At 36.6% G+C, this 128,825-nt stretch overlaps 8 protein-coding genes, 1 long non-coding RNA gene and 3 pseudogenes across 23 annotated transcripts; 7 read left to right on the forward strand and 5 right to left on the reverse strand.

Annotated features, from left to right (window-relative positions):
* Positions 1 to 7,671: 7,671 nt before the first annotated feature.
* Positions 7,672 to 16,609, forward strand: RIK (RS2-interacting KH protein). Of its 2 annotated transcripts, none has more exons than XR_016112546.1 (12): positions 7,672 to 7,866; positions 8,872 to 9,112; positions 9,399 to 9,497; positions 9,611 to 9,645; positions 9,737 to 9,812; positions 11,828 to 11,956; positions 12,037 to 12,123; positions 12,541 to 12,634; positions 12,749 to 12,866; positions 13,297 to 13,819; positions 15,047 to 15,922; positions 16,042 to 16,609. XR_016112546.1 is itself a non-coding variant. In XM_088982947.1 (12 exons), exons 1-12 carry the CDS (start codon positions 7,805 to 7,807, stop codon positions 16,164 to 16,166), a joined length of 1,857 nt encoding a protein of 618 aa, XP_088839073.1. In that variant the 5' UTR covers positions 7,673 to 7,804; the 3' UTR covers positions 16,167 to 16,609. The 2 variants fall into 2 exon arrangements, 1 of the variants encoding a protein (XP_088839073.1); XM_088982947.1 differs by having other exon boundaries at positions 7,673 to 7,866; positions 15,655 to 15,922.
* Positions 16,610 to 23,663: 7,054 nt separating this feature from the next.
* Positions 23,664 to 32,313, forward strand: LOC148854479 (Purple acid phosphatases superfamily protein). Of its 3 annotated transcripts, none has more exons than XM_088984679.1 (13): positions 23,664 to 24,032; positions 24,323 to 24,508; positions 24,840 to 24,931; positions 25,117 to 25,183; positions 25,472 to 25,594; positions 25,763 to 25,855; positions 26,153 to 26,282; positions 28,824 to 28,905; positions 29,426 to 29,558; positions 29,930 to 30,135; positions 30,220 to 30,345; positions 31,109 to 31,418; positions 31,823 to 32,313. In XM_088984679.1, exons 2-13 carry the CDS (start codon positions 24,338 to 24,340, stop codon positions 32,126 to 32,128), a joined length of 1,839 nt encoding a protein of 612 aa, XP_088840805.1. In that variant the 5' UTR covers positions 23,664 to 24,032; positions 24,323 to 24,337; the 3' UTR covers positions 32,129 to 32,313. The 3 variants fall into 3 exon arrangements, with proteins under 3 accessions (XP_088840805.1, XP_088840806.1, XP_088840807.1); XM_088984680.1 differs by having other exon boundaries at positions 24,026 to 24,123; XM_088984681.1 differs by lacking the exon at positions 23,664 to 24,032 and adding an exon at positions 24,133 to 24,231.
* A 2,378-nt stretch (positions 32,314 to 34,691) lies between these two features.
* LOC148854480 (uncharacterized) lies at positions 34,692 to 40,610 on the forward strand. 2 transcript variants are annotated; one of them, XM_088982498.1, is made up of 4 exons: positions 34,823 to 35,830; positions 35,910 to 36,565; positions 37,722 to 38,152; positions 39,763 to 40,610. In XM_088982498.1, exons 2-4 carry the CDS (start codon positions 35,926 to 35,928, stop codon positions 40,552 to 40,554), a joined length of 1,863 nt encoding a protein of 620 aa, XP_088838624.1. In that variant the 5' UTR covers positions 34,823 to 35,830; positions 35,910 to 35,925; the 3' UTR covers positions 40,555 to 40,610. The 2 variants fall into 2 exon arrangements, with proteins under 2 accessions (XP_088838623.1, XP_088838624.1); XM_088982497.1 differs by having other exon boundaries at positions 34,692 to 36,565.
* Positions 40,611 to 40,856: 246 nt separating this feature from the next.
* LOC148854481 (uncharacterized) lies at positions 40,857 to 41,643 on the forward strand. Its single transcript, XR_016112334.1, has 2 exons — positions 40,857 to 41,081; positions 41,376 to 41,643. It is a non-coding gene; the product is annotated as an uncharacterized LOC148854481 (long non-coding RNA).
* Positions 41,644 to 42,585: 942 nt separating this feature from the next.
* LOC148854482 (uncharacterized) lies at positions 42,586 to 47,975 on the reverse strand. 4 transcript variants are annotated; one of them, XM_088982951.1, is made up of 5 exons: positions 47,678 to 47,975; positions 45,670 to 45,814; positions 45,518 to 45,586; positions 44,014 to 44,120; positions 42,586 to 43,367 (listed from the first exon to the last, which is right to left on the reverse strand). In XM_088982951.1, the coding sequence occupies exons 2-5, from the start codon at positions 45,803 to 45,805 to the stop codon at positions 42,843 to 42,845; spliced, it is 837 nt and encodes a 278-aa protein (XP_088839077.1). In that variant the 5' UTR covers positions 45,806 to 45,814; positions 47,678 to 47,975; the 3' UTR covers positions 42,586 to 42,842. The 4 variants fall into 4 exon arrangements, with proteins under 4 accessions (XP_088839077.1, XP_088839078.1, XP_088839074.1 ...); XM_088982952.1 differs by lacking the exon at positions 47,678 to 47,975 and adding an exon at positions 47,482 to 47,654; XM_088982948.1 differs by lacking the exon at positions 47,678 to 47,975 and adding an exon at positions 45,925 to 45,997.
* Positions 47,976 to 53,851: 5,876 nt separating this feature from the next.
* On the forward strand, positions 53,852 to 61,007 carry LOC148854483 (presenilin-like protein At2g29900 pseudogene; annotated as a pseudogene).
* Positions 61,008 to 66,304: 5,297 nt separating this feature from the next.
* LOC148854484 (exocyst complex component EXO70E2 pseudogene) lies at positions 66,305 to 71,473 on the reverse strand (annotated as a pseudogene). Its single transcript, XR_016112974.1, has 2 exons — positions 71,422 to 71,473; positions 66,305 to 68,522 (listed from the first exon to the last, which is right to left on the reverse strand). The product of XR_016112974.1 is annotated as an exocyst complex component EXO70E2 pseudogene (transcript).
* A 4,502-nt stretch (positions 71,474 to 75,975) lies between these two features.
* LOC148854485 (exocyst complex component EXO70E2 pseudogene) lies at positions 75,976 to 79,555 on the reverse strand (annotated as a pseudogene). Its single transcript, XR_016112457.1, has one exon. The product of XR_016112457.1 is annotated as an exocyst complex component EXO70E2 pseudogene (transcript).
* Positions 79,556 to 82,308: 2,753 nt separating this feature from the next.
* Positions 82,309 to 87,505, reverse strand: LOC148854486 (serine carboxypeptidase-like 25). 2 transcript variants are annotated; one of them, XM_088941079.1, is made up of 8 exons: positions 86,884 to 87,505; positions 85,588 to 85,791; positions 84,350 to 84,525; positions 83,807 to 84,088; positions 83,481 to 83,611; positions 83,082 to 83,177; positions 82,872 to 82,977; positions 82,309 to 82,730 (listed from the first exon to the last, which is right to left on the reverse strand). In XM_088941079.1, exons 1-8 carry the CDS (start codon positions 87,158 to 87,160, stop codon positions 82,587 to 82,589), a joined length of 1,416 nt encoding a protein of 471 aa, XP_088797205.1. In that variant the 5' UTR covers positions 87,161 to 87,505; the 3' UTR covers positions 82,309 to 82,586. The 2 variants fall into 2 exon arrangements, with proteins under 2 accessions (XP_088797205.1, XP_088797206.1); XM_088941080.1 differs by having other exon boundaries at positions 83,481 to 83,599; positions 86,884 to 87,244.
* A 12,223-nt stretch (positions 87,506 to 99,728) lies between these two features.
* On the reverse strand, positions 99,729 to 102,365 carry CRR7 (chlororespiratory reduction 7). 2 transcript variants are annotated; one of them, XM_088982142.1, is made up of 4 exons: positions 102,171 to 102,365; positions 101,952 to 102,071; positions 100,475 to 100,602; positions 99,729 to 100,124 (listed from the first exon to the last, which is right to left on the reverse strand). In XM_088982142.1, exons 2-4 carry the CDS (start codon positions 102,034 to 102,036, stop codon positions 99,852 to 99,854), a joined length of 486 nt encoding a protein of 161 aa, XP_088838268.1. In that variant the 5' UTR covers positions 102,037 to 102,071; positions 102,171 to 102,365; the 3' UTR covers positions 99,729 to 99,851. The 2 variants fall into 2 exon arrangements, with proteins under 2 accessions (XP_088838268.1, XP_088838267.1); XM_088982141.1 differs by lacking the exon at positions 102,171 to 102,365 and having other exon boundaries at positions 101,952 to 102,163.
* Positions 102,366 to 111,701: 9,336 nt separating this feature from the next.
* On the forward strand, positions 111,702 to 119,943 carry LOC148854488 (uncharacterized). 4 transcript variants are annotated; one of them, XM_088982140.1, is made up of 3 exons: positions 111,868 to 112,171; positions 118,101 to 118,776; positions 119,291 to 119,943. In XM_088982140.1, exons 2-3 carry the CDS (start codon positions 118,202 to 118,204, stop codon positions 119,436 to 119,438), a joined length of 723 nt encoding a protein of 240 aa, XP_088838266.1. In that variant the 5' UTR covers positions 111,868 to 112,171; positions 118,101 to 118,201; the 3' UTR covers positions 119,439 to 119,943. The 4 variants fall into 4 exon arrangements, 3 of the variants coding, with proteins under 3 accessions (XP_088838266.1, XP_088838265.1, XP_088838264.1); XM_088982139.1 differs by having other exon boundaries at positions 111,883 to 112,171; positions 117,886 to 118,776; XM_088982138.1 differs by having other exon boundaries at positions 111,958 to 112,171; positions 117,957 to 118,776.
* Positions 119,944 to 123,279: 3,336 nt separating this feature from the next.
* LOC148854489 (replication protein A 70 kDa DNA-binding subunit B-like) lies at positions 123,280 to 127,422 on the forward strand. The gene is made up of 12 exons (XM_088982135.1): positions 123,280 to 123,665; positions 123,807 to 123,953; positions 124,064 to 124,294; positions 124,562 to 124,739; positions 124,897 to 125,167; positions 125,261 to 125,363; positions 125,443 to 125,567; positions 125,666 to 125,744; positions 125,823 to 125,970; positions 126,153 to 126,313; positions 126,397 to 126,517; positions 127,029 to 127,422. Exons 1-12 carry the CDS (start codon positions 123,538 to 123,540, stop codon positions 127,227 to 127,229), a joined length of 1,893 nt encoding a protein of 630 aa, XP_088838261.1. The 5' UTR covers positions 123,280 to 123,537; the 3' UTR covers positions 127,230 to 127,422.
* Positions 127,423 to 128,825: the final 1,403 nt, after the last annotated feature.

Genomic DNA, 128,825 nt, shown 5'->3' on the forward strand with positions numbered 1-128,825 from the left:
TACGCCGATGTTCCTCTTGGCTCTACATCGTGGCCCATAGGACCTGATTTCATCCACTTCGTTTGGCGGTTTATAGGTAGTATCGCCTTAAGTTCACGATGTTCCACGCTCAAGGTACTTGTTTGCCTTCCAAGGTTTCGAGCTCGTATGCACCCCCGAACACTCTCTTTACTTTATAGGGCCCTTCCCAGTTTGGTCCAAGTTTGCCCACGCCGGGTTCGGGCACCATAATCTTACGAAGGACCAAGTTGCCGACTTGGAAGCTTCGTTGCTTTACTCTGGCATTGTAGTAGCGAGCTACCTGCTGCTGGTAGGCCGCAGTCCGGATATGCGCGAGGTCCCTTACCTCGTCCAGTAGGTCAAGGTTGGTACGTAACTCATCTCCGTTTGTCCGATTGTCGTACGTTTCTAGTCGCAATGTTGGTACTTCGATTTCCTCCGGGATCACTACTTCAGTGCCGTAGGTGAGGTTGAAGGGGGTTTCTCTCGTGGCGGTTTTTTCTGTAGTTCGGTGAACCCACAAGACACTTGGTAGCTCTTCGGCCCACAGTCCCTTAGCTCGATCCAGACGTGCTTTCAGTCCGCGCAGGATGTCTCTGTTCATTACTTCTGTCTGACCATTTGCCTGCGGGTGTGCGACTGAGGTGAAGTTTTGCCGAATCCCCATGTTCTGGCACCACTCTTGGAACTTGATATCCTCGAACTGTTTGTCGTTGTCGAAAATTAGTACCCGAGGTAACCCGAAGTGACATACTATGTTCTTTCAAAAGAAGTTCTGTATGTTCCGGGCCGTAACAGTTGCCAGAGGTTCGACTTCTATTCACTTCGTGAAGTAATCTACTGCAACAACTATGAATTTTCTTCTGCCTGTTGCTGGCGGGAATGGTCCTAGGAGGTCGATGCCCCATTGTGCAAAGGGCCACGGGCTGGCAAGGTATTTTAGGTCAGAAGCAGGCTGATGGTGGATATTGGCGTGTTTCTGACACTTGTCGCATTTTCTGACGAGCTCGACGGCTTCTGCCTTCATCGTTGGCCAGTAGTATCCTTGTCGAAGTGCTTTTTGGGCGAGTGCTCTGACCCCCAAGTGTCCGCCGCACAGGCCTTCGTGAGTGTCGCGGAGTACGAACTCGGCTTCGGCAGGTCGCAGGCAACACAAGTAGGGGAGTGTGTAGGACCGTTGGTATAATCGTTCGTCTATTATGACGTATTTGGCTGCCTGGCGCTGCACCCTCTTGGCTGCATTGCGTTCTGCAGGGAGGGTTTCGTCTATCAGGAAGCTCGCGAGTGCGTCGATCCAGCTCGGCTCTGCTTCGATGACGAGAGCGACCTCCTCTGCCCCCCCGAGAATACTAGGCCGAGGTAAATCCTCTATGTACACGGTTCTCACGTTGTTGTGACTTGTGCTGGCTAACCGGGACAGAGCGTCAGCCTCAGTGTTCTCTGACCTCGGGATTTTCCTGATAAAGTGTGACTGGAAGTTGAGCAGGGTCTCTTTTACTTTCGCCTAATATGCGATCATGGAGAGCTCGCGTGCTTCATACTTGTCCGTAACTTGGTTGACTACGAGCTGGGAATCGCAACAGATGACCAAGTGCTTTGCCTTTACCTTTCGCGCTAAGTTCAGCGCGGCTATTAGTGCTTCGTACTCTGCCTCATTGTTGGATGTCGCGAACTCAAAGCGTAGTGCGTATTCTAATTTTGTGCCGCCCGGGCCTTATAAGACTATTCCAGCCCCGCTGCCTTGCTGGTTCGAGGAACCATCCACGTGAAGGATCCAGGGCTCCTCATCCCAGTTCGTGTTTCGCCTGACCAGGAGAGATGCCACACTGGCTGCTACTTCATGGGGTTCAGACTCTATTGGCTCGGGAGCTCTGGGTTCACCCGAACTAGGGACCTCGGGCTCGACCTATAGGGCTTCGTTGCTGAAAGTGCACTCGGCGATAAAATCTGCCAGAGCTTGGGCCTTAATTGCGGTCCGGGGTTTGTACTAGAGATCGTACTCGCTGAGTTCGATGGCGCATTTCGTCAGCCTATCGGAGACCTCGGGCTTCAGCAAAACTTGTCTTAGGGGTTTGTCGGTTAAGACGACGACGGTGTGAGCTTGGAAGTACGGGCGGAGTTTCTGATCTGACATCACTAGTGCGTAGGCAATTTTTTCTATCTATAGGTACCTTGTTTTTGCTCCCTGCAGAATTTTACTAACATAATAGATGAGCCGCTGGACCCGATCTACTTGCTTTACTAATACCGAACTGATCACTTCGTCGCTCACCGAGAGGTACAGTTCTAGGACTTCGCCCTCCTCGGGTCTGGATAAGGTTGGTACGGTGGCGAGGTAAGTCTTTAGCTCGTCGAATTCAAGCTGGCAATCTCGGGTCCATTCAAACCCTTTGCCCTTGATTGCCTTGAAGAAAGGCAGGCAGCGGTCTGCCGAGTTGGACATGAAGCGGCTCAAAGCGGCTATGCGGCCGTTTAGCCTTTGAACTTCTTTTACTTTCCGAGGTGGTCTCATATCAAGTATGGCCTTTATTTTGTCCGAGTTGGCTTCAATGCCGCGCTGGTTGACAATGTACCCTAGGAACTTACCCGAGGCGACACCAAATACACACTTGTTTGGGTTTAGTCTCATGTTATACTGACGCAGAATTTGGAAGACAGAATCCAAGTCTCTTATTAATTCTCGCGAAAACTGTGTTTTGACGACCATGTCGTCTACATAACATTCGATTTTCGTGCCAATTAAAGGCCGAAAAAGTTTATTTACAAGTTTTTGAAAGGTCGCACCAGCATTCTTTAGCCCGAAGGGCATGACCTTGTAACAGTACAGGCCAAACTCGGTAATGAAGCTGGTTTTTTCTTGGTCAGACTGGTCCATCTTAATCTGGTTGTAGCCTGAGTAGGCATCCAGGAAGCTTAGCAGCTCGTGTCCCGAGGTCGCGTCCACGAGGCGGTCAATTCGGGGTAGGGGGAAGCAATCTTTTGGGCAAGCTCGTTTCAGTTCGGTGTAGTCGACGCACATGCGCCACTTGCCGTTAGCTTTTTTCACCAGCACTGGGTTGGCTACCCAGCTCGGGTAATGAACTTCCCTTATGAAGTCCACTGCGAGGAGCTTTTCGACTTCGTCGTCGACCGCCCTCCAGCGCTCCGGGGCTAAGTTGCGTTTCTTCTGTCTAATGGGTCTGACTACAATGTCAGTGTTAAGCTTGTGAGTTATGAGGTCAGGGTCAATACCGGGCATATCTGCCGTGGACCATGCAAAAATATTTAAATTTTGGAGTAAGAAACTCACCAATTCAATTCGCAAAGGCTCCTTGACGGAGGATCCGATCTGTAGAGTTCGCGTCGAATCTGTAGCCGAGGTCGGGACTGCGACTGTTTCCTCAGTGGGCGAAGCTCGTTCCTCGCCCTGCTCCGCAGGTCGCTCTAGTTCGAGGTCATCGGCTGCCTTGTTTTTTCCCTTTAGGGCAACAACATAGCATTTGTGGGACTCGAGTTGGTCGCCCCGCGCTACCCCCACACCGAAGTCCGTGGGGAACTTCATTGCCAGATAATAGGTGGAGACCACTGCACGCAGAATATGCGTAATTGGTCGCCCTATTATGGCGTTGTATGGGGAGGGGGTTGCGACCACCAGGAAATCGTGGTTGAGTCTTACCGCGCACGGCCATGTGCCAACTTCCACAGGTACTGTTATTTTTCCCAAGGGCCTGACTTCCTCTCCCACAGGTACTCGGGTAGCACACGAGTAGCAGTTCGGCGACTTCGCCGGTGCCTTCTTTGAGTGGGCCTAGTGCTGGCGTTGCTTGCCTTCGTGTTGCCGAGCTCGATGGGCCTGGGTTGCTGGCCTGCTGCTAAGGCGCTGAAGCGGTTCTACATGAGTGGGAACTCGGGCTTGGAGCACCGAGGTGACTTTGTTGGCGAGGTTCTTGACCCACCCGTGGGCTGCGAGGCGGGGGTGATCTTTCTTTGCTTTCGGCCCGGGGATGAGGCCTGACTGTTAGGGGGGTTTTGCGGTCGGGAAGCCTCTCCTTGGTGAGGTCGTTCACCTTGGGGGGAGGCCTTGACCGGCTTTGAAACAGGGTGCCGGAGGGGGGGAGCGGCTGGTTCAATGGTAGCTGAGGGAATTGTTGTTGATAATGGTGTTGGGAGAGGTGGTGCAACACCTGGTGTTGCTGGAGTTGGTGCTGCTGGAACTGCTACATTTGGGCCTGAATTGCCCGCATGCATTGCATCAGATCATCTATCTGGTTTTGGCGGGCTGCCAGTGGGACAACAGTTGGTTCCGCGAAATTCGTTTCGATGGGTAGTGGGAGAGGTGCCACCGCGTGTGGCACATTCAAGCTTGGGATCCCATCCACTGAAAGGGGGATGGTGAACTGCCCAATGCACACCACCGGAGCATGAAGTTGATCTCCGGTAGTGGTTGTTTCGGTTCCACGTCCGGCACTGCTAGAGGAGGCCATTTAAGTGTTGGAGTTTCTGAAATGAGGGTAGGTAGAAGAGATTTAGAGGGAGGCTTTTAGAAGCTAGTTCCCATAGACGGCGCCAATTGATGGAGCGCAATCCGGTCAGTCTTAGCTATCAACGAACTCGCCTCTGAGCTGGAGCGTCGGGGAGCCTGAAACAGGAAAGAAGAGAGCTCCGGGGGGAACCCGGTGTGATAACTCCGAAGCTCAAGTCAGTAATTTCTTAAAGGCAGAGTGTAGACCAGATAGCGCAAAGTTCACACATCTTGTTTGTTGGGGGCAGGGGGTTCTTATAATCACTTCGCGCACTCGCTCCGAGGCCCTTGTCAGGTCGGGTATGATTACTCTTGCGTCCGTCAATTCGGTCGTCGTCCTTTCTGCTGGGACAGAACCGCCACTGCCTAACCGTCTCTCTAACTGGAGATGGCGATGTCAGGTGGCGGTGGCAGGTGGCTGTTTTAGAGTGCGGCCGTCAAGCGTCAGATCCCAAGTCAGTCGGGTGCGGCGCCCTCGGGTACAGACTTCCTCAGTGTCAAGCATGGTACGACTTGTTTGGTTTTGGTGACAAGACGGTGATGCGGAGTGGTGAACGAGGCGAAGTCTTGAGTTCGAAGGTATGTATAGGGCGGGCCAGTTCGGTGAGGTGTATCCCAAACTGCTACAAGGTTGGCCAGTTCGGCGAGGTATATCCCGAACTGATAAGGTAGGCCAGTTTGGCGTGTATCCCGAACTGTTTACCAGGTTGGCTAGTTCGTCGAAGTATATCCCGAACTGTTACAAGGTTGGCCAGTTCGGCAAGGTGTATTCCGAACTGTTACAAGATTGGCCAGTTAGGCGAGATGTATCCCAAACTGTTACAAGGTAGGACAGCTCGGATTACTTTCTGGTTTGTGGCCAAGGGTGAGTTTGGGCCCCCAGTAGGGAGTTCGGTCCGTTGGTGTCCCCTTGGTGTTCGCGCTTTAGGCTTGCTTTTGTGCCGAGCTGTTGTCTTTGCCACGTATCGCATAACTATAAGATCGAGCCAAATCTTCTTTCATCAATAATGTTTTTTATTTATTTGTTATTGAAATCACCACATCAACAAAAAAAAATGTTCTAGAACTGTATTTCTGTTTTGAGAAGCAAAACAAAATGAAAAGAACTAAAGAAGACGAAAGGAAACCTAATATGTCCTTGCCCTTGTACCAATTCAGTGTGAGTCCGAGTGTTGCGAGAGGTTGGATAAGTGGAGAGGCTGCGGCCTATGGCTAAGAGTCTGCGATCTACGAGCTATGGCTGCGACCTGCGACTTGCGAGTTTGGAGTCTCTGGACTACGATTGCGAGCTTCAGTTGAGAGCTGAGAGGAGAGGAGAGGAGAGACGAGAGACATGGCTATGGTGGTGGTGACCGGTGAGAGGCTGAGGCCTGACTGCTTGAGAGCTTGAGAGTTGAGAGGAGACTCGGAGAGGAGAGACAAGAGAATAGAGAGGACAGAGAGGAGAGGAGAGGTGAGAGGTGGAGCTGTGGTGGTGGTGAGTCTGGTGACCGGTGAGAGGCTAAAGCTTGAGTGCTTGACCATCGGAGAAGAGAGACGAGAGAGTAGAGGCCAAAGAGAAAGAGGACAAAGATGAGAAAGAGCACTGAACTTTCGAAGGGTTTGGTTAGGTAGAAGGGTTTTTGGTTTCTGAAATTGTACCGTGTATAAGGGACTATCATTATAAAATAGTTTCAAAAATAAAATTTCTTGAAAAGGTATAATATATCTATATATTTATATATATATATATATATATATGAAAATATAAATTATGCCGAATTTCAAAATACTTGGCCTCCGCTCGATTACTATATGAATATGGTATAAAGCTCGAAGCTCAATTTGAGCCGAACCGAGCCGAGCTCGAATGACTCGTGAAAATTTTGACTCGTGTCCACCCCTACGTGCAAGTGTTCCACCTCTGATAGATTGCCTAGTCTATTTATTGTGGGATCAAATTTGTTGCCATTAGGGGCCATAGTGTAGCATATGATACCCCTCCCCCCTCAAGAAAATTTGCTATAATTATTTAGAATTTCACCAAAATTAACTAGTTATTTGTCTTTGTACTTTCTATAAAACTAAAAAAATATATATTTTTACTATTTATATTTATTTTATTTAATTAACCATTTATGTATTTAAGTTCTGAACAACATATAAGTCCTAAAAGAGTAAGCTTCATTCCTCGTAAAAGGTAAAAGGAATATAAATTAACCCTTTCTTATTTTTATTCATAACTAATAAAAACTTTAGAACCAGGGAAAATTAATGAAATAAGTTTTTAGCCATTTATAGTTATAGGAAAATTGAAATCACATTTTTTTTCCTATAACCCCCCCTTTCTTTTTTCCCCTCACACATTTATTTATTCTGCAATTTCATAGATAAGGAATAAGCTATGAGGTGAAGTCGTTGAGTGCTATTCTACAACAATTAGGGTGAGCAAGAAAAACCGAAAAACCAAATTGAAAATTCAGTTAATTGAACCGATCGGTTTGATATTTTTAAAAATCAAAAGTATCAATTCAATTTTGGTTAACCAATATAGAAAATCGACAATTAACTGAATCGACTTGTATACATATATTTCTATATATCTTATATATATTATATATTTTACACTTTTGATATTTTATAAATTAATAAATATACATTATATATAAATGTATTTATAATATATAATATATTATTTAAAATACAATATTATATTTATTTTTATTTTTTATTATATATTTATATTTTAATAATATATTATAAATATAAAAAACCAAAAAATCGACGAGCCAAACTGATGGTTAGCTGACCGGTATTTCAATTCGCTTTCAGTTACCAATTTTCCATAAACCGATAATACCGGTTCGGTTTAAAAAATAGGCCCAGGTTCGATTAACCGAACCGTGAGCACGCCTAACAGCAACAGCAACCGGTAGATCTCAGAGGTAGGTGGATCAGATCAAATCCAGTCCCAATGTACATGTGGGCCCGATTATAGACGGTAAGATTGGTAAAGCTGAAAGAACCCCTATACCCTGTTTCACAACTCATCCAATCGACCGAACCTTCTTAACCATCGGGGCCGTCCAATTGATGGTTCGTCACTTCTTTCACGTCAAAGGTGGGACAAAATGGACGGATAGGATCAATCCTCTTTGTTGCTTATAAGGTATCTCCTCAGAGTCAGAGGGACGCTTATTTCATTCCCAAATTATCCTTCATCCCGCTCTGAAAAACGAACTATTTTACAGTTAGAGCGATACGACGTGAAGGGGGTTCTTCGGTTTTTGTGTTCTTCGTCTTCCCAACACAAATCCCAGGACCATGACAGAGGATAGTTGCCCCAAAGCTTCAGAGGAGAACACGACTTCAGCGACAAGACAAAGGTATATCTCTCTTAAACCCTAATTTCTCTAATTAGGATTCTAAAGCTAATTTGTTACAGGTACGATTTTTGGCTTTGGTTTGTTGGAATTCGTTAGATCTAGGGTTTTACTGATATATGTAGAGTTGCTATTCTTTTTTAGATTGAGCTAGTTTTTTTTTTTCATAACCTCGATCTTAAATCATTCGTGTTTGTTTGCTATTTGCATAAAGAAATCTGGATAATGGGTTAAGTGAAAAGGATAGGATTTCTAACCTCCTCGCCCTCGTTGTCGTCCTCCTCCTCCTTCTGTTATTGTTGTTTATTTATCTCGGAGCAATAGAAGAGCTTGGTTTCGGGATAACAAGCTAGATTGATGTTTATTTTAGTTGTAACTTTTCTATTGTATGATAATAGAGCTACTGTATCGAATGAGGAGTCCATTTTCTTTTTACTGTTCCTACCTTTTCTCTAAGCAACCAGTTTATTGTTTTATAAAATATTTATATTTTGCTGGTGCTTTGTTTTTAATTTTACGACACGATTTGTCTTTGAATCCTTGTACCTTTTGGTTGTGATAAATGCTGTTTTTCCCTGACCGATCATGTGGGTAAGTTGCTAATCTTTTATAAACTTCCGAAGGAGGACAATTTTGTGGATCGTTTTTTCTGCTTTCTTTACGAAACCTTTATATCAATGACAGGGTGAGTATGCATGTTCCTTACCTGTTTCTTGACTTGGTCAAGCAAGGGTTTTTTATAACTTACAAGTGAATAAGGTCCTTAAAATGACAAACACAGAAAACTCTACTGCTTAATTTGTGGAACTGAATCATTGGAAGTGATCTAAATATACAAAAACCATGCTAGTTGGGGCAAGGCTTTGTTAAGTTGAACAGAATGGAAATGAGAGGCAGTTTTTCTCCAATAATTTACAATTCGTATTACTGTGTTTGATTTGCAATGCTAAGATTGTTTTGTGCTAGATATTTGCACTTGGAGGCTAAGCTTTTAGTAAATGTCAGCAGGAAAAAGAGAAAGTGGGACCAACCTGCAGAATCCTTGGTATCAGCTGGACTAGCTGTGCCCGCAGTCCTTCCATTGGGAAACATGGGAGCTCTTGCTGGACTTACACTTCCAGGTGTAGCACCACTTTCCAGTGCCATGTTGTCAAATCAACTTCCTGCTACTTGCGCAGCTGTCCCTCAGGTGTTTCAGGCGCCCTCCATCCAGCAGAGTGCTTCTGCAATCGCCCAGAAGATAAATCAAGTGAGTTACCTGTTAAATAGTTTGTTTGTTTGTCTTTTTTTTTTTATGTCCCTATTGTCCTCATGATGTCCATTTTGCTTTTCCCTTTATTACTCCAATTGCATTTATTAAAATAAAAAAATATAAATGGGTGGTTATCTCCATTCATTTCCATCGACAAGAATATGCTTTTAGAAGTACTTTGGCAGTTTCCTTTTTGATGATTTTATATGAGAGGTCGTTGTAAGCATCTTTGTCCATTTGTTTCTCTGTTCATGTTTAATAACTGTAAATCCTGCTCTTTCAGCCAAAGATACAAGATGAACTAATAGCCCGTGAAATTGTCATAAATGATGCTGAATCTTCTGTTCGTTACAAGCTTACAAAACGCCAGACACAAGAAGAGGTGAATTCTTTTAGATTCAGTTTTCATAATTAAAGTACTGATCTTTTAGGTTGGAACTTCATGCTTCTTTTCTTGGAATAAATAACTGAAACATAATTGTATTGACTTTGCAGATCCAGAGGTGCACCGGTGCTGTGGTCATAACAAGGTGAGCATGTTCTTAAATATCAGGGGTTGTGGCCATCTTTTGTTATATTAGGAATATGCATGCTAATATGTATGTAAATTCGTCTTTACAGGGGCAAGTATCGTCCTCCTAATGCATTGCCTGATGGTGAAAAACCACTATATCTTCACATTTCTGCTGGAGCTCATGTAAGTGGTGATTTCTAATAATGAATTAATAGTTAAATGGTTTGGCATGTAATTTCCCAAAGGACCTTGAATTATTTACTACAAATTTTGATAGGTTCTCTTAAAATTCATCAACTTGTAGCATTGAAATTTTCCATGTACTCGTTATCAAACTGATAAATGTCATAGGCATCATTATTTTTGTGAAAAAATAGTACATTGTCAAATTGATATCTATGAGAAGATGGGGTTCTGAATATTGGTTTTGGTGTACTTTTGAATCCCTTGGGAAATGGGAAAATGCTTCTACAAAGCATCACTGGAGTCATTTTAATACAATATGATTCAACAATTCAGCAGAATGGAGACGTTTCCAGGTAGGGAAACATGGGCTGATATTTCCAATAATGGAAAATAATGCATGATCACACTCGTAATCTGGTTCTGCATGGTCAGTGACCCCCGATCCCTGGTTGATGCTTATTGAGAAATGAAGAATAGATCAAAATTATAAATATTGATCACCTCTAACCCTTCCCAGAATAAGTCCAGTAAATAATAACTGCAACCTGGTGCAACCAGCTCAGAAACAACTTGACAGTGTTTTTTAAATAAAAATGGATCATTCATTTATTTATCATATGAGACTGCTACAGATGTTATCTTTTTAAATAAAACAAAAGAATTAATCCCTTAAGGGAGTGTCTATCCAACACTATAGTTACCAATGGAGTAGCTTCATAGTTGTTTCATGGATCTTATATGCAGCAGCCTAGGTGGCCTGTAGATGAACTTTGGTTGAGACTGGGGGATTTGTCAATGGAAGGAATATTTTTTTGGAATTTTGTAAATAACCTCAATGCCCCCCCCCCCTCCTGCTAAGATGGGGAATTCAAAGTCGTTATTGGTATAAAACTCTAATTGCTGGATTGAAGGGGCAAATGGGAGGAGGAACCCAAGGAAAAGTCTTATAGAGATCCTTCTAAGTGATCCTTGCAAGAGAAAGGATTTAATCCGTTGAGTCGAGCTGCGTCTATGTATATGGGTTCCTTCTATGGTTGAATGCGACATATGCTTGGCTTTACTTGACAAGGTCCTTGTTTGGCTCATCTTTGTTTGAATGAAATAGTTATCATTTCTCAAAAAAAAAAAAAGAAAAGAAAAAGAACATCTTTGTGTGGCTGCTAGTAGTCTCATCACATGGATTGGTCCTTAAGTCTGAAGGATTTTTGTTATTCATAGAAGGGTTTGTATTTACTTGGGAAATCATATTGGGTGTGCATGGTAGTACACTATTTATCAGTTAGTGTTTTTTTTTTTTCTTTTCTGAACTGAAATAACTTGATTGATAAAAAAGTCTACAGAGTACAAGAGAATGGCTTTCTTCAGATTAAAGAGATGGAAAATGAGAAACAAAAAGAGAGTACAATAATATTATCCAAGGGAGAGGCTAAAAAAGAGAGTTTGTTTGATGGTTCAGATTACTCACCATGGCATGTAAAGCTGGAATTGCCTGGATGCCAAAGAAGTGACATATTCAGAGGTTACCCTGTGGGGTGGTCAGTCTGGATGAGCGCATCTTTATCTTGACCAGTTGCCTAATTCCTTAAAACTTTGGTTAGTTATCAGTTTTTCTAGAGAACTGCCAGTCACCCCAACTGTCTAGTGGAATGTTCTAGATGTGTTTGCAATCTGTCAGGTGCTTCATGATGATATGTTTGGGCTTATATGGGGTTGTTATTTTTTTCTCCATATAAAAAGGACAAATTACTGCAGATACGCTCCTTTTACCCTTATTTTCAGTATATTCAGGATAATTTCCTCTGTGGTAAAGGACATCATTGAAAAATCATTGTAAGGGTGCCTCATTGGTTCATTTTCTCTAGGAACAATACACATTCTGGGGCATTTTGGCCTGTGGGGTGGCAGGGGGTGTATCCATCTGGGCCAAGGTTCTTTTTTTTTTTTGATAGATCATCACGGAAAAATATTAATGGGATTTTGGTTCTCATAAAACTCTATGGATCGCTTTGCAGTTAAAAGAGACAGCAGAACGAATTAAAGCAGTTGATCGTGCAGCTGCCATGGTTGAAGAAATGCTGAAGCAGGGCCCAAATTCACAGCCAACTTCTACTTTTCATTCTGTTCTGAACAACGGAGGACAGGTATTTCACACAGAAACTCTACAAGCTACTGCATTGAGATGATAAACATACTGACATTTCTGATTTCATGATTGACTCAGGTTACTCAAGTGCTTAGTGCATGCGTGTTTTTGGGCTTTGACCCTGATCCAGTAACAAACATTGCTGCCCGTATCCGTGGACCAAACGTAAGTTTTGCCTCCCCCACCCTCCTCTTTCTCTCTCTCTATTTGCCTGTTTATCTTTATGAATTGATATTCAGTCAGTTAATGACTACATCTACAAGGCACTGATCTTTCTCAGAGAATTAATAAAGAGATGATAACATATGCAAGATCATCTCTCTAGGACATGCCATTCTATCTCCTTTACTTTGTATTAGCCTGGTTTGCTTGTTTGGCTTTTCCCATGTCCATCTATTTGGCACTCCAGTTCTCTTCTGATGGCTCATCTTTTCATTTTGGGTTGTTGTTTTTATGAATTGAAAATTTCCATTGCATATGGTGAAGATAAGAGGTTCTAATGTTTGAAGCTTTCTCTGACATCTCCATTCAATTGGGAGAGAATGTTTTTGTGCTGCTGGTGGTTGGGATTTGTACATGCAGGACCAGTATATAAATCACATTATGAATGAAACAGGAGCAACTGTCTTACTGAAGGGACGGGGTTCAGGAAATTTTGGAAGCTCAAATGGTGAAGGTATTTTACATACAATTTTACCTGATTTGAAACTTTTTTTGATGAATACCTGATATGAAACTTTATTAATTATATCTATTTAACTTATCGTTTATTGCTTTACCTTTGCTGCAGAGTTACAGCAACCATTGCATTTATTCTTGTCAAGTAACAACCCTAAGAGTCTCGAAGAAGCGAAACGCTTGGCTGAAAATCTTATGGATACAATCAGTGCAGAGTTTGGTGTATCCAGGTAATCAGCTATAACTTATATTGAGACCTGTCTGACTTTACAAACTCACCTGAGGGACCAGGTATTGGGTGCATGGCCATGGCTGTTGTGGTTATTTCTGATCTACTGTAAAAGAAGTATAAGTGCCAATATTCTTAATAATAGTTATATGGAGACTACTCTTTACATTCCTATACCTTGTTCAAAAACCATGAGATTGTCCATTGTAGCCCTAGTTTCTTATTGTTCCATTACCCTGCCAAAGCAGATTTTTTTTAAGCATGTGCAACTCCAAAATTAATACCTACACTTGCAGTTGTTGCTTTAGATTTTATAATACCATTGCCACTTGTTTCTTCTCTTTTTCCAAAGCATGGTTATATCTCATCATGCAAAGACAGTTTTTTTTATTTTTCATTGATACAACTTGTGGTTATCTCCTGTGGTGCAGAGCCTCTTCACCAAAGGTTTATAATGCTGTTCCACCACCACAGCAGTTGTTGGCTGGAGTTCAGAACTCTGGTAATGAGCATAGAGTAAGCACAGCTCCAGTTGCTGGTTTGATGTCATCAACTGGATTTTCTACCCCTTCAATACCGGTTTCCTCAGCTACAGTCCCTGCAGTTCCTAATGCCCACCCTCAGGTGAATGTTTCACAGTCTGGGGGGTTCTTTAATTATGGACAAACCCAACCAAACATGGTTTCCTATCCCCAGCCTTCAGTAACTGGTGGAACTAGCTATAGCGGATATGGTGGGATATATCCCCAAGCCACACCTTTGCAACAAGTAGCCTTAGCCCTTAGACAGACACCATCTCCTGTTGCATCTACAGTTGCTTCTGCAGTGTCAGCAGGAAATGCTTCATCGAATACAAGTTCAAGTTCCACTGCCGATAAGGAGAAAAAGCCTGCACAGAAGCGGAAGTTTCAGGAGCTACCTGTTGCTTCAAAGGGGCTTGCAAAACCATACCAGGTAGACATGCAATTCCCTTCCCCCTCTATCTATTGATGAGTTTTGAAATTCTCTCTTTTGTGTGAATGTCTTTAATCCATCTTATAAGTTTCAAAAAAGGGGGTGGGGAGAAGAAGGTGAAAAGGGCCATTTGAGTGGCATTTCAATGTTGATGAGCATTTAACTTTTTTGGAACTTACAAGATGGACTAAATTTACTGCAACTGCTATAGACATGCAATTCCCTCCTCCCTCTATCTATTGATGAGTTTTGAAATTCTCTCTTTTGTGTGAATGTCTTTAATTCATCTTATAAGTTTCAAAAAAGGGGGTGGGGAGAAGAAGGTGAAAAGGGCCATTTGAGTGACATTTCAATGTTGATGAGCATTTAACTGTTTTGGAACTTACAAGATGGACTAAATTTACTGCAACTGCTATATATATGTTTGAATCTTTTATAGGAGTTGCAGTAAAACTTATAACAAAGAAACCAGAATAGATATGAATTATCTAATGACTCAAACTTTCCTTTAGCTAAGCTCTGTATATTTTTTTCTTTTTTCTTTTGTTATTAAGTTACATATTATAGACTATAGAGTGCTTTCAAGGAATCTTAGTTCTCCAACAACATTGCATCAAAGTCGCAATTTGCATGCTATGTCTATAGGATATGAACATTTGGACAGTCTAGAAACTGGGATTTTGAATCTCTCTTAAGGAATTGTCAAGCCTTTTACTAGTGCCTGTAAATGTATCTTGTTAACTTTGTTGAACACTTGTACTACCCTTCTCTGTGCATAGATTCCCGGCTAGCCTTTAGTGAAGTGTCGGTCTTGTTTGGGTGATGGGCGTCGGGTGTGGCCTAATTTTTTGTGTGTTTTGAGAGGCTTGTAGGGAGAGATGCTGTGGCTGTTTGTCTGAGTGGGGGCTTTGAAGTTGTAATTTCAATTTTATTGGAGGGTAGGACCTTGTTTCTATTTCTTTGGATGAAAACTTATCACCTCTTATTGTACCCCTCTTTTTCTTTTAATATATTTTGTATTTTATTTACTACCAAGAAAAGTGCCAGCCTTGTTTGGATATGATCATTGTCATAAAAATTGCATTTGAATATTTTATTTGAAAATGAATGAATACCTAAGATTGCTAAAATAATGAATAGTAGGTGAGTGGTTGCTTGGCTTAATTGTTTTGTCCTTCTCTGGATGTGATAGTTGGTTATGCTGACTGGTTTTACTTGATATTCCAGGTATTTTCTCTGACCTTCTATGAAGCTGACAGGCTGATAGTGTACCTGTCTTTTGGACTACTGGTTTGTAGTTTCACAGGGTTTCAAATATCAATGCAACATGACAAGGGGTGCTTGCTGGTTGAAGGCTTGAAGCTTGACCAGAGGCTTATCCAAGATTTCATGTTTTTTGCTTTGAGTATTTTGTTCATAGTGTGGGAGATTAGTTTAGTAATCCAGATACAGATGCACGAGTGCATGCAAAAAACACACTCACAGCCACACATGCATCTAAATATTCTGCTTTTACCATATTTTGAGGGAAAAAGTCAGCCATTTCTTTTGAATGCCAATTCCACAAGTTGCACCTTAGCTGTGGTACCTAACAGTAGAGTTTTGTATTTTTTTCCCATTCTGTCCATTCAGCTTCATCAATAGAAACTGAGTGTTAACGGTACCAGTTGTTGGAGTATCCTGATTCATTCCCTTGGTGGCACCTCTTTTTCTTCTTGGCCTTTTCTTAGACGGAAGTCTTTCTCATTGACTTAAGACTTTGGACTGTCATGGTATGTCCGTATTTTAGTCCATAACTAACGGTTGTTGAGGGTATTTGAATTTGTTTTTCTCAGAACTCACTACAGGGATCAGAATTTCTTAAGCCAGGTGAATCTTCAGAAGATTCGGGCGTGAGAAATATTTCAACCATGCCTCCTCCAAAGAAGTTGGTGGAGCCAGCAACCAATGGGATGCCACCGCCACCTCCAAGGGACATGCCTCCACCGCCTCCACGGAGCATGCTGCCACCACCACCACCTAAGTTCACGTCATCGACACCTCCGACAAAATCAAATGGACATACTACCACACTAACAAAATCAAAAGCTGATCCTGTCCCTGGTACCGAGGAACTTTTCTTTTAATTTTTTTTCTGCAATAAATTGCCCACTTGGAACAGTTATAAGTCGATTCGTAATCAGCAAGTTTATAAATATATGATGTAATTTTGTTACTTTCAGATACTTTGTCCAAATTGATGGAATATGGAGAGGAGGACGATGACACAGAAGGAAGCAGTGTAGAATCGCCCAAAAGTAATCATGAGCGTTCAACAGCTCCAAGACCGTTCTGGGCTGCTCCATGAAAGACTGCAGTGCTTAAAAGATGGTTTCTGGCAACGGATGTTCTTAATGCCGAAGAACAACTGATCAAACTCTTTTAAATTATGGTGTAGCCCAACTGGCAAAGCTACGTGGCAGAAAACTATTGGTCTAACAGTGTCAGAATATTCCATGGTGTCACCGTCTGCCCAGCTTTTGAGGTTCCAAATGTGGAGTTGTATTCTACCCCCCAGCAGGCCAGCCCCAAACAAGGGGATTGGGCGAGGGTGAGGGAGCATAGCTATTCTGTGCCTTTAGGTTATAATTTTAAATTTTTAATTGTTAAGTGAGGAAAGGAGGTGCCTGTATTAATCCGTGAATTTTTTTTTTTTTTCCCTCCTCTCCTTGTAGGCTATTGAGCCATTTGATACATTTTAATGCAACATCGTGGAGCACCAAAAAAATCACGAGTTCGGATTTGATCGCATTTCTTTGTTTTTGCTTCAATTCGTCAATTGATACTAATTTGGGGAAATCTTTTTATTTTTTTCTACCAGAGAAATTGTTCATTATTTTAAAAAGATTTTCATTAAACATAGGGCCCGTTGTTTTGTTCATAAGAATAGGGTTCTGGAATTGGAAACAAAACGGGTGTCATTCTGATACCGTGTGCTTGGGTAGAATTGGAATTCCATTCCCAGTTGTGTTGCAATGGTTATTCCCTCTTCTCTTAGGAATGAAATCCCATTCCAATTTATTTCAATTCTTGATTCTGATTAGGGTTTGAGGTTTGACCAATCCAAATCTGGCACTATTTCATATTTAATTCTGATTAGGGATTGAGGTTTGGCCAATCAAAATCTGGCACTATTTCATATTTATAGGTGTAAATGTTATATAAATATGCATTTATTTATGTAAATATTTGTGTAAATTAAGGTTCAAAGTATTAGAAATGCTATGTGTATAAGAAAGGCAAATTTAAGAGAGGTGTTGGGATATGCCTTGGATATGTATGAATAGGGATGAAAAATTAAGATAAACATGGAAACACATGAAAATGCTATAAATACTCTAATAAATCATAAATAAACATCAATATCACTAACTAATGGGTTTTATGAAAAAACATATCATAATCAACAAATGTGAATAAAAAATATACTATCTAATAAAGTACTTAATTCAGTTCCAATCTTCCAAGTTCAAATTTCAAAATTTAAATCAATTATAATTTACAAATTCAACATTTGAATCCTAATATGATTTTTACAGCTTTACATGAATTATATAAAAATTCAGTTATTATATAAATTATCCAATTTTAAGTGTTAATGTGTTAGTAAACTAATTTTCAATTGTTATTATGAAATTTAATTTTTTTTTCAATTATTATATAATACAAGTATGAAGTATCCAATTAAACAAATAATAATTGTTTTCATATTTCTAAGGCCACGATTATATTCACATTCAAATTATAGATTATCATATGAAATATATCAATGCCTTTTATTCTGTATTTTTTAAATATTTTTAATTATTACTAAAAATTCTTTTTAATTATTTTAAGCATTTAGCCAAGTGTTATCTAATCCAATTAAACAATTAACAATTATTGAATCAAATAATTATGTAAAATTTGTAATTATTGAATCAAACATTTTTTTGTATTTTTAAATAATTATTTATTTTTATGCAAATAATTATTTTGCATGTTTTATACTAAAAAATAAACAAATATTTTTTTGAATGGCTTCATGGACATCTATTATTTTTATTCTAAAATTAATAATTATTTTGCATGTTTCATTCTAAAAACTAAATAATTATTTATTTTATTCAAATAATTATTTTGCATGTTTTATTCTAAAAATTAAATTAAAATTAAAAAAAGTAAATATGTAACATAAAAATTAGTGGATTTATAGACATAATAGATGAAATGCTTATTTTGCATGTTTCATTCCAAAAACTAAATAATTATTATTTTTTATTCAAATTATTTTGCAGGTTTTATTCTAAAAATTAAACTAAAATTAAAAAAAGTAAATATGTAACAGAAAATTTGAATGGTTTTATGGGCATAATAGATCCTCCATATATTTATTGTAAATATTTATTATTAGAATTTAAATCATAGCAAAAAATTATAGAAATAAATAAATATTTATAATCTAAAAATAAAAAATAAATTAATTTTTTCACAAGATATTTCAATATGTTGATGTTAGTCTTAGCTCTACAACATACTCAGCCTATAGGGTTATATCACATAAAATTGAAGAAATTATCTATATATTATATATTATTCCAAAAATTAAAAAAAAATTAATTATTTAGAAAAAAATTCAATTGATTTATGGATATGGTAGATCATCCATAGATCTACAACATAATCAATTTTTAGAGGTAGATCACAAGAAAAACCTAAAATTTTCATTTCTTTTAGATTTTTTACTATTCTAGAATTTCTCCAAATATTCACAAAGATCTATATACAGGAGAAAAATATGTGGGATTTTTTGCACAAAAATAGCATATCAACATATACAAAGATTTTTCTAAGATCCAAACTAAAACACACACAAACATTTTCTAAAATTGTAAAAAATTAAAAAAATACATATTTTTACTTATTTTTTAACAATATTGAAAAACATGTTAGATCTTGCAAAATTGTGGATGCTTTGGTGGATTTTGGCTAGATTTCAATCTCTAGTAGGGTGGCAACAAGTTGAGTTTTTCACGAGTTGCTCGAGCTCGAATTCGAGCCCAATTCATTGGCTTGATTATTAAACAAGCCGAGCTCAAGCATAGCTTGGCTCGTGAGGCTCGCGAGCCAGTTTGAATATATATATATATATAATATTTTTTTTTCTCAAAGTCAAGCTCGAACCGAGCCAAGCTTAAGCTTATGAATTTTTTACTTGAGCCGAGCTCGAGATCAAGGTTCTGGCTCGAACCGAGCTCGAGATCAAGGTTCTAGCTTGAACCGAGCTCAAGCCTGTACTATTCAACTCGATTTGACTCGAATCCACCCATAATCTCTAGGAATAGTATGAAAGTTTCTAGAGGGTTTGGGGAAAAAAGAGGGCTTCTAAAATGGGTTTAGGAACCCTCTTTCGAATGAAGTTTTTTTTTCGCAACATTAAAATCACATTGTATAGACTAATACAACACTTAAACAAGCTAATACTCACTAAAAGTCTGAAACATTACCGTACGAGCACGATGAAAATGAATTGTACTAAGAATTTGGTACTGTTCTCCATGCCAGAATCTCAAAGATACGATATGTATCAATTGATACAGGATACATTATGAAATTTTGAATATTGATATAAATATATCTATATGTATATATTTATATATGTATGTATATATATTTAACACCCCAATTGTTTATAAAATGAGAGAAATTGGAGTAAAATGGTTTGTTATAAGTTGAAGGGGCTAAAGCCTAAAAAGGACTAGGGATAAACAAAAGGAATATGGGAAAAAGTAGTAACAGATGATTTAGGCATTATTTGGTTTGGTTGCGTGGTGTTGCGTTTTTTAGTACACACGGGACATGAATTTAATGGTCAAAAATCATGTTTAGATGGACCGTCTTAGGAGAAAATGATAAGAAATGCAAATGCCATGGAAAATGTGCAGCTCGGCACGTTCGAAACACCACATCAGCCATTAATTTCTTCAAATGATTTGGGGATATGGTTCATCTATTCCTATGTATTTGCATCACAAAAAGGGAGATGTTTTCAAAACAGGGCAGCGTTGTTCTGTGGGTATAGATTCGGAGTCACAAAGAATGTCTCACTCAAAACACCAAAAATGAGTTTGGATTGGCACCCCACAAGCACATCTCAATGTGCATTGGGAACAATACATCATCGGAATTTGTCATGCGGAGATATTCCCAATATATGACTGGGATGGGCTGTGGGGCCATTTTTAATGTGGCGTGGTGTTTTTCCTTTCCTACAGAAAACATCACACTCAAACTGCCATGATAACCAAACACCATCTAAGGCAATGTTTGGTATGTCGCTAGCTGAAGTGGAAATGCCACCACATCAGCACCAAATGGCATTTCCACTTTAATATGGGAAAAGAGACTTGTTTGGTCAAAATGGTTCAGTGATGTATGTTCCATCGGGAAAAAATAGAGTAGGGTTTGAAAAGAATTATTTTTTAGAAAAAAATAATATATTGATGGAGAATTGGGATCTGTTCCTCACAGAGCATGCCTCGCAACGATCTCACACTACATTGCACCTTGTATTGGAAACATCCCCCATGAATAATAGATACAAGTATGGGAGATGTTCCCGATGTGCGGCCAGGACAGACTGTGAATTCAGTGTGAGGCGTACTTTGTGAGGAGCAAATACAGACTCCTTGCTAGAACTAGTAGTGATCACCATAAAATGATGATTTGGCCATTTGGAACCTCATGTTTGTGAATTCACATATGCGCCTCGCAGAATATACCCCCAAAACACACATGTATAGGGAACATCTCCCATACTTGTCATTGGGAGATGTTCCCAATTCACAGTTGGGATGTGCTGTGGGGCGTTTTTGGGGCTCAGATGTGAATCCCATGTTTGTATGTTGCCTACTTGCCTGTAATAAAAAATTCAGCATAAAAAAATAAATTGATTTCCTATGGGGCAGTAGTGATAAAAGCTGTTACCTGCAGAGCGTTCATCACACTGACCTCACAGCATGTTTCAGCCATCCATTGGAAACATATCTCATTCTTGTATATTATTATTCATGGGAGATATTCTTAATACAAGGTGGGATGTGGCTGTGAGGTCGATGTAATGAGCGTATTGTGAGGAGCAGATCCCAATTCCATTATCGTTTCACAAAAAGTATACGGGTGCCAATACAATTATACAAATATAGTAATGTATCCCATAAAAATCCAAACCAATACCTTAAATGCCTAATCATTGTTTAAATGCTTAATCAGCATACAATTTCAACTAAACAAGATACATCTCGAAGTGTTTATACATTTTTGTTATAAATGACATTGTTGGGTGTTGAAACACCAATTCTACCTTAAATTCTAATCATTTAAGAGAGGATATGGCTTTAAAACGAACGTAACCACTCTCATAAGTTTTTGTATTTCATGGCTTTCAAAATCGGACCAGAAAAACCGAGAACTGGTCAAATGACCGGTTCTATTTTCCTCAAAAGTCGGATTCCCCCCCCCCCAACCGTTGATTTTGGTCAATGAATCACTGAATCGGGTGGTTTTGAACGGTTTTAACTATTTTTTAATTTTTTAAGTTTTTTGTCCAAACAAGCCAAACATTCAGTTCAAATGGTGGGACCGTTTGACCCGATAACCAAACCCTTGACCGGTTCGATCACGGAATCTGCTTTAAAAACCATGTTATATATATATATTTTTTTGACATTAATGACACTTTAAATGGTCGTTACTTTTTAAATGAATTGTACAATATCACAACAATTCTTTTCTTACAAAAAATTATAATAGCATGATTCAAAACTAGGCACCAATCTCATAAATTGGAATAACTATGTATATATATAATCCAACCTAACCCTGCCTCCTTCCACTGTTAATACCCTTCATAATATTGATAATGGAGAGGTAATCCTCTTGTATTGGTTGAACTCAGGTGGAGAGACAAGTCATGTGCACCGCCATCACTATCCCAATGCAAAAGTTTAATTCAAACTTGTAAATGATACTCAAATTAAATTAAGATGGGGTAATTAATGTTAATATTAAACACCTATTAAACCTTTCTTAGTTTCCAAATTAAAAGTTTGACATAATGTAATATATAATAATTATTAATGATAAATGGGGAAATTCCGTTCCCCAAGTTCCATAGCCACGCCATTACTACTCTACAAGATTACCATTCACCATGTAAATTAGAAAAGACAAAACAAATCAATGTTTTAAAAACTGATCCAAAATTGGTCGGGACCTCTTTAGTAATCGGTTTCAATTTAAAAATTAAAATAATAATAATAATAATAATAGTTAAAATAATTAAAAAGTTTAAAAAATGTTGTTTGGATTGAGTGAGCTGATGGTTCAATCGTCTGGGCCAAGGGATCACTGATCAAGTCAATATTTTTTACCAAAAAAAAAAAGATTGAGGGTAAATTGGAACCAATTGGCTAGATGGTTTTTGGGCCGAATGATCCGACTGTCTGAATTAATGATGATTCAAAAACACTAAAACAAACTCAACTCAGACCAAATTAAACCCTAATTGATTATTTCTCCTCTTCCAATGTCTAAGAGTAACCCACTGGCAAATCATTCTTGTTTCATGTACCATACTAAACCAAAGGTACTAACCGGAGCACAACAAGCTTTTAACACCATAAATGGATGAAGTGGGATCCCATTCCCATTGAGAGGAACCCCAAAAACATTTTGCCTTTTTTTTTTTTAATAAATGAGAATAATTAAAGAAGATTATTGAACGAAAAAAAAGTATTTATTTCTCTTCATTTTGTTTATTTTTATTCCTCTTTTGCCTTTGATCATCAGACTTGGATTCAAATCCGATAAAAATCAACCTTGAATCCATTATTCATACATATGATTAGATTTTAGATCGGAATTGGATATTCTAAATTATCAATCGATCCAATCTGGATTTAGCTGCATCCGATCCGAATCACTACGATTTCCCTCGCTTGGATTGATTGTAGTGTAATTATAATAAATATAGTGAGCCTCCAATCATGCTTCCGTCGAATAACATCTTATTGGTAAAGATTTGCTGAAGTGTAAAGCCAACCGATGACTTGCACTCACAGCAAAAATAAACAAATAAAATTTTATTATGTTTGACTTTGAGCTTCCTTTGATGCTCTTTATATCCGAATAATCCTTATTTGAACCACGTTTCCTTCCTTCCACATTATATGCTACCATCCCGAATATTCCCATTTTAGATTTTTATAATTAAAATGATCATTTCCTTTTTTACAATAAGATAAATACACTTACCTAGTAAGTATTTCTCAAAAGAAATTTACCGACATAATTGCATGACTTACGGAAAAAGCAAATTGGCTCTCTTTTTCTTTCTGAATCGCACTCCACTGTCTCCACTACAGCCTGGCGCTTTTGAGTACTTACTTGACAAACCGAAGGAAGGATGGAGCTATTTTCGTAACGTACCCGAAATCCGAATCTAAGGAGACCGGATCTGGTCCTTACACAGGGCACCTCACACATTCCACTCTGCGTTGAGAACAATTTCCGGTATTTATGTGTTATTATTTATAGGAGATGTTTTCAGTGAACGGTGGGATGTATCTGTGAGGCGCCCTTTCAGGAGCAGATCCCAATTCGAATCTAAATATGACGATTGGTAAGAAAGTAGAAGACGACAATACTTAGAATTTTAGACCGTAATTTCAACTGTTTTTCCCATCTTTTTTCACGTGTTAATACAAACCAATAAAAGGGGGGTGGGGAATCGATGAAAACCCCGTACAAATGTCGCAGCAAAATTGGAAAGCGGATTAATGCATTGTACAGGCGTGAGGCGGGGCGGAGGCGGGGGGGACATTCAAACTTTAAAATGGAAGTATTAATTGTCTGGCCCCGTCCCGATCTTTCCTGGACATCTATGATGACGACACAAGGACTAAAAGGACAAGGTGAGAAGTGAGATCGCTCATGACGACAATCCTCAACTCACTCTCGCTGTAAAATTTGCTCATGGTCATTCCCAGTTACAGTGTCGCTCCTCAGCTGCCAGAACTCACACCTCTTTTTTACTTACTTCAATCATCGATAGCGATTGTCGTCCTTTATTTGAGCCTGTGGATATAAAAGACACCTACAAATTCAGAGGCTCAACTCAATATTTCCACTGAAGGTACGTTTCTTAGGCCTCCTCTTCGGCCTTGTACTTGGATTTTCCTCGGAAATTCACTTCTTGGTTCACTCAGTTGATCAGTTCTTTTCTCGTCAGTTTTTTGCATCTTGTTTTTTCCTTTTTCCCGTTTGAGTTTGACTTCTGGGGCATCAGCTCTTGCTGCAGCTTTGTTTGCTTATATTTATTGATCTCAATGAATGTAGTTCTACCTGTTTTTACCGTTCTTGTCTTCTTTTGGGAATGGGTTTCGATGTTCTGAGTATAGTTTGATTTCTGTTGATTGATTGCAGGCTTTTTTGAGCACGATGAGGTTCTACGAGTTGTTTCTCTTGGCAATTCTTCTGGGTGTTGCAAGCTCTGGAGAGGCGATGCCGAAAGGAAAGCAGCCTCTCTCGAAAATTGCTATCCACAATACTATACTTGCTTTTGATAAGTCGGCTTATATTAAGGCTTCTCCGTTTGTTCTTGGATTGAAGGTGAGTGTGATTGCTATCTCTCTTGTCTGTTTTTCCTTCTTTTTCCCATTTTATTATTCAGAGCTTCTGGTGGAAGTCATAAGGCACACTGGTTTGAAGTTGAGTGCGGAAAAAGAAGATTGGGTTTTTCTTCTTTTTCTTTTTCTTTTTTTTTTTTTTTTTTTTTTTTTTGAGTGGTGGCGGTTTGGGGGGGTACTGCAATTTAGACTTTGAGTTTGAGCAGGTTAAATCCAAGTTCTTGAACCCAGACACACCATTTCACTTGCAGAGCGTCCATCCAAAAGATTAGTAATAGCTTCTTGGACTGATGCGTTGTTTCACTTTGTTACAGGGAGAGAATACGGAATGGGTGACCGTAGAGTATGGCACTCCAAGCCCAACAAACGATGATTGGATTGGAGTTTTTTCTCCTGCAAATTTCAGGTGAACAGATTTCATGGTAGTTAATTTTTCACCTAAAAAGAGTAATCTAATTTGATCGGGCATAATTTTTTTTTTTAATTAAAAAACTTAAAGGTGCTGCTTGCTGCGTACTTTGATTTTTATACTTTAATTATCTCTAATGCCCCTTTAGATAAAAAGTGTACTGTAATTCCAAATTGTTTCAGTGCTTCTCTCTGTCCTGCGGAAAATGATAGAGTTTCTCCTCCATTATTGTGTACTGCACCTATTAAGGTAGGTCCTCCCTTGATTTGTCTTAATGTTACCATGCAGTTCTGATGCAAAACTTGGGCTTTCAGGGAGTTGAGCTGAATCAAGCCTTTCCAAGCTCAGCTCAGGGTCATGTTCTCTGGGTTGGCTCAGATAGTCCTGGCTCCTAAGAACAACATCTCATTGAAGAGCTAGGCTTAACTTGCATGGGCCTAAATTTGCAAGTTTATGAAGCCCTCCATCCATAAAATAGGCCAACCTGTACTATATATGAATGTCAGTTTTGTAACTTTTATGTGATGATGCATGCAGTACCAATTTGCAAACTACTCAAACGGAGAGTACACAGGCACTGGGAAGGGAGTTTTGAAGCTGCAATTGATCAACCAGAGATCTGACTTTTCTTTTGCACTATTCACTGGTGGACTCTACAGTGTAGGACACTATCTAAAACTCACACAATAAATAATGTTGCATTCCTCTGTTTTACTGGTTTAGAAGTTCTGTTTGCTTCCTCTATAGACTAATTGTTTGGTTACATTTGCTTTCCCAATAGGCTCAATTCTAACTGGTTTTTTAAATGTATTGTTGTTGATGAAATAGCCGAAGCTGTTGGCAGTGTCAAATGCAGTAGCTTTTGCAAATCCAAAGGCACCCGTTTACCCACGCTTGGCCCAGGGCAAAGCATGGAATGAAGTATGCCAGTTCCTCTTTCTTATTTATTACCTGAACTTGGAATTATTCAATCAAATACAAACTGGATTTTCTCTCATGGCCTTCATGACCATTCTTTTGTTATAAAATATTTTGAATAAACTACCGCTAATTCTCCCACTAATAAAGGATAAAGTAGTACTATTTTTTTTCCTTGATGCTGGCAGCTTTTTTTTCTTCTATTCATTGTTTCATTTTCTTTCTTTCTCTGAGGCTTATTAATTTGGTAAGAATGTGATGGACCTCTAATGATGTGTATATTTTATACTTGACACTCAGATGACTGTAACTTGGACAAGTGGGTACAGTATTAATGAAGCAGAACCTTTTGTTGAATGGGGTAAACAAGGAGGAGACCAAATGCGTTCACCAGCTGGGACACTGACTTTCAATCGTAATAGCATGTGTGGTATGTAACCTTCCTCTTTTTTCCCCTTGGAGTATTTTCCTTGCATTTACCCATAATTGATGCAAAATGTGGATCCGATGAAGGTATTTCAACTTTGTTTTGTTGATACATTTTCAAATAAAACAATGTAATTACACAAATAAAAGCAAAAGTTTTGTTATTTAACATCCTTTATGACTACGAATTCTCTAAGTTATATATGATATTGAGGTTCAAGGCTGAAACACATGGTTTATGGTCAAAGAGATAAATACACATGATTGCCAGTTCAGTCGATCAAGGAAACGATGGCTTGTCCACAAATTATGGGAAAAAAAAATTAACCTTTTCATGGGGCCTATTCCACAACCTTACTATGTTGTAAGCTACATGTTGGGTGAACCCTTGATCCAAGATGAATGCTAACTGATGTAGGACAGAGTAGGGGGCTACAATTTTCTGATCTGGTGGTGGGCTTTCTAGAATGGAGGGGCTTTGAGTGATTATGATGAAGAATAAGAATGGAGAAGTAAAACTTGCTGTTATGGTAAATTGCAATGAGATCACTTAGAAAAAGAAATAAATGAGAGAGGGGAAAGAGAGGCAAAAATTCCTAGCAAAATCAGAATTGAGTAAATAAACTTTATTTCACCAAATAAACTCTTCTGAATTGCAATACAATGAATCTGTCTATAGACACCATGAGAACTAGGATGTCTTTTTGAAGACTCAATTTGGGCTATAAATTGACCCAAAATAACATTTTTTAGGCCACCCAGCGTTTTTAATTGCTTGAATAAGGACTCTAACTCCTAAAACAACTTTTCTAACACTTTTCTAACCCTACTAAAACTAACTTAATGGTAAATTTACTTTGATTTTGTTATCAATGGTAATTATGGGAGTTACTATAAATAGTAAGCCTGAAAGTTACTACAAACAGGGGTGCAAGTCTGGATGGGTTAGGTCGAGTTGAGGTCAGCCCTAACCCAACCTGAGTTGTTGAACCCCCCAACCCTAAAACTTCAGTTGGGTTCGGCTTTTTTTTTTTTTTTTTATCAGTGGGTTGGACCAACTTCTCTACTTCCTTTTTCCAAATGTACGTATTTCCTAGACCCTAAGGGTTCATGTTAATTCAATATTAGCATTATTGTGTGTAGAAGAACATAGTTATCATGTTTTAGAAAGAATTTTCCATTAAACTTCACATTTTTTTATATATAATATTACATGCATACATGTATAGATAGATAAATATGTATATACATAAATACTTGATGCAAAAAAATACATAAATTTATAGATATATACATTTATGGATGCATAGTTGCATCCATGCATGGACAGTGAATACACATATACATAAGTACATGTGCATAAATACATATTTATATAATATTTATATATGCAAATATGAAGTTAAGTCAGGTTTGGATTGGGTCAGGTTAGTCAAGGCCTCAACCCTAACCCAACCCCAGTTTTTCAGGAATACACATATACATACCATGTATATGTATATACAAATATTATACATATTTATATAATATTCAAAAAATACACGGATGCATACATGCATGGACAGTGAATACACATATACATAAGTACACGCACATAAATACATATTTATATAATATTTGTATATGCAAATATGAAGTTAAGTCAGTTTCGGATTGGGTCAGGTTAGTCAAGGCCTCAACCCTAACCCAACCCTAGTTTTTCAGGCTGGGTTCAGGCTAACCCAACCCAAGTTGCAGACCTAGCTATAAATAGTAATTCTGATATAACTGTAAATTTCTAGAAAACATAAATCCCTATTCTTAAGCAACCTACAACTCGAAAATAAATCTGAAAACACTTAAAAATACCAATAATTGCAACACTTAAAATTCCGAAATTGGTTTAGGAATTGAAAAACTGAATTGGTTCTTCATGAATTCATTCCTTGCTTCAATTTCTGCATCACTACCTTTCCAGTGAAACAATTCTTGACTGCCTTGCCCCAGTTTGTACTTTGTATAGCATGTGGCTGGATTTTTTCATTCATCTTTTTTGTTGATGTTACATGTTAACTTCTGCTTATTGTCTCTTACATTATTAATTGTATGCTTTGAATATCATAATGGAGGTGAAGATTTTCAGTTTTGGGCAAACAAGTGCACAAGACAAAGGTACAAAAGTAATTCATGGCATAATATTGGAAATGCTTCCTCATCATAAGTCTGAAAAGGCTAGAATTAATAAGTGCAAGTCTGAGGAGTGAGGACTTAAATTGAGGAGAAAAGAAAAAGAATTTCTCAAACTGCAATTATCCCGTGATATCTCAATGACTTCAATATGGCTTATTACCAAGTCCTTAATGACAATGGCATAGATGGAAATAAAAAAAGAACAGAAAAGAAAAAGAAACAATTACTTTGTTTCTGAAACTGCAATTATTCCAATATACATTACTAACTTCAGTAGAGTTGGTGGTACTATTTTATGTTTGTTTCTTTCTGGAAAGCATACATATTCTGAGAACTTGATTTTTTTATTGTATATAATACATTTCAATAAATACAGGTGCACCAGCAAGGACAGTGGGGTGGCGTGATCCTGGATTCATACACACAAGTTTTCTGAAGGACCTGTGGCCCAATTCAGTGTAAGTAGCTTCTTCCTTTTGCATATACATATGTGTGTTTTGTCATTACGTCTGTGTTCTAGCCAAACTTCCTTGTGGGAATCTAGGAGTAGCCCCAGTAAGTGTGAGGGAGGATGAGTGGAACACTAAAGTAGGATATGTTTCCCTGTGACTGAAAGGTGAAGAAAACTGACCACTATTATTGGTCATGGACAATGAACGAAAGGAATGTTTTTATCTGATTTTTCTGATAGCACTAGTTTTTTAGTGCAAGTCTTGTCCCATAAGAAGTGATTTGGGATTTAAGGTCTGAATCATGATTATTTAACCATGGCTGCATTGAATGATACCCAGATACCTGTACAAAGGTGTTGTATCATGTAGGATACTTCAACTTTTAGTGTAGAATTCATTTCCAATACCATATCCAGCTCTGTCCTTGCTGTATCCAGGTAACATAGGTGTTGGGTGTTATTAACCATTTCCAGGTAATATATTGCACAACATTAATATTTAATAGTATTACATATTGATGATGCAGATATACATACAAGGTGGGGCATCACTTATTTAATGGTACATATGTTTGGAGTCAGACATACAGTTTCAGGGCATCTCCCTATCCTGGTCAGGATTCTCTACAACGTGTAGTCATTTTTGGGGATATGGGAAAGGTCTGAATTCTCCTCCAAAACATATTCATGCATATTAAAGTTTGAAGATGTTTGGCTTGACAATGCTTCTCATGGATTTTGAGAATTATCCCATGCTATATTTGGAATAAATCTATACTAGTCAATGTAATGTATGATTGCATATATTGTGCATCTCTTGGGTATGTATCATATGTTTTGGACATTAAATCTGGCTCCTAACCTAATTATCATTCAGGTTTATATCCTATTTTTCCTTTTACATCATGATTGGCATGCATATGATAATTATAAATACCATTACCTTCTTAAAAGGAAATGATAATAGAAACCAATACTTGAAATGGTGAACCCGAAGAATCTAATTTTTATCCCTCCCCCCTCCTTTCCAGGCAGAAGCTGATGGTTCCAATGAATATAATAATTACCAACCTGGCTCCCTTAACACTACTCATCAGCTTATCCGAGACTTAAAGAACATTGATATCATCTTCCACATTGGAGATATATGTTATGCAAATGGTTATCTTTCACAATGGGATCAGTTCACTGCACAGGTTGAGCCAATTACTTCAAAAGTGCCTTATATGATTGCCAGGTTTGTCTTCCTCCATTTCAGCTCTATAATTTGGTGGACCACACTCTTTGTATTAATTGGAACTTGGTACTTTTTTTCTTGCAGTGGTAACCATGAGCGTGATTGGCCTGGAACCGGATCCTTCTATGGGAATATGGATTCAGGTGGAGAGTGTGGTGTGCCAGCTGAGACCATGTTTTATACTCCTGCAGAAAACAGGGCTAAGTTCTGGTAGGGCCCGTAGGGGGATTCACAACATCCTTTCTTCCATGATTCATATTTCTATGTGTTAGCATGTGCATAGAGACAAAGAGAGCATATGCCACTGGGCTTGGATCTGAGCATCTGAGAGTGTTGCATGGACACAAACACAGGAATTGAAAGTTGAGATATGTCTAGGAGTCCAACTTGGTGAACCCAAAACATTGGATTTGTGGACACATCTTGCATAAATAGCATTTTGTTATGTGTGTGTATAGTTAAATTGCATTTTACAATTGACAAGTTAAACTCTAAGCCTTTGCCTATTTACCATGTAACCTATACTAGTTGTTTTTCATTGTTTTCCTAGTTTCAATTTTAATTGGAAAAGATCCAATAAACAATGGATCATGAGCCATGTGTAAATTGGGAAAATATAAACACTATATTGGACAGTTCAAATGGTTGAACCATGGTTACACAGGCATTTAAAGTGGGTATTCATAATTTTAAGTCATCATGACAGACATTTTGGTAAACCGCTTCATTCACACTGTAGCTGAGTGTGGCACATTTTGGAGAGTTGTAGACAAGTCAACTCATGGATACACATTGACTTGTAAGCCCCATCTGAGCGCCGGTGTCCATGCAAAACTAAACCACCTTGGAGGTCCCCCAGTTTGATTCACAATTTCTAATGCATACACATGGGGAGATGAATTTTTATCAATGTTCCAATCCTTTTCTTTCATAATTATCTTGCTTGGAACATCATATATTCTTCTATTTCCAGGTACTCTACAAACTATGGCATGTTCCACTTCTGCATAGCTGACACAGAACATGATTGGAGAGAAGGAACAGAGCAATATAAGTTTATTGAGAACTGCCTAGCTTCTGCTGACAGACAGAAGCAACCATGGTTGATCTTCCTTGCCCATCGAGTACTTGGTTATTCTTCAGGTAGTTTTTATGCTGAAGAGGGGTCTTTTGAGGAACCAATGGGGAGAGAAAGCCTCCAGAAACTTTGGCAGAAGTACAAGGTCGATATAGCTGTTTATGGCCATGTTCACAACTATGAAAGGACGTGTCCAATCTATGAGGTATTCCTACAATTTACATAACAATGAAAATCCACTTTACTCCCTGATTCCTTGCTTCTACACAAACATAACATTATAAGCTTTAAAAATTTTCCTTGATATCCCTTTCTAGTCCATGCATCAAACCCCTGTTCTGGAATTAGAATTTCCAGGTATTTTAGAGATTTTCTTCTCAAGGAAGCTGACCAACATCCAATCTGCAATGCCTTTTACATATAATGGTTAACTTTCTATTAATTCACTTGTTATTAGTGTCAATTATCAATATCTTGTAGAAATGAGCATTCAACCTCTTCTAAATTAAACCAAAATTTTCAAATGGTAGCAAAATGCTTGTTAGTGACTTAGTTCATTCAGATTCTGCACCTCATAAACTAATAATGGGTTTCATGTTTCTATTACAGAATATTTGTACCAATAAAGAAAAATCACACTATCAGGGTCCCTTGAATGGAACCATCCATGTAGTTGCTGGGGGAGGAGGTGCTAGCCTTGCAGATTTCACCACAATTCAGACCAAATGGAGTTATTACAAGGACCATGACTTTGGATTCATAAAGCTTACAGCATTTGACCACTCAAATCTGCTGTTTGAGTACAAGAAGAGCAGTGATGGGAAGGTCTATGACTCCTTTAGAATCTCACGAGATTATAGGGACATCTTGGCTTGCAGTGTTGACAGTTGCCCAAGCATGACATTAGCTTCTTGATGAGAAAACACTTGCATATGCATAAATTTTTACTCATTGCAGTGGTAAATTGTCATATCTCTTTCATGTTCCACCCCAGAAGAGTAGAAAACATAAATTCTAGTATCCTAGTCTTTGTTGACCAGGAGTCTAGACTGAACTTTGTAAAGAAAATTAAGAGCTATATATTTGTCCATTTAAGTCGATGGTTTTAGCTCTCTCATGAACTGTAAGGAGGTGCAATAATGCATGATCCATACAAAGATGGGCTCCTCCAAAGTTTATCATCATCATCATCATCTAAGCCTTGCTCCAACTATATGGGATCAACTACATGAAATTCTGTTTTGTCATTCTGTTCTGTTCAGTGCCATATCCATTGTTAAATCATGGGCGCTTAAATCCTTTCTTATTATTTCCACCCAAGTCTTTTTGGTCACCCCTTCAACTTGTAACAGAATTGGATTCTCCAAAGAAGACTTTTTCTTTGGCGAAGTAACATATTAGTGCCATGTTTCCATCCCCCAAAAAGTAGATATACATTCCAGCATCTTGGTCTTGGTAAACCTACTCTGTAGACTCTGGGCATTGTAAATCAGATAAAGGTGATCTTAATCTACTCTCTTGAATTTCAAGGATAGAAATATGCATGACTCCTGTACAATGACGAGTTTCTCCTCTAAAGTTGATTATCTTAAATGACCTGGTTATTTAATCAGAAGTTAGTTCAAGGGTATAGAGACAGAAGGACAGCAATAGAAAAAATGAACAGCCCCTTCTGAAAGAGTTAGATTGGAGTCCATTTAACACTTAGGAGTGTTAACCAATGGACATTTCTGAAATCCCCTCTGGCCCAAGTCCAAAATTCTAATCAGCCCACTACGCTTACTTGTCCATGGACCACGATACATGTCAAATCTTGCTAAGATTTAAAGAAGGGAAAATCTCTTAAAGTATCCCTAATGCCCTCATTATGATATTGAAGCATATGGACATAGAGCTAGTAAGAGCTAAGATGGCATTCTCAAAATCTAATTTTTGGGTGGGAGATGACCCCTCCTGTAGGGATGGCAGTTTCCCCATCCTGGATGGGGACCCAACTTCCTCGATCTCAATTATATATGTATTAAATATTATTTATATGATTTATATATATCAAAACATATATAAAACATTATTTATATTTTAAAATTTTATCTATTAAAAAAATACTGTTATTTAAAAAAAATATTGGGGATTTGGGTCCCCACGGGGAATCCATCCCTGTTGGGGATCGGGGATGGAAGACAACTTTCGTCCCCGGTGGGGATCGGAGACAGGGATGAAGATTAATTTCAAAGTCAGGGTTGGGATGGGGAATATGATCCTCGCCCCAATTCCACCCCGTTGCCATTCCTACCCTCCTGTTTAGAGGTCATTGCAGCAACAGAGAAAGGAGGTGATCCCATCTAGTTTTTGAGTAATTCAATTTCCTAAAATTTAGGGGTAATTTAAGAGATTTACCCTTCAAAGAAAAACCAATCAATAATAATTTGAAGACTCTTCAGCGGCTCAAAAGCTGAAAACATCCACGCGCAAATGGCGTAGAAAAGTTATGGAAGCCCCCAGGCACTGGTCGGTACAAGGTTAACATGGATGGGGGTTTTCCCTTGGGGAATGCTCATCTTTTGATTCCATTATTAGAGAATGCTGTCCTTGAACTTCTCTTTTGTTAGTCTCTCAGGAAATGAGGCTGCTCATGCCATAGCTTATCATAGTTTTGATTCTAGCGAGTGCTGGTGGAAGAATATTTCTCCACCAGATTGGTTATTGAACTGTTTTAAGTGTTGACTGTGATCCTTTGTTAGATTGCTACAATAGTATATTTCTAGGTTGAGGGTGTTGTCTTTTAGGTGGTCTGTTTGTATCTGAATTTCTATTGTATTCTGTTTCCCTTTCCTTTGAACGAATTGCTTTCTCACCAAAAAAGAAAAAAAAAAAGAAAAATCTAGATAGCTTCAAAAAGTTGGAAAGAGGAGCGGCCAAACACCCTGAAAGAAACTGACCAAGTCATAGTCAAATTTTTCCATTCTGCTTCTCTATCAAAAATTCAAAATGTAGCAAAATTGAACAGCAAGTATTTGTATGACCATCGTTTTCAATGGGCCACAGCCCCAACAAACATGACACATACAACTGACCCCTTGTCACATGAATCCAGCTTGCTCTTGGCGTATATTCATGGCAGATGCTGAGATGCATCACAGTATTAGAAGTTTAGAACAATTAAACTGGAAAGCATAACGATCAGACGGTAACAAAGAAATCCATGCATCAATTGATCAGTGATAGACACTAGTTGAGTTTCACTCGGGACTTGGGTGGCTAGAGTCTAGGATGAAAGGGTTTTGGTGGTGTTATAAAACAAACGTAGAATTCCAACAAGAACCATTCTATTCTAATTAATATAGTTACAGTACAGTTTTAAATCTAAGAAAAAATGTCCATGTGGGACCCACTGGAGACACGTGGCAAGTTGGCCAGATGGCAAACATGGTTTCCTCTTGTCTTCTAGGGCGTAAGTGTCTAAACGGGCCAAAATAGAAGCGTCGGCTTTCCCTTAGCAGTATTCCTTTGTTCAAGCACATATACGAATGTAGCCACGTAGCAAAAGACCCCTTCTCTCGACTCAAAGAGAAGCTCCTTTTATAAAGAAATCACAACAAATAGACGAGCAGAAAATCTCTCTCCCTCTATGAAGATAACAGAACTATTGGTATTGTTTAGTTTTTCTCAGTAGATAACAGAACTATTGGTATTGTTTCTTCGACTTTTCAATCTGTAATCCATTGGCTATGAGTGTGGTTGGTTCCCTTCACAGCTTAGAACCAGAAAACGAGGATTTCATATTACAACTAGAATAGTAAGCCGTTTTTTTCTTTTTCTTTTTTTCCTTTTTTGTTCTCGTCTCTAATCTGAACTTCTCTCTTAGAGTATTTTTAGCAAAATGGGTTCTTTCTATTGATGGGCTCTACAGTCCACAGGGTTGCTTTCATCTGGGTTGAATCGAGAATTTTCCACACTTGTTTTTATTGTTTTTTTTCCCTATGAGTTGGCTTTGGGTGGTTTTAGCCTTTTAGATTACAGGGTTCAGATTGAGAAACCTTTTTTTTTTTCTTTGAGACTTCGATTTTCTTGTTTCTTTTCTCTTTGATGCTAACCGCTGGTTTCCCTAGTAATTTATAGTTTTGGGTCTTGTCGTGAATCTAATATCTTGATTTTACTGTATGGCTTATTCTATCTTCTTCACTGGAGGTGGAGGGCATTTGACTGTTTTAAATTCTTTCGTTCTTTCTACTAATTAAGTACTGATCCCTGAAGTTTTCAGCCCCTGGAGTTTTGAGTTTCGGTAATTTGTTGTTTTGAGTTTAGGCATTGTGTTTTATGGGTTCGTTTCTTTCTGGGTTATTTATATTGCAATTGGAGCAAAAGGGGAAGTTAAATGAACTGGGGTACTGATACTAATTGTGGTTGTGAGAGTGGAAATGGATGTATGGGTTGTTGCAGTAGCTGCCTGTTCCGGATACCTAGCTAAGTATTGGAAGAATCTTTCGAAGGAGAAAGAAGGTTCATTCCAATCGTCTTCAGGAGACTCCCTGTGCTTGAAATCTGAATCCCAACCTTTGCTGCAACAACTGCGTGAGCAGACGAGCAACTTCCGTAGACTCAGCCAGACACAATCAGGTGAAGACTCTTCTTCTGGTAGAGAAGAGTTCTCGTCAAATCTGGATTTGAGATTTTCTGACACGCTCCGGTCATGTAGCTCTTCAGCAACAGAAATGGCTTCAACTAGTGGGTACAATGGTTCAACCCATTTTGGGGAGTATGATGATTACAGTGTGCTTTCTACATCGAGTTTGTCTTCAGGTATCTCTAATGAAAATCATGAAAAGAATGGGAGTGGATTCAAGGGAAACAACGAGGTTGGTGACAGTTCTGGTAATTTTTTATCATCAGAATTTTCCACAGCAGAGATGAATATTAGTAATAGATACAGCAGAAGTAGAAGTCTTAAAAGTAGACGGCCTTTGGGGTATTCTGTTAAACCAATAAGTTCTTTAGAAAGTTGCCTCATAGCTCAGCTGTACAAGGAGCATGTTGAAATGGAAGAATATGTGTTTAATTCACTTTCATCGCCACGTACACCAGCTGTGAGGCCATTTCTTGTAACTGATGGAGGCCGAATAATCAGCAGAGCAAGTGGTGATTACACTATGCAATCCGAAAGCTTGGGAAGTAAACTGTACGGCAAGAGTGAAGTACACTCAGAAGAGAAGACAGCATTTGGGGTGTCTCCGCTTCCAGAAATTGATTCAGTGCAGCTTCCAAGAAAGGTCAAACAGAAAAGAGGGAAGGGGCGGACAGGAAGATATGGTAGTTCCAATTTGAAAGTCTCCCTGAGAAGCTCTCATTCAGAAGGTATTACATTTTTCCTTTGTTATTTATTTACTTTCATTTGCAAATCCAGCGTATTTTCATTCTTTTCTAGATGCACTCTCTAGGAAATTTAACCTTCTGTCATATTTCAGAACCAATTTTATCTGATAGTCAAAACCCTGTCTGGTAACAGTATCTTTTACTTCAATAGTTGACATTAATGAGAGAAATGAAGCCAACTCTTCAATCAAGGAGAATTTCACTTTCTTGAAAGATTTCTAGGTTAGTTTTGTTAGTTGAAAATTCTCCTGTCCTCTTTTTACAAAGGGACATTTTTGTTACAAATTGCATGCTTCAATTTATAGAAACTAATTATGCTTATTAGGACATGGGGCAGACCAAAAAAGGACGTGGGTAAAGTAGTAAGAAATGATTTAAGCACTCATAATTTAACAATGGATATGTCACTGAACAGAACGGAATGATGAGTAAGGTTTAATTTTATTTATTTTTAACAATGAATGATGCTTATTAGGACAGTTCAGTAATGTTACATCATTACAAAGTATCATTATGCTTAACCCCTTGCTTGGCCAAAGAATCAGGCACACTGTTAGCTGATCTTGTTTTAAAATTTTTTTACATCAGCACTGTCTTTAAGGCAAGGCCTGTTCATTGTAATGGTCCAGATTGTTGGTCATGCTTCTCAAATTGGACTCTAAGGGAAAAAGGCTTCTGATATCTTGAATTAGATTGTTGTCATTGCTTGGTGCAATGGCAAAATCTTGGGCTGACAAGCATGAAGTTGCAGATTGAAGTTGAGATGCTGAAGCTTAGGTCCATATCCAGTCAGATCAGTCCAGCCTTCCCAAGATCCAAGATATCTGGGTCCAACTTTTGGTACTGGCCCTTTATCCATTGGAGATGATAAATGTCAATCTTATCTTACAGGATCTCATCTTTTAATGTTTTAAGTACTTATTTTATTACTCGTAGTATTGATAATTTGATATGAACCAATATATGCATGTAATGCAACAAAAATCATCTAATCAGCTACCCTCCACACCCATATTGATAAACAAAGTCTTGCCTGGATGGAATTTCTCAAACATCATGTTCTTTTCTGCTCTTCATATATCAACTATGCACCTTCTTCTTCTTTTTTATCATATTCTGATACTACCATACTCAACAGGATCTCCCAATGAAGTGCTTCTTTTCTGCATTGGAATCGCTGTTGGTGTAATGACTACTCTTGTAGCAAATAAAAGAGAAGTGGACAAATTAAAGGACTTGTTAAAGCAGACTGAGAACTTAGTTCAAGATCTACAAGAGGAGTTGGAGATGAAGGATTCACTGACTGTGAAGGAGCTAACTAATGAAGGTTATGAATCTCGGGAAATCAATGACATTTGCTTTCTTAACCAGGCCCCAGCTCCATTTCCTTCTGAACACAAATGGGATGCATCTACTAAATGTTATAGTAAAGAACCACATGATCAGAAAGCTAACAAGAGTTCAGAGTCTATGAGTAAAATTGAAGCAGAGCTTGAAGCTGAACTGGAGAGACTGGAAGTAAACATGAATTCATCTAGCTCACAGAGAAGATTATCCGACTTTCTGGAGGTATGCTTTGAGGCTAGACTCTTCATCATAATATCTTTTATTAGTTCTATAAAGTACCAATGAAAAGATGAACAGTTATCAAATACTTCTGCACTTGAATTTCCATGATTATCTTTTGTTGAGTTACCTTATGTTCTTCCAACTATTGGTAAACAATCTGCAGCTATCAAACTTTATTTTGGAAATATTTTTATCGAACAGGTAGCAGAGTTAAGATGATTGTTTTAATCATAGATATTATATCTGTGTGTTCCACATGTCACCCATTTTCCATTATTTTATGATTGAAAACGTCCAACATTCAATAGTTGAGTGGATTCTAGAGTGGAAAAGCCAATTTCCCAATTAGGATGACACTTTTTATAGGTCCAGCTAGGATGATTATTTGAGCTTTCTAGATGAGTAATCTATTTGATTTCTTTTTCTTTCAACTTAATCTTGGTCATCATGCCCTCAGTTGCTATCTAACAATAGTTTCCTGTCGAACTTTGGATTAAAAAACTTCTGCTACTTAACACGATTTCTTAATGTATTCAGCATTTAACCAACTTTCTGTTCCTAAGCATTTGACAAAGATGGGAAACAGGCATTCTACTTGAATCCTAGTGTTACTTTTTAATCAGAGGGCCTATATTACACACTGTTGTATGCAATGACTTAACTGACCGATTGTGACAATCTATGATTTGTTTTGGATTCTGATACAATCAGGAGTTAAAGTTAAATAAAATCTTTCCTCAACCAAAGGTGCTAGATAACTCGCTTCAATCTCAGTCAGTCTTGCTTCTCGACACCCGTCCCCCAAGGCCCCAACCACCACCTTCTCTCTTGTTACAGGGATTGCCATTATCATATATTGGTAATCATCAGATGGCTGGGACTACATTCTATTATTCTGTTGGTAAGATGTTTAGTCCTTTGAAGGTGAAGGGGACCAAGAGCCCAAATCCTTATGAAGTCAAAGTAGCCTCATAAGTAAAATGGTAGATCCCCAGAAAAATCCCATAACATATCCAAGGATGACTGAACTCTAATGTAACTAATTCCTATCAACCCCAACTGTAGCCAAACTATTGACCATGATTTGGCTGGTCTTAAACTAAGATTTAACCTCCAACATTTCTAACACAAAATGGCCACTCTCAGATTCAAACTTGCATTCTCACACTCAGCCCTAGAGTTTACCATTGAACCCAGCAACAGCTTCTAGGGAGAAGAATATAATGGGAAGGGGGGGGGGGTGTTAGTGAACATAGATTTCAAACCAACCAAATTGCAACCATTGGAAAAACATTCATTTTTTACTTCTACTTTTGTTTGTTATATATAGCAATCAATAATGAATCATCCCATTACCCGTACAACTCTGAAGTGGTGAGACACAATAACGTTTTCATTGTTAAAAAATAAAAGAAAAGAAAGCAGACACATTTGTGGTCCAAGGAAAGAGATTATGACTAGTCAGTCGGTATTACTACATTAAACTACCGAGTTACGTTTTCTATGTTTATTATTATTTTCTATTTGCATATATTTGAAACTGATTCTTATTTGCTCGTGTTAAGAGATGTATGTTTAATCAATTTTAATAGTTTGGGCTCTGGTTGCAGCTTGATCCAGACTTTGTAGGAGAAATTATCCATGGAGAACTGAAAGCAGAATTAATTAATGGTGGAGCTGGTGACCAAGTTGACTCAGACCGAGATGCAAGTGGCACCTCAACCCAAACCCAGAATGCAAACTATGCTGTCTCACCTAGAGAGCTCAGTTTGCGTCTTCAAGAAGTTATTCAAGCAAGGCTAGAGGAACGCATCATGGAGCTTGAGACAGCCTTACAACAAAGTCAAACACGGGTGCATTTAATGGAATCAGAACAGATCAATTTCAGGAGAGACTTCTCAAACAGTGAAATAGGATCTTCATCGAACCAAGAAAGCCCAACCATGGCAGAGGAGAGCAATAATGTAGCCCACCCATTAGTTCTAAATCTATCAAGCGAAGCACTTGATGCGTACAACGAAGCATATGAAGAGTTAATGAGAGTGACTGAGCCAGAAGAAGATATGTCATCCACGGCATCTAAAAATAACAAGATCGACCAAGATGCATTAAATCCGTTTGGTAAGAGTCCATATTGGAGCCAAAATGAAGGTGGGGAATATGGTTCCATCCCCCATTTTGGTGTCATTGAGGAGAGGTGGTCGAGGAATTCGGTTCATAATAAAGTGACTACATGGGAAGAGCAGATCTCAAGGAATCGAGGATCGAATGAGGTTGGTGAGAGCGAAGATGAAGATGAAATGGGAAAGCTGTTGATAAAACGGATTGTGGAAAAAGCCAGGCAAGGTTCTCCTGTAGTTTTAAATGCTCGAAAAATGTTATTTTCAATGGATGAAAACTAAAATTAGAATGAAACTAAAAAAACATAATGCATTAATTGCTTGGTTGCGTTTGGGAAGAGTGCAAATAGTGTAAATGCAAATATGCAGAGTGCATTCTGGTCCATCCATACAATGCAAAGTTGATTTGGTTTTGCATTGATAAATTTAATTTTTTTTCCAAGGCTCCGTTTGGGAAGAGTGCAAAGTATGGTTCAATGGAAATATGCACCCCGGGTCAGTTTTCCGCTGTTAGGTAAAGTTGTAAATGAATCCTAAAAATCGAGGGAAAGTGTAAATGTACATCGAGAAAGGGAAGCAAACCTGTGTTCTCACTTTCCATCGATGGAAATAGAACACTGATTTGCTCTCTTTGTCACATCTTCTCGTTGAGGAATACTACAGCAACGGTTACTTTTCATCAACGGCTACCTATCTTCTTGACCTCTGACGACAGAAACGAAAAACTTGAATTGCTATTTCGAGCTCCGACGGACTTGAAATTGACATACGGCATTGCTGACTATTCTGAAGACGTCAGAACATCTCAGGTATGTTATTTGTCCTCCCCATTGAGATTGGATATTCACCGGTGATGAAAAGATTAAGGTTCTCAGAACATCGCCATACTTCACACTTTACAGTATTTGGAAGGGAAAGTTGCCACCCAAAATAGGTTTGGGAAACCCCAGAATATATAGAGGCCAAGTTCTGTCTGGGGTTTTTTTCTACTTTCCCTCTTGGTTCCCACATGTATTTAGGAAAAATTTTCTACAATTACAAATCTAAATATGTTTACTGATAATAATGTTTTTGTTTTTTATTTTATTTTTTGTGTTTTACAGGCAACAGGGCTCATAGAGGCTAGATTTTACTTACAACATAAAAAATCTCAAACACCAGCAAATTTGCACTCTCGATTTGTTTTCTTCCAACCAAAACAACCATGGGTGCAAATGGCCATAAAACTGGCCTGAAAGAACCAGCATTTGCACTCTTCCCAAATACAGCCTTTTAGAAATATATTAGCGGTTGTTTTTTTAAACCAGTCAATCTAGATTTTGCTCTAATTCCATGGCATATGCAGGCTTTCTTAAACGGAATTTTAAATAAGTACATATTGAAAATTGCTTATTAGAGCATTTTGATGCAGCCTGCCTTAACGGACTTTTTCTTTAATCTCTTATAAGGGGAAAAGCGTAAGAAGCTAGAAGCTTTTTTTTTTTGTATTTCTAATTACATTTCTTACCAAACGGTTTTTGTGGCTTTTTGAGATGCATTTGGCTTTAAAATGCAATAAGCCACAAAGCACTTAAAAACGCAAGTACGCAACCAGTTCCAACTTCATCTAGGTGCATTTTCGGTTTCCCATGGTAGCAGGTCTCCCTCCATATTGGGGCTCGCTCCCCTTATTTTAGTTTTTTTTAAACCTTGTATTTTTTTTTTTAAACCTGGTTCAGAAGAATAAGTCCCTGAATCGGATTAAACCCTGAAACACTCTTTGTAGAAACATATAAGTATTGAAATTTTGAACCTTGATAGTCCAATCCAATTCAAAAAATTTTGAACCTTGATAGTCCAATCCAATTCAAACCCATTCACAAAGAGTTTAGCTCTAAAAACTCAGAAATCAGGGAGGAACACATACCACAAACTAGGCTACTGTTTGGCATCAATGCTGCAGTTGCAGGTGCATAGTTAGGACGTTTCTTGAAACAACTTTTTCTATTTGATATCAATGCTCCAAAAAAATATTTTCTGCACTTTTACCCATTATTCAATGCCACATCACTGCCATATTGACAGCAATGAACTGCAACTACAAGAAACACCAAATTTTTAGCATTGTTTCAAACCATGCATTCTCGATTTCCAAGACATGGCTTAGAACACTGTTTTCTATAAACAAACGGTTTCAAACATTAACTATTTCCTGGATCATCGTTTTTTCCTATATGGCACTGATGTGGCACCATTGCTCCAGGAAACGGCAACGATGCCAAACAGCGGCTAGATAAATGGAGTACAAATGGTTCAATGGATGTGTACCTTTAGTTTTGACGAAGACGAACGAAAGATGATTCTTTCCATTTGCTAGAGCAAAAACAGTTGGTATCTAGAAGGAATAGTAACAACTATACTATAGTAATGACAAGCTATTTGCCAACTTAATATTATCAAACAGTTGCCTTCACTTTGGCGGTCCAAAAAAACAAACGTCAAAAGAAATTTAAAGGAAACATGGAAGAAAAATCAGGTTAGACTAATGACAGTAATCCAAGGGCTAATAATTCTTTCCTCAGCAGCACCCATCAGGCCCTCTTATTTGCATAGTCATCAGGCTCATCATCATTGTCATCGTTGTCTCTAAAATTCTCACCCGTGCCGCTTTGATTATTAGTTGTGTATTGATCTCCACCACCATATGACATTCCTCCGCCGCTACTACCATATCCACCACCTGCAAAGCTGCTCTCGCCACCTACACTACTGCCCATATAGTTATCATTGCCACCGCCACTCCCTGCAACACCATAATTTCCACTGCCGCTGACATTGCCATAGCCACCAGAGCTTCCACCGTCACCACCAGTGCCATAGCTGCCACTAGCACCACTTCCACCATAACCCCCACTACTGTAACTACCACTGCTGCCACCTCCGCTGCCAAAGTTGTCACCACCATATCCACCACTACCGGCACCGCCATAACTGCCACCGCCACCATAACCACCACCACCATAGGTACCACCGCCACCATAACCACCACCGCCACTGCGGAATCCTCCAGCCCTATCGGCTGCATAATTCACCCTCACCCTTCGACCATGAAGTTCCTGGTGAAAAAGCAACCAATCATCAGAGAATTACCAGTTGAAGTTTATCTTATGAACGTCCGACTATCATTCCTCAAAATGGCAAGGAAAAAACCCTGAGATCAACCTACCTAGTTACCATATACCAAATAGAAGCTATGTAAAACCAACTTCACAAACTGATCTCAATTCTCACATGTGCATGCACTCCACTTTATTACCCTATCTATGTAATTCATTGAAACTGATAAAGTATCCATCATTTCGAGCATTAAAAAAACTGAATTGAGATGCAGTTTTACATGAATTATAACCACTTATTAAGCATGTGCGGGGGGGCTCAGGTTGGACTTTTGTCAAAATTTGAATGGGCCCGGGGTTAAATGCCTGCTCATATTGGATCAAAAAAAGCCAACAATACTTCTAAATGCCTCAAATTTATGAGCTAATGAATGATGAACATGATAGGATCCACACAGTTTATTCAGCATGACTGCTCATATTGGATCGTCCGGATCATCACTCAGTAGAAATGCATATATATCTGATACCAACGCGTAAACAATATGTACGTATCAGAAAAGCTCAGCTATTTATTTCCATGGCATTCATGCAATCACCTAAAAAGCACCAATAAATGACAAGATGCTAAAAGAAGCCATAATACCTGTCCATCCAAGGCTTGAATGGCACTGGAAGCCTCCTCACCAGATGTATAAGTAACAAATCCAAAGCCCCTGGATCTACCAGTTTCACGATCCATGATCACTCTTGCTGCAAAGAATATTATGCTTATCAAAAAACAAAACCAATGTGTCATGCAATACAAAAAGGAAAAAAATGGAAAATACACCTTTCAACACACAAAACATGTAATCAATAAGCTGCCATAACTTGAATAGTTGTCAAATCAAGACATGTTCAAATATTTGTATTATGCAAAAGTAGTAGTAGTGGTCACTCTAAGATCTCTCATGTGCAGCTTATCTGTGGTATGTAGGGCACAAATTTACCGGTGTCAAAAAGAATCCATGCAAATCCAACACATGGCAATCCAATCAAAAATTACAAATAACACATTCATTGTGCAACTTTCACGAGGGACACAAGAACAGAAGCCCCAGCATTGTCCTCAGAGGATTTTTTTTATGAAAGTACTCCAAAGATATTTTACAACAAGGAAACTTCACCTAAGAGTCTCCAGATGAGCATGATACACAAACTCAACTTATATGCTAAATGCCACACAAAATGTTTAAACATTGATATAAGACAAACGCATGTAATTGTGTTTTATCTATCAGACCACAACTTGTATCTCACAAGTCAGTAGCTCAGTCCAGGCCTAAAGAGACATTATTGTAGCTATGCAATAAAAAACTGGAAGACAAGATATTTTACTTCATTGGCTACAACATTTCCAGACTATATTACACAGAAACTTCAAGATGGGTATTGTAGCCACATTGAATTATGGACTAATCTGAAACTGAAACTTAATGGAATCTTATAATTGTTGAATTCATAACATGTGATTACCTCAAACCATTAGTTTTAGAACAAGAGTTGGCTGTGATTTGTTTACTTGTTATTTAGTATAATCAAATACATAATATTTTAAATTTTTTATGTTGCTCGCATTGATTTATGTTTCTATATTAATTTGTTTTCTATCACAACCAGCATTCCTTTTTTTTTCTGAAAGATAATCAAATACATAATATTTTAAATTTTTTATGTTGCTCGCATTGATTTATGTTTCTATATTAATTTGTTTTCTATCACAACCAGCATTCCTTTTTTTTCTGAAAGATGGATAAAGGATTTCATTAAAATACAAAGCAAAAGGGCATGCATGCAGGTGTGAGGACAAAAGAGGGATTCATTTGGAGTCGCTAAATTATAATACACCAGGCAAGTACCTTAGTCCTATGTCAAGATGAACACCTTATAACATATCTGGTTCCAACAAAAATACCATATCCATGTAACATGATCACTGGATATGCAGCTTCTTACTTTCCCATTAGTCACCATTATAACAGGGTTAACTCCATAGCTGACTTCCTCAGAGAATGGTCAATATAACATTGACAATTTTACAAACAGAATGCCCAGAAATATGACTGGAACAAATGGGGAAAAAGATTAAAGTATTAAGGCATATATACCTTCAATTACTTCCCCATATGCAGTAAAAGCTTCCCTCAGACTCTGGTCATCTGTGCCATATGAAAGACCTGCAGCATTAAAGTTTAGGATCATCAGTCATTAAAACAAGATCTGACATTGTGACTTAACAAAAAAATGAGAATGAACAAACCTCCAATAAAGATCTTTGAAGATGACATGCATCTTATGGCTTGGAATATAGATGGAGTAGATGGTGACAATTCCAAACTGATTTGCTTGCCTATTGTCTGCTTAAGTAAATTTCCAACTTTACCAAGGAAAGCCATTGTTGGAGCCTGTACAAAAGACACAAACAACAAGTATTTGTCATATTTGCTTATAGATATATAGAAACGCATGGACATGAAGAACTCTAATAATCCCAGAGGTACCATCATAAAGTCACCTGTTGTAGATAAAATGCAAAGGGAAGATTCATTCATCCAATTATTCATTCAATACATGCCTCCAAAGAAGTAGGCATCTTCAATGACATCACAGATAGAACACAATACATAACCATCAATAAGGACATCTTAGAAGATATCAGTTGAGTAGAAGTGAAGATTCACTTTGATAGAATTAATAAAGCAAAACATAGCACATGTAATTTGACAATCAGAAATACAGGACTTTTGATAGTTCAGTTTGGGCTGTCACAATGTTTTAAATGATCACATCTACCCTGTCCCTGCAGATATCTTTTTTCTTTTCGCAGATCTTAGGAAAGACTTAAGTTGGCTTTTGTCATATAAAATTTAATTATATCTCCCATACAGAGAACACTGTAGTTTACTATCTTGTGAGCAAGAACTGTCCTAAAAGGTTTGTGGCTGGAGTACTTTAAAAGAGCAAGGAGCAAGGCACATGTCTTTTCAGAGCAAGGCATGAAAATGCCAATAAAACAAAAAAAAAAAGAATATTAAACATAATATTAATTCTAAACATAAACTTAAATTAAAAAAAAAAGTTTAAAAAACCCATTATCTCAAATTAAAATACATAAACACAACATGTAAAACATATTTAAAATGAAAATTTACAAATAATTAACCATAACGTATAAAAATTATTCAAGCATATAAAACTCTCGATCTCTTTAACCTTTTTTCCCAATTGCATGACTTCAAATAACTAATGTGATGTAAACCATTTTGCATTCTTGGGCCTAAGCGCAATGCGCACCAGGTGCACACCTTTTGGAACTACTGCACCTGGGGCCTAGGCAAGGTGCATACTTTAAAGTGCACCTCAGCTCTGCATCTAAGCACGCCTTTTAAATCACTTCGGCATTGAACTCCCCCCTTGGTTATGCTCATTGCTGCACCGTAGTGGTTTTCTGTTTTAGTTCTGAATGTCCACCTTTGATGGATACTGGGAGTATTAGTTATGAATGATGTTCGTTTTACAAAGATTAGAAAGACAAACAGAAATATAGGATAATAAGCAATTATCATGCACAATCTGGGCTAAAGAACAGAACCAAACCACAATACCTATATGCATAAAATGAAACATAGAATGTTATGAGTTCCCAATCCCAACTTACAAAACCAGCTAAAAACCTATACAGAGCACGGGCATGATGAGTCCCACTCTGCACGCCCAAATGGAAAAAATTAATTCAGAAAGGCAGTTGCAAGAACACGAGAAGGGAGATGGACAGAGAAAGAACAGCACCAACATTAGGACCGCAGTGTAAAACAAGTAAAAGTCTAACTTTAGGCGAGTAGCAACCTTAAAACATGAAAGCCTACCTATTTCATGAAAATAAAAACAGAAATAGGCAATCAAAAAGTGAAAGAAAAAGGTAGAACGATACAACACAAGTTTTTCCCATTAGTAGATGTCTCCAGTCTCGACAAAAAACAACGGAACAGCTCAAGAAACAAAAAATAAACCTTATACAACATCACCAACAAGTAGTTTATTCTTCCAAGTTGAATAAATAACAGAAATAAACCTTAAAAGAAGTGATTTATTTTAACTAATCTACACTATCGTTGCAAACACCAGTGGGCGGCACAGGTTTGAAAGAACAGATGCGAATATCAGGTGCTCTGATCAACTCCAAATGAATCAAACCCTAGAAACCAAGACCATGTATAAAGTAAACAGAGCAGAGTTAAAAAGTAATAGAAGCTACACATACGCCTTACCTTCTACTTCTATAGATTCGTCGAATCCTTCTCTGCCTTGTTCTTCTTTCCTAAACCCTTAGAAAGCTTGATCAGGGAGAGGGTTTACGAGATGCCAACGTGGGTTTATTTATCGGAATTTTAAATCAATCTGATTCGTTCAAATTATAGTTGAAAGGGACGGACCGTCCGATGGAAATGACCGCCAATGTCATTATGAGGGTACTTGGCGCTAATATCTGAAGCGCTCGGTGAGTTTTGTCCGACCGACCATTTTACGTTTTGAAGACGATAATAATAATATTATCAAAATAAGTCCAAAAATAATCTCGCGCTCTCTCTCTATATATACATATATTAAAATAAAACGGTCAATAAAAAAAATCTCCTTATTTTTTAATTTTTTGTTTTTTTTTATTTTATATCATTTTTAAAACAATCAATGAGATGCATTTTCCCAATAACCTAAATAATTTCTTCTCCTAAAATTTATTCTAAACTAATTTCTCCACTTTCTCTAAAATTATCTCTAATTTCTATTTACCTTCTAAATTAACAGGGACCGTGCACAGGAAAATCTGAAAGACTTAATAATTTTACTACAATAATTTGTAGTAATTTTAATATTTTGTATTCTTTTTATTATATTTAAATGAAATTTTGATTAACTTTAAATAAATAAAAATAATTATAAAAACTAACATTTTTATTAATTCCACTAATAATTAACAATTATATAGGAATGACAACAGGGTGGGTTCAGGGCTGGGCACACCATCCCTTTCCTTGCCCCATAGTCAGGACACTTTACCCCATCCCTAGTGTCACACGGGTTCAAGGTAAAGTAACCACTCTTCAATGTATTTGGGGGGTCAGTTTGGCATAGCCCACAGCCCGTGCCATGCTGTGGGTTGGGCTGGTCCAAGGGCTGGGCCTTGGGCTAGGCCATGCCACACACCAAGCCAAACTCAAGGCAAGGCACCCGCTTCCCATCCAAGATTTTTAAAATTGGACCGGATAGGGAACCGTTATGGGGTCGAATGGTCCAATTGTTCGCTTTGAACAGATGACCCGCTTTGTCAAAAAAAATTAGAAAAACAAAAAAGGGACAAAAACTGTTGTCCAGGTTGACGGTTCGACCTCCCAGGTTAGCAGTTCGCTAACCAAATAAACAGTTTTTTGACAAAAAGCGATTTTGAGGTGAAACGGTGTCCGATTCCCAATTTTTTTGGTCTAACCGTCTGGTTTGATCTAGTATTGAAAATACTATCCCCGTCAACCCAATATTCAATTTGATGATAGAAATAATCAAAAATGATATACTGAGTATTAACCACAGGGTAAATTTCTATTATTGTTAATTGAAAGATTTAATAAATTTTCATTCAATCAGACCACAACCACAATCCCTACCCCCGACCACGACCTCGATCGGGGATCCCTATTAATCCTCGTCCCCACCCCCGCCCTTGCCCCCACCCCCGCCCCGCCAAAACAATCCCTATCCCCAACTCCATTGGGTCAGGAAAGTTAGGTCCCCATAATAGAAACACATAAGAGTATACAATTGTTTTATGTTTTCAACTTTTTAAATAATTAATAATTATTCATATTTTATATACTACTTTTAATAATTTTTTTTATAATACAAAAATAACAATAATTCATTTCAATTAGATTTATTTATCAAACTGATGAAACCAACCAGCCCAATTAACTTGATCTGAGTTGGTCGGTTTTCTAGTATTTTAGGTTGGCTTTGGTTCAAAAATTTCTCAATTCAACCAAGTTGGATCAGTTCCACTTTAGCCATTTGTAAACCGACCAAAACCGAACGACCTAACCATGGATATATATTAATATTTTATATTTTAAATATATTTTTTAATATAAAAAGTGGAAATTTTCCCATATTTCTTAGTCGAAAATGTTTTATATCATAAATCTAAATTTTAAATTTATTATTTAATAATCACACTATAATTTCTTAAATTAAATTAAAATTTTAAGTTTAAATCTTTTGAACTGACTGACCAAACCAAAAAATCGACACAAACCAATACAACTTGAGTGGGTCGATTTTCACAAAAGGTTAGTTAGTTTCAGCTAACCAACACCCTAACCTGACCAGGTCAATTTGGTGACCAAAAAGCCTACGACCGCACTGAACCAACTCATGAACACTCATAATTTCAGCTAAATTATTAGTCTTATCTCTAATAAATAACAATAGTTTATTATTAAAAATTTATAGCAAAAATGCACAATTATTGAAAAAATATATAATAAAAACTACAAAAAATTACAAAAATACAATAAGTACAAAAAATATATTAACTTAGTCAATAAATAGTATAATCTCAAATAATATTTTAATCTCTATTAAATATTAATCAATAACTTATAACATAAACACAATAAATACAACAAGTACAATAAATCAAATTTAAAAATTTCAACTATAGTAATTTAATCTCCAATAATTATTAAAAATTTTCTATTAAATAACTAAACAAAATAAATTTATACATACTTATTGAAAATACATTTATCACAAAAGACAATAAATATTAATTTTAGTATATATAATTATATAATAAATATAGATTAAGAGTTTAAAATTATTATTAATAAATATTATTTTTTTTTGAAAGTTATTTTCTCGAATTATTACTTGAAATAAGTGAAATTAATTATTTACAATACTATGTAAAAATATTAAATTATTATTAATTTCAATATTATGTTATAATTATTTTTCTACTTTTTAGATTTTTTAAATTTATCACGTAATTTAGCTATTTTAACTATTTAAAATATAGTTATGTTAAATATTTTTTTATTTAAAATATTTAGTTATTTAAATACTTAAATAATATGTAAAATATTTACATTTTAAAATATTAATTGTTTATTGAATTTAATTATCCATAAAATTATAATTTATACTATGATTACATAATTTTATTATTATATGTGTAATATATTAAATTATTATTAATTTAAATATTATATTATAATTATTTTTCTACTTTGAATATATTTTTTAAATTTATTACATAATTTCGTTATTTTAACTATTTAAGAACTAGTTATGATAAATATTTAGTTATTTAAATATTTAAATAATCTATAAAATATTTAATTTTTTTATTTGAATTTAATTTATTTAAAGCTATTGCATATTATTAGATATTTAAAAAACATTTAAATTGTTAATTTAGAAAAACATAATTTAAATTGTTATTACATAATTTTGTGATATATTTTGTAAAAGTATAAAATTATTTTTTGTGTTTTTAATAAATATTTTAAAGTTATTTTATAACTTTGTTAGAATATTTAAATAATTCTTAATTTTTTTAATCCAAACTTTCTTTAGATAGATATAGATAAAAAGTATGGGAGAGGATAAATAAGAATTAGAGATAATTTAATAGAGAAACTTTCTACTAAATTCGAGATAATTTTGAAGATAAATAGGAATTAGAGATAATTTAGAAGATAAATATGAATTAGAGATAATTTAGAAGATAAATATGAATTAGAGATAAATTTGGGGAAAGTGGAGGATAGTGGGGGAGGTAATTTATGAGTAATTTTACGAGAGATTATTTAGGTTATTGAGAAAGTGCTTCTCGTTGGTTGTTTAAAAAATGACAGAATTAAAAAAATAAAAAATGAGAAAATAGATAAGTAGCTTTTCTAAAAGGAGAGACATGTTGATGTGACAGACCAGTTTTGAGAGAAGCTACTTATCTATTTTCTCATTTTTTGAATTTTTTATTTTTTTAATTCCATGTCATTTTTGAAACAATCAATGAGAAGCACTTTCTCAATAACCTAAACAATCTCTCGTAAAATTACTCATAAACTACGTCCCCCACTATCCCCCACTTTCCCCAAAATTATCTCTAATTCCTATTTATCTTCTAAATTATCTATAATTCCGATTTATCTTCACAATTGTCTATATCTATCTAAAGAAAGTTTAGATTAAAAAAATTAAGAATTATTTAAATATTCTAACAAAACTAAACAATAACTTTAAAATATTTATTAAAAACACAAAAGATAATTTTATACTTTTACAAAATATATCATGAAATTATGTACTAACAATTTAAATTATGTTTTACCGATTATCAATTTAAATGATTTTCAAATATTTAATAATATGTAATAGCTTTAAATAAATAAAATTCAAATAACAAAAAATTTAAATATTTTATAGATTATTTAAATATTTAAATAACTAAATATTTATCATAACTATATTTTAAATAGTTAAAATAACGAAATTATCTAATAAATAATTTTATATTTTTACAAAATATATCACAAAATTATGTACTACTAATTTAAATTATGTTTTCCGGATCATCGACTTAAGTGTTTTTCAAACATTTAATAATAGGGTAAAATACAAAAACCTCCCCTGAAGTTTTTGACAATCATAAAAACCTCCCTATAGTTTCACTTTAGCAAAATCCTCCCCTCTACTTTTGAAAAATTCAATAAATACCTCCCTTCCGTCAATGACCAAGATGAAAAAATTAAAGAGATTATCATTTTTTCTCAAAATACCCATTTCACCCTTTTTACGAAATAATGTGCATATGTTTTTACTAAAATAATGTTGTCTCAGCAACTCCATAATAACACTACTCATCTTCTTCCTCACCACACACAGCGGCAGAATGGCAGTGCATTCCCCCCTCCAGACACATCACATCTTCCGATACTCGGACCATCAAATTCGCACCGGATATCTAGTACACCATCTTGCTCTGTAACACCAGATCACTCTACAACTAGCGTTGAATTCCAGCAGGTTTCCTGATATCTTCTTCAGCATTGTTGTGCTACTACTTTGGCTTTTCCGACCCTCAATTTTGAATTCCATATGTGTTTTACCACTAGCTCCTTCCCGTTCCCCGGAATCATCTTTTATCAAATTTAATATATCTTCTTCGTTGAAACTCAACACACAAAATGATTTTACATTCTAGGAGTCTATTTAACAATGCACAGTCTTGTTCATCATTTCGTCTCTTGCTTTTATGAAAATGAAGCACCCAAGCAACGCTATCAACACAACAATTCCCGCTACGAAGCAAAATACAAGTGTAAGGAGCCCCACTGAACTACCAGAATCTAACAGATAGGGACCAAATTAAGCAGCCATTGTTCAAACCACAAAGTCCAAGGCTACCAATGGAGTTGTCGTTATAACCTTCCAGCACAAGAGATTGCGGTATGCATCCCATTAACCTGTTGTGTGACACATTGAAAAGGCTAAGCCTAAGAGAAGATAGACTCGTCTGAATTGATCCCATTAGCTGGATATTCAATAGGTTTAGCGAGTTCAGGTAGGGTAATGCCCCCAATGTCGGTGGAATTTGACCAGTGAGTGAGTTGTCGGCGAAATTTATGACGCTCAAAGAAATGCATGAACCTAACGAATCGGGTATGCTGCTAGAAAACATGTTATCCTGCAGTTGAATAATGTTAAGTTTCTTTAATTTTCCAATACTAAGCGGAATGTCACCTGAGAACTTGTTGGAGCTCAAGTCAATAGAAGCTAGAGCCATCACTTCTGAGATTTTCGATGGCAATTCACATGAAAATCTATTATTTGCGATGTATAACTACTAGAGTGCTTTGGCATTCGCGATGTCAGACGTAACGGCTCCTTCCAGGTGATTCATAGCGAAATTGGATGTTGAGGTTGGGCAAACCCTTGATTCTAGTAGGGGCGTTGTCAGAAAGGGAATTATTGCTTATGCAAAAACGAGTTAGAGTCAAAAAATTCGCGTAAATGGCCAGAATTTCTCCAGTAAACTTGTTTTGTAGCATGAGCAAGGCTTTCAATTTGTCGTTCTTGCACATATCAGGCAAAATCAGACCCATCAAATAATTCTCAAAGACATCGATGGTATCGAAGTCCATCCAGTAACTAATCCTCCGAGGGAGAGTACCACTCATGTTATTCCGGTAAAGCGTCAAATTCACGAGATACTTAAAATCCCCAAATTCTTTGGGGATTTCTCTCGACATATTATTTTGGAAGAGTTGTAGAGAGATGAGCTGCGTCAAGGACCTGAGTTTCGAGAGATCTCCTTCGAGATTATTAGTTGAAGCGTTGAAGTTACAGAGACAAGTGAGCTTTCCGAACCCGATTGGGGCGTAGACATGGAGAGGCTTGAAGGCAAGACCGACCACAGCGGAAGTGTCGAGGCCACCCCTGTAAGTACCCATCTAGATGAAGGCGTAAGCAGCAACACCGTATGGGTTGAAAGCTCGTTTGATGATGCCATCATTGAGGATCTTATAAAGGGAAAAAATGGTATTTTTATTTTTTGATTATTTAATTAATGAACATTAGGGTCAATATTATCATTTTTCACTATCATCTAACGGAAGATTGATTAAATCCATTGCAAATTATAAGTGGTGTTTTAGTAAAATTTTAATCATAGTGTAGATTTTAGTAAATCCATGAAACTATAAGGGGTATTTTAGTAAATGACTATTTCTATTATTTAGCTTTTGCTTAATAAATCTCCTGCACCGCACGAGTCCTTGCTAGTATTACTCATAAATTATACACAACACCCTTAACTTTGGGGGTCATGCTTTTTTTTGGCTAAAAGGGGGTCATGTTCAATTTATGGCTGGATTCCTAGATATCACCCTATTTTAGGGTTAAGAGTAGAAGTAAAATTACCAGATTTTATGGGCTGACAGAAACAATGACAGAATTTATATAAACATCATTTTTAAAGTGAGATTGGATATATGAAATCTAAAATTTTAAGTTTAGAAATATCTCAAGTGCATATATGTTAAATTCATGGGAATATGTTTCCAATATATAATTGGACGTCTGTGATTTTAGAGTGTTCATAGCGTTTTTGCTTTCAATAGCTTATCCTTTCAATAGCTTGTTGATCAACCACTTGTTCAACAAGCCTTCAAGGTGTGGTCAACAGGTTGGGTTTGGATTGGGTCCATGTAGAACCGGGACCAAAATAATAAATATTAAGAAATTGGAATCGAATAGGGTCTGTAATTTTAGACCCTAAACCAAACTGATTGGTTGTTGGAACAATTAAGTCTGACCCACAGACTTGATTATAATAAACCTACGAGAAAACATTATACATTTAAAATATAATTTATTTAATATATTATGCATTTAATATATATAATATTATATTATATATTATATATGGCTCGGGTCGGGTTTGAGTTAATTTAGGACTGGGTGGAACTAGTTCCAAACTGATAATAATCGAAATGCTATATCAAGAATTATAACCGACTCAATCGGTTCAAGTTCACCGGTTCCGCCAAATTGAACCGATTAATAGCCCTTCTTGTTTACTAACACTTTCACACAAGGCATAAATTGCCATCGATCTTTATTGGAAAAAAAAAAAGAGATATTATTTCAAAAAAATAAAGGGCAAATCAAGTAACACACCATTAGCTTGGGGATAGTACAAAAGCTTGTATATTGTATTTCTAGACATTATATTTGCATCATACTTATTTACATTTGCATTCGGGCTCAATTTAGAAAAAAATATAAATACTTGTAGGGTGCAAATATAAGATTACATTGTTTAGAAATATCATATATAATAATGATATAAAATAATATGTTTCCAAAATATTGTATATTTTTTATATTTTTATGCCTATAAAAGTCATTTTTATTTGTCACACTTATTTTTGTTTAATATGATGAATGTATGATATTAGAGATGTACCAAAATGTTTTTTGTAAAAGTTTTATGTTTTTTATACTTTTGTTTGCTTTCATCTTTATTATTATTATTATTATTATTATTATTATTATTATTATTATTTAATTATGACATATAGGGTTGTTACATTTGACCCAAAAAGCTGAATTATTGACTCATCATGGAGCATGAAAATAACTCCATTTTTATGTTGATTTTGAATTTGTATTTTATTTCTATCATCAATAAAAACATTAATTCTTTGTCATATTTAAGGTCCATTTGATTCATAGTCTGAATTGAAATTCATTTGAATAGGAATTGGGATAACGGTCTATTCCCATAGTCTATTTGATTCATATAGGAGTCAAAATGAGAATTGGAATAAGTTGGAATGGGATTTCACTCCCAAATGAGGGGGAGGGAATGGTCATTCTGTCATGAATGGGAATGTGATTCCGATTCCACTCAACCAAACAGTTGGAATTGGAATGACCCATTTTAGTTCTGATTCCAGTCCCCCTATTCATGTGAACCAAGGGAGCCTTTATTTTTCTTTAGGATAAATTGCCAAATGCCTGAAACCTCCCATGAAGTTTTTGACCATTGTTGAAACTTCCCTAAAGTATGGTACTTGCAATCACCTCCCCTGAACTTTCTAACACAGTTGCAAGTAGATCCCCTCAGTTAAAATCCTCTAACAAAAGGCACAAAATGTCCAAAATGCCCATACAATTACTATTGAAGTTGATTTCTATAGAGAAATACAATGAAAACTTTATGAACAACAAAAAAAAAAAACAGAGAGTTTAAAGTTGTAGCTTTACCCTTAAGGCTGCATTTGGAAACAATGCCAATAAGTGTGAATGCAAATATGTAGAGTGTAAAATGGTTCATATAAATTGCAAAATCGTGTTAGTTTTGCAGCGACAAATTTACCTTCTTACCAAACAGAGTTTTAGCTGTAATGGATGCAAACATGAGTTCTAATAAAGCATATGTTTTTTTTTTTTTTCTTTTTTCTTTTTCTTGAAAGCTCACTTGAATGCAAATTTACTTATTTTTTATTGATGTACTTTTACATCTTATTATCAATGTAAATATGCATTGGTCTTTCATTTTTCAATGCATAAGTGTAATGTTGTCAAGCACAGGCAAAAGTAAACTAGAGTGCAAACTTACCCTAATCCAGGATTTACACTCCATTTGCATTATTTCCAAACGCGGCATAAGCAATTGATACGATGAGTAAATTTGAAAAATAAATAAACTTTAGAAAAGAGATTGGAATGGCTTGGGTAGATTGACATGAAGAGAAAATTAGGAAAATAAACATTTTGGTTAAAAGTAATTGGATGGGCATTTTTGTCATTTTGAGCCTCTTATTAGAGGATTCTAACAAGGGGATCTACTTGCAATTGTGTTCGAAAGTATAGGGGAGGTGGAATTGAACGAGGAGAAATGTAGTAGTTAAATTACTTCACAATTAGAGAGGGATCAAATTCAAAAAATAAGGGTATTCTAGTCAATAGTAGGTTTCAATTAAAGTTAATGAGAATTAATACCTTAAATATATGACTTAATGAGAGGGATTTTAATGAATAAAATAGTGGTTGTTCAAATTACATTTTTGTCCTTATAATTATAGATGGACCAAATTCAAAAATTGATGCATTTTAGTCATATAAAAATTCTACACTAACATTCACACTTTTAATAATAGTATAAAAATTATTTGCACTATTCCTAAATAAAACTCTATAATTTAAAAACTTTATGAAACTAACCAATGGAGAACTATCATGAAAATTAAAGCTAGTGCAAATAAAAACTTTATGAAAATTATTTGCGCTATCATGAAAATTAGGCTTGAGCTCGAGTGCAATTCAAGCTAGTGACTTGAAGCTTGCAAGTTTGAGTTTGACTTAGCTCGAGCTCAACTATGAGCCAAACTTCATATAAAAAATAAAAATTAAACATATTTTTTTTTATTTTGCATACAAAAAGTTTAAGAATTATAAAAATTAGATATTCATACATATAAAAAATTATATATAATATTTATTATTATACATATAAAAATTGTTTTTATTTTAGATACAAAAAATAAGAATTGTAAAAATGATGTATTATACATAAAAAATAAAATATTATTATACATATAACAAAATTATATATAATTGCTCGAGCAAAGTCTGGTTTAAACAGAATCAAATTGAACTTTTTATGAGCAAAGTTCAAATAACTTACCAAAAGCTCATTCATTTTCACCCCTAATCCCAATCATAGGTAAAGCTATTCGCCCCAAAACTTAAGATGAACTCAACGTCACATGATGATCCATCAAACCATTAGGTCACATGTTAAACCAATCGTTTTATCATGACCTGTCCTTGTAACTTGTAGCTAGACCTGTTCATGGGCCGGGTGGCCTGATGGGCCGGCCTGGCCCCTGGACGGGCTTGAACATGTTTATAGGCCCGTAGGCTTTAATTCAGGCCAAAAAGCCCATCCCACAATAAATTTGAGTCGGGCTCGAGTTTTGTCAAAATAGCCCAGCTTGGCCCGACCTAATATTAAACTTAAAATGAGTTATGTGATTATGTCCATTTGAATAATTTTTTTGATTTAAGAATGTAAAATTGTGTTTTAAAATATAAAAGAAAGGGAAAAAAACCATCTTGTAGGCCCATTGTTCATTTAAATAAGAAAAAAAATACTATCTAAATTTTTAATTCTAATTTGAATAGGGAAATTTGTTTTTTTTTTTTTAATTAGGTCGGGCTTCGGGCTTTTTATCAAGGCCGGGCTCGGACTCAAGTTATAAGCCCGTTGGTTGGACCGAACTCAGGCTCGGGCCTAGTATATTTCCATTAATGACAAGTGAAAGCTCGACCCGGCCCATGAACAGGTCTACCTGTAGCCTATGAATGTTGGACCTTAAGTATGTGTTTGGTATAGCTTCCTTTTAACAAACGTTTGTATTTGATTTGTCTTTAAATAAAAGTATTTGATAAAATGTTTATGGACAATTAGGCACTATTGGGCACCACAATCAGTGAATAAACGCTTAGCCATTTGAGGAAATATTAAAATGGAGCTTCTCTCAATGATTGATGCACACATAAATCAAAACTCACTTTTATAAATATTAATAAGGGTTTCTAGCATATAAGGGAAACTTTTGGGGTTTAATATCAATAAAAGTAATATATTTTAAAAAAATTAAAAAATAGGTTAACTTTTTAAAAATAATATCAAAAAAGGGCAAAACACTGTTCATCTTCTTCTTATTGTCATTTGTTCACCAGAGCCGTTGTCCACCGCCACCTCTATCTCCACCCATCTTCGGCAACGTTGCCGGAGGCAGAGGCGGAGGTGGCGGCGTTGGACAGAGAAACCACCAGCGCCGCTGCTGCCACCTCTGCCTCTGGCCACCTCCGGCAATATTCCCAGAGGCGGAGGTGGAGGTGGGCGGAGGCAGCGGACGACGGTGGAGGGTGGTGGCGGGCGACGGCGGCAGGCGGCAGGCAGCAACTTTGGTGAACAAATGGCAAGAAGAAGATGAAAAGTGTTTTTGCCCTTTATTGATATTATTTTTAAAAAGTTAACTTATTTTTAATTTTTTTTAAATATATTACTTTTATTGATATTAAACTCCAAAAATTGCCCTTCTATGTTATTACCCCTATTAATAAATTAATAAATTGATGAAAACTGATTTGAGAATGATATTACAATGTTTTGATAAATACCTATCACAAAATCACACGGATCAAAACACACGCTAAAAATACTAACAAATCGAGGCATGATGTATATAATTGGAGTTACACAAAAAGAGTGAACCGGAGGTGATATATGAGAATTTATTCAAGAAGGTAAGACATAAAGAAAATCCTGAACTGGCCTTTTGCGTCTAAAAACAGCTTGCCACGTGGAAACTTTATTGGTGCCATAGGGAAGTATGTACAGACCAATCGTTAGTAGCTACTGGGTCTAAAAGTTGCATTTGTTCAGAGAACTTTTCATTTTGGCTCTGAGCAGCAAGAATTGTAGTAGCGGGGGTGGAAGGATCATTGTCTTCACTTTTTTTCTAGTGGGAAAATTTTGTTTTGAGTCTTTTGGCTGAAGCTACAATGCAGAAAGAAAATGATAGAGTTGAGAAAGACAAATCATCGAGTCAACTCAGTGAACCACGAGAATGGGCGGGTTACAGTCTTGCAGAGTTATGTTACCTGTCATACAATAGGGGGACGATAACCATCAAGCCCACTGCCCACCATCCAAGGACCAAAATCCAAAACCCACCAGCATCCTTGATTCTGTCAGTAAAGAATCGTCACTCCGGTCTCCATCTGCATGTTCTTAGTTGTTCTTGCCATTGCATTCGACACCAATTCTTCATCGTCTCTCAGAACAATAGCTGTCACAGCCTACAACAATGATACCTCGGATTCAAAATAGATTAAACTCAAAGGTGCTCTCTTACATTCTCTGAAATTCGTAGCCATTGTCATTGTACTTACATTCATTTTGGTCCTACTATTTCCATCTCAGATGCACCAAGTTTCTAAAACTGTATATGGGTTTTTCTGTTTGTGTTATCTTGGGATTCATGGGGTTGAAATTGCACTCTTCTTGATCAGGGATTTTAGGTTCCCTAATTGATTGGATCACATTTTCGGTGGGTTTGTGCAATTCCACTGTTATTGGGGGTGATGTCTATATTTATGTCAAAAGATAGCAATTCTGGTTTCTCACTGGTTTGCATTTTCGCCTGAATGGACTACTTGGGTACTGTTGGTTGCCATGGCCTTGTACGATCTTGCTGCATGGTTGCCTGGTGGGCCTCTGAGGCTCTTGGTAGAACTTGCAATGTGAGAGACGAGGATATCCCTGTTTTGGTGTATGAGGCCTGACGGCCCTGACCAGTTACTAATAATGACTACAGTCCGAGGAGGTTGTGGAAAGAATGGAGGGGTTTTGGTTCTGGTTCGGGTGCGAAATTAACTTCTGAATCTAATCCTGATTTGAATGGAAATTCAGTTTCGGGTTCAAATTTTATGTCTGTAACCCTTTTCTCTGTTAGCAGTGGCCAGAAGGAGTGAAGGTTGGCCATTTCTGGAGATAGTCTACTCTCACAAGGAGTTTCTGAGTTCTCAACCCCTTTGATTGACCGGTCATTACAAAGAATTAATGCTATAAGCGATGGGCAAGGAGAGGTTTCAAGCGAAATATGGCAACTAGAAGGAATTGGGATAGGTTCAACTGGTGCAATCAAGCTGGGGCTGGATGATTTTATCTTCTATAGTGTGTTGGTTGGTAGAGCAGCGATGTATGATTTCATGACAGTTTATGCCTGTTATCTCGCTATGATAGCTGGTCTTGGCATCACTCTAATGCTTCTAGCATTTTACCAGAAAGCCTTGTCAGTTCTTCATGTATCCATACCATTAGGTGTGTTGTTTTTTTTTCTTGACCCGTCTCTTGTTGGAAGCTTTTATTGTACAATGTTCTAGATAGAAACTAACTTTTTATTTTCTGTATAATTAACCTTTTGTTTGCTAATAGATGGATGTTTCTTCCCTCCTTAACTCTTGCCTACAGTTCCTTACTTTCTTATTTCCGTATCTGCTGTTTCTCATGTTACCCATGTGAAAAATAAAAACGTTTTTTTAGCTTCTCTGTTTTGTATGTAGAAATCTTGCATTGAATCCCCTAATGGTGATTGTGCATGTCTAAACCACAACCATTGTGCCATATGTCATAGGGCTGAGATCATTGCTCAGTTTGGAAAGAGTACAAATACAAATGTGTACAGTGCAAAATCTTGTATTTGCACTGTACATATTTGTATTTGTACTCTTTCGAAACCGAGCCTTAGATAGAATACAAATACAAATATGTGCAGTGCACATACATACAAAATAATACAAAATACAAGGTTTTGCACTCTACATATTTGTATTTGTACTCCTTCCAAACTGAGCCTTAGAAAAAATTTGGAAAATGAGAAAAAAACCCGCGAATAAGTAGGAAATAAAATTATTATGAGGTGTTTGCAATGGAGTATTGTAAATTTGTAATAGAAACTATTTGCCAAGGAAGCTTCAACTTTTGTCTCCCTTATACCTGCTTTTGTCATAGAGACTCTCAAGGAAGAAGATGTCTTAAAGGTTTCCAAATTCAAGACCATCAGAATACAACAAAAGAAGAAGAAAGTGGAATGGTTGCATTAAGTAGCTCCAAGTTTCTAACTGCATCTCTATATATTTGCTTTTCTTTTTACTGGCTCTATTATTGCTTTCTATTTAGAATTTTGAACACCCTTCCTGAAATGGTTGGGACTTGGGCAGTTTCACATAGTCTGTTTTAAAGGAAGACCTTACAATGCTTATTTTTACAGAGGCTTTTTGTTTCTATACCTTTTCAGTTTATTTGATGTTTGTTGCCTTCTGTGTATCCTAAATGTACAGTCCCTTGTTGTACATGGGCTCTTTTTTTGTTGATAGTTTATCTTAATACAATACTATCTCTTTTGTATTTAAATAAGCTTTGTTGGGAAAGAAAGAAACAGGACTGTTCAGTTTTTTAACTACATATATTATTGTCATTGCTTGGCAAGATTTTAAAATCTTGGGATGACAAGCATGGGATCATAGGTTCAATTCTGACAGTGGCCACTTCATGCTAAGTAGGTCCATATTCAGTCTACTCCTCCCAAGACTCAGATAGATGGGACCAGAATTGGGCTATGGCCTTTTTATGTATTACTATTATTGAATTCCACATTTAATTTGGATTTGTTGCTGCTCTTTTGTGGCTTTTATTTCTATGGAATATTTTTAGCAACATCTCTCATTGGGACAAAGAGTCATTACTTGGTGAAATGGTAAAATCTCAGCCTGGCAAGTGTGAGAATACAGGTTCCAGTCTGAGAGCATCCACTTTATGCAAAAGAAAGCCAAAGGTTAGGTCCGTATCCAGTCTACCCTCCCAAGACCACAGATAGCTGGGACCAACACTGGGTAATGTCCTTTTTTTTAATCTCTTTGGAACAACTTCCATAATGATCACAATATGAGTTCTGAGCAGTCCATTCATTTCTTTTTTTTTTTCATTTTTAGTAAGTTTTCGTCCTTTCTTTTTCATTTTAATGAAAGAGAGAAAATGACTAGATTCCCCTCCACTTTGTTGAGTAGCTCTTATGGTGGGTACAAAAAACCCATGCTTGGATCAACCATCCAGTTTGGTGGGCCTTGCTGTTTCAAATTGAAGATGTCTCAAGTCCCTCACTGCCTCAGTTTTTTGGTTATCTACCCAACCAGGTTAAAATCATGTTTTCTTGGATGTGGTTGAGAAAATAATAGCTAAATTGGAAACCAGATATAAGTTAGTGACTGAAATTCCTCTTTATGGCTGATGGAGTTTTGTTAGGTTCTTAATTATTTATGTACTTTCTACCTTGTTTTCTTTACCTTTTACTAGCCGATAGTTGGGCATTGTCTTGGGGGGCTTTTGTTTTGTTGGTCTTTGGGGTCATTTTGTTTTTTGTTGTTGTTGGGGATGCCTTATCACTGTCTCTGTATCTCTTTCTTTTTCTTAATAAACTTTCTTTTTTATTTATTTAAAAGAAAATCCTCTTACTACTTGAACAGTTTTTTGTGTATTTGGATAGAAACAAGTTGTGGCTCATCTTTTAGTGTGCGTGTGGGGCAAAGTTGCTTCAGAAATCCCTAGTTTTATATTCCATTCATCCATCTGTAACCCAACTTTTTTTTTTTTTTTTGTCTTAGAAGCTTTCATTGTTCCAAGCTTGCTTGAAACTTCAGGTGCTTTACTTCAATATACAGTCAGTAACTTCCCCCCTGAGGAAAAGCCCTCTCCAAATGGAATAGTTCATTTGTGTCTTGAAAGCATATGCCCTAAAGGTAGGAATTCATATCTCTACTGCCTGTCCAACCCGAAGACTTATTATTATTTATCTTTGGTAGAGTGCTTTGAGTAGGATCCAATCACATCCCAGCAGTCAAACTCCTTCCTGATCCAACTCGCTCACCTGCCTCAAGCTGGAATGACTGTCTGTCTACTCAAGGAACCAAGAAGTTGGAAGTGGGATGTGAAATGTGATTTGACTGGGGGTGGATGGTGGTTATGAAATTAGTTTGGGATCATCTCATATCTAGATCTATATCTGCACCTAGCTCTGCCACTGAGGTGGGAAACAAGGAATGGGGTTTGTTTCATTGAGAAATCAGCACCACTCTATGACTGACCCTAGTTTTAGGCCGTGTATTGAACTCTGGAACTGAAATTGAATCCTTGGCTGGGCTAATAAGTGGAGGAAGCAATTTTAGGCAGGCTAACCCTTCAATTGCTGCTTCCATGAAGCATTGAGGATTTCTTATTCTTCTTTTGAGGTGGTCCCAAAATGTTCACAGGTAAAAATCTTGAATTTTGTTGGCATGCAATCTTATCACCATTGATGCTTAAAAATTTATACTTTGGCACTTTGTAACCTGATTTATTAGATTTTTGGATAACTGTAATATATGTACCTCTAAAGATATATTACCCATTTCAAGTGCAAGTCTATGAAGAAGACCATCTCCGTAAGAGTGCTTCCAAGTGAATATCCTGCACCGTATCTGAGTGGGTATGGTGGATTATAGAGAAAAAAAATAGAATCAATCAAGCCCTAATTCTTATCATCCTTACGATTTCAGAGGTGACACCCTCATTTTTCCTGCATTTGTAGTTTCTTCTTATTAGAGAGTTTAGGGTGGATCGTTTAAATCCCATGGCAATGGCACACAATAGATTCTCTTCTTACGCCACACAATGGCACAAATTCGCACTCCCCATGGAAAAATAAAGTTATAAACCAAGACGAACACGAGATTACAAGAAACCCAAGAGAGATTTTCAGCATTAAAGGTCAGTTAGGAATTCTTCAACAGTAATGAACAATTCAACGAAGATATCAAGGTTGGACCGACGTTTGTTTTGTTATAATTGAGGAAAAACGATGCTCTCAAACGAGAATGACCCTAAGGTTTCAGCATTTTTGTATGTTACTCAGGTAAAGAGAGTGGTGGAAGGGAGAGAGAACCATCACTATCAGCGTGTAGGTAAATTGTTTATCCATCTTGCAAGAAGGTAACTGATACTTCCTGATATCTTCAATTACCGTTAGACCCAATATAGCGACAAACAAATGCGGGGTTCACGGTCAATTACCGATTGACCAACTTACCCCCACCAAATACCAATCAAAAAGGGGGCCTCAGAGGCAGGTTTGCTCATTTACTCTCAAATTCTGTGGTGTTCGGATCGGTGAGGAATTGGAATTGGAGGTGGAATTAATCTCCCATGTCCTAACCTGGTTCTGATTTCAAAATGAAATTATCAAGATCAGGTCAATTCCATTCTATACTAAAGAGAATGCTAGTAAACAACCAGTTAATCCAACTCTTGGAAAAAACTTATGAATTATGATACTAGAATTCCAATATTTTAGTAATAACTTCACTTTGAATGAAGCACCTTTTTGTGCCTTTAAATGATAACAACTTAATTGTCATTTGTGGCTTTGTGCATCAAAATGCTTATTTAGTTATCTTCTCATTGAAGATTTAAATATCATTCTTTTTGGAGCTAATTGATCGAGATTTTATAGCTCTAATCACATGAACTTGTCTGGTTATAGTAGGACATGGGCCATACTTTTAAGCTAAGAAAGGCTACATCCACTCATCCAGATGGTTTTAGAAGGTAAGACAGCTCACTGCTAAAAAGTTCTATTTATTAAGGGCCAGGACCAAGGGGACCCAAATTATACCTATTAAGAAAGACTCCTTTAATGATGATGATATCAACTAAATCACCACATTTCTCATTTTCAGTTTGTACCTTCTAAATCTATGAGTCTATGACTGCATCCACATTAATATTAATAGATGATTTTGAGCCAACAGAAAATCAACCCTAACCTTTCCTCTTCCTTTGTTGTTATTGTTTTCATACCAATACCAAATAAAAGAAAGGAAGGTATTTTTCGTGCACTACCTATCTTATGCAATTGTTGGACAGCTTATACTTTATAAAAAGGGTACCAGTGACTAAAATTGAATTCTTCTTAAATAGCTTGGACAACTAAAATCTACATACTCTCTTGCAGCAAACAAAAAAAAAAAAAAAAAAAAAACCTACATACCCTCCCATGACTTGCATGAGGGAAGAATTCAAAGCGTGTCCCATTAATTATATATGTGAAATCACATGAATCCAGATGATCACATCACATGTATTACTATTACCAAATCAGCAATTTGCAGTGACTCAGCCCCACAATCACCAATAGGCATGCCATCCAATGACATTCTTTTCTTTTTTTTTTATATTCTTTTTCTGTTTTATGAAGTCAGGTATATACTATATGCAGTCACTTGATTCTCATTCTTTACCCTTTGAAGCCTTCTCTTTTTCTGTGGCAATGAAAACCCATTTCTGTAGATGCAATGTCTCAAGTCTATATTAAACAACCAGTCAGGTCATAAGCTATCTTATGATTAAGTTTGTAAATGTGGGCCAAATTCTCCATTTAGCCCTTCAGTTTTCCTGTAACGGGGCATCTAACTTTATAAGCCACCTCTCTATTCATGGCCAATGAGTTAAAAGTGGCAACTCTGGACTTTCTTTTCCTTTTTTTTCTGATTAAGGTCAAAAGTAAAGAAGTATATGAGATAAGAACCACAGATGGACTTTCATCATTTCATGTTGACACAATTATTGAAGTTGGCAGTGTTAGAAAAAGAGCCAATGCCATGCTACATGCCACAACATAAAGAGTGGTATAATGTGATTGCATCTACTAGACAAACAGGCAAGCTCAAATGAACATTCATGCCTATATCCCCAATTTATGCATTACCAAAAGAAAATACATAAAATAATTACAACTTCCAAAATTTTCTGGTGCACTTGTATAATAGAAATACAAAAATAAGAAATTTATCTCCAGGTTAAGGTTAATGAACATGGTTAACTCAACATCTTATCATAAACATGTACAGAAAATGAAGGGAAAAAAAGCTAATCCAGAAACTAACATTCTTATGGATTCACCTCCTGCGTGAATTATGTAGTGATCTTGGTGAACCCTCAAAGAGATCCAAGAGATAATTTTGCAGGTCATCTGCACTGTACTTGATATACTTGTCACTGTGCCATCCATCACCCAGCTGACTGGCATGCCTTCCCATGAACGTCCGATATGCCTGGACTACTTTCAGGGATAATGAGATCCGTAAATCCTCGCGAAGCTGAGGATCTGGGATGACCCACCCTGTCTGGCTCTTGTAAACCTCTTCAAATGCAAGATTGAAGTTTCTAATTCTCTCCTTGAGAAGTGCCTTTGAGACAGAGTTGGAACCTGCATTACAGATCCCTTCATCCCTGAGGAAAGAGAGTACAGAACTCCAAGCAGCTCTTTCATAACTCATTGCATGCTGCTGGAATTTCCAATTGTGTCGTCGGATCCAGTTGTCCCCCAAAAGGGCCCCAAGTTCAGATCCCTTGACCTTCTGGACCATGTAACAGATGTTATTCATCACAAAGAAGTGTCGCATTGACGCATCCTTGTATAATTTGGACTTACCATCAAGGTTGGATTCCAAAATTGAAGTAATGGACTGAAGATGGTGAGCCATAGGGCAGGTATTGTAAGAAGAGCTTTCTGTGTCTTTCTCCTCTTCTATAACTGGATTGACATTGGGCGACAGTGACTCTAGATCCACCCCATCTTTGTCTTTAAGGATAAAATTGAGAGTATCACTATAATCAGTCAAGACCTTAATAAAATTAATGACATACCTGGTCATGGGGTGGACTCCACCTCCAGCAAATGGATTAGTTGATGTGTTTGACCGAACAGCATTCTCGAATTCCAATAATGTTCCCCTAACAGAGTCACCCAATCTCTTTAGTTCTTCACGGCATTCAAATTGAATAGAAGACCCAGTATCATCTGAGAACAAAGCATCTACATCTGGGAGAAGATCGGCCAGCACTTCATACATGTCGAGTAGCCGAAACAACTTTTCTGGCTGGCGAGGTCCAATTGCTATAGCTTCGCTAAAATTCAAGAGCTGCAGCATTGAAGCCTTTGATGTCTCAACAAAACAAGTGGAGCTAACTGGTCCAAACTCCCCAAAGATCCGGTCACAGAGCCGTTTCTCACTGGCAAGATACACCCTGATAAATAGATTCATAGCCCGCACCCACTTCTTGATATTGCAATTCAAACTACTCCATTCCATCTTCAGCACATCCTCGATGTTCAGTTTCTTCATTTCAAGAATGAAGAGGCATTCATCCAAGGCATCTTTCCGGATGCTAATATAAGCCTGGCGACATTCATGATCAAAATTTGACATGAACATCACATCTGCTATGCACTTAGGTCAGGAATTACATCTGCATTGACTAAATCTATGATGTATTCCTCTATGCCTTTGCTACAACTCTCTCTCCTAAGAGAATCCTCACCTGCATTGTCATCAACTGAAACGGTTGATACGTCATCCACAATATCTCCTTCACTGGAGCGGAAGGACATATGCTCTGGTTCAAAGGGTTGCCTGTTCTGAATAAGAATATTACTGAACTCTTCCTCTAGCCTCAGCATGGCTGTTTGAAGAATACCATGAGCTCGACATAGGAGTTTGTTCTCTTCTCCTTTATTTAACGGCATGCTTCCCAAGCTTTCTGTCAGCCTTCGTACTTCATCAACGGCCTTTAGATACTCGGATGCTTTTTTTGGGCTGGATTCCCATTTCATAGACTGCTCAGACTCCCGACTTGTGACCTTCTCCTGAAGGAAATTGAGATGTTCTTCAATCTCTCTTAGTTCCATTCTCTTGTTTGCAGCAACCAGAGTCATGCTGGATAATTGGGTGTCAAGATCTCTCAGGATTTTCCTCATATCATCTGTGAAATTCTTGTTCGACCCTAAGGCCCTTACTATTGTGCCGCAGCAATTACGTGTTCTTCTCCTTCTATGGTTGGTATGAAGGATTTACACTCAAGATCTCCAGATATTGAAAGAGCTTAACACGGGGATCTAAACAAGCCTCAAACCCCAGAAAACAATTAGACACAAGCAAGATAAAAATGAAGAAGGTTAACTTAGAACCCACTTAAGCAAACACTGCTAGCTTAGCTAGAGCACTGAATTGTAAGCAAGCTAACAACTGAAACAGCAACATAGATCCAATAACAATCCGAGGTCCCACAGGGAAGAGGTCTCGAATAGCAAGTCAATCCAGAGCTGAAACGATTGAGGGCCCAGGTTGCAGAACAGTAATTCAAAGCAGACTGAAAAGTGAAAAAGAGAACTTCTTAATTTTGAAAACCAAAGAAGAAGGGGTTTAAGTGTACTTGGTTAGCGTTTATCAATCCAATTCGTTAATGAAATACGAAAATTTCAAGGAAACTACAGATTCCTGGATTTCCGCAATTAGGAACATACTCAGAGCATAAGAAAAGCAGCACGTTGAAATTCTAGAGCTTCCAGACCTTCGAATTGGATCGACGACAGACGCCGAAGAGAGAGAGAGAGAGAGAGAGAGAGAGAGAGAGAGAGAGAGAGAGAGAGAGAGAATGAGAGAGAGAGAAAGAGAGAGAGAGAATGAGGATAAAAGGTTAGAAACAAATTGAACAAGAGAAGTTGAAAACTTGAAATCAACTTGAAGCTTTCTTCCAGGAAATTATACGAAGTTTTTCGGAGGCAACTTCCATGGCGGATCTCTCCATCCAACGAACTATATATTTTTTCTGCTCTATCTCATAGAATTTTGACTTCTGGTCTTCCTTATTACTTTAACTACCTAAAATGGTCCTTAGCTTGCCACAAAATAACCAAACCACCATTTTTTAATCTTTTAAAATTTTACTAGAATTTTCATATTTACTAAAATATCTTTACTGTCACACAATAAGTACGAAAAGAAGAAAACGAAAAAGTCTTGCAAATTGTAATAAAGAAGTTGGCCGTACATATACACACATCCATACATATGTCAAAGTTAAAACAGTAATTTATTAATAATAATTCAATTCTCCAAAGTTAATTTAATTTAATTTTATTAATGATATATAACATCTGAGAGCAATCGAAATCCAACAAATAAAATCCGGTTTGAGCTTGAACACTAATAGGAGGACCATATTGAATTCTATATAGATTAATTAGGATTGTCAACGGGTCAGGTCTGGGTCGGGTTTGGGCAAAATCATTCCTAAACTTATTATTAATTGGGATAAAATCATACTGAAAATCAAGATCTAATAAATTATACTGAAAATTATATTTATTTATTTAAATAATAATTTAAAATTTGATAATATAACCTTAGTAGAAAAATTAAGTTATTTATGTGTTAATAAATTAAACATTTTTAATTAACATTATCTTATTTAATAGATAATAGGAGACCAACCCAAGTTTGGGCTAACCCAACACGCAATTTTGCATATTGGACTTAGAGTTTCAGCTGTAGACTAGGTTTACTGGGTTAGGCCCAAAACTTCAGGTTTTTTAATTTTTCAGGCTAGACCTGAGCCTAACACTAGGTAGCTCGAGCCCTGAATGCAGCTGAACCCAACCCAGTATATCAAATTTCAGTATAGGTTGGGCCTGAATGGGCGGATCAGGCTTGGTTTTAAGTCTCCAAGGCTTGGCCCTTAGGCCCAATTCTTATCCGACCTAATTATAGTCTTACTCAAGGTTTTTAACTCGTTGTTGACTTGGATGGTCGAACCATTTGAACCATCACTTGGTCGATTTTCCGATTCCAGTTCTCATAAAAACCCAGGATTTGTTTAAAAGTCGTTGACAGGCAACTTGGATGATTGAACAGTCAAATTGGAAACCCGTTAAGTGGGCGGCGGTTCAACTATTGACCTTTACGTTTTAGTCCATTTTTTAGGTTTAAAGAATTAAAAAATTCCCCAAAAGTCCCAACTCAAGCCTCCCTCCTCTTTTTACATTTTTTAATTTTCTCAGTTTTTTTGTATTTTTGGATATACATATACATATATATATATATATTTACTATTTTAATTTTGATGTCACTGAACTGAGCCATTCGACCTGCCCGGTCAAACCAGTGACCTGCGACCCATTGGTAAAACCGGATTGACCTCCGGGTCGATTTTAAAAACATTGGTCCTACTTCTTGGTATCTTGATAACCACAGTCAGGATGATGTTATTAGTTCCACAATCACTATGCACCATGGCCAGAGAGAAGTCGCTAACAGAGAAAGGGTTTCAAGGGTTTGACAAGAATTCAAGCATCTGAACTTAGTTTTGAAGAACTTGCATACCACGGAACTTTGAAAATGATGGGTCCTCGAAATCTTTGACTTTTAAAAATACCTCAATGCTGTACATAAATATGTTGTTAAAAGAGACCCCCTCTCTTAATTACAACAAATTTTGTTCCACTTCTGAATCCATTTATATGCTTTGAAATTTCAAGAAACTTTCTTGCTTATATAAGTTGCCTAAACTCCTTATTTACTAGCATTTCTCTCCTTAATTTATGCCCACAAGCATCAAATTAATCTTGTTAAAGCGGGGCTATTCAATCGTTGAATGGGTATGCTTGGTAATGCAATGGAGTTGATTAATTCAGAATTTATTGTAAATTACAAGTAGGTCCAAAGCAGCCCACTGTATGGCAACTAGCAAGGTCAAAGCTTCCTACCCTTGTCCTGAGCCATGGAGTTTTTAATAAGGGAAAAGTGTTTTCTAGACGGGTCGTCAAGATGCATTAAACACAGTCTCTAGTCAGTCCAGGCATGAGATGGCCTGTCCAGATTGTCCATATTGGTCTGGCAACTCTCTAGACGGCTCATGTGTTTAACTGTCACAATCCACCTCTCCACTGTGGCCTGCCAATGGTTTGGACACTTTAATTCCTTGACAATATCAGGTATTGACCTTTGAAAGCCACATATACCTGAAGAGATATGCTCAAGAAATTAAGACCCATTTCGTCTTCCATGTGAGACAACTGGGCTGATATAATCTAGAGTTCTTTATTGAGGAGCAGAAAGAAATATCAGGACCACACAACTTCACTTTCTTATTTTTCATCAAATTGACTTTTGGAAATCAATGCACAGCTAAGATACAAACAACACTCCTCTGACTTGAGTTTGTTTCTTCTATCACACAGGCACATTCTTTTAACCCTGACTCGTGCTTTTCCTTTTAAATCATCACAAATGGAATTTTGATTTCCTTTTTCTGGATTTATGATAATCAAAACAAAGAAGAGAACTCCTTGTCTTCAAAACAGTTTTTTTTTTTTTTTTTTTTTTTTTTTTTTTTTTTTATTTATGACTTGGGTAGATTTTCCCCCATTAAAAATGATTTGAACAGCTGAAGAGCCGCTCTGGGTTTGAAGAGTGGTACTTCATGGCCCTTACTAATATTACTATAAGTGGTATTTTAATAAATGACCTTTTTTATTATTTAACTTTTGCTTAATAAATTCTGCGCACCACATGGGTCTTTACTAGTATTACTCATCAATTATACACAACACCCTGAACTTTGGGAGTCATGCTCTTTTTTTGGTAAAAGGGGTTCATGCTCAATTTATGACTGGATTCATAGACATCACCCTGTTTTAGAAGAGTAGAAATAAAATTATTAGATTTTATGGTCTGACAGAAACAACGTAAAAGTAAAATTATCAGATTTTATGGGCTGACAGAATTTATATAAGCATCATTTTTAAAGTGAGATTGGATATATGGAATCTAAAATTTTAAGTTTAGAAATATCTCAAGTGCATATATGCATTGGTCTATCATTTGTCAATGCATAAGCGTAATGTTGTCAAGCATGGGCAAAAGTAAACTAGAGTGGAAATTTACCCTGATCTAGGATTTATACTCCATTTGCATTGTTTCCAAGCGTAACATAAGCAATTGATATGATGAGTAAATTTGAAAAATAAATCAACTTTAGAAAAGAGATTGGAAGGGCTTGGGTAGATTGACATGAAGAAAAAATTAGGAAAATAAACATTTTGACTAAAAGTAATCGGATGGGCTTTTTTGACATTTTGTGCCTCTTATTAGAGGATTCTAACAAGGGGATCTACTTGCAATTGTGTTCGAAAGTATAGGGGAGGTGGAATTGAATGAGGAGAAATGTAGTAATTAAATTATTTCACGATTAGAGAGGGATCAAATTCAAAAAATAAGGGTATTCTAGCCAATAGTAGGTTTCAATTAAAGTTAATGAGAATTAATACTTTAAATATAGGACTTAATTAGAGGGATTTTAATGAATATAATAGTGATTGTTCAAATTATATTTTTGTCCTTATGATTAGAGATGGACCAAATTCAAAATTTGAGGAATTTTAGTCATATAAAAATTCTACACTAACATTCACGCTTTTAATAGTAGTATAAAAATTATTTGCACTATTCCTAAATAAAACTCTATAATTTAAAAACTTTATGCAACTAACCAATGGAGAACTATCGTGAAAACAACTAGCCATTGAAATTTGTAATTACAATGGGTTTGTTACATCAGCCCAAGTAGAGGTGGATTTGAGCTGAGATAAATACTTCTATTTGAGTTAGCTCACCAAAACAATGTTAGGCTTGAGTTCAAGCGCGATTCAAGCTAGTGACTTGGAGATTGCAAGTTCGAGTTTGACTCAGCTCGAGCTCAACTATGAGCCAAGCTTCATATAAAATATAAAAATTAAACATAATTTTTTTTATTTTGCATACAAAAAGTTTAAGAATTATAAAAATTAGTTATTCGTACATATAAAAAAATTATATACAATATTTATTTTAGGTATATAATATTTCTATTCATACATATTAAAATTGCTTCTTTTTAGATACAAAAAATAAGAATTGTAAAAACGATGTATTATTATACATATAACAAGATTATATATAATTGCTCAATTAGAATTGCCAACCTCATGAGCTCGAGCAAAGTCCGGTTTAAACAGAATCAAATTGAACTTTTACTAGCAAAGTACAAATAACTTACCAAAAGCTCATTCATTTTCACCCCTAATCCCAACCATGGATAAAGCTATTCGCCCCAAAACTTGAGATGAACTTAACGTCACATGATAATCCATCAAACCCCTTTTGACCCAACCATTAGGTCACATGTTAAACTAATCGTTTTATCCTAACTTGTCCTTGTAGCCTTTACCATGTGAATGTTGGACCTTAAGTATCTGTTTGGTATAATTTCCTTTTAACAAACATTTGTATTTGATTTATCTTTAAAGAAAAGTATTCCATAAATTGTTTATGGACAATTAGGCACTATTGGGCACTACAATCAGTGAATAAATGCTCAACCACTTGATGAAATATTAAAAGGGAGTTTCTTTCAATGATTGATGCACACATAAGTCAAAACCCACTTTTATGAATATTAATAAGGGTTTCTGGCATATAAGGAAAACTTTTGGAGTTTAATATCAATAAAAGTAATATATTTAAAAAATTTTCAAAAATATGTTAACTTTTTTAAAAATAATATAAAAAATGGCAAAAACACTGTTCATCATCTTCTTCTTGCCATTTGTTCACTAGAGGCGCTATTCGCCATTGTCCGTTGCCGCCTGCCGCCGCCCTCGCCTTCGGTAACGTTGCCAAAGGTGGCCAGTGGCAAAGGTGGCGGCAGCGGCATTGGTGGTCATTCCTTTGCTCTCCGTTGCCACCTCTATCTCCACCCATCTTCGACAACATTGTTGAAGGTGGAGGCGGAGGCGGAGGCGGAGGTGGCGGCATTGGAGAAAGAAACCACTAGCGTTGCCACTACCACCTTCGACAACATTCCCGGAGGAAGAGGCGGTGGCGAGCAGCAACAAACGGCAGTGGAGGGTGGTGGTGAGCAGCGGCGGATGACGGCAGGCAACAATTTTGGTGAACAAATGACAAGAAGAAGATGAAAAATGTTTTTGCCCTTTATTGATATTTTTTTAAAAAAGTTAACTTATTTTTGAATTTTTTAAATATATTACTTTTATTAATATTAAACCCCAAAAGTTCCCCGAATATGGTATTACAATGTTTTGATAAATACCTATTACACCCGGATCAAAACACATGCTAAAAATACTAACAAATCGAGGCATGATGTATATAATTGGAGTTACCCAAAAGGAGTGAATCAGAGGTATATATATATATATATATATGAGAATTTATTCACGAAGGTAAGACATAAAGAAAATCCTGAACTGTACTTTTGCGTCTAAAAACAACTTGCCACGTGGAGACTTTATTGGTGCCATAGGGAAGTAGCTACTGGGTGTAAAAGCTGCATTTGTTCAGAGAACTTTTCATTTTGGCTCTGAGCAGAGGAGTGTTGTTTTTAATGATGATATCAACTAAATAGGGAAGTAGCTACTGGGTCTAAATAGGTACTTTTCATACCTATTTAGAAAGACCCCTTTAATGATGATGATACCAACTAAATCACCACATTTCTCATTTTCAGTTTGTACCTTCTAAATCTATGAGTCTATGACTGCATCCACATTAATATTAAGAGATGATTTTGAGCTAACAGAAAATCAGCACTAACCTTTCCTCTTCCTTTGGTGTTATTGTTTTCATACCAATACCAAATAAAAGAAAGGAAGGCATTTTTCGTGCACTACCTATCTTATGCGATTGTTGGACAGCTCATACTTTATAAAAAGGGTAATGTGGACCAGTGACTAAAATCGAATTCTTCGCAAATAGCTTGGACAACTAAAAACTACATACCCTCTTGCAGCAAAAAAAAAAAAAAAAAAAAACCCTACATACCCTCCCATGACCTCCCATGAGGGAAGAATTCAAAGCGTGTCCCATTAATTATATATGTGAAATCACATGAATCCAGATGATCACATCACATGTATTACTATTACCAAATCAGCAATTTGCAGTGACTCAGCCCCACAATCACCAATAGGCATGCCATCCAATGGCATTCTTTTCTTTTTTTTTTATATTCTTTTTCTGTTTTATGAAGTCAGGTATATACTATATGCAGTCACTTGATTCTCATTCTTTACCCTTTGAAGCCTTCTCTTTTTCTGTGGCAATGAAAACCCATTTCTGTAGATGCAATGTCTCAAGTCTATATTAAACAACCAGTCAGGTCATAAGCTATCTTATGATTAAGGTTGTAAATGTGGGCCAAATTCTCCATTTAGCCCTTCAGTTTTCCTGTAACGGGGCATCTAACTTTATAAGCCACCTCTCTATTCATGGCCAATGAGTTAAAAGTGGCAACTCTGGACTTTCTTTTCCTTTTTTTTCTGATTAAGGTCAAAAGTAAAGAAGTATATGAGATAAGAACCACAGATGGACTTTCATCATTTCATGTTGACACAATTATTGAAGTTGGCAGTGTTAGAAAAAGAGCCAATGCCATGCTACATGCCACAACATAAAGAGTGGTATAATGTGATTGCATCTACTAGACAAACAGGCAAGCTCAAATGAACATTCATGCCTATATCCCCAATTTATGCATTACCAAAAGAAAATACATAAAATAATTACAACTTCCAAAATTTTCTGGTGCACTTGTATAATAGAAATACAAAAATAAGAAATTTATCTCCAGGTTAAGGTTAATGAACATGGTTAACTCAACATCTTATCATAAACATGTACAGAAAATGAAGGGAAAAAAAGCTAATCCAGAAACTAACATTCTTATGGATTCACCTCCTGCGTGAATTATGTAGTGATCTTGGTGAACCCTCAAAGAGATCCAAGAGATAATTTTGCAGGTCATCTGCACTGTACTTGATATACTTGTCACTGTGCCATCCATCACCCAGCTGACTGGCATGCCTTCCCATGAACGTCCGATATGCCTGGACTACTTTCAGGGATAATGAGATCCGTAAATCCTCGCGAAGCTGAGGATCTGGGATGACCCACCCTGTCTGGCTCTTGTAAACCTCTTCAAATGCAAGATTGAAGTTTCTAATTCTCTCCTTGAGAAGTGCCTTTGAGACAGAGTTGGAACCTGCATTACAGATCCCTTCATCCCTGAGGAAAGAGAGTACAGAACTCCAAGCAGCTCTTTCATAACTCATTGCATGCTGCTGAAATTTCCAATTGTGTCGTCGGATCCAGTTGTCCCCCAAAAGGGCCCCAAGTTCAGATCCCTTGACCTTCTGGACCATGTAACAGATGTTATTCATCACAAAGAAGTGTCGCATTGACGCATCCTTGTATAATTTGGACTTACCATCAAGGTTGGATTCCAAAATTGAAGTAATGGACTGAAGATGGTGAGCCATAGGGCAGGTATTGTAAGAAGAGCTTTCTGTGTCTTTCTCCTCTTCTATAACTGGATTGACATTGGGCGACAGTGACTCTAGATCCACCCCATCTTTGTCTTTAAGGATAAAATTGAGAGTATCACTATAATCAGTCAAGGCCTTAATAAAATTCATGACATACCTGGTCATGGGGTGGACTCCACCTCCAGCAAATGGATTAGTTGATGTGTTTGACCGAATAGCATTATCGAATTCCAATAATGTTCCCCTAACAGAGTCACCCAATCTCTTTAGTCCTTCACGGCATTCAAATTGAATAGAAGACCCAGTATCATCTGAGAACAAAGCATCTACATCTGGGAGAAGATCGGCCAGCACTTCATACATGTCGAGTAGCCGAAACAACTTTTCTGGCCGGCGAAGTCCAATTGCTATAGCTTCGCTAAAATTCAAGAGCTGCAGCATTGAAGCCTTTGATGTCTCAACAAAACAAGTGGAACTAACTGGTCCAAACTCCCCAAAGATCCGGTCACAAAGCCGTTTCTCACTGGCAAGATACACCCTGATAAATGGCTTCATAGCCCGCATCCACTTCTTGATATTGCAATTCAAACTACTCCATTCCATCTTCAGCACATCCTCGATGCTCAGTTTCTCCACTTCAAGAATGAAGAGGCATTCATCCAAGGCATCTTTCCGGTTGTTAATATAAGCCTGGCGACATTCATGATCAAAATTTGACATGAACATCACATCTGCTATGCACTTAAGGTCAGGAATTATATCTGGATTGACTAAATCTATGATGTATTCCTCTATGCCTTTGCTACAATTATCTCTTCTAAGAGAATCCTCACCTGCATTGTCATCAACTGAAACGGTTGATACGTCATCCACAGTATCTCCTTCACTGGAGCGGAAGGACATATGCTCTGGTTCAAAGGGTTGCCTGTTCTGAATAAGAATATTACTGAACTCTTCCTCTAGCCTCACCATGGCTGTTTGAAGAATACTATGAGCTCGACATAGGAGTTTGTTCTCTTCTCCTTTATTTAACGGCATGCTTCCCAAGCTTTCTATCAGCCTTCGTACTTCATCAACGACCTTTAGATACTCGGATGCTTCTTTTGGGCTGGATTCCCATATCATAGACTGCTCAGACTCCCGACTTGTGACCTTCTCCTGAATGAAATTGAGATGTTCTTCAATCTCTCTTAGTTCCATCTTCTTGTTTGCAGCGACCAGAGTCATGCTGGATAATTGGGTGTCAAGTTCTCTCAGGATTTTCCTCATATCATCTGTCAAATTCTTGTTTGACCCTAATGCCCTTACTATGTGCTGTGCCGCAGCCATTACGTGTTCTTCTCCTTCTATGGTTGGTATGAAGGATTTACACTCTGCCATCGCATACAAAGTTACTGGAGAAACAAGGAACCCAGACCCCAAATTCCCAAATACTGATGAAGAAGATTAGATGTTTTTGTATGAAATTGAAATACCTCTATGATAAACCAAAACTAAAGCTTATTCAAGATCTGATGGAGAAAACAGAGGGAGTCCTCTAACCAATAAGTCTTCAACTATTCCCCAAACACTAACTGGGAATACAACTAGAACATTGAACGAAGGTGAACCCTCAAAATGAATTGCAGGTTAACATGGAATGGTAACAGGGAGGAGATATAATCTGATCAATCCATTCTACTAATCTAAAAACAATAAGAAGCCGAAGGACAAAATTCCTTGTAGACCCTCCCTTCCCAATCTCAAATCCTTGTAAGGTTCCAAGAATTGATTAAGAAAGGGGCCGGGAGAGACTCATCAGCTTGGAACCAAAAGCAAAAGAAATGCCAGCCCTTGCCTTCTAAGCCACCATCATAAACTAAGAAAAAGGGATGAAGATGCTTGAAAAGAAACAGGAACTCAGATGAATTCTCAGTGCATGAAATACAAACCCAAAGGAGTTCAGTATCGATTTAATAAAAATATTAACAGGACAATATTCTATCAATCATGAATGAAAAATCAGACAAACAAAAGACGGTTCCTACTACTAAATGCTTCAATTAGAAAATCCCCCTCGTGTCGGAAGATCTCCAGATATTAAAAGAGCTTAACACGGGGATCTCAACAAGCCTCAAACCCCAGAAAACAATTAGACACAAGCAAGAGAAAAATGAAGAGGGTTAACTTAGAACCCACTTAAGCAAACACTGCTAGCTTAACTAGAGCGCTGAATTGTAAGCTAGCTAACAACTGAAACAGCGACAGAGATCCAATAACAATCCGAGGTCCCACAGGGAAGGGGTCTCGAATAGCAAGTCAATCCAGACCTGAAACGATTCAAGTAGAGGCCCTGGTTGCAGAACAGTAATTGAAAGCAGACTGAAAAGTAAAAAAGAGAACTTCTTAATTTTGAAAACCAAAGAAGAAGGGGTTTAAGTGTACTTGGTTAGCGTTTATCAATCCAATTCGTTAATGGAATACGAAAATTTCGAGGAAACTACGGCTTCCTGGATTTCCGCAATTAGGAACATACTCAGAACATAAGAAAAGCTGCACGTTGAAATTCTAGAGCTTCCAGACCTTGGAATTGGATCGACGACAGACGCCGAAGAGAGAGAGACAAAAAAAATGAGGATAAAAGGTTAAAAACAAATTGAACAAGAGAAATTGAAAATTTGAAATCAACTTGAAGCTTTCTTCCAGGAAATTATACGAAGTTTTTCGGAGGCAACTTCCATGGCGGATCTCTCCATCCAACCAACTATATATTTTTCTCCTGTCTCATAGAATTTTGACTTCTGGTCTTCCTTATTACTTTAACTACCTAAAATGGTCCTTAGCTTGCCACAAAATAACCAAACCACCATTTTTTAAATTTTTAAATTTTTATTACTATTTTCATATTTACTAAAATATCCTTACTGTCACACAATAACTACGAAAAGAAGAAAACGAAAAAGTCTTGCAAATTGCAATAAAGAAGCTGGCCATACACATCCATACATACATATGCCAAAGTCAAACCAGTAATTTATTAATGATAATTCAATCTTCAGTTATTTTAATTTTATTTTATTAATGATATATAACATCTGAGAGCAATCGAAATCCAACAAATAAAATCCGGTTTGAGCTTGGGATAAAATCATAGTTGCATAACTATCTGATTAATAGTTGGGTTTATTGGGATAAAATCAAAATCTAACAAATTATACTAAAACTATATATATATATATATTTATTTAAATAATAATTTAAATTTTGATAATATAATCTTAGTAGAAAAATTAAATTATTTATGTGTTAATAAATTAAATATTTTTAACTAACATTATCTTATTTATTATCTATCAAATTTATCATTTCAAATACAAAATATGATAAAAATTATAAGAAAATTAAGAAAATATCATATATATTTAATAAAATAGTCGTTTTGGGGACCAACCCAAATTTGGACTAACCTAACACGCAATTTTGCATAATGGACTTAGTGTTTCGATTGTAGACTAGGTTTACTGGGTTAGGCCCAAAACTTCAGGTTTTTTAATTTTTCAGGCTAGACCTGAGCCTAACACTAGGGGTGTCAAATGGACTGGATTTGATTCAATCCGATCCAGTCCAATGTGAGTCCATTACAAATGGACCTAGTCCAATCCAGTCTAGTGAATATTTTGGATTATTTTGGACCGGTCCAGAGACTACCCAATCTGTTCAAATTCATGTTAATTTAGATTGGTTTTAACTCAAAACCTAGTCCATTGACACCTATGTTCTTATCTTCTATCAATGGACCAGATATTGGTTCAATCCAATATAAATTCATTACGAATAGACCAGGTCCAATCCAATATTTTATATTGGTCGATCTAAATTCAATACGTTTTATTGGTCCGTCCAATCTGTCCAAACGAATTTTGATTTGAACGGAGTTCAATCCAAAACCGGTCCGTTGACACCCCTACCTAACACTAGGTAGCTCGAGCCTAGAATGCACCTGAACCCAACCCAAGTATATCAAAATTCAGCATAGGTTGGGCCTGAATGGGCGGGTCAGGCTTAACTTTACGTTTCCAAGGTTTGTCCCTTAGGCCCAATTCTTATCCAACCCGATTTCGGTCCTACTCAAGGTTTTTAACCAGTTGTTGACTTGGATGGTTGAACCATTTGAACCGTCACCCGATCGACTTTTCGACTATAGTTCTCATAAAAACCCGAGATTTGTTAAAAAGTCATTGACAGGCGACCCAGACGATTGAACAGTCAAATTGGCAACGCGTTAAGCAGGCGACGGTTCAACTGTCGACTTATACGTTTTAGTCCATTTTTTCGGTTTAAAATTTTGAAAAATTCCCTAAAAGTCCCAACTCAAGCCCCCCTTCTCTTTTTACATTTTTTAAAATTTCTCACATTTTTTGCATTTTTGGATATGTATTTTTCATAAATATTAGACATTTTTTATAAGTTTTATGATATTTTTCAGACATTTATATTTATATATATATATATAATTTTTTACTATTGTAATTATGATGTCACCAAACTGAGCCATTCGACCCGCCCGGTCAAACCAGTGACCTGCGACCCGTTGGTAAAACCGGGTTGACCTCCGGGTCGGTTTTAAAAACATTGGTCCTACTTCTCGTTATCTTGATAACCATAGTCAGGATGATGTTATTAGTTCCACAATCACTATGCACCATGGCCAGAGAGAAGTAGCTAACAGAGAAAGGGTTTCAAGGGTTTGACAAGAATTCAAGCATCTGACCTTAGTTTTGAAGAACTTGCAGACCACGGAACTTCGAAAACGATGAGTCCTGGACATCTTTGACTTTTGAAAATACCTCAATACTGTACATAAATATGCTGTTAAAAGAGACCCCCTCCCTTAATTACAACAAATTTTGTTCCACTTCTGAATATAACTCCAGTTGTATGCTTTGAAATTTCAAGAAACTTTCTTGTTTATATAAGTTGCCTAAACTCCTTATTCGCTAGCATTTCTCTCCTTAATTTATGCCCACAAGCATCAAATTAATCTTGTCAAAGCGGGGCTATTCAATCGTTGAATGGGTATGCTTGGTCATGCAATGGAGTTGATTAATTCAGAATTTATTGTAAATTACAAGTAGGTCCAAAGCAGGCCACTACTAGCAAGGTCAAAGCTTCCTAGCCTTGTCCTGAGTCATGGAGTTTTTAATAAAGGAAAAAGTGTTTTCTAGACGGGTCGTCAAGATGCATTAAGCACAGAGTCTCCAGTCAGTCCAGGCATGAGATGGCCTGTCCAGATTGTCCATATTGGTCAGGCAACTCTCTAGACGGCTCATGTGTTTAACATTCACAATCCACCTCTCCACTGTGGCCTGCCAATGGTTTGGACACTTTAATTCCTTGACAATATCAGCTATTGACCCTTGAAAGCCACATATACCTGAAGAGATGTTCAAGAAATTAAGACCCATTTCGTCTTCCATGTGAGACAATTGGGCTGATATAATCTAGAGTTCTTTAATGAGGAGCAGAAAGAAAAATCAAGACCACACAACTTCACTTTTCTTATTTTTCATCAAATTGACTTTTGGAAATCAATGCACAGCTAAGATACAAACAACACTCCTCGGACTTGAATTTGTTTCTTCTATCACACAGACACATTCTTTTAACTCTGACTCGTGCTTTTCCTTTTAAATCATCACAAATGGAATTTTGATTTCCTTTTTCCTGACTTTTCCAGGATTTATGATAGTCAAAACAAAGAAGAGGACTCTTTGTCTTCAAAACAGTTTTTTTTTTTTTTGTTTTTTTATGACTTGGGTAGATTTTCCCCCCTTAAAAATGATTTGAACAGCTGAAGAGCTGCTCTGGGTTTGAAGAGTGGTACTTCATGGCCTGCACCACGTACTGTTGCAAACGTGAGCCCTTCATAAACTTCTGTCCAACCTCCCACCTTCAGAAACCACAACTCACTATTAGAATCATGGTTTGGAGTTAATCAATTAAGATGGAAAGTTCCTGGAAAAGTAGTAATAAGACTGTAAGAGTATACAAAAACATGGGCAATAGGCAGAGTGGCAGACTAATTACTGACCTGCTTCTTTACATACCACGGATACCATGGAATTTTGGTAACTAAGTTGAGCCGTGCAAGAGAAAACCTGGTGGCTGTAACTGGCACAACTGAATCGACATCGCCGCTACAGTAAACAGTCGAGAAGAAGAAGAAGAAGAAGCACAATTAGGACTAGAGGACTAAATTGAGAAGGAAACTAACTAAACAGAGAACAGAAAAGTCATGGACCTGAACACCCAAACTCTCAAACCACCAGCAATCATCTCCTTGTAAGTGGGAAGAATTGATACTTCTGTGTCATTCCAATTCCGGTTCAAAATTCCACTGCAATAACAGTATTATAATTAAATAACACCAGCTTTGTCAGCTAATGTAGCTCAAGTATAACATAAGCTGGTCTCACTACAAAAGAAATGGAAACCAATTTTAACTCTTTTTTTTTTGTCGCCTTTATCTTATCCAATCTGATCCCCTAATTAGATATTTATCAGTACACATCCATTTCTATTGATGCAGATTTCAGAGTGCTTCTTTTAATACAACACTACACTCTATATATGTTATAATGTGAAGGCATTCAAATTTACAAAATTAATGAAGAAAAGAAAGTATGTTTCTGTCAATCACCTGCAAGCAGTCCATCTATAAGGGATTTTAGTTGTGTTGGCATGGAGGGCTTTCTGCACATCCGGCCTGTTGTAATAAATCTCAGCGTATTTTTCTGTACATGGATCATATCCAGAAAACTGACAGAAAATCTGGTAAAAACACCAAACCAAAACAAGAAGTATAACATATTCAACTTATTGTAGATGGATCAAGTTATCAATGAAATTGGAATCAGATGATGCAAAGCTTGTTGAATTAATGAAAACTTATTAATTTATCAAATCACACAACTGGACTTCATATATTAATCTGTGTTGTTACTGTAAAATATTCGAAAATATTACCGGATGTGGTCGATGTGGCAAACGTAGCATCCGACGTGTAACAGCGCCATCTGAATTAATGCTGCAAGGTGGAGCATATATGTTGTACTGGTCAATGTTGCCAAATTCCTGATCCAAGGCATATGTGTACAGTGATTCGCATTCGTCGGATTCCTTTTGCCGGCGGAAGTCGCAAGTGTTTAACAGTTGCCTGTATGTTTTGTCGGAGATCATGGCGTGGCTCCACCAGTAGGTTACTGTGCCCAGGTTGTCGTAGTAATTGTCTGTGACTGCATTCCCAACCTGGAAGGAATGTGTACATCAGTACATTGGTTTTCAATGAAGTTGTTTCATAAACCTTTGGACTACAATTTGCAGAACCAGTTTGTGTAGCTGATTGTTCATCAAGTTGGTTGATCCATCCGGTTTACCAATTATCATTTGTTAGACTTGGAGATGGACAAAGAGAAAAGAGTGCCATTGTTCTATGGACTTGAGCATCAAAGCATATCCTCAAACATGAACAAGAGAGAATTGAGAAAAAAAAGGTAAAAGAAAGTGTACCATTATTCCTTTGAGATTAATGGGGTGCTTAGTCCTGGTGTTGTATTTCATAATTTCTCTGGCCAACTGAGGGACATAGTGTCCGGCATAGCTTTCTCCGGTCAAGAAGACTTCCCGGTTCTTGTAACGTGGGAACCGGCCCAACCATCGGATCAAGAATTCGAGCGAGTCCTTAGCTGAATCACACCCATCCCTTAGATTAATTACATGAATAATTCAGTCTGTTCTTTAATTCATACACTAAACAGCAATTGAAAGTGTTCACCATGAACTGTAAACTGGAAGGAAAATGAAAATGAGTGAGTTAGAACTCAAAAGCTAAGTGATGGTGAGGAGAGATGTGAAAGTCTGGTGAGGCCTTGTTTTATGGCAAATTTTTTTAAGGCCCCGCTCGCTTTTCGGCATGTTATTCACCCGGAGGAAACACTTACTCAGGTAAGTGCATTTACCTATGTTCTTTTATTTCCCAAGTAAATAAGACAATGACCATTTTAACCATAAAAATCCATTATTAAAAGGGACAATTTTTTGCCCATCCAAGTGTTGGCAACTTTTTCTATGTGAAAAAGTTATTTATCCACCTTGGAGATGGATAAGTGATACCTGGGTAAGTAATACACAAGAAAATAAATTTTATCTGATCCCCACATAAATTTAAAAAAAAAATGAATGCCCCCGAATCTAATCAACATCATGTAGAGCATTATTTAGTTCATTATGTAATGGAGCATAGAATTAGAGCACCCAAGTCCCAATCCCACTCCCTCTTAATAATTCTTGTATAGAAAAGAACTATAGACGGATTATGTATGGTAGCAAAAGGAGCCATGAATAGGATGACCTTGCTCCATAGTGCAAAGCCCACATATCCATATCGTCTTGATTTTGGGATATTGGGTTTGTATCATGTACCCTGTAGCCCACTAAAGTAGGGCCCATAAACTAAAAAGCCCAAACCAGTGCCCACATTCCAATCGGGTTAGAGGAGAGCCCATAACAAGGTTTCACAATTGATCATTTCCCACAACCACTAGCACTATCACCAGCACTACCACAAGGCCCACAACCACTACCACTACAGTAATAAACTAATTATAATAGAAGAGGAGGTGACGCATGGCCCATTAACTCGTTAGTGTTCATGGAGATGAGATTGCTTCAACCTGATTGAGAAAGCTTAACCAGAAAAGCATTGAGAGTGGAAACGGGGGGGGGGGGGGGGGGGTGAGGGGTCATACCGGTGCGCCGATCGCCGGTGTCGAGGAGGTCAGACGATCTGTTGCTGTATGAGAACCCGACGCCGGCCGGAGTTTCAAGGAACAGAAGGTTAGCAACAGTGTTCCATGAGAACTTGTTGAGGTATAAACCCGACCCGCTTTTATTTAACCTAAACGGGCCAATCTCTTCCGAGGCACCATAAGCCACCGAAGAGCAGCCAGGACCTGAGAAAAACAATTCAGAGAAGAGCAATTAGTAAATGCTTATGATGTACAATCCACAATTAAAAACCCCATATTCTTTTGACCCGACACTCTATGAAGTATGATCCTACCTGTCTCGGGTTTATGCTCCGAGTAAAGACAACTCGCCAAAGACATTGACGAGACTGCTCCGGTTTTTTTTTTCACTATTGAACGTTAGTGAGTTACACTAATTATTGAAAGGTTTTTGATATGTGGTCAGAGAGTGAAGAGCTATAGAGACAACAAAATAAAAGAAATTTGAATAGAAAGAAGCCAAGAAGGAAGTAGGTTGAATATTGATGGACGATTTCGTCGCATATAACCATTAAATTCAGAAAAAAGATATAAATGGTGGGTCCCGATCGGTGGTGCAGTGCTCTCGTCCTGTTCTGAGATTTGGTTTTAGTTTTACAGACAGTTAGGGAACAATAAAATTTATTTGTTAAAGGTCAATTGAATTGAAGGATGGTCTGATGGTCTTGGCTGTGATATCATTCATTCACAATTAATGAATGCTGTTTAGGGTTGCTTGCTCTCATTGAATTCTTGTAGACTACGAAATTTTGGTGCAGAGAGAGAGAGAGAGAAGGGGTTGAACCAAGCTTACTTACCCAACAAAAGAACCCAAATGATGAAAATGAAAACAAAAAGATAATAGAAAAATAAAAGTTTTAATGGCGAAGGCAAAAGAGGTTCAAAGCATCTGTTGTCTCTTTTCTTTCTTTTCCATCATTTGTTATCATGTCGGCAACGTGAAAAAAAACATGCGTGTTAATCTTTGACAAGCTAGAGAGAGAGAGAGAGTAGAAAATGGGGCTGTGCAGAGTGAAGAAAGAAGCATTAGACATCCTCTCTGATAAAGTAATGTTAAATGTGAATTCCTTCTAACTACTCTTACATCGGTTATAATGTCTGTATTTCTACTGGTTTCTGTCTCTATAGCATTTCAATTGTTCTACTGCTACATGCTATCCGCCTATCAGAACTAAAAGAACCACCCCACCCATCACGGACACATACGATATGTGTGTGAGTGAGTCTGTGTGTGTGTGGAGAGAGAGAGAGAGAGACCTCCATTAAGCCAAACAACGAGGGGTTTGGAGAGTGGTTCATGAACAGCCTCAGTGAGCCAGTAGAAGAGGGCCCTTCCGGCGACTTGATTAACGGTGACATAGCCGGAGAATTGCTGGAAAGAAACTTTTGGTTGCCCCGGAAGTGCTTTTATCCGATCGGCCTCTTCTTCTGCACCTACTCCATGACTTGCACCCACAGACACAAGAAGCAGAAAAGCGAAAAGAACAGAAACAAAGATCTCTCTTCTTCCAACGGCCAGGGCCATGAAGTTCATGGAGTACTACTACTGGCTATAGAAGGAGAAACAAGGTTACGAAGATGATGATGAGTAGTACTAGCTGTTTGCGTTATCGGTACTGGTAGGATGTGTTGTTTTCGATGAAATAAATAGGAGAGAGAGAGAGAGAGAGAGAGAGAGAGAGAGACAATATTACTTATTACATTAAAATAATAATAATAATATGGATAAAAAATCGTATTGTTGTTTTCTACTTTTCTTGAGGGAAAAAAGGGGTCACATGGTTTGAGCACGCCAGCCAAACAGTCCCTTGAATCCTCCTTCATTTGCTCTTGTAGTTGTATCCACATACACAGAAACAACTTTGACTACCCTCCTCTTGACTCCATTCATTTTTTGTGGCTATATATATTTATATATCTTCGGTTTGTATAAGCTTTGAGCATATAGTCGGTCTCAGTAAAATAATTACTTATTTTGGGGCTGGACCACACCAATAAGCATTTATTTGAGTTTGGGAAATAAGTACGAATTGATGAAAAGCCTAAATTTTGGACTTATTTTTAAGTGCTTATTTACTTTCTGATTTATCTAATTTGTCCGTCAAGTTATTCTGAAAATACCTATACTATTCCTACTTAAAATAAATGCTTATTAGAATAAACACCTATTTTTAAGCATTTATTTTTCAAATGAGCATTCTCGAACTTAGCCTAAGACCAAATTGAATGTGGTTTCACTTCTCCTGGCTTTGCAGGCGAGCCGCCCGGCCAGCCGGGCCGGCAGTTTTCCTCATTGTTTCATTGGGTTCAACTAGTAGAGGACAAGAGCAATGATGGCCATGAATGAGGGGTTCTTTTGGACTGGCATTGCCCCCCTCCAAACCTCCAGAGAGGCTAAAAGGCAGAGGGACTTTGCCTTTGCTTTTGTCACCAGCTTACGTCTTCATTATTTTATTGTTTCCCATTTTCAGCATGCCCGGCAGTAGACCTCTAGAAAGGCCACTAGTCAATGCAGGTCCCGGGTCTGACGGGTGGAATTGATACGGACCTAGCTAGACTCCGGCCTTTTGGCTTGAAGCTGAAGCAGCACCCAGTCTCATTAGACTGTGGAGCTGGAGCCTTTTGGCCAAGATAGACCTCTACCAGTTGTAATAATGGAAGCATATACTTCTGGAGTCAAGAGAAGATGGGAGGGAAAATTATGGATCGGTACAAATTCTCTTGCTTCTCTTGTGTGGTGTTTTGTATGGATGAGTGTTGGTGATCAATGGCTGGTCTGGTCTTTTTAATCAGAACGGGAAGATGGAAGATGGAATTTCATCCTGAGCCCAGTTGGGGTACAAAACTACAAACAGTACTCCCTAGCTACAATGCTTTCTGCCTTTTATTGACCAACTAGCCAGCTAGCTTGGTTTTCTTGGTTAGCACTAGAAAAATGTTTGAGCCTGTCACTGAATTCTATGAGAATAGGATATTTTCTGGGCTGTTTTACTCCAAAAATATCATGATTTCAACCTTAGGCAAACATTTTATTTGCCTCTCTGGAATTGTCTGTTGAGTTCTTCAGATAGAGGGTTGGGTTAACTTGCAATGTTAGAGTGGATTGTATGTTTTCCAATCACAAGCCAAAAGATGATATATCTGATTATCTTCTGAGCTTATTATATGAAATTTCATGAAATGCTTAATTTAAAATACTACTCTGCCTTTTAATGCCTTTCTCAAATAGTGTTTCCTTCTTTTCAGCTTTTACTCATAGGAGTGAGCAATTCCATTAATCGATAGTCTCAAATCTCGACATTCCAATTACCAACAAAGGAAAGAAAAGAAATTAACCAGTTTAATTAGAATGAATTGAAATTATTGTTTCCTTTAAAGATTATCTACACACAGTAAGAGTTATCATGCCAGGTTTGCATTCTTTATTATTTCATCTCCAATTCTTTTAAGAACATATTAATTCATTGCAGTGATGAAGACCATGATGATGTTAGTGATGATATGATAATCATACAAAAGATATTCCCACCTGTACCCTTTGGCTATAGCAATTAATAATGAAGACATATTATATTTAGTTGTTGCAACAGAAAGACTAGTTAAGTAATGAAGGTATTTGTAGTATAGAGTAATAGGCAGTAGTGAGTAGGTGGTGTGGATAGAACAGGAGTAGTTTTAACTTTCTTAAGTATTAATAGTTATTGGGGAGGGGAGAGAGAGAGAGAGAGAGAGAGAGAGAGAGACTAGGGGTAGAGTGTGAGTCATTTTCAATGAAATGAATGCTATATGGGAACCTGCACAGCATTGAAAAGCTCGATATGTCATTTAATGGGTTAGATATCATCGTTTGGGTTCAATTGAGGGGACCCTCATCCTTCCCGGTCCCTTCCTTCCATCTCTTCTCTTGTCTTTTATTTTTCTTTCTTCTCTTGTTTCTAACGTTAACTTACTCAAAATGTTGGCTTCTCTGTTAGAAGCCTGAATCATGTCAGACCCACAGCTTGTTTGATGGGCTTATTTGAAGGGAGATAGTTTTGTATCTTACTCTCTCTTTCACTGCTATTACACGTCTCTCTTCCTTTGAATATCCTTCAGCCACCGACACCCCACACCCATTTATTTATTTGTCTTAGATTCAATATAATCCAAGCACAATCCCTGGAAACACATGAATGTATACCCAGATGACTGGACCCACCCTTGAAAGATACAGATTATCAAACTGTTTGGTTTTCTTTTGAGTACTCATGCTAAGCCGGTCTAGGACATTTATGAGCTCTAGCCATTAAGCCCATGTGATTGGAATTTAAAAATTGATCATGTGGAATGATTGACTAGATCAGATGGTCCGGATCATTCCCTCATGTCTGACATCTGGATGGGGAATCATTTGGTCTTATGGCAAGATGGGAGGTGGGTGGTGATCATATCCTTCCATGTGATAATGGTTTAGAGTATCATCTCCCATGTATTTAGGGGGTGTAAGAAGCTACATTGACCCCTATTAAATACTGTTATCTGAAGACAAAGAGTAGAGGGGTTTTAGCATCTTCAAGCATATCTTGAATTGCTCCTTGTTTGTGGCAATGAAAGCTGGGTCTAAGTGTACTTATTAGTAATGCATGCTTATGGATGAAGGCAGTTCACATGATAAACAAGTCCCCAAAGAAGAAGAAGATAAGGGTCCTCTGCAACATGTGTACACACGTTTTCCAGGGGAAAATTTGGAGGAATTGAATGATATCCTCATATGTCAAAAGATCTTAAACCCTAAGATGATTGATCCATATTTGCTTTTGTGCCAAGTAAAATCAGACCCATTTCCACATTTATCTTGGTTCATCTAAAAGAGCTTTAAGTTCATTTTGTTGATGAGTTTGTTCATTGTTTGTCTGAAAAAACAGTAATTGCTTAAGAGTCCAGTAACTGAAAGCATTGTTCATTGTAAACCTCAACTCAATGACTAACCACATAGTCAATTAATTTGGCTTTTGGCATTGCATCTTCTTGAAAAGGAGAGACCAACAGCTTGCTCTAGTCCATATCTCAGAAGAAGATTGTATACATCACAATCATTCATCTCACATCTACGAGTCTAGCCTGTCTGGCCAACATCAAAAACAAAAAGGGCCACTACCAAATGCTGGTCCCAGTTATCTGGGGTCTTGGGAGGGATGGACTATATTATGGACCTAACCTCTGGCAATTCTATTCTTAGTCTCAGACCTGAACCAAGTTTGTCTGTCGGTCAGAGATTTTTACCATTGCACCAACTAACAGCCGCTTAGCTAACTTTGCCCACCATTAAAAATTTAAGAGAGAATGATCAAAGTCGGTAATTCAGTAATCACTTTCAACCTTCATCTAATTGGAATCTAGAATCACCAACATTGAACTGCAACTATAACATCTTGGACTTCTCTGATCTGCTACCCACATCTCTACCCATGGTACATTATAGCTGTCCATTGGGAATATCTCTCTTGTCAGTCATGGGGAGATGTTCCCAATACATGGCTGTGGGTAGAGACTAGACCTGTTCATGGGCCGAGTAGCCCGATGGCCTGGCCCGGCCTGGCCCGCACCCCGGTTGGGCTTGGTCATGTAATTAGGCTTGCGGGCTTGACCTTGGGCCTAACACAGTAAGCCCGATTGTGTTTCGGGCTGGGCTCAGGATTTGTCAAAAAAGCCCAGCCCGACTCAACATTATATATTTTATAAAATATATATTATATTATATAAATAAAATAATATTTATTAAAATATATATATTTATAATTGAATATATACATTTTTATTCTTTCCTTTATAATCTCTCTCTATTCAGCCGCTAACAGTATGGGCTAAATTTCGGGCTCGGGCTAGGCCTGGGCTTTGGGCTTTTTATGAGGGCTTGGCTCAGGCCCAAGTTATAGGCCCAATGGTCGGGCTCAGGCCTTAAAAAATTCTATTAATATAGAGTGAAATCCCAGCCCAACCCATGAACAGGTCTAGTAGAGACATAGGAACACTTTGTGGGTAACAGATACAGAGCGGATTTTACCATTGCATCTAGATTTTATAGCAGGCCATTATGTGGTACTTAATTATATGCAGATATATGAACCTACCGAACTGGGATTTGCCCCTCGCAAAGTGCACCTACTCACATTTCTATTCCACCGTGTATTGGGAACATTTCATTGTGAATAACAATATAGATGTTCCTGATTTTTTTTTTTACAACAAAAGCGACATAAGTTGCCATGCTAAGCAATTGCATAACATAGGGTCGTAAGCTTGCAGCTTGTTTGGCTGATGCACTGAACTGTTTGAGTCCAGCCAACCGACCGAAGAGACCTTGGTTGCATGAACGCCACTTTTATCTCCAAGTCCCCACCCTTTAAGTGCAATCTCTACTCACTTTGTTTCTCATGTTGATGCAGCTTCTGGCTCCATGCTTTCAGAATGTGGGTTCTTCTCGAGTTTGAGTAAAACCATTGTGAATAAACAGAATCAAGGAAATTATGGTCTTGATGAATTTATCCTGGCATGTTGTTCTGAGTTTCATTTTAAGACTAGCAATCTTAACCGTGAAAGAAAGAAGGATGATGTCAGACTTTACTCATCGGCCCTATTCACTTTTTGGTGATTAAGGTTCAGTTTGGAAGGAGTATAAATACAAATTTGTAGCGTACAAAACTTTATATTTTGTATGTATTTGCACTGTACATATTTGTATTCGTACTCCTTCCAAACTGAGCATGTATATATTTGTATTTGTACTCCTTCCAAACTGAGCATAAGTTATTTATCTGGGTAAATACATTTACCTGGGTAAGTGTCTCCCGAGAAATACTTACTCGGGAGTGCATTTACCCATGTTCTTTTATTTCCCAGGTAAATAAGATAATGGCCGTTTTAGCTATAAAAATCTATTGTTAGAAGGGCAACTTTGTCCCATATAAGTGTTGGCAACTTTCTCTTACCCACCTAAGAGATGGGTATCACTTACCGGGTAAGTGATATGTAGGGAAAATAAATTTTCCATGGACCCCATATAAATCTTAAAAAAACATGAGTATCTTTGATTCCCATTCACCAACTTTCCCCAATCTCAAAATCCGAATAAGTCCATTATTTTTTTTATCATTTAATAAGGATTTCTCAGAGTCACACCCTCTAAGGGGTTGTTCATTTTTTGGATTTTGAGAAGGGGGAAGTTGGTCAATGGGATTTTGGTTCCCATTGACCAAGAAACCCTTGTTCTTTTTTCATATTTATGTGGAGGAAAGGTATGTGATATCTATCTCCCAGGTGGGTAAATAACTTTTCCACCTGGGGGGAAATTGCCAACATTTGGATGGGACAAAAATACCCCTTTTAATAATAGATTTTTATGGCTAAAATGGTCATTATCTTATTTACCTGGAAAATAAAAGAACATGGATAAATACACTTACCTGGGTAAATGTTTCCCAGCCCCAGGAAACACTTACTTATATAAGTGCATTTACTTAGGCAAATGACTTACAGAAAAGCGAACGGGCCTAAATGTTACTAATTTAACAGCCTTTCTTAATCTACCTCTGTTAGCCTTTCTCATCTCATTAATCCCCAATTCTTCCCTTAAATTGCACCTTAAAATTCTCATTACACGATTATGTCTCAGTTAAAAAAAAAAAAAACAATAGAGAAAAAAATAAGATCAAAGAGTAATGCTTCTCCTGATGAGATGTAATAGACACTAATTATGGAAGATATTTAGGATGAGCTTTTTTTTTTTGTTTTGAACTGGAGCCTCTAAGTTAAAGGTCCAAGCTCCAAAGCTCCAAATGTTTCTTCCTTCAAAAAAAAATATTATGATATCTCAGAAATAATCATCATCATCAACATCCAAGCCTTATCCCAGCTATATGGGGTCCAATACATGAATCCTGATTCTGTCCAATGTCATATACATTATCATTGGTGCTGAAGTACTTGGACTCATGTTCTTTTTGGTCTACCCCTATTCCTTCTAGAGCCTTCAACTTGCAACCATTTTAATATACTCTCTCATGTCATCACTTATTGGTGTTATTCTTAGATTCCTTCAAATGATTTCATTTCTGACCATATCATTTCTAGTTTTTCCATTCATTCATCTTAACATGCTAATTTATGTCACACTCATTTTATGGTCTAAAAAATCCTTATCAAATTTCCTTTTCAAGCTGGTCCATTTGGGTTTCAGATGGGCATGTGAATATTGTTTGTTCACTAATTTCCTATACAGGATATAGTTGTAGATATGTTGATGGCTGTCTAATCCCAAGTTATTGCTGTCATATTAATTAGTTATAATGCAAGTATTTATGAGTCTTCCTGTGTGTAGAATAGCCAATCGATTGGAAGTGATCCCAATAGGTATGTTTGGGTCAGATATGGATTGTGGTGAGTGAAACGAATACTTCCAAAGAGTCGTCCATCCAAATGAAAACATACATAGACTACTTTCGTTCTCCAATTCCTGAAGGTTTTTGATATGTTGGAAACAGTAGGTCCCAAGCCCAAGATCTCATTTTTCAACCCTTTTCCTGCGTAGCTGTAAATTTGTTGCAACAAATAGTAACTAGTGTGGATTTGACCTTCAGATATGAAAGTTGAAACCCTAATATTTTGTTTCAGTTTGACCATAGGATATCTTCCAAGAGAAAGAAAAAGGGTTCATTTTTATTACATTCATTTCTTCAACTATATTCAATACTCTAACCAGTGCCAATACAAAATCAGGTGTGACTGATAATAAGGTGTGGCTGATTTTGAGAATTTCAATTACATCACAGTTAGGGTTAGGGGGTATTTGCCAATGTGTATGGCATTTTTTTTTCAAAACAAAAACAACTAATACATCAGCTAAAAAAATATTTATTTTGTTAATGTGGCAGTTGTTTTTGTTCTTGAAAAACAAAACCAATCATGTTGCACAACACCCTCTTGATTTTGGGCTGAAGCTTATATTCAAAATTATATAAATCTTCAACCTGACCCAAGTATGTGGTGAAATGTCTCTTTCAACCTATTCTGTTTAGTGGAAGTCCATATTTGATGGTGCAGTGATTACTTTAGAAAGTTTAGATGGACGATCATGGAGTTTAGGTGACCTTTTGAAGTTGGCCTTTTTGCTTTTGAACACGGAATCCGGATTTCATCCTCACAGAATGGTCCTTACACCCACTTTACAGCACTTGCAATCATGCACCGGGAATATTGCTGTAGTGTGTTGCGAAATGTGTGTGAGGACCACTCTGTGAAGAGGAAATCCACTACACAGTATTTTCATGGATAGTGGGCCAAGCATCCTCATAACCTCCAATGATAGACCGGGTAGACCCTATCAATAGATGGGTTCCATTAGGGATGCAACTTGGTATGGGTAACGCAAAACCTGACTGACCCAACCCAATTTTGGGGTGGTTGAGTTGGGGGTTTTAATAAAAAGGTTTCTAGCAGATAGTGGCAACTTTTTGCCCTTAATATCAATAAAAAATAATATTTTTATATAATAATTAAAATAAGATAGCTTTTTTGGAAAAATATCAAGAAAGGGCATTGTTGTCCGTCTTCCTCTGCCTCTGTGAATGGAAGATGGTTTCTTCATCACCACGTCCATCTAAACTACCGTGGTAGGTTAAGGTCGCCGACGACAACTATTACCGGATCCTCAGGAGAAACCATGTTAGGTAAAATCATAGGTGGCACAGTGGATGTCTTCTTGCTTCTTTAGTTAAAGTGACGTCAACAACCTCAAGATCCCAACCAACCTCAAACCAGAACTCTCTCTCTCTCTCTCTGTGAAACTTATTTCTGTAACTATAATGGCTGTAGTTGCTCCGATGGAGACTACAACAAAGCAAAAGGAATTCATTTACAAGTCAAGTGGTCATGCTTCTACTGCCCAACTCACTCGAATTCATCTTTACCTTCCTTGGCACGTCTTACCGCAATGCCGCCAACACAACGGCGAATCCCTTCTACACCTTGCCAAAGATCGCCAAACAAGCCAAAGACTCGAATGCTTTGCTTTTTGGGACGTGAAAATCATTTCCGGTTATTACTTGGCCGGAATCTTATGATCCATTCACATTAATACAAAGACAGAGGAGAAGACGAGCAACATTGCCCTTTCTTGATATTTTTCCAAAAAAAAAACTACCATATTTTAGTTATTATATAAATTTTTTTATTGATATTAAGGGCAACTTTGTGCCCCTATCTGCTAGAAACCCTAAAAAAAATCAGATGCCAAACTTTCATATTAACCCAATTCAATAGGAGTTTGAGTCGAGCCAAATTAGGTCAGGTTGACGTTAACCCTAACCCAACCCGAAGCTGTTGAACCCCCAACCCAAAGTTTTCAGGTTGAGTTGAGCCTAGGTTGGCCCAACTTCTCCACTTCCCCTTGCCACATGTTATCATTTCCTTGCCTCAAAGGTTGAGTTCAATATAATTCAGTTTCAAGATTATTACATATAAAAGGACATAATTATCATGCTTCAATAAAGTTTTGCCAAGTTGGACTAGGTTTATCAGGTTGAGGCTCAAATCGGGCCAGGTTAGGTTTGAGGAACTCTTTGCCTCAGGTTCGGCTTGGGTTGACATCAACCTGACCCAACCTAGCCTAAGTAGCATCCCTAGATTTCATCAAAAAGGATGCCAACAAACACCATCTTATTACTATTTTTTCACCATTTTAATTTGAATTAAAAATGCAATGTTACATTTCAGAGTAGAAATTTGCACAAACATCTCTGTTTGGTTTGCAGGAATAGGGGACTGGAATCGGAATAGTCCAACTGTTTGGTTGGGCGGAATCAAAATACCATTTCCATTCATGTGGAATGACATTCCCCCATTTGAGGGAATGGCCATTCCTTCCCCATCTCCTGAGAATGAGAATCCCATTCCAACCAATTTTGATTCCGATTCCAGTCTCAACCAAACAGGGGAGGGGAATAGAACCGTTCTGCTTCCGATTCTAAGGGATTATAATTCTGGTTCTCATTCCAACTGTGAATCAAATGGATCCTAAATATGGGAATATGCAAACTAAATGATAAAGATTTATGTCAAATCTATATCTATACTACTTATAAAAGTGTGAAAGATGAGGTATTGGCTTCTGGAATTTTTCTTTACTGAAATACTCCTCTTGAATTTAGTTCATCTCCATCGAAATGGCAAAATATGTAATTAAAAGAATACCATTAAGTACATTTAATTACCTCTCATTAAGTCTCGCATTTAAGTCATTAAATAAATCACATATAAAAAGTATAATTAATGAGAATTATTTTCATTAATGATAGAAATGGGATAAAAATTAGGATAAAAAATAAAGAGTATTAATGTCTAACACATGACCCGACTAACCATGTCAAATGGTTCAATAATTTAATTATCTAAGTTGTCGTAGGCAAGTGGTTTGGTAGGGATGCAAACAAATCAGATCAGATTTGAATTACGATATATTCAAATCTGATCTAAGCCAAAGATTCAATCGGATTTCATAAATATTGATTCGAACCCAAATCCAATCAAGATGTCAGATATTCGAATCTGATATGATCTGATTTAATTTTTTTTAAATTAATAAATTATATAACTGTTGAAATAAAAAACAAAAATAATATAAGTATTTTTTCAACTATTTTCATCATATAAAAAATTTACAAAAATGCAATATAAATAACATATTTATAAATAAATAATAAATAACATATACATTATATATAAATAGTATATACTATACATAAATAATTGATTTGAATACAATATTAAAAAACCAATATTCAAACAATATATTGGAATTGTATTTCCTCTTGGTAAATAAGTAATTTTTATCATCTCATAAATTAAATAATAAAAATAAAAACATAGAATTTTTTATTAATTTTGTAGAATTTGAGCATGCATTAATATTATATATTCTTCACATCACACAAAAATATGTTTGAAAAATAAGAATTATTATTAGTAAAGATAGAAATGGCTAAAATACAAATAAAAAAATGAATTAATGTCTTAATCATATTCCATTTTCCTTGTTAAATAGGTTAATGGTTCGACCAGTAAGGTCATTTGGTTGTTGACTACTATCATCGTTTGATATTGCCACATGCAACACGCATACTTTTACTAGTAATGAAATAACCACCAAAACTAAGCTTTCTCCTTTTGGAGACAAAACGTTCTGTCTGTTCTTTATCTTTGTTTTACTCGTACTATTGCTATTTTACCTGTTTTTATTAATTGATTTTTCCTTTTAGAAAGTTGTAATCTTGAAATTAGATCAACAGTTCTTTTATGCCAGTCAAGGTGTAATAGTGTTGGAGGCGGAAAGACTATGTCTATTACATTGATGACAGAGAGTTAGCATTTGACATGGTCATGCAATATTACTTAAAAATAAAAATGAGACAAAGGTAGAAAATAATTATTGAAATAGCTCATCCTCTTCTTCCTTTGAGCTTATTTGAGTTAATTAGTGATGGATACACGTTGGCCAATTTATCATAATGTTTCCAACTTCTACCAGATATCGGTACTAGAGAATTCCATGTCTTCTGCAGTTCTGCTTCAGTTTTTTCTGTACTTTTTTAATGATTTATAGTTTGCTTTAATCAAATGTTTATCTAATTTTTACCAATTCTAGAATTCAAGAAACGAAATTGGAAACTTTTTCAGAGTTTATGACTAACCTATTGCTTCTGCTTCCCTTGCTACCCTAATACTTTAGCACATAGTTTAAGTATCAATATGAATCAGCCAAGATGGTCTGACATATAATGATTTTCGGGCTTACTGGATTGTAAATATCAACTACGTACCAGTCTGTAATCGTATCACTTGATACCCTATTGTCACAAGCCCATACTCAACTGTTAAAACCCTTGAAAGATCAACTATGTCAGTCTGTAATTGTATCAGTTGATACCCTATTGCCATAAGTCCATACTCAACTGTTAAAAACACATACTCAACAAGTACAAACTACCACAAATCCAGACCCAACTATCACAAACCATATTCAATTGTTACAAACCCATACTCAATCATTACAAACAGATACTCAACTGTTACAAACAAGCTGATAAATTCAAATTACCCTGTTGATTAACACTGTAATAAAATTACATACCTTCTCCCTTGACTAATAAGGTTTTAATTAGTAAATTTCCTTCACCTAGCAATTAACCAAGATGGCTGAATTGGTATTCATAACTAGATGGTTGATTTCTTCCCCTCCTATTAACTAAGGAAATCCCTCTGTCCCCATTCTATCCCATAATTATTTTTTCCATTTCCCATGCATCAAAACTTTTTTACTAGTTTATCTACAAAGGCAGGCTGGTTTCTAACCAATCTTTCATTTCAAATGGATCAAAATTGCTACTTCCACATGAATTCTATTATCCATAAACATTAATAAATTCCCACCATAAGAAAATGATTCAAATTCAACTCGGGGAGACTTGCATAGAAGTGTCTTAATCTTGCCACGAGAATAACAAGTCTCACATACCACACAACACAAGCCCACAAAAGAATAAATTATCACTTCCAATTAGTTGGCTGTATTTTGAAAATTTTGAAATCAGATAACAGTTGTAATCAAGTAAAAGGTTTCTAAACCATAGCCAAATGCCCTGACTTTACCTGGGCAACATGTTGGTATCATACAAAGGAGACCATAGTTACCAGGTGTACTATGTTCCTGATTTAGCAAATTGTGTTGCCAATTATGTGCCATTTTGATCATAAAACTTAAAACTGCAACTGCACAGAGACTGAAAATGATGTAGCTTGAGTTAAATTCTATAGAAATCTATGATCCTATAATTAGATATTTTTTGTTGGCTCTTTTCAGATAAGTTGTTTATTCATCAGCTTCATATGCCCACCCAGGTTCACATAACAAGAACCGTTGACTATAGTTTTGGAACAAGGATAATAGAGGTATGTCCTGGATGTCTCCATCCATGTGCAATAAATAAAACATGTCAAGGCAAAATTCTACTACAATTGCCCCAAAATGGGAAAACTCAGTGATTTTCTCCTAACCATTTTACACCATTACATGGTAGAAACTCAGTTACTTCTCTTGACTATACTGCAATTTGTTTTCAGAGAACATACATGAAATACAGACAACAATAAAAAGTATCATTTAAGCTAAGATGTATTAATTAAATGATTTTTCCTCACTCTAACCGAACTTCATACCATTGGACAGAACCAACTTCTCCATCTATCTCTAATTCACAAACAGACTTTACAAGGTGAGAAACAGCATCATCAATGGTTTTAAAACTTGCAAGATCAGGGGGCAATGCATTGCCAGGCCAGTTTTCAAGCCAGTATTTCAACCTGGCCTTCAACTCCTCCTCAGAGACAAACTCCTCACCCTTTCCAGGCTCCAGAAGGACATACGTATCAGTCTGTAAATATGCCCTTCTTCTCCTCATTGCACAAATCTGATAATATTTCCAATCAAGAAAAAGGGGAGTTTTTGCTTTTAGCACAATAATATGATGTTTGAAAAAAAAATGTTACACGGAAAAAGAACAGATAAATTAAAACAGTAAGTTTTCAGTATATCCCATTCTTGAGTTAAGATTTAGTATAATAGGTTCAAATCATTGGATGAAGCTCCAAATCTTTGCACGTGTAAAATGTTAGACAGACGCTAAAATAAGAAAGGAAAGATGGCATTAAGAAGTAAGAAGGAAACCATCAGCCCACCATACTCCATTAGCAGTTTATGAAGCATGGGCACTGTCCTAGTTACTCAAACATGATCAGGAAACCTATGGTTGACTTATACCAGAAATTTGTCCCGTTTTTCCATTGTGCGCAGTGTGCTATAAATCAAAGAGCCCATTTTATCACTCTTAGCTACTGGTCTTGATCGAGTAAATGACGATTGAATGAAGCAACCGGATAATTGTTTACCTGCAAAGAAGGCAAAAGAGATGGAACTGTTAGTGAGTGGCAGAGCAAAGATTTTCCAATCTTGATTGTAAATCTGATTCTAAGCTAACTTAAGATTATGGTAACAAATTAGAATGATTGCGTTGCAATTCATGGAATCCAAAATATCTGCTTTGTACTACATTGAGTCATTGGCTTTCATTAAGAAGAGAAAAAGACTGCTTGCAATCCCTTAGATGGAACTTGGAGGAAAAGAGATTTCTTTGTTTCGGATATTTTAATGAAACCATGTTCCCTATTTGCCAACCTTAAAAGCTTGAGGGGAGGAAGCAGGTAGTAGGGCTGCAAATGGATCAAATTGGATCGGATATAGATATATTCATATATCAAAATTTGATTTGTTTATATCCGAATTCAAATTGGATCTTATCCATTAGATTTATATTGAATTTGGATTACAATTGGATATGAATAACTGTTAATAAATTAAACTTAAAATGAGCAAAGTATTATATATTATTAGTAAAGTGAACTAAAAAAAGACTTGGATATTGTATTTCATAAACAAAATGAATTGAAAATTACTTATATTAAACTGAACCTATCACAATCTAGTAAAAACGCAACATTCAAACCAACTTTACCAATAGATACAATATAAATTTTAAGTATAGTGAGCATACATATTTAAGTCCAATCAAATCGGATATATCGCAATGTATAGGGGTAGATCCATATTTGATCCAATCCAATTATAAGCAGGTTGAATTCAGATGAATCACCCTTAATGGGGTCGAATTCGAATTCGGACAATCAGTTGCCATTTGCAGCTCTAGCTGGTAGATGGGATTGGAAGAACTTAAAACATATATGCAATTCGATGGTATAAGCATGAAAGCGCTTCTTTGAAGGGAAAAAAAAAGTAAAGACTACCTATATATTCCATGGTTATCCTTCTTCTTTTTTGAAGAAAAAACAAGCACAACAACATAACCAAGATCGATTTTACTGTAATTTATAAGTATCGACACAAAAATAATCTTACATTACCCGGTTCGAACTAATTACATGTATTGATTACGAGGATATCAATATTCGAAACAACCAACCATGTAGCACTCTAACCATTAATTTAACATACTTCCAGATATCAACCCACAAATGTCCAGATAAGTGAGAGAACAAGAAACCGAAAGCAAACCCATTAATCACAAGAACCAAAACTCCACAATACCCAGTCAAAAATCCATCTTCTTTTACGTAAATCAACAGAAAAGAAACAGAAACTCATCCAGTGTTTTATTTTCGTATTCTCAATTAAAGGACTGATAAAACACAGACACTATCGAAGATAAATGTACACCACTTACAGTTGAAGTTGTGAAGCCCATTGTTGAGTCGATTTTTCTCCAAAGCTCCCTCCATTGATGTCACTCCTCTTGTAGCTTTCAGCATTTTCCTTCTGTGCTAGCAAAATTCTTCTGTTCTTTCTGTCACGCAAAAATTGAAACCCATAAGCTGAACGCAGGCAGGAAGGAAGAGAACCCACCTATATCCAGTTGGATATTGGAAGGAAGAGAAATCTGTACCACTATTGCTCTGTGTGTTTGGCCCTTCCTTTACAGTACATTTTACAACACTACCACCGGATTAACGGATTCCCGCCATCACTAGCTTCATTGACATTTACCAAATGGAATAAGGGTCTAGGGATACATGTACCAGCCGCACATCGGGAGATGTTTCTGACCTCACACGCACATCCTGCATTGAGAACATTTCCTGATATGTTCCCAATGCACGTGGATGTTTCTGTGAGGCGCCCATGTGTGAAGAGCAGATCCCACTCCGATGTTGCCAAAGATGTGGCTGTTAAGAGCCGATCCCAATTCAAACAAGCTATGGGTCTTGTCCGGCTCATAGCAATTATCCCGACAGAAATGGGCCTTCTTCGCAATCCTGGGCCGTGACTTAACCTTCTTAGTGAGTTCGGATCTGCTGGCCACGCTCATCAAGCCGCACGTTGAGCGCGTGGTAGGGGTGGCTACAAGTTATTTACGCTTGACTTGTGAAAAGTTCACTTCAAACTCGATATAGAGGATGATCGTTTATGAGGTTCGCAAGTGAAAATCAGTTTATGAGGTTAGCAAGCCTAGTACAATAAATAAATGTTTTTTTTATTATATACATACATATATATATATACATATAAATATATATAATAAATAATTTTTATTTTATATATAATATTTTTATTTTTATGTATAATAGTAAATTTTTATAATTATTATTTTTTGTATATAAAATAAAAGTATTTTTATATGTATATTTTTACTTTTTATATGTATAATAATAAATAATTTTTATAATTTTTAATTTTTTGTTTATAAAATAAACAAATATTTTTATATGTATATTTTTTATTTTATAGAAAAAAAAATTGGTTTGTAGTCAAACTCGAGACTGACACAATTTCAACAAGTCGAGCTCGAATAACCAAATATTTGACTCGGCTCAACTCGAATTCACCCCTAGAAAGTGGTTAACAATATGTATTGTCAGCATATCGGGACTCTTCCTACCTGGCTAAAGATTGAAGAAACCTATCCAGTTGACACGTTGATGAGTAGGAGATTTGGTGTCACGTGGGTTCAAATGACAATACACGTGCTTAGGACTGCAAGCAGAGGTGCACATCCGGTTTGGAGAAGATCTCATATCAAATTAAATCATTTGTGTATAAACCAAATCATACCTAACTGTTTTATTACAAGTTGGTCTGGTTTCTAATACAGTTTGGATCATTCTGTCGGTGGGATTTAGAAAATTATTATATTTATATATTAATATATGATATAATATATAATAATTTTATAAAGTATATATATATATATATATATATATGTGTGTGTGTGCGTGCGTTGCTTTACAGTTTGATTTGATTTCTACAATTCAGAAAATCAAACTAAAAACATAAATCGAAATTTAAAATTATCCCAAACAATTAAATCACAAGTTAGATATTGAACTTGCAATCTACATTTTCCCTGAAACAATTAAATAAGTCGTTTGCTTTGTTGCAATACATCTAAGGCCATAATTTTTTTTGTTTTAGCCCTGTGCTACGATAATGTCAAGGGAAAAATTAACTATCTAGGACCAATGTTTTAAAAGACCTGTGCTACGATAGTTTTTTTTTTTTTCTTTTTTTAGCTTGTTTCGTTGGCTTGCCTCTATTTTTACATGACCCCTTTCCCCTTTTTTCACTAATGCTATGCGTCTTTATTTTTCTTAATATAAAATATTTTTATTAAAAATAAATAAAAAAATTAGATCCCCCTTCCTCTTCAGCCCCCTCCTAATCCCCTCTTCTTAAGGAGGCGTACTTGTGTTTGGGAGGCTTATGTCTTTTGTGTTATGAACTACACCTCACACTTCTAGGTAGTAGAATGCCTTGCGTCACGCCTCCGTATTTTAAAATATTAGGTTTTAAATTTTTTTCATATATTTGAAAATAAAAATTGCAATGGATTGTTTAAAACCCTTGATACGCACCTTCTACTTCTAGTATATCGGGGTATACTTTGTATTTTGAACCTTGGTTTAGGATGTCTCTAGCGATTCTAGAAATGCAAGATGGGTCAAACTAAGGCAGTTATAGATAGGGGTGTTAATTGGACTGGATTTGGTCCAATCCGGCCCAGTCCAATGTGAGTCCATTACAAATGGACCTGGTCCAATCCAGTCCAATGAATATTTTGGACCAATTTGGACCAGTCTAGAGACTGTTCAATCTGTTCAAATTCCTATTAATTTAAATTGGTTTCAACTCAAACCTGGTCCATTGACACATATGTTCTTATCTTCTATCAATGGACCAGATATTGGCTCAATTCAATATAAATTTATCATGGATGGACCAGATCCAGTCCAATACATCATATTGGTCTGTCCAATATGTCAAAATTCAGTATGCCTTATTGGTCCATCCAATCTGTCCAAATGGATTTTGATTTGGATGGAGTCCAACCCAAAACCGGTCCATGGACACCCCTAGTTATAGATCACTTAAATTGTTGAACTCCCAACCCTTGTAATCGGATTGGCCAAATTTTGTTAACTTCTTGTTACCTTTTTTTTTTTTTATCTCGGTTAATAGACACTTTGCCTTCTAAGCTTGAATTTGTCGACACAATTACATATATGCATGGATGTGTGCATATATTCAAAGCTGGATTCGTATTTTTTTTTTCAATCACAAGACTAACTCAACCTTCAATCCTACATACTACATCACACTGATTTAAACAAGCATCTAATGATCACGGCTTTAAGTGTGTGAATACATATTGGTCGAATCATAATGGTTTTGGTCAATGTTCAGAAAACCAGAGTAGGCATAAAATGGGAGAAGGGAGAGGTTCATGGGTCAGATGTTCAATCAGGGTTGAACCATGATGATATGGTATATACATATATATATATATATATTATGGGTCATATAAATATTATATATAATATATGTTGTAACTTTTAATATATTTAAATATGATAGATAAATGGTAATTTCCTTAATTTTTAAAGCAAATGACTAGAGTTAAAATCTCTTAATTTATATTTTCTATAAATAAAAAATGAATTAATGGTAATTAAACAATATACAGAAATTAAAATTCATGGATTTAAATCTTACTAAACACATTTTAAAACTTCAATTCTTAAAGGACCTGGGTGGTTTGGCAAAATCAGGATTGGTTTGTCGGTTTTCCATTTAAACCGATCGATTAGCCAATTTTCACCAATTTTTTATCAAATGCCATTATTATGATATGACCAAACAGCCAAAGTCCCGGATCACGATTCAATGAATCCAATCGACCAATCCGATCCTATTTTCAAAATAATGGTTTTGGTTATACCAACATGCATATATCTAGGTGGTGGAATGACCTCGTTTTGGTGCTATTGTGGGCCATACTATCATACACACAAAAGCCATGTGTGTTATTATTATTATTATTATTATTATTTTTTGGTGCTATTACATATTACACGTTCACAGGGGCGATTAAGGGGTGGGGATGGAAAGGGTTGCATGTATTTTGAGGTCCAAGGTTTTCCACTGGCCTTAACGTAGATAACTTACAATTATGCATATTTGATCCCATGCTTTCAGAGTAGGGTGATTATGGGCCGAGCCGGGTTTTGCATTTATGATAAGGGTTATAATTTAGATCTGGGCCCAGCCCAGTCTAGGGTTCCGAACCTGAAACATAAGTATTATCTTAAGTCTATATGAGCTGAAACCAGACTGTGCTTGATTTAAGGGCAATGTCATTCATATATAAAATATTGCATATCTATATATTAAATGATATAACATGCATATAAACTTATTTTATATATTATATAATATAAAATATTATATATAATATAAATTATACATGTCATGTTATAATATTTATATATAAAATATAATATAATATAAAATAACATATATACATATATATACATTATACATAAAATATATAAATTTAAATATATGCAAAGTAGGCCAGGCCTAAGCCAAGCTTAAAGTATTAAGCCAAAACCGAACATAAACACAAAAACCAAGCCTAGAATTTCTGGGCCAGACAGAAATAATCAGCTCTACTTCAAAGTTCAGACAGTGGCCAACTAACTATTAGGGCGGCTTTTCAGTAACGTGGTAGATTCTTATCCCATTCTATTCCAAAGCTGTGACACAAAATATCGCATTCCAGCTACGCCAATTTCTAGTGTTTGGGAACGAGTCACACCCATGCTCAATGTCCTATCAAATTCCATGCTTCTCAACCCCCTATTCCAAATAAGCTTCCACCAGTCCACCATTGGTCAATTGGTGCCCCTCTCTCTCTCTGGTTTACGACTCTTTTAGTTCTAGTCTTTTATAATCAGTAAATAATCATTATTTTTATTATGATCAAACAATTTTTATTATATTTACTTAAATTGTTTTTATTACAATTAATATATTTTAATAATTATTTTTATTACTTATACTTATACTTTTTATTGTTTATAATTATTTTATTATGCTTTATCTGAATAAATTAATTTCAATATAACACGTACATATGTTGAAAATATATGTATTGATGTCTTATCAATCGTTTTGGTATCAATTTATGTTGTATAAGTGTCCCATTAAAAACACACCACAATGTATAACATATCATTTGATGTGTCTTATACGAGAACACATCACACTATACATGGTGCAATGGTTCTAGAAGACACCATACTTAGAATTGTGTGTTAGCCACACCTTTTTCCAACCACATAAAACATGTTATAATTTTCTGTATGAGGGAATGATGGGTGTTATGGCTTTGATTGTTCTTATTGACCTAAGTATGTTTATATTTCTTATATTTCTCCATGACCTTGGCTATAATATATTTCTTGAATGGGTGGTCATCGTAAGTACATGTAGGTAATTCCAATGCAGAAAAGCCTGTGAATGAGGTTATGACTACCGCCATAACAAGTGTGAATCGCATATTTGGGAATCAGAAACGCAGAGTCGCACGTCCCAACACCACTCGGGATTTCTTACTCACATTTACTACCCATTCTCTATCCGCTGTGAATTGCTGTCATACATCTCTCATCTCTCTTGGCAGATAGAAAGTGAATAGAAAAAGTGATTAGAAAATTTAGGCTTGTTCAACACTGCATATGCAAATAGAGTTCATGCTATTGCATCCACCTTGTTACCTGACCCGACATACAAAAAGGTTATGAAAACAACGTGCGATGCAACCATAACAATGGGTCGTTCCCATACACTTGGACGCTTTTGTGAGAGATGCCATACCATGCAACCACAAATAAACTTTAGAAGGGGTTGTAGCTACAAACATGCTCACATTTATAGGCAGGAAGTCCTGGTATCAGGATATTCTCATAAACGTGGTGAAACCCTGAATCGCTTACCCGTCTTAGATATAACAAACTCTAACTACCTTTCCGAAACAAGAAAGTTCCCTCCATCAGTTTCCTCTTTTCCTTTTATAGTTGGTTCCTCTTCATCTATAGATAGGAGAGGTTCAAATCCCCCCAACACGAGATCATTCCGAGATCCATACTAGAACCCTAGCATTCTTGTTAGGGGTGATCATGGACTGGGCCAGGCTGGGCCCGAGCTGGGCTTTGCACTTATGATAAGGGCAATAGCTTGGGCCTAGGCCTGGCCCAGCCTGGGGTTCTGGGCCTGAAACATAAGCCCTAGCCCAAGTGTATACGGGCTCAGGCCACATCGGGCTTAATTCCGGGCCAATGTCACTCATATATAAAACATTAAATATCTATATATTAAATGACATAACATGCATATAAACTTATTTTATACATTATAAAATATGAAATATTACATATAATATAAATTCTACATGTCATGCTATAATACTTATATATAAAATATATAATATAATGTAAAATAACATGTATACATTATACACAAAATGTATAAGTGTAAATATATGCAGGCCAGTCCGGGCCCAAGCCCAAACCCAAAATTTCTGGGCCAGGCTGAAATAATCACCCCTAATTCTTATCTCCTCCACTATCCCCTTCTCCCCACTCTAGCCCTCACCTTTGCCTTCACCACCCGACCTTCTAGTCATTTACCATCCTTTAGGCAGACCACCACCAATTGCCTCGTCCTTCAGCCCACGCTCATGATCTTTGTCTTGATCATGCAAATGCTGGTTTAGAAGAAAGCAGGAAACTAAAATTTATTGAATTACTGACTTCTTGTTAAGAGCTGGCCAATTCTTCTACTCTGTTGCTGCTTCCTTATGAGAATCTTCCTCATAACAGTACTTAACGAAGCTAGTTTCTTCAGCATTGTTGTGAAAGATGTGCCTACAACACACTAGCCCATATTTCCTTATCAATCCACGAGAATCAGATTTTCACAAACATAGATCATCCAAAATCATCAGATTAAACAAGTCATATGTATCTTCAACAATACATGTGTCTTTCCCATAAGACTCGAGAGCCATAGAGGAGACCTAATATATATCGTTGTTCGTCATTGGATTGGGATCAGAATCTATCAAAATAACACCCATACCTAAATGTGACATTCCCATATATAGTTTAAGGATATATATATATTTCCAAATTTGTAGTTGAGGTAACAACAATATGACGATGGCTATGTGGAACCTTTCATAGGCAAATAAGGAAAATTAATCCAAATTGGAAGAATAGATGGTTCCCAACTAAATGTAAAATTGGGAACCCATTTGAAAAGTCGATCAATAAAAGATCTGACCTTGAAGGCTTCTCTCAACCAAAGATTGTGAAGATCTTCCTCCGCAAAATGAATCAAGATGTTCTTGGCGTCCAACATTGCGACCCAAATCTTATTCTTTATCATAAAGGATTTGCAAATAAAATCATGTGGTTCTAGCAGTGAGGGTCGGTCATGCATGCACTTGCGGATGAGAGCTAGGGGTGTCAATTGGACTGGATTTGGTCCAATCCGATCCAGTACTCCAATGTCAGTCTATTATAAATGAACCAGGTCCAATTCAGTCCAATGAATGTTTTGGACCAATTTGGACCGGTCCAATTCAATGTTCAGACTATCTAATCTGTTCAAATTCATTTTGATTTAGATTGGATTTAATCCAAATTCAGTTCATTGACACATATATTTGTATCTTATATCAATGGCCCAGATATTGACTTAATCCAACCCAATCCAATATAAATTTATTACAGATGTATCAGGTCCAGTCCAATCTAATAAATATTTTGGATTGGATTGCCAATATGCCTTGTTGGTCCATCCAATCCATCCAAATTAATTTTGAACTGTACGGGGTCAATCCATAACCGGTTCATTGATACCCTTAATGAGAGCCCATTTAAACAAATCATACGACTGTCACGATACCTGTTTTGGGAAAACAATAGTAGGTTGTTCTCTTTGATTAAGTGTAGTGTTAACAATGGGAATATGAGGAGATTTCCTTTTTTTTTTTTTTTCAGAGAGGGGAGAGCTTCAAAGGAGGATGGATCCCCATTGGGATTCACCATGGAGATTGTGGAGGGGGCGGCTCTAGGGTTTCACACCCATGTTTCACAAGGATTCCTCGTCCATTCCCATAAATAAAGAGTTTGAATGCAAATGTTGGTCACATCTTTTGGTTACTTGAAGTCTTGGATATGTTTTGAAGGTAAAACTCAAAACAAATTAAAAATTAAGCGGATTATTGAAAATAAATTTGAAAATGGGTTACTCGTTTCTTGAAAAAGTGAATACTAAAATCAAATTAAACTATCTTGTGAGTAGAATCAACCATGGTTTTTAAAAACAAACTGGTGATCAAACCGGTCAGGGGTCCGATTACTGGTTTGAACTGTCCAATCGTTCGATTCAAATGGTCGGCCCATTCTGACAAAAATAAAAAATTTGGAAAACAGTCAAAACCGTTCGAACGGTTAACCAGCCGGTTCAGTGGTTTGCTGACCAAAATCAATGATTTTGGAGGAAAAAGCGGTTTTGGAGGAAAATGGAATCGGTCAGGTGACTGGTTCCCAATTTTTTCGGTCCGACCGTCCGGTTCGGTTTTGAAAACAGTGGAATCAACCACCCCCACTTTTTTATGATATAGTGGGAATTTGTATCTTTTTGTGATATGTACACATGCGCGAAGTTATCATATTTTTCTTTTTTAAAAAAAAATGTGGATAGACTTATGCTTAAGAGGGCTATTTAATGAAAAAATAGGATGTTAATTGTGTGAGGGAGAAGCTATCATGCATGGATAGGGTTAGGGGTGAGTAAAAAAAACAGAAAAACCAAACCGACCAAAATCGAACAAAAAAATCAGTTAATCGAACCAGTTGGTTCAATTTTGGTTCGGTGTTTTTAGAAAGACAAAGGTACCAATTCGGTTTTGGTTAACCAATATAAAAAACCGGTGGTTAACTGAACTGATTGGTATACATATATTTCTATACTATATATATATATATATATATATATATATATATATATATGTATACTATATATATTATATATATTTTATGCTTTTTATATATTATAAATTAAAAAATATGTATTATATATAAATATATATATTTATTATTTAAAATATAACATTTATTATATATTTTTTATAATATATATTGTAAAAACTAAAAAATTGAAAAAACGATGAACTGAACCGATGATTAACCGAACAAGTTAACCGATTGGATTAGGTTCGGTTCCAGTTACTAATTTTCCAAAAACCACAAATATCAGTTTAGTTCCACAAAATGCCCCATGGTTCGGTTAACCAAACCGTGAGCGCCCCTAGCTAGGGCATTATTTTAAGGGTAAATTGCTGAAACCTCCTTGAAGTTTCCAACTATTATTGAAATCTCCCATAAAATTTAGTAATTGCAACTACCTCCCGTATACTTCTTTACATAATTTCAAGTAAACCCCTTCGTTGGGTCACAATTTAAAAGCTAATTGAATTTGTTAGATATCACCAACTACATTTTCTAAACAACACAACTGCCCTTACATGGCCTCTAAAAACAAATGCTCTTACAAGAGAAATGGGTGTGCTGATGTTAGCAACTGAGTTTTTTAATTGCCAAATTTTCCCTTAGATGAGAAAGATGGGATTTTTAATGGAGGGGGTATCAATTTTGAAAAAGAGATTGAAAGGATTTCGGGTGGCGATTGATCGGAAGGGCAAATTAAGGTTTTGAAAATTGAGCTAAAACTAGAACCGCTTTAGCCACTGATTTTTAGGTTAATGGTTCAATTATCCAGTTTGAATGAACAGCATGTTCTAACTTAAAAATAAAATATTAAAAAATGACCAAAAATTATTGTTCAGATCGATGATCTGAGGATTCAACCATCCGAATTAAGGGGTCACTGACCAAGTCAATAATTTTTTGCCAAGAACCGAACTAAGGGTGAAAGGGAACCGGCTACCTAGACGGTTCCTGAGCTAAAGAATCCAACAATCCAGGCCAATTACGGTTTGAAAATACGGGGGCAAATTTGAAAAATAAATGTATCGGTTATAAGCAAATTGGACATTTTCGTGTCTTTCAACTGTATCAGAAATTTCAAGACATAATTACAATTACGAAACTTTAGAAGAGGTTTAGCAATTTACACTTTCTTTTAAAAGTAACGGAAAAGAAAAAAGGAAAACGATTTCCCAGAATGAAATCAAATCAAGCGCGTTGCATGTTTGATGTTTGAAAGAGAGAGAGAGAGAGAGGCAGTTGGTGAATGGCGCGAAAGGCAACAAGATTTCGTTATTTGGGGAGGATAAAAATGTCGAAAACGTCGCTCGGCCTTCCGTCCGGGCCTCTATCGGAAATCCTAATTCAATTCCTCTCAATCCCCAATTCGCCTCTTTCCTCCGCTCATCGTTTCCTCCTCTCCTCCCCCTCCTCTCCCCTCCAAACAGAAGCACCTACGACAAAGGGAAGGAAGAAGGAGAGTGAGAGACAGAAGAAAGAACGGGTTTACCTGCGCTTCCAATTCCTGTTGCAATCGACCCATTTAATCTAGGTATGTTTATACTAAAAAAAACGACGGCATTCCATTTCTATTACTTCAATCCATTTCATATTTTCATCAGCTTTTATTTTTCTTTAGAATTCCTTTTGCTAAATCTTAATATTATGTTAAATAAGCTTTAGCGTTGGTTTCAGCGTATGGGTTTTGCTTCTTTTCATTGTTTTTTCCTTTTTTTTTTTTTAATTTGCACAGATTTAATACTGGTCCAGAGTTGGGAATTACAAGGGTTCATCGTAAGATCATTTATTATTTTGTTTATGTTTCGATTGAAAGTGCTGATGTTTCCTTGTCGTGTTTAGCTAGAATAGAGCATGCTAGATCTGTTGAACCCTCGTGAGAATTTCTGTGGCTAAGGTTGGGAAGGAGAAGTGCTACACATATATGAATTATAAAGGAGGAAATGAAAAGGCAGATTGAAAGGTTCCCTACTTGAGAATATCAATATATAGAAAAAGATGGAGGGAAATTCTGAAACTTAATTATGATGCACTATCATTTCAAAGGAACTTTGAAAATTTGTCATTTTGTTTTAATTCACCTAAATTTTCGTTTCTAAATAACTTGTTACATGTTGGAATTCCAAGAAATTATGAATTACTGGAAGTATTAGCATCTCAATTTATCAAACACTTGGTGTAAAACGGAGACTGAGATGTTTGTAGATCGAAAAATGCAAACTAGTTGAAATGGAAAAATGTTGTGGACAGAAGAGAAATACAGAGAGAGAGAGAGAGAGAGAGAGAGAGAGAGAGAATTTTTGACAAGCCACTTTTCACACGAGATACTAATTTTTATTAATTAGGTGGGAATTTGAAACCAAATCAGTTTAATTTGAATTTTCCCTGGCCTATGAATTCAGAAATCAGAAGTTCATTATCTACGATGTATTTTATTTTCTTTCTTTTTTTGGTTTAAATACCAAGATGTTTTCATCTATATTTATCAACTTTCTTGCTTTCAATCCATCTTGGGTGGTGCACTTATGATTTCAAATATAAAAGAAGAAACTCTTTAAATGGAATGAATCATTTCAGCTTTTGATGTTTGATAAGAATCTTTTGTATATATCAATTATGAAATGATCGCCATTGAACTTTTCTCCTCGACTCTGGGCCAATTAATAGCCATTTATTGCTGCGATAGTTAAGGTGTTCAATGTGTGTGGTTGGGTTCCCTATCGCCATTTAATAGCCATTGAACTTTGTACTGAACCTTTATTTATTCTTTGTGCTTATATTATCTTAATATCTTTTAACTTATAAAAAAGGTGTTGAATGCTACGTATATCATGTAATTGTGAAACTATGAAAGTAATTATGCATTATTTAAGTGAATAAGTACATATCTACTCGTTATTATCTGGTTAATGATATCTTCCCAGAACTTTTGTATTGTTTAGGCTGCTGTGGAAAGAGTACAAATACAAAAGTGAACAGTACAATAAGTTGTCCGGTTTAGTGGAATGCAAAATCGGCTTGGTTTTACATGTATGAAATGTTTGGATCTTGTTTGGCATAGTCAATGCAAATACTAAATACATATTTGTCAGCATTTGGCTCGGCCGGTACAAAACATTTGATCACCATTCTCAATTCACTTGACCGTCGCTAACATACACCAAACACTTGAACGTTACTCACCCTCAATTCACATTTCAATATGTAAATTACAATTCAACCACCTTAATATTTAAATATGAGTATTTAATTTCCCTCAATTCATAGATGCTTCAACCTGTAAATTACTACTTTAATGACTTGGGTTTAAGAAAGAATGCTGACAACATGCTTTTACTGCAAACAGAGGGGCGAATGATCTCAGACCCATATTGTTAGAGGACCTGAATGCCATTGACAACTTGGATCCTTCTGAATGTCACCGAATCATTGCCTGTGCTGTGAAACCTTGGAGTGCCTTTTAAACCATTGGATCAATCAAAGAAATCTTACCATGGTTGTAAAAGTGAAAATTAATTGAAAAGCAATAAAACGACCACAAAATAGAAAAATAAACTAGTTGGGAGGAAGAAAATGAGAACTTAGATTTCTTTTAGAATTCATGCACTTCATGAGAGCTAGGGTAACAATTCTAAGCAATTACCCTGTCCTAGAGGATGGCTAGGGTGTTGACCCCACCCAAGATTTTGCCAAGTTTCGGTTTAGGTTTCTTTGTTTGTGCTTCTCCTTTAGAGTGATCTGGGTTTCTATGTTAGCCTGTTTTTGCACTAAAAACATTAATTGGGGTTTGTTGCAAATAGTTTTACAGGCAGTGCAAGTTTTGTCTATTTCTATGCTATGAATTGTTTTTTAAACCATACAGTAGCAGTGTTGTGAACTGTTAATGTATATTTGGGAGATAGGACCACCTAAGAAGAGCCTCTAACGAGGTACTGCCAACATAGCCACATAGTTTGTCAATGAGAGGGATAACAACTGACCACCTAGACTACACTGTGAGTGAATATGGTGCTCAGTGGGTGACAAAGTACTTGTGGGTGTTTTTGAGACAGGTGTAGTTGTAAGTGATCTTTCAATTTCTGGTTTGAAAGCAGGGTTTTGGTAATTGACTGCAGTATCTCAGGCTTTGGAGAACAACTTACAAATCCAATCTACACACATACATAGACACAAAACCTCCTTTCTGTTCTTTGTCATCTGCTCTCCATTAATCCCTTTCCATTGGCAATGCTATAGAGTATTGATGCAAGAGAAAATAAGTCATAAATGGAATTTCTGAATTTTCATGTATTTTGTAGTTTTAGAAAGGAAGTATATTTTTATTATTTTGCATGGTTTCTATGGGGTCCGACATTGTTTCTAATTTGTCTAGTCATAGTTTAGTTGTGTTTGAAATTTCATAGTCATTGATTCAATAGTTTAGGAATTAGAGTTCTTTTTGAGACAATATGATATGGCAGTTCTGCAATTCTTTGCTTTTCTTTGTTCTAGAAGGATCTAGTTACATGGACTAGGTATGTTTCTAGGAGTAGAAGAAAAAATAAAACAAATTGTAACATGACAATTAAAAATGCATAACATGATGATGCATCAGAAATGATCAGATGGATGACAGTATGTTCAACTACCACGAAATAGAGAATTAGTTATCTTCTCAGGGATTTTGGATGAACAAAATAGAAGAATTTTTGAAGATTTTTCTATGCCACTATTTTACCAAATTCTCTAACAATATTAACTCTCTTATTAAAGTTTGGGCATCCACACATAAAGAGTTCAAGACATGATGCAAGCAAACTTCTACAAGAATTAGGAGGAAATTATCACAAACTGATGAAATATCTCTGTATTTTGTATGGTATTCTACATTACAGTTGGAGGTCACCTTATTCTCCAATGTAAACCTTTCATAGATTTGTATTTAATGAAACCTATCATCTCATTATTGACCAAAAATGGAAAAAAAGGAGTATCATCATGAATGCAAACATTTATTTCCTGGGCCCTCCCTCCCTGTCTATCATGCTAGAAAGCCTAATATTTGATAGGAAATCTCTAGGAAATCATAGTTGATCAAGGATTAAAGTTCCTTTTTTTATCATTAACTAAGTAGTGATTCTATTAATTCTAGTAAAGAATAGCATTTAGTTTAAATGTGCCAAGCACCCCTACAAGACTAATTAGCCTCCACTACCCTATTCTTCCTTTTCTTGCCTAGCTAGAATAGAGCATCAACCAATCAATTTCGTCAGTACAACTTTGCGCTATGATTGGATCCAAAAATTCGCTGTTGGGAGTCTGGCTTTTTTTTTGATAAATGTCTGGCCTGCTTTTCAAAACATTTGATAACTAGGATTTTTTTTTTGGTATTGGGGCATATTTCACCAAGATTTTCCTTTTTGCTGTATTTGGGCACAAAAATTTTTGTAATCTTTGGGCATCAATAAATATTAATTATTTGTTAGGATCATATATTCAAATGCATTTTTTTTTTTGTATAGGAAGTTCTCTACAACATCGAACGATTAACTAGAATAAATCAATGACTTTTATCCCCACATGTTCACTATTGTATCACCGTCTCCCTCCTTTTTTTATTGGGTTGGGATCAACACTCAAGTTTATGGGAAACTTTTCCACGGATCAGAATCAGATGAATTTCATGCTAATAAAGAATCATGATTCAACACTCATGCGATTCTACATACATGAGTCAAAGTTCAATCTTTATAGCTTGAATTCTGCTAAATATGATTTAGATAGATAAGATAGCTGATAATTGGTTGACAAACATGAAGAAGTATATTGTTAAATTGGTTTAGATAGATAGATGAGACAGTTAAAATCCTTGGTTGCAAAACTAACCATCTCGGATTCCATATAAAACAGCATTCCATGAAATTAGATCCCTGTTTTCCATGACCTTAAACACCGCAAAGCCATCTTGAATAGATCCATTTCCCACATACAATGTGGTTAAAGCATTTCCAATTGGGTTGTTTGATACATATTTTAATTCCCAAAAACAAGCATGGGTGTTGTCACCATATCATGTATACCAATATTAGTGATAACACTAATGAGACTAATGAGAGAGGTATTATGGATAAAGTTATTTTGTTCATATGACTACTTGCTGATCATGTCAAAGAGAAAAACACAACTACTAATATTTTTAACGCAACAATAGAAATAAAATTCAATATAAATACAAATCAAAATAAACAATCGATCAAACCTGTTGTTGCTATTGCTGGAGCTTCTAGTGTTGGAACTCAAACGGAACAATGAAAAGGCAAAATAGAAGAAAACTGAGAAGGAATAAGAATAATAAATAAGAATGAGAGGAAATGGCTCCAAATCACATGGGAAAAGGGAAATACACAGATATAGAAACTTTAAGGTTGAGAAAAGAGAAAAATCTTCTTAGGTTTACGACTAACGAAGGTTTTGCTTGAGATACTTCAACTACTCCAATGGATTTTCAAAACAAGGTTGAACCTCTCTTCCGACAAGGTAGGTGACTTGAAAACAAAGAAAAAATAAAATAAAATGAGAAACCAAAAAGAAAATCAAATGCCACATTGAGCGAGAACAAAGTTGCCTCTCTTAGAGGTCAAAGGCAATAGTTTGATCACAAGCTTTTTCAGAAGATCGGAATGGTGGAGTTCCAATTTGGAGTTATTCAACCACAAGCTTTTTCAGAAGATCGCATAGTGGAATTTCGGTTCGGAGTTGTCCTTCCCTCTCTCTCTCTCTCTCTAGATCTTCAGAAATGCAGACGGCATGCTATATGCTTCGACCGAGAATGATAGCAAAGTTTGCTTTGCTTTTATGAAAGCAAAAATTGCAATTATTTTCGATACAAACCTGGCCTATGTGCATTTTTACATCGAAAAAGCGAAGGATATTTGAACCTTTACCAAACAGATGCAAAGCTGTACCAGCGCACAATTTTGCAATGGTTCAGCGTTTGCACTCCTTCCAAACGCAGCCTTAAGTGAAAATAATTATGTATTGTCTATATTTGTTTCGTGAAGCCAGCCCCATGCCCCCACATTGATATTTTGTGCCTATTTTTCCATCTGCTAACCTCATATGGTTGGGCCAAGGCTTAGTTTAGTTAAGCTGTTGCTCTGTCCATTCTTCCTTTGTTATTTAAATATGAGTTTATTCCATTTTCTTCCTTTCTTTTTGCTGATATGATCTTAAACCCAAGAAGTAATTTTAGCACACATGAACTTGCAGGTGCACATTTCTATCCTTACAATGCAATGGAATTCGAAATCTTACATATTCTATATCTTCCACACTTGCAGAATATTATCCTTAGGGATGACATGTTATAGGAAGCCTGAAACCTGTGTCTGATTCCATAACATTAATCATGGAATCTGGGCACGGCAGTGGCAGTGCCAAAGATCCAGGAGCCACTTCTGATGAAGGTAATTTTCTTCTCTCAGGGAAAAAACCACGACCATCGTCATTGTCATCATCATCATCAGATTCACTTGACGATTTGTTCCAAGTGGATAAAAGTTTACTTAAAGTCGAATCAATTGATATGGCCGATTTTAAAGATGATGAAAATTCCTCTCACTCATCAAGTGATTTTGAGGACGGAACACCACAACTGACATCCTCACCGGAATTATCTGATGCCAATGCTGAATTTAACTTCGACTGTGATTCTACAAAGCAGTCCCCTCAAATCCAAATGATGGATCGACCTGAAGATCCTGATCCATATAGGATCCCGTCTTCTGTATTTGCAAGAAGCAAGTCCAAAACACCTATGGAATGGAGTGTGGCTTCCAACGAGTCATTATTCAGCATCCATGTTGGTAATAGCAGTTTCTCCAGAGACTTTTTGATGGGTAGATCTGATGAGCTGGGCAGATCTGGGGAGTTGAGTTTTCCAGGTAGTCCATCCCCAGTCAGTATGTCACCGAGTTATGGTAACAACAATACAGATTTGGGGGATAGCTTAGGTGTGGCTGAAGCAGCAGCTGAAACTATGAAGGAGGTCATAAGGGCAACAGCTGAAAAGGAAAGTGTACCTTCTGCTGAGGTCGTCCGTCAGTCGTCTCACCGTTCTGATGTGAGTGGAAGCAGCATCAAGTCTTTTGCTTTTCCCATGTAAGTTGTATTACCTCGTACCCCATAAACTAATAGAAATAGATCCAATCAAAGTGTCTATATGAAGATAATATTTATGTGCATACATGCATGCATGCTTCTGTGTGTCAGCACATACACACATATATATATATATATATATGCATAGATGATATGTGTACATGAATTTGGCATCTTTGGTATGTAGCACTTGCATCCATGTTGGTATGCCATCTTTTATTTGTCTGTGTCACTGTGTGTCAGTAGAGTTTATTTCTATTATAATGTTGTAACTTTGTGTGTGGATCTACATATATGCCTATAAATAAAGGTATGCTTCTTTCCCTACTCATATTGCCATGTACCTAGTTAACCTGCATGCGAGCATTCATGTGTTTCAGCAAATTGTTGACACATTTTTCTATTAGTTAGTTTTCATCATAAAACTGCACAGACAAGTCAGGATGTCCAACTTTCTATATTTGCATTGTGTGGTCTCCTCAGGCAAACAACTAATTAACTTGTCCATCTGCAGATTGACAGCGGAAGGTGGTAGAAATGGTTCAGTGAAGGTTGAATCGGATGAAACGCAGCAGCCACAACCACAGCCCACAACAGAAGCCCCAAAACCAGCACAGACCAGTTGGTTTTCCTGTTTCTCCTGTTGCCCATTCTGTTCCTGAGAGTGTGTGTGTGTGTTCCAGATTCTCCAGTAATGAACATCCTTAAAGATGTGTCTCCATCCGCAGATGCATGCCTGCCTAACGCCCTGTAGATTATAAGTATTCAAAAATGGGGACCTCTACATGAAATTCATGACTTGATTCCTAGCATCATAGGTCCTGTCAAATTGCAAATGCTGTCGCGTGCACTTGTTCTAATCTTATCTCATTGGTTAGTTTAGCATCCTCTTAATCTAGTTTTTTGTTCAGATACGGTTTCCTTCTCTTTTCTTTTTCTTTTGGTTTTATTTGGTTGTATGTGAGAACAGTTCGTGGACAGCACCAAGAGATGAAGAATAAGAAGTAAGATAAGGAAGGGAATGGCTTAGGAATCTCCATACAATTATCTATTCGATGCTGTAAAGAATGAAAGGAAACTTGTATCTGGTTCTGGTTTAGTTTTAACTGCACCTGAGTTGTACCTCCATGTACAATAGTAGTGGTATTTAGAAACTTGTTATTTTTATATCTTATCTCCATTACTGTTAGATTTAAATTCTTACATGCCTTCACCACAAACATTTGGTTTTTGACCATAAGGCCATCTGTCTTGGGAGGAGTGGACTCTAGACTGGACTCATATATATGGAACTGGACCAACAGATACAGATTCATAGCTGTTGTACTGGGAGATGATCAAAAAGTACGGTGATGCTTCCATATAAACCTCTTTTGCATCGCGTTTTAGAACCATTTAAGGGGTTGAATAACATAGTTCCGATTGATGTCTTTGTAATAAAAGTAATAGAAATACTGCATCGACTGATACAACCTTTGTCTTCTGTTTCAAGTTTGACAACAATGGATGAAAATGGATTGAGGCAGAGTGATCAAGTGATCACCAATCCAATCATTACTCTCTTTGTCTGAGGGGTTTGATGCATAGATTTGAAACCTCTTTCCCCATATTATTTACAATACCATATACTCATTTCTCATTTCTCTAAACAGGGAAAAAGCATTTTTACAAGGTGTCCCATTCTCATATGATCTCATCACTGTCTTTGACTGTAGGTGAATTCATAAATTAGGGTGAATTAATTACGTACACCTAGGGCTGTCAATGGTATTCGAAAATCCGAGACTCAACCCGCACTTAAGCCGATTATCTCGGATTCAGGTGATGTATATATATGTAATTGGATCGAATTCACACGTTACAATCTACATCTGATTAATAATCAGATCGGATTTGGATTTGACCCCATTTAATCCGATTAAATTCCGGTATTCGATTATGATATAGCATTTATTAATTTTAATATATAATTATATTTAAAATTATAAAAAGAAGGTTCTATATATTATATTATATGTGAGTTTATGTCTATAATAAATTTGGTGTGTTATATTTATATTAATTTATTATATATAAAGGTTAAAAAATAAATAAATTTTAAAATTTCTAATATTTTAGAAAATTTGTAGCGGAATTGGATTAAATCCGATGGATTCGAATTCGAATCCAAATCTTTAAATCCGATGGGGTTCAGATCACCGCTATCAGTTTCCCCATCCGATCTGATTACAGCCCTAAGTACACCTGACATGTTATTTGGCTTTACCATGAACTAGCCAGAAGGCACCTGCATTACATGTGGTGGTATTAAAAGTGAACTGAAAATACAGGAGGTCCGCTTTGTGTATGCCTTTTGTGTGCATTGAAGCCTCCTGCAGCAGTATTACAGGGGTTGAGTTCACAGTTGTTTGACAAAAACAGCTGCTACATCAACAAAAATGGCAGTTGTTTTTGTGTTTTAAAAGACAAAAGCAATTATGTTGCCTAACACCCCCTAATTAGAGCAAGCCGGGCGGGGGGGAGAGGAAAATCGATGGACTAAATGTTGGGATGGTTGCCTTGATGTGAAGCTAAAAAAAGTATTAGTGAAATCCATTAAAGGTGCATGCAGGCCCCGTAGGGCTCGAATATTGACATTATTTTTTTTCCCTTTTTTTCATTAATTACAACAATTGATGTTATAAAAACAAGTTTAAATTCCAAATCGACCATGTAAGATACATGTGTATGGATGACAAATGTTAAAATTAAAAATTCCAAAAAAATGTTAAATTTGCATTATTTTTTATTAAATACAATAACTTTGAATATTTTGTAATATTTATATTTATTAATAGTATTTCAAATTAGGGTGAGCAAAAAAACCAATCGAAAATTCGCTTAACTGATCTGGCTGATTTGGTATTTCTAAAAAAACCAAAGGTATCGATCCAGTTTTGGTTAATCAATATAGAAAACCGACGATTAATCGTAGCGACTGGTATACATATATTTTATGTATATTATAAATTAATAAATATGTGTTATATATTTATAATATATACTATATTATTTATTATTTAAAATATAATATTATATATATATTTAGTTTTTATTATATATTTATATATTTTTATAATATGTATTATAAATATAAAAACCAAAGAAATGGCAAACCAAATTGGTCAACTGATTAACCAATTGGCTTCAGTTCAATTTCAGTTTCAAAAACAGGCCTGCAATTCGTTTAATCGAACCATGAGCACCCCTATTTCAAATTCCTATTTTTTGTATAGTATTTCAAATTATTTAGCAACATAAATGATAAAAAAATCCAAAAGTTTACCCAAACAAGGCCCCACTTGAAAACAAATTTCAAGTTATGTTTGGATGAGCTTCAAATTCGTGCTTTTAAATCAGGGGTGCAAATGGACCAGATCATGATCCGATCCTATTGGGTCGAATTTGGATAATCTCTGGTTAGATCTTTGGATCAAATTGGATTGGATCCTATAATCCAATCATAAATTGAATCAGATTCAGATCCCCCTATCCGATATGAGAAGATTCAATCCGATGTGTTATATATTTATAAATATAAATTTGTATAAAATACATATATATGCTATTTATTTATTTATATTGTATTTTTATAAATTTGTTATATTATTAATTTTTATAAAAACATGTATATATTTGGTGAAAATAATTGTATTTTTTCGTTTATTTCTTTATTTAAATTGGTACATTTTTGTTTTTTTTTCTATTAATAATTCAATATTTTTAAAGAAAATAAGCCAAATCAAATCAAACCCAAAGATCCGATAAAATTTAAATTCAGACCAAGTCATAATAGATCCAATCAGATAATCTAAAATGTCATACCAATTTCAAATCTGTTCCGATCCACTTACATCCCAAAGCACAAAGCACAAAGTTTTCAATTTTGTGCTTTGGGCTTTAAAAGTGTTATGGTTATGGTTTTAGTCTTTTAGATAACTATTGTTCCCAATATTTTCTTTAGAGAAGTACAAATACACACGATGCAGAATTCTGAATTCCAGCCCCCTTACTACTAGTCCTCTCCCCCTATAAACCACATCCTGCCCGTGAATTTGACATCAATAAATGGTCAGTATGCATTCCCCCAGTACTTTGGGGCTATAAAATTCTGATATGGGCTGATTGGTCATTCTCACTATTTTCTCTTGTTGGCTCATTCTTGTTACCCACAATCCAAAGCTAAAAAGGAGAAATTTATTCAAACAGAACTTTAATTCACATTTAGAACCTTGAGGAATTGAAATTTTCAAATATGGGAATCCAAGGCAAGAACCATAAACAAGCCTCTGCCCTTCATTAGACCATTAACATTAGAAAAGGAATAGACGTTTTGGAATCATCCCATCAACGCAAGTGCGGGACAAATTTAGAAATCTGTAAATTGTAATATTGGAAAGGGTAGAATAGTCAATCTATGGTAATGCGCGCAACGATTTGCACTGGCGGGAAGTCTAGAAACCCATGTTAATTGTTCAGGAGCGTTGAGAAATCCCCGCGAAATCCCAAAAAAAAAAAAAATTCAAAGCTTCGATGTGCGAATTCGCGGGTAAAAATTCAAAAATACTTTGCCTACCGCCAAAGTGGTCAAATACATATAAGGAGCCTCCCATTCCCTCCGTTTTCTCTGTCTATTCTGTATCCATTTCCTTCCCTCGCTATTCTTCCATCACTTCAAAAATTTCCTTCGAAGAGAGAAACTGAGAGAAGTGAACAATCGAAATGGGGAAATCCATCACTCCAGATGCCGTTTCCAGCATACTGGCAAACCCTTCTCCCGATTCTCCCTCTGATGTTGCGGAAACCATTGTTCAAGTCGTCGATCTCAAGCAAGTCGGCAACAGGTTTACGTAAGTGTTCCTTTGCATTCTCCTCGTTTATTGTCTGAATCATGCAATAATGTGATGTTTGTTCCGTTTTCTCTGTTTTGTCGAACTAGTGATGAAACGGTTCATGTGGGTTTCTGAATATTTGGTTATTTACATCTGCAGATTTATGGCTAGCGATGGAAGGACTAAGGTTAAGGCAATTCTTCCGTCCAACTTGTCAGCTGAGATCGAGTCGGGAAATATCCAGAACCTTGGGCTCATCCATATTCTTGATTACACCCTCAACGTCATTCCTAACAAATCTGAGAAGTATGATCTAGATCCTCATCTCAAACCCTTTGAAAGTGTTTTATTTGCTTAGGAACGTTCTGTTCCCTTGCCTAATACTTACAAATTTAGTTGGATCTAAACTGTTTCAGGTATTTGATTGTTACCAAATGTGAAGTTATTTCTCCTGCACTTGAAACTGAGATCCGTAGTGAGGTTAAAAAGGAAGAAGCTGGCATTATATTGAAACCAAAGGAAGAAATAGTGGTCAAATCGGAGATCGGAAGTGAAACAAAGAGAGAACAAACTGGCATCTTATTGAAGCCAAAGCAGGAAATAGTAGCCAAATCTGCTGCACAGATTCTGCATGAACAACATGGAAAGTGAGTAATTCCGTCTTTCTTCTATCCCCATTGCAATTGGCATAACATCCATACACGTGAATGCAAGTAATCGCTTTTATTTTGTGGCTTTGATCTTCAAGCACAGATTGGTTATCCGCTTTTCTTATCGAGTTTCTCTTGGTGATCTCTCTGGGGTGTTTTATTCCTTTGATTTTGCTCAAAATACAAGATGTTTTGATTCCATTTTGTTATGTTTCGCATAGATTTATATGGGCATTGATCTTCCTGTTTTCTTTGAAACTTCAGCATGGCTCCTACTGCGCGATTGGCCATGACACGAAGGATTCATCCTCTTGTTTCCTTGAATCCTTACCAAGGCAATTGGACTATTAAGGTTCGGGTTACGAATAAAGGCATCATGCGGACTTACAGAAATGCTAGAGGGGAAGGCTGCGTTTTCAACGTTGAGTTGACTGATGAAGATGTAAGCAACCTTTTTTCTAATTTTCTGTTTGTTAATGTCCTTCAAGTTGCTCAACTGAAATCGTTTTCTGTTGTTTCCACTCTTCTGTATGGGCTCTTGCCTCCTTCGACCTTTATGAATGCATATATAAGCTGGTAAATTTGCTTGTTTAACGCAGGGCACACAAATACAAGCAACAATGTTCAATGACGCTGCAAAGAAGTTCTTTGACAAGTTTGAATTGGGAAAGGTTTATTACATTTCCCGAGGTACTCTAAAGGTAGCTAACAAGCAGTTTAAGACGGTCGAAAATGATTACGAGATGACCTTGAATGAAAACTCTGAGGTGGAGGAAGCGGCCGGAGAGAAGGCTTTTGTTCCTGAAACAAAATTCAACTTTGTTCCAATTGATCAGCTAGGTCCCTATGTTAATGGGAAGGAATTCGTCGGTAAGCTCTTTTTGAATTCTTATGTACTGATTGAACATTTCTAGGATTCAACCTTTGAACTCCTTTGATTTATTTTTTGTTTTAATTATTCAGATATTATCGGGGTTGTCCAAGATGTTTCTCCAACCTTGAGTGTTCGAAGGAAGAGCAACAATGAAAATATCCCGAAGCGTGATATAACAATTGCTGATGAATCGTAAGTGAATATATTTTCCTGGTATTGGGTTTCTTTCAAGCTGACTCATGTTCTGAGAATCTGGAGTATTAAATTGCAGAAAGAAGACTGTTGTGGTATCTCTCTGGAATGAACTTGCTACCAATGTGGGGCAGGAATTGCTGGACATGGCGGAAACTTCTCCCATTGTAGCATTGAAAAGCCTTAAAGTTGGAGATTTCCAAGGTATATCATCAATACTCTGTGAGCTGTATTATAGAAAGTACCCTTATCTAGCAATTAAAAATTTAGCCTTATTAGATTTTTTCTGATTGTTTCTACAGGTGTTTCTTTATCATCTTTGAATAGAAGTGTCGTGCTTGTAAATCCAGATATACCAGAATCAAAGAAGCTGAAATCTTGGTGAGATATTGCACCTTATCTTGTTTGTTATTTTGAAATATCAGTACATCTCGCCCTTATACATCCTTTCTGCAACAGGTATGAATCTGAAGGTAAAGGGACTGCAATGGCTTCTGTTGGCTCAGGTCTGATCTCTGGTACAAAGAATGGAACGAGGTCTATGTATTCTGACAGAGTCTTCCTTTCGCATATTACCAGTAATCCATCCTTGGGTGAGGATGATAAGGTATGCATTGCAGGTTCTGAGGGACTTTAAGTTTTCTTTTTAACCTTAAGTTTAGTGATAAATTTCTTGGAAGTTTCAACCAAGTGGATTTCAACTCGGTTTGAACGACTCTTGCTTAGATTTGTTAAGTTTAGATATATTTGTCGGAGATGATGAACTTTGAATTGTTTTGTTCTGTGTAGCCTGCGTTTTTCAGCATAAAAGCTTATGTCAGTTTCGTCAAGCCTGATCAGCCAATGTGGTACCGGGCTTGTAAGACATGTAACAAGAAAGTGACTGAAGCTATTGGATCCGGGTATTGGTGTGAGGGATGTCAGAAGAACGATGAGGAATGCAGCTTGAGGTTGGAAAATTAAGCAATGATCTTGCCACACTATGGTGATCTATTGAGTTTGTATTTTAATGCTTTGTCTCTTCCTCTTGCAGATATATAATGGTAATGAAGGTGTCTGATCCAAGTGGGGAGGCTTGGCTTTCTGTTTTCAACGAACAAGCAGAGAAAATAATTGGATGTTCTGCGGATGAGCTTGATGGGATGAAATCACAGGTAAGATACTAATTGGTATTTGTATTTGTCTTTCTTTCTTCCAATGGTGACAAGGTTTGTTATTTGAATACTAGTTGATTTTTGGAAATTATTAATTTTAGAAGGTTTGATACAACATGCCGCTACCCGGATGGAATCATGTAGTGTAGACACCACCATGCATCTTTCACTTTCATTGTGGGATGTTAATGTTCAGACAGCACTTGTGGAGCTGAAGTGCTCTGTTTGATGTATTATGTGCAGACTATAGATTTGCAATGGGTTTATTCAATTTTCTTATTGGAACATTAGGGGTTTTAGGCTAGTGGTTGTGTTGTGCCCTTGCATGTGTAGCTGAACCCATATAGATGGGACAAGGCTTAGATGATGATAGCATGATAGTGCTATAGTGGTCAATCCTGCTGAGTACTCGTAATACTTCGGATTGTAATTCTTTTATTGAGTTGCTATGCTAAATATCAAGATTTAGTTATGTGAGGCTGTGTGCTAATATTTTTGGTTTTATTGTCAGATTGGAGAAGGGAATACATATCAATTAAAACTCAAAGAAGCTACATGGGTTCCCTATCTATTTCGAGTTAGTGTCACACAGAATGAATACATGAACGAGAAAAGACAAAGGATAACAGTTAAATATCATGCTCCTCTTGATTTTGCTGCTGAATCAAGATTTCTGTTGGAGGAGATTTCTAAGATGCAACAAGCGTCCTGAGTCTTGATTCTTGAATAGAAAATGGTTTTGGCTTCTTTGCATTCAAAAGTATGGCCTCTGCTATTTAATACTAACTCTTCCTGTCTGAGAAGATAGATGATCCTTTTCTGGGACCATCTGTCTGGGCCAAACTGAATTTGTAATAGCTCCATGTTTCTGCTGTAATATATGCTTCAACAGCTATTTCAGGCTATTCTAATGCTCCTAAACTACATGCCCTTTTGACTTTTATTCGCTGAACACAGATTATTATTGATTGCTGGGTGTGCTTTTATATTTGTAAATATGGGTTGCAGAAAAGCTACCAAATGTTGGACCCAACCATCATTATTTCATTGTGATCAGATTAGAAAATCGGTGGTGTTTTACAATTTTGATAGTGTAGGGGTTCCTTGGAATGACATGTATCGTTTTTTAATTCTCAATATGATTCTCGGTTTGATTTCATTTTTGGAGGATGGATTCATGTTTGGTTGGAGGCTAGTCTCTAAATGGCTATCTAGCATTTAACCGGAAGACCCATTTGATCTTCCAACAGCCCATCAATGAAATGATACTGATTGCAAACATGGGCTGTCAGTTGATGTCTGAAATTCTATAACTGGGGGAAAAGTTCGAGGCTTTACCTCATTGATTGGGTTCAACTTGTGAAGATGGACGGTTAATCCATTTCTTTAAGATGCAAAAGAATGAATTTTAGGTCAACAAGCAAACTCTTAGGAATAGTTAAATCATATATGGATGATGTGGATATTCCATTTCTCCTACTCACATGGCAACTGCAAATTCAGACAGGATGGCTTTCTCTGAAACGTCAATGATCGACAATTATTATATCGGATGGATATGGTTTACCAACACACAAGTTATCTTATAAAATAGTAAGAGATATTACATATTCGAGCGGTTGACAAGATCTTTCTATTAGTTGCCCACCATTAATAAAAAAATTCAGCACGGCCACTCAAGTGCGTCAATCTTGCTAATCTCAGCGCTGTTTAAATACTAATTAAATTGGCTTTTTTCCAAGGAATAACGAAAAGAATGTTGATATTAAGGTGGTTGGCTTGTCACAAGAGCTATAAACAAGCAAAGGACTCTTATCTGATTGCTTGGTATTAGTGGTCTCTGACATTATCTAAGATTTGTGTTAAATTATGTTCTATGAATGAATAACTATGTTCTATGGTAAGATTGGAGATCGGATCTGCTCCTCACAGTGCATCTCAGCCCTACATCAGGAATATCTCCCATACCTGTATATTGTTGATGGGATATGTTTTCAATAAAGGGCTGATTTATGCTGCAAGGTTGGTGTGAGGAGCAGATCCCAATTTGTAAGATTGGTGTAAGGAGCAAGCACACTCTGAGGAGCAAATCCGGATTCATGCTTGGTTGAGAACATGTTGGATTTATTTTTGAAAACAACTGATTTGGCATTTGTTTTTGTTTTCAAGAACAAAGCCAAGAGTTTTTGCTTTAAAAGCTAAAAGCAACCATGTCCAACACCCAGTGAAAAGCCATATAACTGATCTCATCAAGCCCGGTTCACCCAAATAGCAAGCAAAAATTTCACTCGCATTACAATTTATAAAG

Source organism: Nelumbo lutea, chromosome 4, assembly GCF_056320005.1.
Source record: "Nelumbo lutea isolate HS-2025 chromosome 4, American lotus-T2T, whole genome shotgun sequence".
Classification (NCBI taxonomy): Eukaryota; Viridiplantae; Streptophyta; class Magnoliopsida; order Proteales; family Nelumbonaceae; genus Nelumbo; species Nelumbo lutea.

Coding starts and splice junctions, on each gene's coding strand:
- LOC148854489 (XM_088982135.1), top strand. CDS start 123,538: ATGGGGAAATCCATCACTCCAGATGCCGTTTCCAGCATACTGGCAAAC. Junction 123,954..124,063: donor ATTCCTAACAAATCTGAGAA/GTATGATCTAGA, acceptor AAACTGTTTCAG/GTATTTGATTGTTACCAAAT. Junction 126,314..126,396: donor GATGAGGAATGCAGCTTGAG/GTTGGAAAATTA, acceptor TTCCTCTTGCAG/ATATATAATGGTAATGAAGG.
- LOC148854482 (XM_088982948.1), bottom strand. CDS start 45,957: ATGAATCTTCCCTTTGCATTTTATCTACAACAG. Junction 45,587..45,669: donor TTCAAAGATCTTTATTGGAG/GTTTGTTCATTC, acceptor TTAATGCTGCAG/GTCTTTCATATGGCACAGAT. Junction 44,121..45,517: donor ATATGGGGAAGTAATTGAAG/GTATATATGCCT, acceptor TATTCTTTGCAG/CAAGAGTGATCATGGATCGT.
- LOC148854479 (XM_088984681.1), top strand. Junction 25,184..25,471: donor TGTGTACTGCACCTATTAAG/GTAGGTCCTCCC, acceptor TGATGCATGCAG/TACCAATTTGCAAACTACTC. Junction 30,136..30,219: donor GTGCCTTATATGATTGCCAG/GTTTGTCTTCCT, acceptor TTTTTCTTGCAG/TGGTAACCATGAGCGTGATT.
- LOC148854488 (XM_088982139.1), top strand. CDS start 118,025: ATGGAATCTGGGCACGGCAGTGGCAGTGCCAAAGATCCAGGAGCCACT. Junction 118,777..119,290: donor AAGTCTTTTGCTTTTCCCAT/GTAAGTTGTATT, acceptor GTCCATCTGCAG/ATTGACAGCGGAAGGTGGTA.
- RIK (XM_088982947.1), top strand. CDS start 7,805: ATGACAGAGGATAGTTGCCCCAAAGCTTCAGAGGAGAACACGACTTCA. Junction 7,867..8,871: donor ACTTCAGCGACAAGACAAAG/GTATATCTCTCT, acceptor AAATGTCAGCAG/GAAAAAGAGAAAGTGGGACC. Junction 9,498..9,610: donor AACGCCAGACACAAGAAGAG/GTGAATTCTTTT, acceptor TTGACTTTGCAG/ATCCAGAGGTGCACCGGTGC.
- LOC148854480 (XM_088982497.1), top strand. CDS start 35,632: ATGGATGTATGGGTTGTTGCAGTAGCTGCCTGTTCCGGATACCTAGCT. Junction 36,566..37,721: donor GAGAAGCTCTCATTCAGAAG/GTATTACATTTT, acceptor CATACTCAACAG/GATCTCCCAATGAAGTGCTT. Junction 38,153..39,762: donor GATTATCCGACTTTCTGGAG/GTATGCTTTGAG, acceptor CTCTGGTTGCAG/CTTGATCCAGACTTTGTAGG.
- CRR7 (XM_088982142.1), bottom strand. CDS start 102,036: ATGCTGAAAGCTACAAGAGGAGTGACATCAATGGAGGGAGCTTTGGAG. Junction 100,603..101,951: donor TGGGCTTCACAACTTCAACT/GTAAGTGGTGTA, acceptor CCTTCTTTGCAG/GTAAACAATTATCCGGTTGC. Junction 100,125..100,474: donor AAAAACGGGACAAATTTCTG/GTATAAGTCAAC, acceptor AAATATTATCAG/ATTTGTGCAATGAGGAGAAG.
- LOC148854486 (XM_088941079.1), bottom strand. CDS start 87,160: ATGAACTTCATGGCCCTGGCCGTTGGAAGAAGAGAGATCTTTGTTTCT. Junction 84,089..84,349: donor TTAATCTCAAAGGAATAATG/GTACACTTTCTT, acceptor CATTCCTTCCAG/GTTGGGAATGCAGTCACAGA. Junction 83,612..83,806: donor TGCCACATCGACCACATCCG/GTAATATTTTCG, acceptor TGTTTTTACCAG/ATTTTCTGTCAGTTTTCTGG.